Genomic DNA, 144179 nt, shown 5'->3' on the forward strand with positions numbered 1-144179 from the left:
ATCTCAGAAATAACGGAGACCCTGATGCCTGCACATTGTACTAATATCAGTTACCTATCAGTAGCCCTCCCCCTATGAGGGGCGATGGATTTACCCTGTTGCCTGGAGACAGGACTCAAATAAAGATGCAGAGAGAGCACCCAGACGCTGGCTCTGGAGGGGTTAAGAATGAGTCCTGGAGAGGATAACTCCTGGAGTGGATAATGGAGCTGAGTAACCCTAGCAAAGTGAAGCCTCAGGTCGAGCTGGAGGGAGACAACAGGAACAAGAAGGCAGTGTCTGTGGACCCCCTCCCCAAGCAGGACTTACCTCTATTATTTAACATTGTACTAGAAACACTAGTAGGAGCAATTATAGAAGAAAAGAAATTGAAGGTATTAAAATAGGCAATGAGGAGACCAAGCTATCACACTTTGAGGATGATATTATGATCTACTTAAAGAATCCTAAAGAATCAACTAAAGAGCTAGTGGAAATAATCAATAACTTTAGGAAAGTTGCAGGATACAAAATAAACCCACATAAGTCATCAACATTTCTACATATCTCCAACACATCTCAGCAGCAAGAATTAGAGAAATTCCATGTAAAATCACCCTAGACAATATAAAATACTTAGGAATCTACCTGCCAAGATGAATATAGGAACTATATGAATACAACTACAAAACACTTTCCACACAACTAAAACTAGATCTAAATAATTGGAAAAACACTAATTGCTCATGTGTAGGACAAGCTAACATAATAAAAATGACAATCCTACCCAAACTTATTTACCTATTTAATGTCATACCCATTGAACTACCAAAAAATGTTTTTTTACTGAATTTGAAAAAAAAATAACAAATTTTATTTGGAAGAACAAAAGATCAAGGATATTCAGGGAAATAATTTTTTAAAATGTGGAAAAAATGACCTAGCAGTACCAGAACTCAAACTATACTATAAAACAGTGGTCATAAAATCAATATGGTACTGGCTAAGAGACAGAAAGGAGTATCAATGGGGTAACTTGGGGTAAGTGACCTCAGCAAGACAGTCTATGATAAAAAGATCCCAGCTTTGGGGACAAAAATTCACTATTAGAAAAAAAAACTGCTGGGAAAATTGGAAGGCAATTTGGGAGAGATTGGGTTTCGATCAACATTTTACATCCTACACCAAGATAAATTCAGAATGGGTGAATGTCTTGAATATAAAGAAGGAAACTATAAGTAAATTAGATGAATACTGAATAGTATACTTGTCAGATCTTTGGGAAAGGAAAGATTTTAAGACCAAGCAAGAGTTAGAAAAAATTACAAAATGTAAAATAAATAATTTTGATTATATTAAATAAAAAAAAATTGTACAAACAAAACCAATTCAACCAAAATAAGAAGGGAAGCAACAAATTGGGGGGTAATCTTCATAACAAAAACCTCTGGCAAAGGTCTAATTACTCAAATTTGTGAAGAGCTAAATCAATTGTACAAAAATTCAAGCCACTCTCCAATTGATACAAGGACACGAGACATGAACAGGCAATTTTCAGTTAAAGAAATAAAAAATATTAATAAGCACATGAAAAAGTGTTCTAAATCTTTTATAATCAGAGAGATACAAATCAAAACAACTCTGAGGATACCTCACACCTAGCAGATTGGCTCACATTGCAGCAAATGAAAGTAATGAATGTTGTAGGGAATGTGGCAAAGTTGGGACATTAATGCATTTCTGGTGGAGTTGTGAATTGATTCAACCATTTGGGAGGGCAATTTGGAACTATGCCCAAAGGACTCTAACAGACTGTCTGCCCTTTGATCCAGCCATACCACTGTTGGGTTTATACCCCTAAGAGATAATAAGGGAAAAGACTTATACAAGAATATTTATAGCTGTGTTCTTTGTGGTGGCAAAATATTGGAAGATGAAGGGATGCTCTCCAGTTGGGGAATGGCTGAAGAAATTATGGTATATGTTGGTGATGGAATACTATTGTGCTGAAAGGAATTATGAACTGGAGGAATTCCATGTGAACTGGAATGACCTCCAGGAATTGATGCAGAGTGAAAGGAGGAGAACATGGTACACAGAGACTGATACACTGTGGTACAATTGAATGTAATAGACTTCTCTAATAGTAGCAATGCAGTGATCCAGAACAATTCAGAGGGATTTATGAGAAAAAACACTCTCCACATCCAAAGGAAGAAATGTGGGAGCAGAAACACAGAAGAAAAACAACTGTTTGATCACACAGGTTGATGAGGACATGATTGGGAATATAGACTCTAAATGATAACTCTAGTGCAAATATATAAATAGGTTTTGATCAAGGATACATGAAAAACCCAATGGAATTGTGTGTTGGCTATGGGAGGGGTTCGGGGGAGGGAAGAGAAAGAACATGACTCTTGTAACCAAGGAAAAATATTAAAAATTTACTCATTAAATAAAATTTTCAAAAAATTAAATTAAAAGTTAAATAAATGAATAGAATGATTAAAAAAAGAAATGCCTTTTATATTGGGGGAAACCAAGAAAAATGTTAGATGCATTGGGAGGACATAGGTGAGACAATTACTGATAGAAAAGCATGGATTTTAAAAAATCTATTTCCTTGTTGAGAGCCCCATTGTCAATTGAAATCAGTATCATTTGAGAATCTGAGTGATTTATAAAAAACAAGAGAGAAGAAAGGAAGGAGAGAAAAAAAAGGAAGGAAGAACTTATTAAATTCCTACTCTCTTCCAGGCTCTGTGCTAAGAACTTTATAAATTTCATTGCAGCAGATCATCAAAAACCCCAAAGTAGGTGGTATTTTGTAGCCTATTATATTATTTTAGAATTGAGGAAAGTAATTTACTCATGATCACTCAGCTTGTAAGAGTTTGGGATCAAATTTTATCTCGAGTCCTTCAACTGACCCTAGGCACTGAACTCTATCTATTATACTACTACTAATAACAACCACAAATAACAAACTAGAGTAAATATAAAGATGAAAGTGAAATAGCTATAAAATAATGGGTAGAACTCACAGATCAACACATAAAACCTGCAAAGAGCTTCATGTACATTATTTCACTTGATCTTGATGACGCATTAGATAATTACCCAATCCCCTCATTTTTCACCCAACAAAACTGAAGCCTCAAGAAGTCCCCCAAGGTCCAAATCTATTACTCTTTCTACTATAGAGAGATTTTTTAGGTTGTTTCAGAATATCAGAAGATGCTATAATTTCATCAGAAGAAAACAATCATGCTAAAATATTCATCTAATATTATTTTAGAATGCCTTTGCAACTTATTGTGAGTTTTACATTTATTTACTTTGGGTAGCAAGGTTATGACCTGCCTCTTTGATTTTAATTGCTGCAGTGACTTTCTTTTCTAGTGTTGCTATGGTGAAAAAGTTTGCCTTCTCATAGATCAAGCTAGACCTGTGCCTTTAACCAACCTCCCCTTCTTTATTTTTGCCTTGAATATTTTTTCTTCATCCCATCCTTGTCATGTTTGCTGCAGAGCTTCAGAAAGACTTGGGAATTTCTGAGAGAAAGAACTGTGGCAATAGAAACTTATTCCCTGCACCCAAGCAAACAAGATTAGCATGAGGCTCACCCAGATACCCCAGTAATGCCAGTCATGGAATGGACCTTTATCGGGCTATTAGGTTACAGCCAATTTTGTAATTTAGCAAGACCACATGGAGCAAAATTGTACACAGTCTAATAACTTGAGAAAACAGTTACAAAATTACTTGTTCATGACCTTTTATAGCACTTTTCGTCAGGTAATCACAATTCAGGGAAATAACAAAGAATAAATTCAATTCAATTCAACCAGTACTACTACCTAGGCCCATGGAATCCAAAGACAAAAAAAAAAAAAGAAATGGTCCCTGCCTTCAAGGAGTTTATGTTCCATATGGAGAATAGAAAAAGTATACAGATAAGATATATATATATACATACATATGTATATGTGTGTGTATATAAGTAACAAATATATAGAAGGATATAATGCAATTTCTTTTTTTTTTACTTTGGATTATTCATACTTTATTTTTACATATTTACCAGATTCCATCTAGATAAAATTCAAAGAAATATTATCACATATTTTATGATCCATTTTCTCTCCCTTCCTCCCAACCTTCCCCTCTTGTTGACATGCAGGTAATATGATATACACTATACATGTACTATCTTGTAATAGATAATTCCATTTTTGTCATGTTATAAAAGAAAACATATTGCTTACATTAGGGGAAAATTCACGGAGAACATAAAGTGAAGAATGGTATGTTTCAATCTGCTTTCGGTCTTCATAGTTCCTGCTATGGCAGATATAATATAATTGCAAGAGTGAAAAGTGTGTGTCTCTGTGTGTATGTGTGAAAAATGGAAAAGGCGTCACAAAGAAGCTGGCAAATGAGTTGGGCTTTAGAAACTAAGAGTTTTAAGCAATGGAGGGGAAGTAGGAGTACATTCTAGGGATAATTACAGTCTAGGCAAAGGCAGAGAGATGATACATATACACAAGGCACATATACAAGGAAAAGCTATCTGGCTAGTTCCAGAGGGATAGAGAGTGGTTGAAGGGAAATAATATAAAATAAAATAGAAATAGATAGTTGGGGTCAAATTTGAAGAGCTATAAAGATTTTATAACTATTTCACCTCATGACTTTATCAGTAAGCTGATAAACTGAATCATCAGTATCAGCTGAAACTCAAAGCCAAAATCAGGTAAGAACCAAAGGACTTTATAATTTCTTATGAAAGGTTCAGGGTAAGAAAAAAAGTCACAAAACTTTCAATTATAATTAAAAAGCCTCCTGTGGAATTTAAACCATAAATTTAAAAATTCCATTTTATTTGCATTCAGTAAATCTAGAAAATGAGTTGGATACAGTTTGTGGGTAGACAATTGGACCTTGTGTCAAAGTCAATCTTCAGTATTTATTAGCTAGGTGACTCTGGACAAGTCACTTACCCTAGAATATCCTCATCCATAAAATGCAAATACTTTATAAGATATTACAGAGAGTCATTAAAAACTTGAATATGCTGAATAAATTTGATTATTATTCCTTGGTATTATCTAGTGTCACTAAACACTTCAAACATATGTAATTTTATCAGTGGTGCATCAAAGTAATACAAAATGCCATTACTGTTTAATATCCTAGGCAAATTGTTTGAGTCTCTGAGAAGTAAAGTGACTTGCCTTTGGTCAAACATAAGTGTGATTTGAAAGTAGACTTTCTAATTTCAAGTTCAGTATTATTATACATCACATATGCACTACATGTCATTGGCAATATTGCCTACATTTAAAGTGAGGAAGTCTTCAGAAGGAAAAAAAAAGATCGCAACAAAGATTTTCAGTATTGAAATTTTTAAGGTAAAAGAAAATACAGAAATATCATCCACCCACTCCCTTCATTGTATAGAACAGGAAAGGTGAGTTTCCCAAGGTCACCTATCCAGTAGATGTTTTAACTTGGTTAAACCCCATATGTTATGATTATTAGTTGTGTTCTACAATGCATCACCTCCAAGAGAAATGATACCAAAGCACAGTAAATTGTTTTGATATGGCCTGAGGGGGTGACAACGCATTGTCTCTCTGTCTTCTAGCAGACATCTTTCCTGTTCTCTCTTAATGCTAGTGCTTTCCTCTTTTGACTACCTCAAATTTGTCATCTAGGCAGTTTGTTTGTACGTAATTACTTTCATGTTGTCTCTTCTATCAGACTGTGAGCTCCCTGATTTAGAGTTTTTGTCTATCTTTGTATCTCAAGTGCTTAGCACAAAGCCTGAAACACAGTATTCATAACTTCATAAAATGTTTGTTGAGTGAACATTTAGTGACTGCTTGATTGATTGGATTCTGAGTTAGAGAAAATGGGCTCATATCCTGCCACTTGCTGCCTCTGTGACCTTGGGAAACTCACCCAATTTCTCTATATCTCAATTTCTTCATTTACAAAATGACTTAATGATCTCCAAGGTCTTGCCTTTTTCAAAGTCAAAAATTTTATGAACTATCCAAATTAAAATAATTTATTGATGATATTACAAGATAGGTAATGTTGGCAGAGCTAAGATGGTGGTGGAGTAATAAGAGCTTTATGAATCTCCTTCCAACTAATCATTGCAGACTGTCCCAAAAAGACGGAAATCAAAATCAAACGAGTAAATGGGGCTGTCTTACTGGAAGCAGCCCTGGAGGCAGCCAATATTTGGGGATTTTGACACTATAAGGGGATGACACTACACTTACAAAGTTCAAGCTGGTCACCCCCCACACCACCTACTATGCTAGAGTCAGATCAAGGGCAATCTCTAAATACTTGGGGGGGTTTACTGAGGGCACCAGAGATTTACCCCCTGAGAGCAGTGCAAGGCCTTGGCAGTCAGACTTAGGACCAGAGGCTGAAGATCAAGGAGCCTGGGCAGCAGAACACAGAGATTGGGCAGAGACAAGACTGGGTACAGCAGGGGTGGTGGGTACTGGAAAAATAGCCCCAGGGCAAAACACTTTAAAGCATACTCAAAGAACTACCTGCCCTACTCACTCAGACTTCTGACTGGGAAGGGAAGATACTACCAAGGCAAAGTCCTGCAAGACATAAGATAAAATATCAATGTCCACAAACATGCAGAAACTCCAATACACAAGCAGCAAAAGGAATAGGGAGCAGCAAAAAGAGCTTTTCACCCTGTATAACTTCTATGGAGAAAAAAAAAAGCAAAATACAGTAGAAACAGAAGAGAGTGACAAACAAGCAAATACATCCACGCTTCATAAAAAAAAAAATTGGAAATTGGTCACACATCTTGAGAAACTCAAAAAGTAGTTCAAGAACACAAAAAGAAAGATAGAAAAAAATGGGAAGAAAAGTGGGAAAAGAAATTAACATAATACAAAAAGAAAATAATAGCTTAAAAAACAAAAGTTCCTGCATGGAACAAGAGGCACAATAATCAAATGAAGTAATAAGCAAATGAGAGACCAGAATTGACCTGCAAGAGGCCATGAAAAGTAGGATAGATCAAACCAAAAAGGGAAATCAAAAGATGATAGCTGAAAACCAGTCTTTAAAGACTAGAATTGGGCAAGTAAAAGCTAATTATCTCACAAGACAGCAAGAATTATAAAGCAAAGTCAAAAGAATAACAAAATAGAAACATGAACTATCTCATTGAAAAGATAACTAGCATAGAAAACAGATACAGGAGAGACAATTTGAGAATTATTGGTCTTCCAGAAAACCTGGAAAAAAAATAAAAAGCTTGACATCATATTAAAAGAAATTATCCAAAAATACTGCCCTGCTAGACTTGAACAAGAGGGCAAAATAGATATCAAAAGAATCCATAGTTCACTTGCTATAGTAAATCCTCAAAAGACAACCCCCAGGAATATATTTTTCCAAAGGGAAAATATTGCTAGCAGCCAGAAAGAGACAATTCAGATATCAATGAGCCCCAGTCAGGATTACACAGGATCTGGTAGCCTCCACACTAAAGGACTGCAAGGCTTGGAATATGATATTCAGGAAGGCAAATGAATTCGGTCTATAACCAAGAATAAACTACCCATCAAAATTTACTATATATGCATTGTTGGTGGAGTTTTTAAATAATCCAGCCATTATGGAAGGCAATTTGGAATTATATGCAAATGGCTTTAAAAGTATGCTTACCATTTAATCTAGCAATACTACTACTGGGTTTTTACTTCAAAGAGATAATAAGGAAAAATACTTTTAGAAAAATATTCATAGCCATGTCAGAATCTCAGTGAACTGATACAAAATGAAATAAGCAGAATCAGAAGAATGTTGTACACAAAAAGTAAAACATTATGGAAAAACCCATTGTAATATACCTTGCCAGTGATAGCAATGCAACAAGCCAGGACACTTCTGAAGGAATTATGTAAAAGAATGTTATCCAAATTGAAAGAAAGAACTATGGAAATAGAAATATAAAAGCAGAACATATGACATCACTTACCAAGTGTATATAAGGGTCTGTGATATGGGGACTAGGCTTTAAAAAATCACTCTATGGTAAAAATGAATGATATGGGGAAAGATATCAAGTGACAACATTTGCACAACATCTTTGGATTGCTTGTCAGCTCTGGGAGCAGGGAGGGAAGAGGGGAGAAAAAGAAAATGAATTATGGAAAATCATAGAAATTTTTTTCCTTTGTTTTCTTGTTACACCTGGTTTATTCTATGATCTAAGTCTGGTCTTTTCTTCAGGAATGCTTGGAAATCTCCTCTTTTATTAAATGACCATATTTTCCCCTATAAGAATATAGTCAAATTTCCTAGGTAATTGATTCTTAGTTGTAGACCCATTTTCCTTCTTTTCAAGAATAACATATTTCATGCCTTCCAGTCCTTCAGTGTGGATGAAGCCAGGTCTTGTATTATTCTAACAGTGGTTCCATGATATCTGAATTGTTTCTTCTCAGAAGTTTATAGTATCTTTTCCCTGGTCTGGTAGTTCTTGAATTTGGCTATCACATTCCTGGGTATTTTCAATTGGCAATTAAATGCAAGAGGTCGTTTGTGAATTCTTTCACTATGCACTTTTGCCTCCTGTTCAGTTTTCTTGGATAATTTCCTGTAGAATAATGTCCAGACTTTTTCCTTTTGTCATGATTTTCCATTAGTCCAATAATTCTTAAATTGTCTCTTCTGGTTCTATTTTCCAGGTAAGTAGTTTTATCAATGAGATGTTGTATATTTTTCTCCATTTTTTCATTCTTTTGATTTTGTTTTATTGACTCTTGCTGCCTTGTGAAATCATTTGTTTATAGTTGTGGATTCTAATTTCTTTAAAGACTGAATTTCATCCCTGACTTTTTGGGCATCTTTCTCCTTCTGGCTCTGTTTTTCTTTGTAGGTTATCTTTCACTTTCTTTTACTCATTTTCAAGCTGGTCAATTCTGACTTTCAAGACACCATTTTCTTGTTTTAGTTCATGTGCCTTTGTTCTCTGATGTCTTGTTTTGATTTTTAAGTTCTTTTCCCAACTATCTTCAGTCTCTTAATTGTTTTTTTGAATTGTGTTTTTGAGTTCTTCCCAAGACTGTGTTAAATTTGCTGGCATTTCTGTGTTTTTTCTTGGTGTTCCTTGGTCTTCCTCTCTTCCATTTACTCTTTGTTCATTACCTGGATAGAAGATGTCAATTGTAATTTCTTTTTTTCTTTTTCTATTGTTTACTCATATTTCCCCCTTCTTTTCCCCCTGTCATTGACTGTAATCTTGCTCCTCTGGTTTTTTGCTGGATCTGTGGGTTTGGGCTATTCTGTCCTGAAGGAGTTTCTTCTCTGCTTTGCTGATTGCCTGGATTAGGCTGATGGAGTATTAAGAAGCTCTAAGGTCAGATCTTCCTATTAAGGGGATTTAGGGAAGGAATTAATGGACCAGAATGAAGACAGAAAAGGTGAACGGAATGAAGGAAACCCAGAAGAACAGGGGAAAGAGCTTGTAATCCTGGGATATGATTCTTAACTGAGTAATGGTCATCGAGAGGAGAGGAGTTTGAACTCTGGAGACATAAACAGATCCTAAACCCAGCTCTCTCCTATTATTTCTCTATCCCTACTGATCCTATGGAAAGTCCATCCAAACCATATTGTGTGTTTCCTGTGACCCTTTTGTGCTCCCAGACACTGAAACACAATTTCAAGAATATTCAAGAAGACCTAGATTTGATAGTGACCTGAACTCTTAAGTTACCTCAGTGGGCTCTGCCAATGCTGGGATGATTAGGTCACTGTTGACACCATCCATTGATTAATTCTTTATCTCTGGCTTTTCATCAAGTACTCAGTTTTGGTGTGGGCTTAGCTTAGGTAATAAGATAGGAAGTGAGAATTCTAGGTAGTGAGGCAGTGAGTGTAGCCCCAAAATTTGTTGGGGGCCAAAGAGACCTTTTGAAAGGTCAGTGGTCTGCAAAAAGGTACATTTATTAGTGTTAGGGAATCTCTAAACTCTCAACCCAATACCCAGTCCACACTATCCTCATAAATAAATCTGTTAATGTGAAACAGCTAGTGTTATAGTGCGTGTATGAGGATTCTAGACAGAGAGTAGCCATTTTGCTCTCTGAGCCTGAGAAGATCATTTCTCTCTGACTGGGTTAAGTAAAATCCAGGTCTGGTATTTTGTATTTAAATCACCCTTAACATTCCCCAGCTGGAAGCAGAACCTCAGGTGTAGGTGAAGGTGTGGAGGCTGAAGGGAGCTGTGCTAACCTCCCTGTTATCAAGGTATTCTGTTGAGTTTGCAGCCTTCACCCTGGGATCTGAGTCATCAGGATTCTTACAGTAGCTCTCAACCCTTTTTGGGGGGGGAAGGGCATTGGAGATTGAGCTTCCCTACCCTCTGAAGGCTTCTCACCTAACCTATTGATAGACTAGATTAAGCTGAACTGTGGAGCTGGTTGTGCCCTGAGGCCAAAATCTCAAGAAGCAGAGGCCCAAGATGGAGAGTGGTGGCTGTAACTAGGCTGCCCTTCCCTCTGACTCTCCTCCAGCTGCCTCCCTGCTGACGGTGGTTAGAGCCCTGAGCCTGGCACAGCTGTGGTAGCAAAGCACTCCCTCAGGGCTGGAGCCTTCACCCCTGTGAGATTCCAGAGACTGCTGGAAATTTAGCACAGTAGGTGGGGGAGGGAGTCTGGCACCTTCCTTCTTCCTTTCTTCTTAAACTGGAGAATTCAGCCTTCTCTGTGTACCTTTTAAGTTGAATCCAGCAGGAGGGTCCCCAGCTCTGTCCTGTTGTCAGATTTGGTTTTCTGTCCCCTCAAAGCACTTTGTGTTTGATTGGTGTGGAAGAGTTTTCACAGATGTCTGAACTTTTGCTGCTGCTTCTAAGTGGCCATTGGAAAAATATTCTTAAAAAATAAATAATTAAAAAAAAAGGAAAGGCAATGTGTCATAGTCTCAGTCAGGAAAAACCTTATTCAGGTCTCTGACTTTCTTCAATACTCAACTTACATTCCACCTTCTGTAAAAGGTCATTTTATTGCTCCCTTCCTTCTCCCCCCCCCCCCCCAACACACACACATCTAATGTCTTCCCTCTGAGATAACCTCCCATCATTTATATGAAAATATGTAAATATGAAGATATATAGATATAGATATATATGTAAGTATACAGTCCGTACATAGTTGTTTACGTGTCCTCTGTTAGAATGGGAACTGCTTTAGGGCAAAGACAGTATTTTTGCCTTTATAGTAGGGCCTTGTTTTTGGCAAAATCAATATATACAACTTTAGGTATATATAGCTGGTAAGCAAAAAAAAAGGGGACAAAAACATGTAAAATAAAAATATTGAGTTTGTTCTTAATCTACACCATTGTCCCAAGTGATGTAAAGTCTTGCAATTTTTGCTCTGAGAAGTATAAGTGTTAGGTGTTACATTGTTTTTCACCAATCATTCGGTCCTACATCAATCTTTGTCCAGAATTCTCACTTGGCACAAGTCACATCCACATCAGAGTAGTGCTTTTTGTTTTATTAATGCTATTTAGTTGTTTTTTTTTTTAAATAATGACCCCAAAATACCAGAGTAAGGATACTGGTAACTCTGATGAACCTAGTAAAAGTCATAAAGTGCTTAGGTATGTTCATATAAAAACTTCTCTTTTTTAAATATTATTACATTTGGTCATTTTCACACATTATTTATTGGAAACAAAGATAATGTTCTTTTCCTCCCCATCTCCCACCATCCCTCCCGTAGCTGACGCATGATTCCACTGGGTATCACATGTGTCCTTGATTTGAACCCATTTCCATGTTGTGGTATTTGCATTAGGGTGTTCATTTAATATAAAAAATTCTTATCAAATCATGAGGTTTACTATTATGCACAATTCTCAACTTAAACAAAGCATCATGAAACATACTGGTCACATAAAATGAGTTCCTCCTATATTTGCATACCTAGCACTTAGCACCATGCCTGAAATATAGTAGGTACTTAATGTTTATTGACTAATTGATCAAGTGTCCAACATATCTTAGTGTGACCACGGACAAGCCACATAACCATTTAGCTCCTTAAGCAAATCTAAAATAATTTAACCTAAAAGAAATATCCAGGTGTATATCTTCCAAAACAAATTCAGAAACTATATGTAGATAATTATAAAACAACCATTTTACAAATATAAAGACAAACAATTGGAGAAAAAGCAATTACTTGTTCAAAGGTGGACAGAGCCAATATACTTAAAACAACAATCCTACCTAAACTAATCAATCTGCTTGTTCAATGCCATCCCAATTAAATTCCAAAAAAATTTTTTGAACTAGAAAAAATAATAACAAAAGTCATTTGGGATAGAAAGATCAACAATATCAAAGGAAATAATGAAAAAATGTAAAGTGAGGAGATCAGTACCAGATTTCAAACTATATTATAAAGCAGCAATTATCAAAACTATCTGGTACTGGTTAAAAAATAAAAAGTAGATCTGTGGAGCAGAATTTACTTTGTCAGAATTGTCAGAATTGACTAACAGTCATAAAAGATTATAGTAACCTTATGTTTGACTTTGGAATAAGAATTCACCATTTGGTTAAAATTGTTGGGACAATTGAAAAGAAGTTTGGCTGAAATTAGATATAGACCAATATCTTTCCCCATTTAACAAGACCAGATCAAAATATATACATGACCTACATATAAAGGGAGATATTATAAATAAAATATATGAATAGGGACATGTCATGTACAAGATTTATGCATTGGAGAAGAATTTATGAATAAACAAACAATAAAAACATTGTGAAATATAAAATAAATAATTTGGAATACATTAATGGAAAAGTTGTTGTTGTTTTTTTTTTTTCCTGGGGTGGGGACATTCATGGGAGAGCAACTAGGTGGCTCAATGGATTGAGATAGGGATGGGAAGTCCTAAGTTCAATTCTGGTCCAAGATATTTCTTAGCTTTGTGACCCTGAGTAAGTCACTTAACACCCATTGCTAAGCCCTGAACACTCCTATGACTTGGAAACAAAACATTGTATGAATTCTAGGATGGAAGGTTAAGGTTGTTTGTTTGTTTGTTTTAAAGAAGAGATGAATGAAAGTAATATAGTCAATGATTAAAAGAAAAGCAAAAAGTTGAAGGGGGAGAAATTTTATGGATATTTTCCCAGATAGAGGTATCATAACTAAAATATATAAAAAACTTTGTCAAATATGTAAGAATATAAGCTATTCCCTAATTGATAAATGGTCAAAGAATATGAAAAGACATTCTTTGGATGAAGAAATCAAAGTTATATAATTTTTTCTAAATCATTATGGATGAGAAATGTGGAATTATATTCGAAGAGTTATAAAATTATGTGTACCTTTTACCCCAATAATACAATTATTATCCTTGTTTCCTAAAGTGATCAGGGAAAAAGAAAAAAGAAGCTAAATATGTTCTAAAATATTGATAACCGCTCTTTTTGTGGTGGCAAAGAACTGGAAATTAAAGAGATAATCCATTAGTCAGAGAATGATTGAACATATAGTAAATGATTATAATAGAAGGTTATTTTGCCACGAGAAATGAAAAACAAGAAGTTCACAAAATAACCTGGAAAGATTTATATGAAGTGATGGAAAATGAAGTTAGCAGAACCAGGAAAACTTTATACATAGTAACAACAATGTATGATGATCAACTAGATAACTACTATTAACTAGGCAAGAATATGGGACATCTCCAACAGAAAGATGATGAAAAAAGATGTCTGAATGCAGATTGAAATGTACCATTTTCACTTCATTTCCTCCATTAGTTTTCTAGTGTAAGCAATATGTGTCTTGTTTCACAACATGATAAACAGGCAAATATGTGTTATGTGATAATACATCTACAATCTATATCATATTACTTTCCTTCTTGTGGAGAAGGAAAGCATGAAAAGAAGGGGGGGAGAATAAGGCATAGATTTTTGAATATTATTAATATAAGATTTTTTTCTCTTGGATATGCAGTTAAAATGTATTATATATTAATAACAAATCATATGTTATAGTTGTTACATATTCTATTTTGTCATATGTATAAAAAATAAAAATAAATAGCATTTTCAAAAAAAGAAATTCTAAAAGTCCTTAATTATCAACAATTTACTCATTTTAATTCATAGAGGGGAGAATCAACATTGTAGATTCCTTATGATAATGAAATTGAAGGTCCAGATAAAAATTAATAATAATATAAACACATACACACCTACTTTAAGATTTAGCTAAGATTTTTATGTTTGCTATTTTGGTTCCTCTTTGATCCATTCTTTCAAGCTCAATGATATTAAAATAATTTTCTTCATTCATTTATTACTATATTTCATTCATTCTCTTAAGACAGAGAAGATACTGGTCTATGGTACATCTTGAGTTATGATAAAGCTCGGTTGTCGAGAGCAGCAAGGCTTACATTGATTCTAAATGCATTTCACAGTGATGAAAGGAGGTGCATTCACAGGCCCAGAGACTGAAGTTCTCTGGTTATCCACTGAACAAAGAGGCCCTAGGGCACCATGGTGCCCCATAAATGTGCCTCAACTGTGAGGTGAAATTCACCATAAAGAAGGCATGTTGGGTAGGTCCAACTGAAAGAACTACATGACTCGAAGCCTATACATCACAAGAGTCAGAAAAAGCAGTCTAGTCCATCCTGATGTCGTGTTAGTCATGTCAGGACATGTGAATTTTATTTCATCCCAAAAGATTTGCAGGTTTTTTTTTTTGTGATTGTTTCTCAGAAATACTGGCTTTCTCTGACATTTATTTGAAAATACACACGTGTTTATATTAACGCATGATTTTGTTTTTCAAAGAGAAAAACAAAAAGCTTTCCTAGAAGTAAATATTAAAAGACCATAGAAAGGATTTTCAGTCGTCTTTGTTATATTTTGCCTTTCTAGAGCATATCAGATATACAGTTTAAGTTCATGATAATAATAGTTCTCATTTATATGGTGTCTTAAGGTTTGCAAATTATTTTTTCCCCATTAGTTCATTTCACTACTCTGTGGCATATGTGCTTTTATTAACTCAATTTTTTAAGATGGGGAATAGACCAGTGACCAATTTGTTTCTCAGTTCAATCATGAATAAGATCCCCTTGCCTTAATTACTTGGAATCACAGGATCATAGAATATGAGATTTGGAGGTCTTGACTTTAAAGGCCAAACAATCAAAAGATGATAGATCAAGAACTAGAAGAGATCTTAGAGATTATCTAATCCAACCCCATTCTTTTATAGATGAGGAAACTAACACCTAGAGAGAGTCAGTGATTTATTCCAGGTCACAAAGGTAGTAAAATGACAGATTTAGGATTTAAAAATGGGTTCCATGAAACCACAGTGGTCATCTAAGTTTAATACTCTTGCTAATACATGAACCCTTATAACTATAACCCTAGCTTGTCATGCAAATTCAACATCAGCAACAACAGTAATGCAGAACTCATTACCTCCAATGGTAGTATGTCTTCAAACACTGCTAATTGTTAAGAAGTTCATTCTTATATAATATTGAAATCATCTTCCATTAATTTTATTTAATTAGCTCTAGTTTTTCCACATTTCAGGCAAAATAAGATGAATATCTTTCTCCTAATGGCAATTAAGATATTTGATAACAGTTCTGATAAAATGCACACACATGAACATACGTACCTTTTTCTTCTCTCTAGGATCAATATGATCATTTCCTTAGTTGTTTATTGGTCTCTGTCTAACCTTTCATCATCTCATCATTATAGTAATCTTGGTGTGGCCATGTTCTAGTTCATCAATATCTCTTCTAACATATAGATTTACACAGAATTGAAAGAGTTCTAAAATATTGTTTTAGAATGATAGACTACCATAAGTATATTCTTCCCTCCCCAGATCTCAAGTCGATACTTCTATTAATTCATGAGGACTTTGGAAAGTCATATACACTGCTAAATATTACTGAGTTTGCCAATCCACTCAAATCCCAAGGTGTTTCTCACCTGAATGGATGGCTGACTAGTGATGTCTTCTTTTCATAGAATTATATATAGAGAGCTTGGAGGGACCTTAGAGATTATATAGTCCAATCATCCCATTTTGCAAACAAACATATGAAGTCCCAGAGAAGTTGTCCAAAGATACAGAGGCAGAGAAAAATTTAGGACTTGAACCCAAGTCTCCTGACTCACAAGTTATTGTTTTGCCTCCTCTATCATGATATTTTCCACTTGAATAGTTGACATTTTCAATTTGTCAAAGTTTACATTTATCCCTATTAAATTTCATCTTGTTAGAATCGGCCCATCATTCCAACTTGTCAAGATCTTTTAGGATCTTAATTCTGTCATCCAATGTAACAGCCATCATTTTCATTTTCTCATTTGTCAGAGTTCCCCACTCTTTGAGACATACCCTCAGGGAGAGAGGAGGGTTTTAGAAATATCAGTTCCTGCACATAGCAACCAGAGCCCTTACCTCATCTCCTTCTACTTTGGTGTTATTTTTGCCCTTCTAGAATGGTCAAGAGACTGCAAATGCAGCTGTAGAAACAACATGCTACTTAGGTGCACAGATGGGACACACCCTAGGGGCTTCCCATCCTGGAGCACAGGATTCCTAGCAAGCACAAGAATATATAGAAGTACAAACACCCCCAAGAGACTCCTTGTTAGTCACAGCATTTGTCTGCTACACATATCCATTTGGCTTTTTCTTTCCCTCTCCTTGCTTCCTATTGTTATGTATCTGCAGTAGCAGAAGGACTTGTAAAACAAGGAACATTAGCCATGTTGGTTCATCCCCTAGAAGGTACCATAGCCTTGACATGGATAGAAATGCTATCAGTTCATTTTAAAACCTAGATAGACGAGTTGGTACAGTGGAACAATGGAATTCCAAGTCAGGAAGATCTGAGTTCAGTTTCTGCCTCAGATACTTCCAAGCTGTCTATCCCTTGGCCAGTCACTTATCTCCTCTCAGCCTCAATTTCATCTTCTGTCAAAATGAAGATAATAATAGCACCTAACCTATAGGTCCATTATGGTAACAAAATGAGATTATATATGTGAGGTGTTTTGCAAATCTCAAAGTATTATTTAAATTATAGTTTTCACCATCATAATAATAATAAATAAATAATCAATGCCTGTTATGTTTTCTATCCTGGTACAATCTATGTACTCTGTCTGCTGCCACAAATTTGCTGTGTTAACTTCTCTGCAGCATTAGTATCATGTACAAATTTGATGAGAATGTCGTCTACACTCAAATACTCAAAACAACTCTATGGTTTCATGGATGGAGATGATCCTTACAATTCCCCCCAGCAACTCATGCATGCCTGCTCATTCATATTTTCTTTCAAGATGACATCCTTCTAAATAAGAGGTTGCCAAAGGGGCATCTGGGTAGCTCAGTGGATGGAAAGCCAGACCTAAAGATGGGATCAAATCTGGCCTCAGACACTTCCTAGCTTTGTGACCCTGGGCAAGTCACTTAACCCCCACTGCCTAGCCCTTACCGCTCTTCTGCCTTGGAACAAATACACAGCATTGATTCCAAGACAGAAGGTAAGGTCTTAAAAATAAATAAATAAATGAGTGAATAAATAAATGAATGAATAAATAAATAAGAGGTTGCCAGCTATAAAGACATTAAGTTTACTTCTTACTAGACTACTTCAGTGTGTGTGTATACATACATATATTCATGTAGACATACATACATATATACATATGGTTAACAAGGGAGGATTCCCTTCCTTTTAATGTAGAGGGTTGGATGCTTTGTCTCACTGGAAGGATGTAATCACCAATGAAACAGCTGAGTGAACCAAGTGGTGAGGGGAAATATGGAGGTCTCTCCAAACTCTACAATACATACATGTATATATACTACTCATTCATACTTTCTTCTAAGATAAATCCCTGCTCCATAAGAGGTTGCCAGCTATAAAAACCTTAAGTTTATTATTCACTAGTCTTTTAGTGTGTGTGTGTGTGTGTGTGTGTGTGTGTGTGTGTGTGTGTGTGTGTGTGTAACCTATTTATAGTAAATCTGTTGAAATATGCTAAACGGGATTAAATGTAAATGTTCAATTCTGGATTTTGTCCTTCCTGACCCCATTTTTAGCTATATCTTCGTTTCCTTTTCATCCTTTCTTTGGTGATTTGATGCTGCTTCAGTCATTTGCTAAAATATGAACTTATCAGAGAGGACCCTGTGTAGCCACATTGAGCTCTTTAGAAAACTCTCCTCTTTGTCCACCAGAACTTTGTCATAAAAATTTCATCCCTAAGAATCTCCTATCTTTTTTTCAGCCTTCTTTTCTTTTCAGAGGAAAGATTAATTTCTACAATCTTGGATAGACATTTTAAAGAAATGCACTTCTTTATCACAAAAATGTGAGATAGGATTATCTTTTCTATAGTGTATATAAAAGTACAAAATGGATCCCAGCTTCAATGAGCCACTTCAACCTAGCAAAATGTATACTTCCAGACCTGGAGCACAGAGAAAAGCCTTAGAAAGCAGGGCCGACTACATTTTTCACTACCACTTTGGGTTTCTATCAACATCCAGAAACAGCTTCGGGCTCTGTGTCATGCTATTTTTCTCATAACATATTTTCCCAGCTGCACATTGAAACAGAATGGGGTGAACAAAGACATTTACATGAGCATAGTTGTCTCTCTGCCCGACTGATTCAAACCAGGCCCCTAAGTAGGAATGCACAAACCCAGAGCTCAATGTCAAGAGCCGTGGAAACCTGTTTTTTCAACAAACAGAAAAAAATAGATTTAGGAATGGAAAGGGAATAGTGAACAGAGGGAGAGAGGTCAGTGCAAAGATTCATGTAAAGCATAAAATTGACACTGAAAGTGGCGTAAAAATTCGTGACAATCTTGATTCATATTGAAAGATATTTTCCTCACTCTTCTTCAATCAGTCAATCACCAAGCATTTGTTAGGCACTTCTGTTGTGGGTATTCCCTCATTTGTCCTAAGTAGAATTAGAATGTTAAGCTCATTGTAAGAAGAGGTTGTTTTTTTTTTAATTTTTATTCTTTATTTTCATCCCCTGTGTCTAGTACAATGTCTACTATGTGCTACGGGCTCGATAAATACCTACTAATTAATTAACTAAATAGTATTAGTCCAGTGCTTCTGCTGGAGTGCTATGTCTCTACCTTTTGACCTCCTATTCCCAAGGATTAAAATCAGGTATAAGAACCACCCTCTGGCTTCAAGATACTTCATTAATACTCCACCTTCTGTCACCCTTCCTTGCTGGTCTTCTTAATTCTAAAGACTGAATGCTAGATAATTAGAAAGAGACTGAAAAAATAGCCAATTAATTACACTTGTCTGTAAACTTCTGAATATAAGGCCAGTTATGATGTTAACATGATGCCTTAAAGGCTACAAAGTATTTTAATCATAACTGTGGATCCCGTAGTACCCATATCATCATCCCCACATTGAAGAGGAATACATTGAAGCAAAGAGAAGTCAAGTAACTTGCCACTGGTCTTGGATATATCAGTGCAAAGATTTAAAATTAAGATCCTACACTCTGCTGCCCAGCTCCCAACTGTGACTATTGCATCTGGTCATATCCTTATCTGAGGTCCCAACCAGTTTCCCAGATCTCAGTCCCATCTTTCCAATTGTCTGCTAGATATCTACATTGGGATGTCTTAGAGTCTTCAGAACTGAAAATACCATGATTTTGTAGATCCTTTCTTTCTCATGATTCATCCAAGACTAAGCTTTTATTAATCACCAACTGTTTGCCAAGGATTAGCAATACCAAAACAATATAAAAAAGAACAGCAATACGTATTGCTATATAGATTACATTTCATTTAAGGGTAAACAATATACATGTAAATAATATATGTGTGTGTATAGTCCTAGAGTACAGGATTCCTAATAAAACACAAGAATATATACAAGTACAATGCCAGAAGACTCTTTGCTAACCACTGCACCATTTGCCTGCTATAAAAATCCTTTTGGCTATGTAGAGAGATGCATACAGAGACAGAAAGAGACAGAGACAGAGAGAAAATACAAAGGATTTTCCCAAAGACAGGATACTAGGCACTTGCAAAACCAGGGAGAAATAGACAGGCCTTATAAAGGAAGTGGTTTTGGAGTTGAGACTTAAAAGAGAGGTAAGAATCCCATGTTTAATGAGGATGGCATAATTCCAGTTAATGGGGCAGAGGGTGCAAAGGTATGACATTGAATGCTGAATGGCAAGGAGGCAAGTTTAGCAAGAATGTCAAGTGCCTCGAAAATAAAAGTAATATTCAATAAACCTAAAAAGTGAGGGAGAATTACGAATATGAATGGTTTTAAATGACAGATGGAAGAATATTTATTTTATACTGTAGGTATTTGGAAACCCCCTTTTTAAATAGTTATATTTTATAATAGTTATAATATAAAATATATGTTATTATATATATAATGTATAATAGTTAAATAGTTATAGTTAGTCTTATACTTTAGATTATCCTTTTGGCAACTGAGTAGAATGGTCTACTATGTGGTGTTGGGAGAGACCTGAGGCAGAGAGACCAAATCAAAGTCTGTTGCACTAAACTAGGGGAGAGGTAATGAGAATCTGATCTAGGGAAGTATTCATGTGAGGAAAGAGAGCCTAGAATGGAAAGACATTTTGGAAAAGAAATTTGATGACTGAATGGATAGAGGTACAAGGTGAGGAGTGAAGAGTGGAGGATGATAAAGGGGTTGAAAAAGGATAATGATGTCCTCAACAGCAATAGGGAAGTTAAGAAGAGGAGAAGAATTGGGAGGGAAAGATAATGTTATGTTTTGGCAATATTGAGTTTAAAATCAAGAGTAAGAAAGGAGAGGTAAGAGTGATTTTGAAGTTGATTGTCTCATTCTCTCACCCATTCAGGCTCAAAATCATATACTGTTCACATTATGTGTTCAACAAATATTGAATTTGAATTCATTATTCTCTCAAGAACCCATATCTAACCATTCACCGAGCTGTTGATTTTAGTTCTACAATGAAATTGATACTTATATCCTGCTTTTCATTAAAAGGAAGAAATAGAATTTGGAGCTGGAAGACATGTTATAGTTTATCCAATCCAATTCCTTCATTTTGTAGATGCACAAACTGAGGCCTCAGAATGGTTGTGACTCACCCAAAATCATCCAGGAATTCAGTGGCAGAGTCAAGGATTTCTACTTCATTCTCTGACTCCTTATCTTATAGCCTTTCCTTGCTCACTAAGGATGTGACATTAATTCAGACCCTCATTACATGTCACCATTGCCAAATGAGTCTTAGTTGGTCTCTTGATATTTAGTCTTGTCTTTTTTCAGTTGATCTTACACATTGCTGCCAGGGGCATTTTCTTTAAGCAGAGTTCCAGACTTTTTGTTTTGCAGGTTGTCCTTTCCTCATTCAAAAATCTTCCTCTGACATTTCAATCTGCATGACTTTGGACAATGTGTGTGTAAATGTCTATATTTGCATATGCAAAATGGATTTACATATAATGTATGTGTACATATATATGTGCATGGCCTTAAACATGTATGCATATATACATACACACATATATGATATGTGTATAAATCTATACACATACACACATACATATACATGTATAACTCTCACCAGGCCTGTTTTCTCATTGGTCAAATTAGGTTTGGGGAATAGGTGGCCTCTGATGTCCCTTCCAGCCCACAAGCAATATTCCATAGTAATATAATGACTACTGAATTTAGTCCAAAGTACCTCAACATCCTCTTTGATACCCAACACCATATATCAGCAATCTATCCATCTAGCTTTAGTTTCTTTTGCTTCCATAAATGCTCTAGGTAGAAAACTAGTCTACCTTCTAGTTCCACCCAAATTCCTGTGCTTTTAAGCTTCTATACATGTGTTCATATGGTTTTCTCCCCACTCAAATGCCTTTCCCTTTTCAGGTCCTTTGTCAGAATTCTACCCACCTTTCAGGATCCATGCAGTTGAAATTCTTCTTCTTCTATGATCTTTCCAAGACTGCTGCTTCCTCCCACACCTAAAATACTCATTTCTGTGCTCTGGGACTTCATAACTCTTATTCTTTACCTTTCACATTATAATCTTGCATTATAATGATTGATGTCCCCACCTCATCCTTTCAACTAGATTGTATGCTTCTTGAGGGTGGGAACCATTTTCTACTCACCTCTCTTTAAAAAAAAAAAAACCAAAAAATTCTTTTAGTATTTAGCATGGCACAATGAGTAGAAACTTGATAAGTGGTTTTGCCTGGATGGCATAATATATCAGCTTCAGAATTATTTTTAAGTTAAATTTAAAAATCACCGAGGTCAGAAGCAGCTAGATGGCTCAGTGGATAGAGATCCAGGCCAAGAAATGGGAGGTCCTACGTTCAAAATTGGCCTTAGATACTTCCTAGCTGAGTGACTCTGGGCAAGTCACTTGACCCACATTGCTTCTCCCTTCTTGCTATTCTTCCTTACAACCAATACACAGGATTGATTATAAGCTGGAAGGTAAGGGTTAAAAAAATCACTGAGGCCTCATTTTATAAATTAGGAAACTGGGATCTAGGTAAGTGGCTTTTCCATCCTACATTTACTAAATTTCACAGCCAGGACTGGGACCTGGGTATTCTGGTTTTGAAAGGCAGTGAGATGCTTCAGTGGATAAAATATGTGCTTCAATTCAGAAAGACCTGAGTTCAAAAGCAGTTACAGAAACTTGCTAGATGAGTGACCCAAGACAAGTCACCTAATCTCTATTTGCCTTAATGCACTGGAAAATGAAATGGCAAACTACTTTATAATGTTTGCAAGGAAATCCCATGGACAGTATAGTCCCTGGGATCACAAAGAGTCTGACACAACCAGAAAACAGCTCTGGATTTGAAAATGATATGAGCAATAGAAATAGAATAGTCACAACAAAAATAGAATAAAAGAGACCAAATAGGAATCACATTGGAAAGCCTTTTTCTAGTTCATAATAAATCAAAAGTGATGCAACTAAATTCTCCAGTCATTTTGATTTCCAAAGAATATTGGTATTCTATGATTTTTGTACCTTTGCCAAGAAAAATACATTTCCCAAATCAAATTTTAAATTAAGAGGAAAGAAAGGTCTCAAGTAAAATATTTCCTGTTCCAGGCCATAGGGGTCTCCTTTACGGAGGGGGTAGGAGCAAATAGATTACTTCTAAATATTCTGGTTAGAGTATATATCTTAGCAATGAGTGGTATTAGATAAATACAGGGATAGATTCTTTTTTTTTATAATATTTCTTTTTTCCAATCTGGTGTTACATATGGATGCTCAAGATAAGTAATGTAAATTGTTCTCTAATTTCCATTTAAACAAGGGCTTTAAAAGGATCAGGGAGCACTCCTCTGCCTGGAAAAACTGTAAGCCTAAAAAGAGACTTTGGTGATAGAATCATCACCAAGTCCCCATTAAAGAATTCCTTTTTTTGAAATAGATTCATCCTTAGTAAGGGACATCCACAAGCATGTCTTCCAGATTAGAATATAAAGTGGGACTAGGTGCAAGACACTCAAAATTACATTGTCAAAAGAAGATTCTACATTAAAACAGAGATAAGCTGATTTAAAATTGGGCAATTATTAAGAATTTATGTACCTTTTAGCATAATTAATGGTACATAATACCATCCTTGGAAAATTACAATCCATCTATTTTAAATTATGCTTATAAATTTACATATATCATTAGAATGAAAATAAATGTAGAACAGTTAGATTAATAGGTATAAACCAAACCTGGATTATCTATTTATCCATGGTGAATATTAAATGGAAATGTGAGAAATCCTTTTCATATTAAGTAGATCCTAGTTAACTGTAGGGCATTTAGTAAAACTAATATTAATATTATCTTAGTTAACTTTTCATATATAACAAGTGCTGGGTAAATAAGCCCTGTATGAAATCTGGAGTGTAATTTATAATGAATTTGTGCTAATGATATCTAATGTGTCTAGTTAAGATGGAATCTTCATTGAGAATAAATGTTGCTCATTTATTTCAAAGAGAGTATACCAAACATATATAATTTGATGGTAATTTAAGAAATAAAACAATGTTGGCTAATAAAAGCATGATTGGCAAATTTCCTTGAGAAACTATATAACACACACTTATGGTTTTTTTGTTTGTTTGTTTATTTGTTTCTTTTTGTTTACTTGCCAATATCAAAACCTTCTAAGAATCTCTAGATTAGAAAATATTCTGCAGATAAGCTATTATAGAAAATATGTTTTGTTTTCTATACAACTAAATGTTTTATATCTTGATTATTTTTCTACTAGCATTTATTATTTCTTTAGAATATGTTTGATGAATTGTGTGCATAAAGTGGCATGTGATTTGCAATCAAATAGATGTAAGGCACTGATTCTGGAGGTCATGTAGCCAGCCAATAGCCTTATTGATGCTCACATATAATCAAGAGAGCAAAATGAAAGCCATATGCAGGAGTCATTATCATGGAGAATTTATAAAAGTTTGTGGACCTTCTCAATGTTGCTGAAGCAAAGAAGTACTAGGTTGAACATGAATTTGTATCATTATTCTGAGTGCCTCCTAAATAATTAAGCTCACAGATCCTTCAGAAGTCTTAAGGTATACACATCTATACACAGGTACATAGCTTTGAATTTTATTGTGTATTTTTAGTATTAGTAAGTAGTGATTATTATCTTATCTTATTTCATGCCTTAATTTTGCAGGATCATTTCCAGCACACATACATGCTTATCTATTTCAAAATGACTTCTATATGTGAGAGAGAGCTCTGTTGGGATATTGGAAACAACACAAGACCTAGTATCAGGAGACACTCACATTTGAAATCTGCCTTCAGTACTTCTATACTTCAACACAAAATTTGAGTGACTTTGAATAAATAACCATGTATCATGTTGTAAGAATCCTCATCTGTAAATTGGGGATAATAATGCCAATGGAATTTTTCTCTCATAACCACTGTGAGAATGTTTGCAAAGTACTTTAGAATACAAGCTGGTAAATAATGGTCTGAGTTATGCAAACTCATTATTCTCAAAGAAATTTTAAAATGATAAAAATCAAGAATTTTTTATAACCCCAAGACCTCCAATGGGAGAGGGGAGAAAATCACCACAGCTCAAGGCTCTTCATTTATGAGCAACTTTAATTGTTAGGAAGAGTCTATTTTTTTCTGATATCTAGCCTAAATGTGGGCTTTATAATTTCCAGTCATGGTTGAAGGTTCTATCTTTTGTGACCAAACAAAGTCTAGTCCATCCTCCACTTGACAGCGTTTCATATACTTGCAGGCAGGTATCAATTTTTTCATTTCTACAGTGGACACATATCCAGTTCCAGTTTCTTCAATTATTCCTCGTATAACATGGACCAAAAACCTTTTACCCTCTTGGTTGGCTTTTCCTGGTTACACTCTAGTTTATTAATGACCTTCTTAAACAACAGTGCCTAGAAACATACACAGTACTCCAAATGAGTTCTGATAAAGGTGGACTATATTGATACTATTATCTAGATAGTCCAAGAAGCTCTGCCTCTCTTAATGCAGATGAAAACTTTACTTTGGGGGCTATTCATTGCCAGTTCATATGGAGCTTTCAGTCCATTAAATCATGCTGATCTATTTCAAAATGGTGACTACTCGATGCAACCTTCAAAATTTACTCTCATGAAACTGATTCTTCGAACACAATTATAAGTTTACACTTATCCTCTTTTGAATTTTATATGATTTCATTCATTCCATTGATCTAGTTTGTCAAGATTTTTGTGTTCCCTGATTCTATTGACCAGTAGATTAGCTATCATTCTCCCCAACTTTTTGTCATCTGCAAATTTGTTATATCTTCATCCAAATTATTGGTAAAAAATTTAAATTTCACTGGAGTACTCCACAGAAGATCTCCTGTCATGTAGACATTGAGTCAAGTTCAGTGGAGAGCAGCTAGGTGGTGAGTGAATAGTGCTGGGCCTAAATTCAAGAAGACCCTTATTTTCTATTTTCTATTAGCTATTTTTTTAGCTATGTGACTATGAACAAGCCTACTTAATCTTGTGTCCTCACCTGTAAAATGAGCTAGAGAAGAAAATAGCAAACTATGCAAGTATCTTTGCCAAACAAACAAACAAACAAATAAATAACATCCCAGAGTTGGCTATGACTCTCCATCTCCACCAGAATACCATGAGAAATTTTGTCAAAAGTTTTGCTAAAATCTAGGGAAACGAGATCCCCAGTAATTGACTTGATCTACCAGTTTAATACTGTCAAAAAAGGAAATGAGGTTAGCCTGGCATTTTGTGATCTTGATAAAATCATACTAGCATTTTATAATCACCACTGACCTTACTTGTTCTTCCTCAATCAATTCATTAATCATCCATTCTAGAATTTTCTCAGGAAATACAGTCAAGCTCACTGGCCTACATTTTACAGAGTCTATTCCCTTCCCTTTTTTGAAAGTCAGGATGATGCTTTCTCTCTTTCTCTTCTCTAATCATAAACTCCCTCTCTTATTATCTTTTACTGCCACTGAGAAAGAAAAAAAAAACAAAAACAAAGTCCCAATGACAGCACATGAATTGGTAAGCAAAACAAATCCCCCACATTGGCCAAGTCAAAAAAAAAAAACAGGTCTATGACATTTTGCATGATTTTTCAAATATGCTTACAAGCAGCTCAGCAATAATATTGACTAGTCCTTTCAGCTTAAAATGACATAGTAATCCCATTCAGATTGTTTGAGTTTATCAAGGGCATTTAAGTGCTCAGTAACTATATCTCCTTATTTTCCTTAAATGTAAACTCCATATCCCCCATTTCTGTTTTGCAATCTCCAACACCAAGGTCATTCTCTTCATTGTCATTGTCACTGATATCAGTTATTATCCCATTTACCCCAAACAAAATCCTAACCATTCACTGGTCTACTTTTTTCCTCCCAATTTAGCTAAAAGAGGAATTTCTAATCTTCTTTGTTTCCATCGTAAAGTCTCAACTCAATCTGAACTTTAGTCTTTCAGACTACTTTTTTTGCAGGACAATGTTATGCTATCAAATTCATTCTTGATTACCTGGACTAATAGCTATCTTTCTTACATCTCGTTGTTTATTCTGTGTTGGTTGGTGAGTTTCCTGTGCATTCCCATCAGTCTTTTCAGACATACACTATTTTCCTCCCTGAACTCATTTCTCTTTTTAATTAGAAGAAGTGGAAAAGAGATATGGGGAGAAAGGGAAGGGATTGGAAATTTAAAGGAAGGGAAGGGAAGGGAAGGGAAGGGAAGGGAAGGGAAGGGAAGGGAAGGGAAGGGAAGGGAAGGGAAGGGAAGGGAAGGGAAGGGAAGGGAAGGGAAGGGAAGGGAAGGGAAGGGAAGGGAAGGGAAGGGAAGGGAAGAGGAATGGAGAGAATTAAAAATCTCTGAGGCACTGATATTTCAAAAAGAGATCAGACAGAGACTTTGCCCTCATGGAGTTCATAACACAACAGGAAGAGGGGAACATACATACACAAATAACTAGTATACAAGAGAGAGTGAGATAAATATAAAGGGAATTTAAATAACAATTATCAAGTAGAGGAAACCATGGGAGGTTGTAATTAGCCAAGTGACATAAACAATTATTTTTAGCTGCAAATATTCAGGATTTTCTTTAGGCCGCATATTTTGAAGTCTACTAGGAAGGATTATAAGCTATTCTGAATTGAATAATAACAACAAACTTAACAGTTATATAGAAACAGTAATGCATAGTGTATACAGAGCTGACCTTAAAAAGAGGAAGACTGATCAGATTCTGCTTTTGACATGTAACAGCTATATAACTCAGGGCAAATGACCATCTATCAATACTCTAACCTTCTCTCTAAAAACTAGTTGTTGAGTCATTTTTTCAGGCATTTTCAACTCTTTTTTATCTCATTTTGGGGTTGTCTTGGCAAGATACTAGAGTTGTTCTCTATTTCCTTCTCCTGCTCATTTTATAGATGAGGAAACTGAGGCAAATTACATTAAGTGACTTGCCCAAAGTCACACAGTCACTAAGTGTGTCCAGATTTGAACTCAGGAATAGTCTTCCTGACTGCAGGCCTGATGATCCTTCAACTATTCCATCTTTTTGCACCCTCCAAAACTATAGTGTCGGCTTCAGCTAGTAGAAGAAGCTGCCTCATCTGGGAATTCCCTAGATTGATGAAATAATATATTAAATCCTTATTACTATCCCCTAACATTTATCTTACAGTTTTGCAAAGCATTCACAACCATCCTGTTCTGTAGGTGCTATTTTTGTTCCCATTTTACAGCTGATGAACAAGAGATTGAAGAATATGAGTGATTTTTTTTTCCTAGTGACATAGCTAGTATACATCAGAGGCAGGATTCAAACTCAAGGCTTCCTAATTCCAAATACAACACCCCATCTCAGTGATTCTTAATAGCAGATTCTGTGAATTTGTTTTATTGTTGTTTTTAATATTTGGATAATTATATTTCTTTAAAATTGGTTTTCTTTGTAATCCTATTTATTTAAAAATATTATTCTTAAAGAGCTCAGAGATTTCCCCAGATTGCCAAAAGCTGATCCCAAAAAATGAGAAGAAAGTCCTGCTTTCTCACTATGCCAAGCTGCCTTTCCCATGATATAAACCAGTGTTTGGATAAAGCATTAGGCAGCAATGATGAACAAGAACCATTTGATTTGTAAACTCTCAGAGATAAAGAAGCAGCTGTCAAAAGACCATAAAGACGCTTCTCCACTTCTCTATAGCCTCTAGCATAAAATATAAAATCTTTTGTTTGGCATTTAAAACCCTCACAGTCTGGCTCCAATCTCTCTTTTCAGGTTGATTATACATTACTCTCTGTCACATACTCTCCATTCCAGCCAAACTGGCCTCTCTCCTGTTCCCCAGACACAGTTTTCCATCGCTCATCTGCATGTCTTTGCAGACTCTCTCCCAGGCTAGAATGACCTAGTTCCTCACCTCTTGAAATCCCTTGTTTTCAAGATTCAGCTGGGGGCAGCTGGGTAGCTCAGTGGATTGAGAGTCAGGCCCAGAGACGGGAGATCCTGCATTCAAATCTGGCCTCAGACACTTCCCACCTGTGTGACCCTGGGCAAGTCACTTGATCCCCATTGCCTAGCCTTTACCACTCTTTGGCCTTGGAGCCAATACACTGTATTTAAAAAAATACATTTTTTAATTAAAATTTTTAAAAATTTTAAAATTTTAAAAATTAAAAAAATTTAAAAAAAAAGATTCAACTAAAATGCTGGGGCAGCTAAGTGGCACAGTGGATGCAGTGCCATCCCTGACTTAGGAAGGCTGATCCTGCTGGATTCAAAAATAACCTTGGACATGCATTAGCTGAGTGACCATGGGCAATTTGCACCCTCTTTGCTTCTGTTTCCTAATCTGTAATATAAGCTGGGGGAGGAAATGGCAAATCACTCTAATATCTTTGTCAAGAAAATCTGAAAATGGGTCATGAAGAGTTGGATAAAACTAAACAACCAGACAACAGAAGTGCACCTTTTGATTCCCTTGGTTGATAGTGATCCATCTTGTCTTTTCATTGAATTACCCTGTAATTATTTTGCATAGGTATAAATATATATATATATATATATTCATTCATTCATTTATTTATTTGCTTATTTACTTATTATTTGCTTGTTTTTTCATTTGTTTGTTTATTTATTTATGCAATGGTATATATAGTGCTGTCTTCCAGCAGAATGTAATCTCCCTGCGGGCAGTTATGATATTGTTTTCGTCTTTGAGCCTCCTATGCACAACTCAGTGCCTAGCACAGATTGTAATTTAATAAACATTTATTCAATTGAAATGAATTCCAGGATGATGATAAAAAGAAAATCATAAAATTTTAACTTTTGATGAGACCTTAGAAGCCTTCTTGCCTCTCTTCTTAACCCATTTAAGAATATCTTATAGAATATTGGCAAGAGCCAAAAAGCCAAATGCCTAATGATCATGTTGAATGTGCCTGAATGATAAATGCAGTTGGAGAAAGGAAATTGTATTCAGAGGCCCAGGAGAGGTAGAGTGCATAGCATGTGGAAATTTTTGAAGAAGTCGTTTGAACAAGGCTCAGAAAGTCATTTAACAATTAACCCTGTAAAATCCTTAGAGAGTACAGAATCACCCATAAATAACTTGAGTGTCAATATACCTTACAGTGTGCAGGTGTTCAGAGAAGACGATACTTAATTATTAGGCACACAGGGCAGAAGACAATTAAAAATGGGGCAGAGTGGGAGATGATAAGGAGAGAAAAGTCTGAAAAAGTATTAGAATGGGTTTATGGGCCCAATGACAAGAAGAAAGAAGATTCTAATGAATAGCCAAGTAATCACATCTACAGGTAAAGAGAAAAAACCAAACAGCATAATATATATATATATATAGTTGTAAAGAGTTGACCAGAGCCTGGGTTCCAGTCTTGCCTCTGGCACATTTTGTCTATATGATCTTGGACAAAAGTCACTCCTTGTTTTGTTGTCCCTATGAGCTCTGAGACCATGTCATAGAATAGTTATAGTGGTAGAAGGAAATTCTCTTGGCTCTCCCTACTCTGAAGAAATCACATAAAGGAAACACATACACATACTCACTACATAAACACACACATACATACATATATATACATATAATTTCTTCAGTTTTAAGAGTCCCCAGGGAAGGGTTTTCCCTCCCAGTGTTGATCAGCTATTCTCCTCAATATTCTGAGTGGTTAAATGATTTAATGCAGGTCACACAGAGTCTGGACTTGAACCCATGTTTTCTTGTCTTCAAGATGCTCTCTCTTCACTATACAGAACTGCTTATTTCTGTTGCTATCCCAAATATATATATATATATATATATATATATATATATATATATTCAGATAGTTATATATATATAACTGTATCTGAATATCTTTTAGCTATCTTTCTATCTGTATAAACATACATATATATGTATAAAATATAAGAATAGATGCATATGGATGTGAAGCTATAAGCAGAGACATGAACAGATATATTATATACATACAGGAGATATATATGGGAGAGAGAAAAAGAGAGAACAAACAATCAAGTGAAAGAGAAAGAGAGAGAGGAGAGAGAAAGAGAAAAAAGAGAGAAGAGACAGAGAGAAGAGAGAGAGAAGAAAGAAAGAGAGAAGAGAAAGAGAGAGAGAGAGGAGAGAGAAAGAGAAAAGAGAGAGGAGAAAGAGAGAAGAGAGAGGAGAAAGAGAGAAGAGAGAGAGAGAGAGAGAGAGAGAGAGAGAGAGAGAGAGAGAGAGAGAGAGAGAGAGAGAGAGAGAGAGAGAGAGAGAGAGAGAGAGCTCTTGATTGAAATCCTGAAGAAGCAATCAACATCTGGCCTCGTAACTAACACCAATATGTAGTTCATTCCTGATGACTGGCCTGGAGGGAGGATGAAAGAGCTCTCCCAAATGGGAACAGATGGAAATAGAAATGCCAACATGGATTGGCAGCACATGATTCTGCTTACTGATTTAAATTTTTAGTACTATCTTGGTACTTTATTAATAGTAATAATAATAGATAATATTTATATGGCATCTACTACTTGCCAGGAACTGTGCTAAGTTACAAATATTGTGTCATTTGATTCTTCTAAAAAACCCTGAAAGGTAAATACTTACCTCCATTTTACAAATGAGGAAAACTGAGAAAAACTGAGAGTAAGTAACATGCTAAGCTAGCAGGTTTCTAAGAATGAATCTGAACTTAGATCTTTCTGACTCTAGATTTGCCACTTCTTTTTTAATCCTTACCTTCCATCTTAGAATCAACAATGTGTATTGGTGCAAAGGCAGAAGAGAAGTAAGACCTATGAATTGGGGGTTAAGTGACTTGCCCAGGGTCATCCAGTAAGGAAGTGTCTGAGGCTAGATTTGAACCTAGAACCTTTTGTCTCTAGTCCTGGCTCTCAATCCATTGAACCACCTTGTTGCCCCTATATCTACCATTCTATCCACCCCAAGAATAGTGTGTTGGATTTGCCATGTGAACTTGAATGTATCACTCTCTGTTCTTTAGTTTCCTCACCTTTAAAATGAGGATGTTGAACTGGATGCCCCCACTGGATCATGTTCAGTTCTATACATATAGTTATTAGCATAAAATTTTGATTAAACCCCTAATAGTATTATATCCTAAGCCCAATGAAGACAAATCTTTACATGAGAAAATAAAAATTGAGTGCCATAGTAGGCTATTTTATCTTTGTGATTCAGGGATAAAAGAGAAAGGAATTTAATTTTGTTTTAATCCAGATTCATTTTCCAAATACTACATTAATTTTTGTATTAAATTATTTAACTATTTAACAGATTATAAAATTAAAAATGACAGTTCCATTCCAAATGCTTACAAAGTTATGATTTTGAATGTAATTTAATAAAAGTATGTAAAATGCATTATCGTATGAACTCAATTTGATCAGTTTCATAATGCCACATATGTACAGTGTTGAATACTATTAAAATGGATTAATGTAGTTCCCTTTTGAAATATTTTCCGCCTCTCTGCCATTGACTGTGTAACCAAATAGTCTAACATTCTCCAAATATTATCTTGACATCACTGATTTCTTTAATTTTTAATGATATTTAATTATGGAATATTATGAGAAACTATCTCAATGAAATGTGTGATGTACATCTAAGTAATACTGTAAGACTGTCACATCTCTTAGAATAATACTAAAATTTAAAATAAATATTTAAGAATTGACTTCTTTAATTGCCACTTGGTATAATTCTATTTTGATGACAAACTAGTGATATTCATATTTGATAAATTGATCAATATTGATATTGATCATTGAAAATAAACTTGTTTATCATGTCAGAATCAGAAAAGGAATAATAGATTATATTTTAATATATCTAGAAATATGTAGGACATCTAAGTTATGTAGTGCATAGAACACAAGGCCTATAGTCATCTTCCTGAATTCAAATCTGTCCTCAGACACTTACTATCTATGTGAACCTTTGCAAGTCATTTGATCTTGTTTGCTTTAGTCTTCTTATATAGAAAATGAGATGAAGAAGGAAATGTCCAACCACTCTTGTATCTTTGCCAAGAAAATTCCAAATGGGTCACGAGAGAGTCATATATGACTGAAAAATTATTGAACAACAAAAGAAACATTGAGGTCAAGAAGCATAAGGTCAAATAATTATCTTTTAAATATGAAAATCTAGATTTGATTTATTTTCATCACCTACCATAATGTGATCATTTAATCAATAAACATGTTTTTCAAAGAATGGTTCTAGGTGCTAAGGGAGATAGAAAGAATAAGACAGTCTGTGGATACAAGCTGCAGATTTGGGGAAACATCATCAATATATGAAAAATCAAACAACTAGGTAGAATTTAAATGATGGTTCAAAATATAATAAAAGCAAAAACAGAATGTAGCATATGAATAATTATTATTCAGGCAAAAAGTGACCATAAGTTCTGAGACATGTCAGACACCAGCTCATAAAGATTAAGAGAGGAGGTGATATCTGAGCTAAATTATGAAGTCTGAGTAGAATACTAGTAGGGTAGGAGGAGAGGGAAAAAAAAAAAAGAATTTTCCAGCTCTGTAGAATTATCTGATTGGCAAATACAAATCATCTTCAAAGGATCCAAGAAATAAGCCTTTTTTCCCCTACAATTATCAGTTTCCCCAAACCTTTGCTTCAAGAAAATTCTGAAAGGTGCTTAGTTATAGATAGAACTAGAAAGGTGTAGTCTGTGGGGTCAGAATTTAAAATACCAGAAAGCAAATAAAATGGAAAAAAATCAGAATATTGACAGTAAATAATAAGCATCAAATTAGCAATACATATAATAAGGGGATTTTTAGAAGAGGATTTCCTCCTGTATATACCACTGGTTTTATCCTGAAAAGACCAAAGGATACTTGTGTAGTCTTCATGGAATGCATGTCCCAAACTGACGCAATCCAACAATCTACCTGTTGCTACTGATTCACATGGGGATGAATGATAGTGCAAGAAAGGCAGTCCCTTAGGTGATTTTGAAATCCAAGCCAGAAAATTAAGGATTTGGTTGCACAGGGATTGTGTGTGTGTGTGTGTGTGGGGGGGTGTATGTGTGTCTTTCTCTGTTGTCTGTCTTTCTTTGTCTGTCTGTCTTTCTGTCTCTCATCATTTGACTTTTGATATCTTTGCAACAGACCAATTCTGAACAAGTTCAGGAAAGGCCTCATGAACTGAGTCTTGAGGGAAACTGTAGATTCTGAGGTCTGGAGAAAGAGAATTTCAGGCATGAGAAACTCATCCAGAACACCTCATCTCTCATTGCTGTACCTCTGTAGTAGCTGTTACCCATAATTCAAATTCATTAGCTCCTCATCTTCATCTCACAGAACCTCCTGCTTCCTCACATGCTCATTTCAAATTCAACTTTTGAACATGAAGTCTTTGCTGAATCCTCTAGTTGCCAGTTATCCCCCAAATCAACCTTTACCCATTTTGTTTATACCTATAATTGTTCAGTCATTTCAGTTGTATCTGCCTTGTCGTGATCCCATTTTACTTGGCAGAGATACTAGAGTAGTTTGCCATTTCCTACTTCAGCTCATTTTGTAGATAGAGGAACTGGGGCAAACAAGATTAAGTGATTTTCCCAGTGTTATAAAATAGTAAATTCCTCAGCCCAGATTTGAATTCAAATCTTCCAGACATCAGATTTGAAGCTCTATCCATGGAGTCACCCAATTATCCTATATCAGTAATAGTGAACCTTTTAGAGACCTTAGAGGTAAAGTGCCCAAATTGCAATCCACACGCCACATGTGAGCCCCCTCCATGCCTTACTCCAGACAGGGGAGTGAAGAAGCATTCCCATTGGGCTGTTAGGCAGAGGGAAAGGACATGTGAGAAATATCCTCACATACATGTGGAGAGAGGAAGGGGAGCAGCCTATAAATATATATATATATATATATATATGTGTGTGTGTGTGTGTGTATATATATACATATATATATATATAATACTAAACTTTAATTTGGCACTTTGTTTTCAAAGTATTTTATATATGTACTTTTATCTGGCTCACATCATGATCCTATATGGCAAATGCTAGGATTTGCCACATTTTGTAGATGAGGGAATTGAATCGGAGGAAGTGACTTGGCTAAGTTCATAAAACTAATAAATATTTAAGGTAGGATTTGAATCCAGGTTTTTGTGATCCCTGTGTGTATTCTCTCCCCCATGCAAGCCAACTGCCTCAATAAATGTTTATGCTGTCTCTCCTGCATATACTATAATCTCCTTGAAGGCAGGCACTGCTTTTGCTTTTGCTTGTGTACCCTCAACTCCCTAAAACATTATTTGGCAACTAATTATAACATAATAATTAATTGCTAATACAGGTCAACTCCTCTGCAAAATGGGGAAAAGGGAAGAGCTAGATGAAATCCAAGTTAGTGCATCAATCTATGTTTGTATAATATAATGATATATTTGATTCTACCTTTCCATCATCGCTCTTCATAGGTAATGTATTACCGCTGATCCACACTTTCCAGGAGCCTCTCTGCTTCCTTTATGGTTCTCATAATATTAGATGGGTATACATGTATGTATACATATGCATGCACATTGTATGTGTATTTGTACAAGCATGTACATTTTACATAGATGAATATTTCATTGTATGCCTACTCAGGTACATGCATGTTTATATGCACATGGTGCTTGTGTATATATTTTATGTCTTTTATATATTTACAATATATATACATATGTAAGCTATACTGCATGCATGTATTGCATGTTGCACAGACCTATGAGAATGTGTTTATTATGTATGTATACAATATGCATACGTGTGTATCTAAAAATGGGTCAGATAGCACTTATATACTCAGCTGGAATACAGGGATAGGGATAGATAGGAAGGATGGGAAATAGAGGTAGACAGGGAAGGGGGTACAAAGGAAGGGTGGGAGATGGGGCCAAGATTAAACATGGGAGAGAATGAGCAAAATAAGCTCTGGGAAATTTTTTGGTGCTTTTAGTGACTTCAAACTCCTCTCTGAAAAAGGCAAATCTTTTTAACAATGAAATTCTTACAGTGATGTCTATTGGCTGCAAGTCATTAAACATCAGTCTTCAAAGATCTGAAATTTCAGGTCATCCAAAGGGCAATGGCGAGGTACACAGTGAGTTATTATTATTGTTATTACCATCTTCCCAGGTTGCATATGTGTGAGTGTGTTTAAGAAAAGCACTTTGCAGACTGTAAAATGAGTCGTTATGTTTATATTCAAAGAGAAACAAACAGTAGTCTCCAGACCCATTACAAAAGAACTATCAGAAAAGCTGAGTCCCAGAAGGAGCTGAATGAGGCTTCCAAAAGACATTCATAACAATGGAGAAGGCGATTTTTGAAGTAAGAGCTTTTAAAGCAATAACAAAGAAGGAAAACTGTAGAGTAGGGGATTGGAAACTAGCCTCAGAGTCATGAGGCTCTGGATTCAAATTTCTATGACGCTTCCTGGTCATGGAATCCTAGAGAAGTCACTTGCTCTCTCCCTGCCCCCAAACAAATATCCTAGACAATGAGTTGAAAAATACATAGTAAGGTATATTAATAGAAGGAAGTTTCCTCATTGGAAGTTCTCTATTCCAATCAAGTGCTCTCGACATCCCACTTGTACTCAGGTCCTGCATCCCCAGAGAAGTACTGACTCCTGCTCTAAGTGTTCTAGAGATAACTTTGATGGGCTATGCTTCCAACCCTGCCATTCACAAACTCCCAATTATGTACTAACAATAAATAAATAGCTGGGACTTCATTTAGTTTTTAGTGAAGGCATTTACTAAGTTGGCATGGTAAGAATAGCTGGTATAAATGTCCCCCAAATCCTGTCACACCCTCTCCAATACATGTAAACAAAGGCAAGGGTAAGACTGGGTTCAAACTTCTAGCACCATGTTAGTGAGAAATAAAGAGACAAAACATGTGTGCCAAAAGGGTAAATCATAACTCCCAATCTAGATGTCCTTTCTTCAGTTCAGACTACATTCTTCTCTGGTCCAAGATTTCATGATCCTTGAAGCGGTCTTCCTCCTTAGGTGATTGTCTTGATAGCCAGTGGTCCAGTCTCTCTGATGACACATTCAATTTCCTCTCCCAAAGAGTAATTTCCTCTCAGGAGCTTGGGTCCAACTCTGCATCCTTAATGCCCATTTTGCTCACTGATTGATTAATTGATTGTTTCTATGACTACCTCCTTTGAGGAACCTGGGGTTTCTGTGGTTATACTGAATTGATATTAGAACTTTCAACCCATGATGATGATGATGATGATGATGATGATGATGATGATGATGGTGGTGGTGGTGGTGGTGGTGATGGTGTTAGTGACATTGGATAAACCTGCTCTTTGAGACAAGTGCTACACTCTTTCAATGATAGGCTTTCAGAATTTCCTGGTACCTCAGTTTTCAAATTCAACTCATACTTTAATAGGGTTCCCAAGCTGCTTGAGGCTTTGTGTTGCATTTAAAAGAGTGTTGAATCTGGCATCAATGGTCCTAGATTCAAGTATTTCATATATTATTAACTACTCATATGAAACTAGATAAGCCACTCCAATTCTCTGGACTCTAATTTTCTCAACTACAATCAAAAGGACTGGATTCAGTTGTTTCTAAGTGATCTTCCAACTCTAAAATCTATGGTACTTTGATTCCACTATAATATTCTCATCGTTCCCTATTATCTGCCTAACAACTACCAGTATTAGATAGCTTATGCATTGAGAGTGTAAGAGTTAAGATTATGAGACTGACTGTAAATTAATAAAGTTTTTCAGAATTACTTGGATAGATAAAAGGTAAGAAATAAATAGAGATTTAACGGGTATTTTCCTTATTGTTCCATTTAGCTTGCTAATCTAAGGCCACTATTAAGGGTCCCATAGACAATCTCACAGGCAAGTCTGGTCAGCACCAAAACACAGAAGCCAAGTGAGTGAAATTTGCTCTTGCTCCAATTTATCAGATGTCTTCTCCTCCCACTAACTCCCACACATCATGTCTCAGGAGTTAACCATACCTCTCCATTTTACCTGTGCCACCCAGGGGTGAGGGACAGTCCAGGGGGTATTTGAACAGAAGATCACCCTGCCCTCCTGGACTCAGAATATTCTGGGCTGCATTTTTCTGGCTGCTGTTCTATCCTTGTGACTAAATTAACCCAATGTTTTTCCTCACACTGTCCTTGCTTCTGGGCCCCATGCCAGATACACATAGTGGAAAGAGGGAAGGGTAAATTTCCTTTTCACAATAGGATTAAAGGAGGGAGAGCAGAGCTACTCAAATACTATCTTGCTTCCATTTACTGTGTCACGGGTAATAATCTTTAATCTGTAAATGCCAAAACAAGCAAAAACAATGAGTATTTGATGTACCTATTAGATAAGGAGATGTGAAGGGAGGAACTATCAGGGCTAAATGCAGTTATGATTCCAAGTCCAAATGAATCCCATTCCAAATTATTAAGAGAGTTTGCAAGTGAGATCACTAGCATTGTTCATCTTTGAGAAGTTGATCAGCATATGAGAGAGACTAGTAGGCTAGGGGGGAAATTACAATTTTTCATTTTATGGGAAACACTATATTTCTCACCTTTGAGAATAACATGGTGAGGTCCTCTTTCTGGGTGGTAGCAGTGACAAAGGAAAACAGGGAAAGAATGCAAAAGATAGAGGTGATATGAACTAACCATTGCCAAAAAGAAATCTTGGTTGTAATTCTAGATCTATTCCCTTGCAGAATATAAAATCCCATGCCCCCTTGTCCTTTAATGCAGAATTTGCTAGGTCCTGTGTAATACTGACTATGGCTTCATGATATGAATTGTTTTTTTATGGTTGCTTTTGACATTTCTCCTTGATGTGGAAGTTCTGGAATTGGGCTATAATGGTCCTGGCAGTTTTTAATTTAGGATCTCTTTCAGGAGGTGATCAGTGTATTATTTCAATTTCTATTTCCTACTCTTATTTAAAAATCAGAGCAGTTTCCCCTCATCATTTCTTGCAATATGGTGTCTATGTTATTTTATTTGGTTTCCAGGTAGTCCAATGATTTCTAGGTTTTATATCCTGGATCTATTCTCTAGATCAGTTTGTTTGTTTGTTTGTTTGTTTTCCAGGTAGTCCAATGATTTCTAGGTTTTATATCCTGGATCTGTTCTCTAGATCAGTTTGTTTGTTTTTTTCCAGTAAGATATTTCAGATTTCCATCTCTTTTTTCATTTATTTGAATTTGTCTTTTTATTCCAGCTTCCATTTGCCCAACTTTAATTTTTAAAGATCCATTTTGTTCTCTGAGCTTTGTACTTCCATTTTTAGAGTTATTTTCTTTCTTGATGTTTTGTACTTCCTTTTTTAAGTGCAGGGGCCATCAAAGACCATGCTGTTGGACATGGATGGTCCTATGTGGAAACCAGGGACTACAAAGCAGCCCCCAGGAAGAATGGAAATATCCACTCAGCCCCCCTCTGTGTGATTTTCTGTATTGACATCCCCTTATTATTAGAATTGTTATGATTATTATTCTGGAAAGATAGATGAGAGAAACATGCTTGCAGGGTTAATACAGATGTCCCACTCTGTCCCCCCAGAATATCACTAGGAGATTTCACTTACAAAATTAAACCTAAGGATTCTTATGAACCCACTTAGATAGGACCCTCTTTTCTAGGCATAAAATCTTCTGGCAAATCTGTGCTCAGAATTCCCCAACCTAAATCTGGGTCATCGTGATTCTACCCTCTGACCCTGCACTTAGCAATAGTGTTTTGTTGACTATCTCCTTAGACTTCACATCTGTTGTTAGGATCTATGGAAACATGTATGTTGAAAATGAAAACATGTGCCAATTAGATATGTGACCATGAGGGTATAAAATAAAGCCAAGCCTCAGCCAAGGAGGAGCAGTTTTTCCTGTGAAACTGTGTTGTGTGTTGAATATGAAAACTGTGTCCCATTCATCACTCTGCTGACACTTTCCCACCTCTAAGACCCCATCCCCTGTGGGAGGCTGAAACCCCCTCAGCATTTAAGAAGTTATTTTTGTCATAATCATGCGGGGGGTGGGGGGAGTCAAGATGGCAGCTTATCAAGCAGCAAAAGGTCAGACCTCGTGGAAGATCCTTCCTTACCAATACAGACTGAATGCTCCTAGGGCACTAAAATTCAATCTGAACAACAGGACAGAAGCAGGGAACCCTCCTTCTGGACTCAAATCAAAAGGTATGCCCCCCCAAAAGCCAGAATCCGAGAATACTCTGAGCTAAGGGGAAGGCAGAGCGAAGGTCACAGGACCCCTCCCCCACAACCCAGAGGGCTGAGCCCCCAGCAGCAGAGGGAACCTCTGAGCGGGCAAAGGTGCTGGTTTGCAGGGTCTACCTTGTGAGCAGTGGGGCTCTGGGCTGGGAGCATCCAGCTTGGACAGCGGGGAGGAAGCCAGGGAGAAACAGGAGGTGGCTGGGTCCCTCCATCTGCTCCAGTCTCACCCTTGCCTCAGGCACATCCAGACCAATCCAGTTGAACTAATCCCATTAGAACTCCTCAGAGATTAGGGAGGTGGGCAAAGGCACTTGTGGACAGCAGAGGATCAACTGGAGAGAACTGGAGGGAGCCTGGGCGGCCCAGCCTTCCAGGAGTCTTCAGATCCTCAGTGCTTCATACCACATACAGCCCAACCCAATTGAACTCAATCCAATCAAAAGCCTCCAGAGGACAGGGAAGCTAACATTCCTCCCCTAGAGACTGTAACAAGAGATCTGACAAAGCTCCAAGAGAGGAGACTGACAGCCCCAAAACCAAAACAAAATGAGAGGTGCAAGAGCACAGCCAAATACGGAGAGCAAAGAAGGGATAAACTTGAGCAGACAACAGAAAAAGAAGAAAGAAATTACAATAGCTTCTGCACAGGTAATGAGCAAAGAGCAAATGAAACAGAGGGGGAAGACCCAGCAAAGGAAAAATCAGAAATCCCAGTGAATTGGATACAGGCTTTGGAAGAACTCAAAATGCAATTCAAAACACAATTAAGAGAGGCTGAAGACAATTGGGAAAAGAACTAAGATAAGTCATCTGGAAACAGAAAATAGTGTCTTGAAAGCCAAAATCAACCAGCTGGAAAATGAGGCAAAGGAGATGAAAGATGAGGCAAAGCAGATGAAAGATGAGGTGAAGAAGATGAAAGATGACCTCCAAAGAAAATCCGACCAAAAAGAAAAGGATGACCAAAAAACTAAGGATGAAATCCAGTCTTTAAGAACCAGAATACAACAACTTGAATTGAGCAACCTCACAAAGCAGCAAGACACTATAAAACAAAACCAAAAGAATGAAAAAATTGAGGAAAATATGAAGCATCTCATTCACAAAACAGAGGATTTAGAAAATTGTTCAAGGATAGACTTTTTAAGAATTATTGGCCTAACAGAAGACCATGACAAAAGAAAAAGCCTGGACCTTATATTACAGGAAATTATTAAAGAAAACTGCCCTGAAATCCTTGAACAAGAGGGAAAAGTGGAGATTGATAGAATCCACAGATCATCTCCGGTACTTAATCCCCAACTGACAACACCCAGGAATGTTATAGCCAAATTCAAGAACTATCAGACCAAAGAAAAGATATTACAAGCTGCCAAGAAGAAGTCATTTAGATACCAAGGAACCACAGTGAGGATAACTCAGGATCTGGCTGCATCCACACTGAAAAAAAGAAAGGCATGGAATATGATATTCTGGAAAGCAAGGGAACTAGGTCTACAACCAAGAACCAACTACCCAGCAAAACTGACTATATTCTTACAGGGGAAAGTATAGTCATTCAACAAAATAGAAGAATTCCAAGAATTCATAAAGAAAAAACCAGACCTGAACAGAAAATTTGATGTCCACGCACAGAACTCAAGAGAATCATCAAAAGGTAATTAAAAAAGAGGGGAAAAAAGAAAAAAAATTTTTAAGAGACTCAATAAGTTAAAATGATATGTATCCCTATAAGAAAAGAGGTCATTGGTAACTCTTAAAAACTGTTGTTATTAGCTGGGAAGCAAAAAGAAGTATACTTAGAGGGAACAGCAACAAACTGTATAGGATGAAAGGACAAGACATAAATAGGTATATAGCTATATGCATGCAAAAATACATACGCATGAGTATGCATATATATATATATATATATATATATAACTAGAGCTTAAAAATAGGTTAATATTAAAAGAAATGGGAAAAGAAACAAATGGGGGTAAATTTATATGTCATAAAGAAGCTCATGGTGGGAGGGTGGGGAACATCAATACACTGGAAAGGTAAAGAGGTCAGAGACAGGAAATACTCAACTTTTATGTGCTTTGAAAGTGACTCAAAGAGGGAAAAACAATCCAATCCATTGGGGGCAGAGAATAGACTTGCACCCTATAGGGGAGTAGAAGGGTAACAAAAGGTCTGGTGGGGAGGGAAGCAGTACAAGAGAGGGAGGGAGCAGGGTGTTAATTTTAGAAAGACTACAGGGAAAATAAGGGGGGCGACAAATAGAGAGGGGGGTAGAAAGGGAAGTAAAATAAGGGTGGGAAAAAGGGGGACTGTTCAAAAGCAAACATTAGTGTAGAAAGAAATAGTGAAAGAAGAAAAGGCAGGTAAAGGAGCAGAAATCAAAATGCTGGGAAATACACAGCTAGTAATCATAACTCTGAATGTGAATGGAATGAACTCACCCATAAAACACAAGTGAATAGCAGAGTGGATTAGAGTCCAAAACCCTACCATATGCCGTCTACAAGAAACACATATGAGAAAGGTAGATACACATAGGGTGAAATTAAGAGGGTGGAGCCAAATCTATTGGGCATCAACTGACAAAAAGAAGGGAGGAGTCGCAATCATGATATCCAACAAAGCCAAAGTAAAAATAAATATAGTTAAAAGATATAGGGAAGGTAATTACATCCTGATAAAAGGCAGTATAGACAGTGAGGAAATATGTGTACTCAACATGTATGCACCAAATGGCATAGCATCCAGATTTCTAAAGGAGAAACTAGAGGAACTCAAGGACAAAATAGAAAAACTATACTAGTGAGAGATCTGAATCTTCCTCTATCCAAACTAGATAAATCAAACCAAAAAATAAATAAGAAAGAGGTAAGAGAAGTGAATGAAATCTTGGAAAATTTAGAGTTAGTAGACATGTGGAGAAAAATAAATAGGGACAAAAAGGAATATACCTTCTTTTCTGCAGCATATGGTAAATTTACAAAAATTGACCATGTATTAGGGCATAAAAACATTGCAAACAAGTGCAAAAGAGCAGAAATAATAAATGCAACTTTCTCAGATCACAATACAATGAAAATAATAATTATTAAGGGAACATGGAGAGGTAAATTGAAAATTAATTGGAAATTAAACAATATGATTCTCCAAAAGTTAGTTAAAGAACAAATCATAGAAACAATTAATAACTTCATTGAAGAAAATGACAATGATGAGACATCCTTTCAAAACCTATGGGATGCAGCCAAAGCAGTACTCAGGGGGAAATTTATATCCTTGAGTTCATATATTAACGAATTAAGAAGGGCAGAGGTCAATGAATTGGGCATGCAAATTAAAAAATTAGAAAGTGAACAAATTAAAAATCCTCAGATGAAGACTAAATTAGAGATCCTAAAACTCAAAGGAGAAATTAATAAAATTGAAAGTCAAAGAACTATTGATTTTATAAATAAGACTAGAAGCTGGTATTTTGAAAAAACAAATAAAATAGACAAAGTACTAGTCAGTCTAATTAAAAAAGGAAAGAAATAAACCAAATTGACAGTATCCAAGATGAAAAAGGAGACCTCACCTCTAATGAAGAGGAAATTAAGGCAATCATTAAAAACTACTATGCCCAATTATATGGCAAAAAATATGGCAATCTAGGTGATATGGATGAATACTTACAAAAATATAAATTGCCTAGACTAAAAGAGGAAATAATAAATTACCTTAACAACCCCATTTCAGAAAAAGAAATTGAACAAGCCATCAAAGAACTCCCTAAGAAAAAATCTCCAGGTCCAGATGGATTCACAAATGAATTCTATCAAACATTCAAAGAACAACTAATCCCAATATTAAACAAACTATTTGACAGAATAGGCCAAGAAGGAATCCTACCAAATTCATTCTACAACACAAACATGGTACTGATCCCAAAGCCAGGCAGGTCAAAAACAGAGAAAGAAAACTATGGACCAATATCCCTAATGAATATAGACGCAAAAATCCTAAATAGGATACTAGCAAAAAGACTCCAGCAAGTCATCACAAGGATCATCCACTATGACCAGGCAGGATTCATACCAGGAATGCAAGGATGGTTCAATATTAGGAAAACCATCCACATAATTGACCATATTAACAAGCAAACTGACAAAAATCACATGATTATCTCAATAGATGCAGAAAAAGCCTTTGATAAAATACAACACCCATTCCTATTGAAAACACTAGAAAGTATAGGAATAGAAGGGCCTTTCCTAAAAATAATAAACAGTATATATCTAAAACCAACAGCTAATATCATCTGCAATGGGGATAAACTAGAAGCCTTCCCTATAAGATCAGGAGTAAAACAAGGATGCCCATTATCACCTCTATTATTTAACACTATACTAGAAACACTAGCAGTAGCAATTAGAGAAGAAAAAGAAATTGAAGGTATTAAAATTGGCAATGAAGAGACCAAGCTATCACTCTTTGCAGATGATATGATGGTTTACTTAAGAAATCCTAGAGAATCAACCAAAAAGTTACTCCAAATAATCAACTTTAGCAAAGTTGCAGGATACAAAATAAACTTGCATAAGTCATCAGCATTTCTATATATCTCTAATCCATTTCAGCAACAAGAATTAGAGAGCAAAACTACCATTCAAAATCACCCTAGACAATATAAAATACATAGGAATCTATCTGCTGAGACAAACACAGGAACCATATGAACACAACTACAAAACACTTTCCACACAGCTAAAGCTAGATCTAAACAATTGGAAAAACATTGATTGCTCATGGGTGGGACGAGCTAACATAATAAAAATGACAATCCTACCCAAATTAATTTACTTATTTAGTGCCATACCCATTGAACTACCAAAAAACTTCTTTACTGAATTAGAAAAAAAATATAACTAAGTTCATTTGGAAGAACAAAAGATCAAAGATATCCAGAGAAATCATGAAAAAAAATGCAAAGGAAGGAGGACTTGCAGTCCAAGATCTCAAACTATACTATAAAGCAGTGGTTATCAAAACAATTTGGTACTGGCTAAGAGACAGAAAGGAGGATCAGTGGAATAGACTTGGCGTAAATGATCTCAACAAGACAGTATATGACATACCCAAAGACCCCAGCTTTTGGGACAAAAACCCACTATTTGATGAAAACTGCTGGGAAAATTGGAAGACAGTATGTGAGAGATTAGGTTTGGATCAATACCTCACACCCTACACCAAGATAAATTTAGAATGGTGAATGACTTGAACATAAAGAAGGAAACTATAAGTAAATTAGGTGAACACAGAATAGTATACCTGTTAGACCTTTGGGAAGGGAAAGGTTTTAAAACCAAGCAAGACTTAGAAAGAGTCACAAAATGTAAAATAAATAATTTTGACTACATCAAATTAAAAAGTTTTTGTACAAACAAAACCAATGTAACTAAAATCAGAAGGGTAGCAACAAATTGGGAAACAATCTTCATAAAAACCTCTGACAAAGGTTTAATTACTCAAATTTACAAAGAGCTAAATCAATTGTACAAACAACCAAGCCATTCTCCAATTGATAAATGGGCAAGGGACATGAACAGGCAGTTCTCAGCCAAAGAAATGAAAACTATTAATAAACACATGAAAAAGTGTTCTACATCTCTTATAATCAGAGAGATGTAAATCAAAACAACTCTGAGGTATCACCTCACACCTAGCAGATTGGCTAACATAACAGCTATGGAAAGTAGTGAATGCTGGAGGGGATGTGGCAAAGTAGGGACACTAATTCATTGCTGCTGGAGTTGTGAATTAATCCAACCATTCTGGAGGGCAATTTGGAACTATGCCCAAAGAGCGATAAAAGACTGTCTGCCCTTTGATCCAGCCATAGCACTACTGGGCTTGTACCTCAAAGAGATAATAAGGAAAAAGACTTGTACAAGACTATTCATTGCCGCACTCTTTGTGGTGGCCAAAAATTGGAAAATGAGGGGATGCCCTTCAGTGGGGAATGGCTGAACAAATTGTGGTATATGTTGGTGATGGAATACTATTGTGCTAAAAGAAATAATAAAGTGGAGGAATTCCATGGAGACTGGAACAACCTCCAGGAAGTGATGCAGAGCGAAAGGAACAGAACCAGGAAATCATTATACACAGAGACTGATACATTGTTGTACAATCGAAGGTAATGGACTTCTCCATTAGTGGCAATGCAATGTCCCTGAACAATCTGCAGGGATCTAAAAAACACTATCCACAAGCAGAAGATAAACTGTTGGAGTAAAAATACCGATGAAAAGCAACTGCTTGCCTACAGGGGTTGAGGGGATATGACTGAGGAGAGACTCTAAATGAACACTCTAATGCAAATACCAACAACAGGGAAATGGGTTTGAATCAAGAACACATGTGATACCCAGTGGAATTGCGCGTTGGCTGTGGGAGAGGTGGTGGGAGGGGGGAGGGAAGAAAAGAAAATGATCTTTGTTTCCAATGAATAATGTTTGGAAATGACCAAATAAAAATTAAAAATAAAAGAATCTAAAAAAAAAAAAAGAAGTTGTTTTTGTCAGTGAATTTTTGTTCTTTGCTATTGACTCTCCCATTTCCTTTCCCAATTTTTTTCTACTTCTATTGCTATTGTTTTCTGATCCTCTTTTGGAGCTCTTTGAGGAGTTCATTTCAGGTCTGACATCCTTTCACATTTTCCTTTGAGGCTTCACACAATTGTTTTTGGCATTGTTGTCTTTTTCTGAGCCTACATCCAGGGTCAGTCTTTTTTTTTTCATCTTTTATTCATTTTGGTTTCTTTTTTTGAGACCTTCCCTGCTTAGTTCCACCCCTGTGATTCTCCAGGCACCACATGCAGTGAATTAAACTAGATTTCACTACTCAGGTGTCAGCTATTATGGAGGTTATAAGGACTAGGCTATTCCTCTTGCTTGGGTATGTTTGCACAGGGCCTCTAATTCTACTCCTGCTTCCTTGTGTGCTAGATTGCTCCTCAGGATTGCTCCTCAGTACTTGCTAGGCTGCTTCTCAGCTTATGCTAGGCTGATCTTCTCATTGCTTTCCACCCTACTCCCAATTCTCCTACTTCTTTGCTTTGGGATGCTCCTCCTCACACTACTGGTTCTAATGATCTACTATTATACCCAAGTGAAATTGGTTCTTCCCATTGTCCCTGCACATTTTACAGGGCTAAAACATTGCTTCATTTTGTCTTTTTTTTTGTTTTGTTTTTCAACTCCAGAATTTATTTTGAGTCGTGTGTGTGTGTGTGTGTGTGTGTGTGTGTGTGTGTGTGGTTGTTTGGAGTTGGGTTTGGGCAAGCTCAGAGTGAATCTTACTCTGCCATGTTGTATTCAAAGTCAAGAAGTCTTAGCTTTTGAATCTTACCTCAGTTTGTCACTGGTTTTGTGATCCTGGACAAAACTGACTTTAAATGTTTCCACTTTGGTTTTCTCTTTTCAGAAGGTTGATAATGTTAGTATCTAAGAGAATTGTTGTGAGCCTCAAATGAAATATACAAATATACAAAGTGATTTTCCATCTTTAAAGTATTATGTCAATGCAAAATATTATTTGATATGGGTAAGAAGAGGCAGGAGTCAAAGAAGATTCTGGGACTGAAAGAATGATAATAATATTACCTGAAAAGATGAAAACTGCAAGGGATGAGGGTAATTGGCAAGAGTAGTAGAAATAGAGAATCAATGGTGATTTCAGTTTGGGGTAAAGTAATGAGACCTTAAACTTACATAAAATACTGTAATTTATCGTGACCTTTCACAATGTGATCCTCACAAAAATCCTGTAAGTTAAATAGCCTAGATGTTATTATTCTTACAATATGTTGCCAGTTTTCCAGTTATGCAGACTAGAGATGATGGCCTGGGGTACATAAGCCTTTCAGCTACAGAATTCTCACCATGGGTCCCAACACCATCTTGATTGCCAAGTGGATTACATAATTCCTTATATTGCCTGCCACTCTACTACCCACAAGTATTCTATTATATCAGCCTTCTTTCCATTTTATAGTCATGGAAACCTAATCAAATCATTATTGCCATTACTAATAGAAGAGTTTTGTCAATATATTTACCTATGGCTCCACTCACTCTCCTTGTGACTTTCTGATCCAAGATATCTCTTCCTGGCCATGCCCTAATATGGATGGTCTCCTCTATTAAAGGCTCGTTAAGAATAGTAATTCTCTCTATTGAATTTGTATTGTCAGTGGTTGACACATAAAGGAACTTTATATATGCTTATTAATTCATACTAATTGTAAAGATGAAGAAATGAGAAATTCATACCCAATTTGAAACTAAATTTGAGATATCAGGTGACTTCCTTAAGGTCATGAAGCTAATATGTGCCAAAGTTAGAATTAGAACACAAGACTTCTGAGTTCCAGTCAAGCAACCTTCAGTCAGTAAGACAAAAAACATTTATTAATGCCTATTATGTAAAAGGAACTATGCTAAGTGTTGGGGAATCAAAAGTAAAAGCAAGTCCCCGCTCGCATTATTCAAGATAGCATAATGTGGAACCCTCCTTCAGCTCATCTGAGGTGTCATAAATCCGGGATTCTAATTCCATTTAATCTCAGTATCCTAAATATGCCTCCTCGATTTTCAGAGACCTTACCTACAGTTGAATTGCCTTTATATTCATCTTTTCCTCACTTTGGAGCTATAACATAACTTACCTGTTATCATTTTAAGAATGTTTTTACTATTATATTGAGACTGTAATTAGATCAGCTCATCCCCTCCCCTTGATAATGTGTTAGTTTTTTCTCTAATGTGTTATACATTTGAGATAATGTGATGCCTTGACCCTTAAGGGATGTTGCAAATGCTGAGAATTTTTTCTGACCTTACCTGGGGAAACCTTCAGAGAAACTGCGCAAGGTCTGGACCAAACAGCAGGAGACAGCCAGAACCAAATCAACTTCCTGGAGTGGAGGCTCTAGGCAAATGGTCACTTACCTCTATGAGTTTTATCCTGTTAGAATACATTTTTAACCCAATCCCTACTTCTTAAGGAAGCCAATTTCATCACAGGACACAACTGACTGTAACTAAGTTTTCTATGAAGCCTAAATTGGCAAAGTAGAAAGTAATCTAATCAGGGATACTATACCAGGAAATTTTTGGATGGTAACTGAAGTTGAACTATGTTATCTATATATTTCTCTTAAAATTTTATTACTTTAAATATAGGCAAGGTCTTCTAGCAAACCACATAGTTCTTTTATGCCTCAGGTTCCCCATTTGTCAAATAAATACTTGCACTACCTATCACCTAAGACATTTGCAAAAAAAGCACTTTGCAAAACTTTATGCACTATAGAAATGTGAATTACTGCATTATTGTCCTTATCATTATTATTAGTTCTGGAATTACCAAATAAAGAATGAAATTAATTGATTTGAATTTTGTTTCCCATTATACAATCTACTAAATGAATTTATGAGTAATAAAATAGTCAATAGCCAAAAAGAATGATGGAGGAGCACACAGTAATAACTGTTATACCAATGAAGAATAACAAAAGAAGTAAATTCATGGGTCAGAATTCTATTTTCCCTTTTAAGGTTATTGTGATCTTAGACAGCATTAATAGCAGCACAGAATTAAGGAATTCGAAGGGGATGGTTAAGCCACATCAGACGGATTGGAAACAGTCATGGACATCCTAACACAGCCTGAAAATGACAACCATCAGGTTAAAGGTCCTTGAGGGCACAACCTTTGAGAATTATTAAAGGATCTGGAAACATATAGCCTGGAGAAGAGAAGGCTAATTAGTTGCTTTAAGAATGGAAAGAGGGACCACAATAGATGTCTTTAAATATTTGAAGGGCTGGTATGTGAAAGAAGAGTTAGATGGGTTCTGTAGAATCAGAGAGATCAAGGGTAGGACCAATGAGGAGGTTATGAAGTTTTAAATTTTTTTCTAGATTACATGTTGATACAATTTTTAATATAGGTTTGCTGTAAGAAAGTAAAGGTTTGTTGTTAAGAAAATACTTTGCAATATTTGTGTTGCTGTCATTCAGTCATTTTAGTTGTATCCATCTCTTTATAATCCCATTTGGGGTTTTCTGGGCAATGATACGGACCAGTTTACTATTTGCTTCTCTAGCTTATTTTACAAATAAATAAACTGAGGTAAAGAGAGTTAAGTGACTTGCTCTGGGTCACTGATCTAGTAAGAAGCCAAGATTAGATTTGAACATAGGTATTCTTTACTCCAGGTCCAGTGCTCTATCCATTGCATTACTTAATTACCCTGGTAACAATTAGAGCAATCCAAATTTGGAATGAGTTGTCTTGGCAGGGAGTAGTCACCTTCATTGAAGATCTTTATGCAAAGACTGAATGAAAACTGATTGGTTATAATAATAACTAACATTTATAAGGTGCTTTAAGGTTTGGAAGCTTCTTTCCCTGTAATTTCATGGCATCTTCCCCATAACCCAATGGGACAATTGTAATTGTTATCTACATTTTGCAGAGGGGAAAACTAAAGGTAAAATACTCATCCAGTATCATAGAACAAGTAGATATCTGCAATTTGATCTCAGTTCATTTTTACTCAAAGTCCAACACTCAATTAATTCTCCTGCCCAGGTGATAAAGAAGCATTTGTTATTCAAATTTGAGTTGAACTAGTTGGCTACTGATTCCCTTCTCACTTGAAAATTTTGTGATTTTATAGGGTAAGAAAGACTTTGGCCCTAAAACACATATGTTATTGAAGACAGACATGGAAATATTGTATGACCACACACACACAACCTATATCCTATTCCCTGATGTCTTGTGGAGGAAGGAGAGAAAAAGAGGGAGAAAGAGAACATGGATTATGAAATATTAGAAAATGATTATTAAAAATTGGATGAACATGCAATCTAGAAAAAAAATAAAAATAATTTAAAAACTACACATGCACAGGAAAATATTAACCAAACTTATATTGCTGGTGTCACAATTCTAGAATCTCTTCTTATGCTATCAGAAATTAATAAGAAAGGAAGGGTAACTCTATAAATATTCTCCCTTAACCCTCCCACAGATTTTTAACCTTACTAACAAATTTATTGACTCCATCTTTCTTTAATTCATTTATTAAGTTTTCTTAGCTGCTCTTTTCTCATAAGAGAAAATCAGCAGAAACCCTGAAGTTTTCAGAAGCCCAAGTTCAAAATCACCCATTTTTTAGTTGCAAGCGACTTCAACAGTCAGTAAGTATGAATGAGAAACTCTTCTCCAACCCAAGAAGACAAAGAATGGTAGAAATTGGAGGTGTTCAATTCAAATAGAAACTAGGGCCACTAGATGGATCCCTCTAGGCAACAGGGATTAGAAAACCAAATTTTAACATTAGCTACGTTCTAGTGTATTTTTATTAAGTATTTCTCAAATAAACTAATTTGGGCAGAATGTGTGGGCCTCATATTTGACCTTTTGGGCTAGAGGATACAGAACTAAGAAAGCCAAGGAAAACTTAGATTTTAATACCACTTCTAACTCACATCGGCTATGGGACCATAGGCAAACTACTTAACTTCTCAGTGTCTTAGGTAACTCTCAAAAAACTAGTAAGTTGAAGAGAAGGAAGGAAGTTGAAGAAGTTAGAGGGATTTTACTCCTCTGGGAGTTCTTTATACCAATAGCACTGGAGGCCCAGTTTCTATCCCTAGCGGTGTCTCTAATAAAGCATCTGAGCAGTCATCCAAACTTGAATTGAAAAGTGGGAAGGTAAGACCGTGAATTGCTCTTGCCTATAACATCTGTCTTTTAGTCAAAATTTGAACTTTGTAAGCTCAGATTTCCTCTGACAAAGTGCAAAGCAAAACAGTTATTTCCAATTGAGGTAAGAAATAATATTCTTTGAAATTAATAATGTCAGATGAGATAAAAATGCCTTCCAGGCCAAAATCCTTAAGGTGATCGAGTCCTCAGAAAATTAAGGATGAGACTATATTTTCACTAATAACATGTCAGCATAAAGCATTCCTTTTCCATGTTGAGCAGACTGATCCCAGGTAATCAAGTGACTTCTGGATAAATGAATTGGCATCACCTTCCTTACAGAAAACCCTGCACAACTGGTTGTGTAGTGATGCACAAATCAGTAAATTCCAGGATTGGAATGAGATACATTGCCTAGAATACTACCATGACCCTTGAATATAAGGAAAGGATCATTGTTCTGTAGTTTACAACAAGAATAAATAAAATTATAGATGATATGACCATAAATTCATAGGTCCATTTTGGCAATAAACCCCAGTATGACTGTTTAGAAAACAGAAATGGGAAAAAAAAACCCATATACACCAAAGATTCATGTAAGTTGAAAACTAAAATTAGCAAATAGTCCCATATTTATATCTCAGTAGTCAGAATACAAATAAACATCCTTGGTGAAAACACATCAGTGCTTCCAATTAAGGCAATATAATTGCATGCTTTGAAGTGGAACAATGGAAAAATCTGACAATCCATTGTATTAATATGAGACACAGACTTTAGAGACATATAAAAAATAGCATTTAATCTGTATAAGGCATCTGCTACTATATACTTTTTGCATAACATTTATGTATTGTGTGTAAACATGCACATTAGATAGATAAATAGATAGCTAGATAGATAGAGATGTTGAAGAATAGGATGGAATTTAGTTACGGTGATCTATTTTATGTTAGCAAACAATTCTACTGAAAACCTTCCCAATTTTGTTCTCTTTCTTTTTGTCTCCATAGTGTTCTGAAGATTCTAGAAAATACTCTTGATTTTTATTTTAAATATGCATTCACTTAAATCCAAGGCAAACATTATGGGTGTTAGTGTACAAGACTTTGTCAAATGAGAACTAAAGAAATCTGAAGTTTGAAGAATTTCAATCCAAAGAGTCTCAAAAATGCATCAAAGATGCATGATTTATTCCATTCATAAATTAGGGTGTGTTGACATGTATAGATACCATACAAGTACATACACATATGCATGATGTGTGTATATGTGCATTTCAAATGAACAAAATGTTCTACATGGAATCAGGAAAATCAGAATTTATGTCCAACCTCAGACACTTGATAGTTATGTGACCCTGGGTAAGTCATTTAATGTCAGTGTGCCTCAGTTTCCTCATCTACAAAAGGATATATAGATAATAACAATCTCTATCTCCCTGGGTTGTTGTGAGGATGAAATGAGAAAATATTTGTAAAGCTATTTTACCAACTTTAAAATGCTATATAAATGCTAGCTATTTTTATATATGAGGAAGTAATAAGCCAACTAATATCTTTGGTAAGTGCTCCTTTGGGAGCATACATTTATTTTCTAAGCTATGTGTTCAACACAGATATTATACAACTCTCCCCTCCTGATCTGTTTTCAAGTATGAAATGCAACTCTGCTCTCAAAGACAAAATGTTAAAAGGAAGCTTTATCTTTGCATTTCTCCTTTAACAATTTAGTTCTAGGGGACAGTGGCATAGCCTAAGAGATTATCTGATTGCAAGAGAATTGAAACAACAATGTCACTTTGGGTTTTCTATTGCAAGATGGTCTAGACTTAAGGTTAGAGGGAAATGGGAAAGTGAGGTTGTTTTAGGTAACCTGTGAAGAGAATGAACTGTAGCCTAGAATAATGGTGCTTTTATGTGGCTGCTCTGATTCATGGGCCTTGGGGAGCTAGATAGGAACAAAAGGTTCATATTGGCATGAAGGATAAAAAGAATGAGAAGAATCTTTTGGTCCAGATTTAAGTATGGGGAAGAGAGAGTTATTTGACAGAGAATTGGAGAGGAGCATTAGTTATTCTCATACCTGGCTCCTCTTACAAATTTTGTTTTTGTTATTATTAGGATATTTCTATTATAATTCCACTATAGATAGCAACTTATCCTCTGATTACAGGAAATTCCATTCTTACCTCTTTTTTTTCCCTCCTCGTTTGCACTTATGAAACACCAGCCACTTTCTGGTGCATAAAATTAATTATCTCCGATACCTGAACCATCTTGCATTAGAATTACAAACTCACAAAGGCCCATAATGCAAACAAGCTACACTGCTTAGGGTGGTAGGGACTGGCCGTGATGTAAAGATGTTGTGACATGAAATTGATTTATTCATGATCTAAGCCGTCTTTGTTCATGAAATCCTCAATATTGCTGGATTCCCTTTCTTTAGTCAAATGCAGAGTATTGAATCCAGAGCTATACTTCAACTAAGAGTTCCTGCTGATTTCAGAAATGTGCCCTTTTAAACTATTTTTAGTGCTCATGATCAAAGTTCCAGATTGACAGGCCTGGGAAAGAAACTAAAATCTTTTGTTAATTCACACAATATGTATTCCTTTCATTCCATACCATGTGCTGAGCTCCCAATCCATAAAGAATGTTAAGGTAAATGAGTAGCTTGGTCTTCATTGTCCATTTACTTATAACATCTGGGTCAAATTTATCAATGAGATTTTTGATATAGATTTTAAGAATGAAATCAGTTGGGGCTTTATACTAAACATCCATTAAATGGTAGGAACCTTTCATGCTAGAAAATTTCTTTCTCGATATGAAGTGATGAAGACTTTAGTTAGTTTTCTGAAGGAACGGGACTAAGAAAAAATGGAAAGATGAAGGCATTAGGTTTGGACTCTCCAGTTATTGACATGACAGAATCCAAATAATGACATACTAACAGATGATTATTTCTAAAAGTATTAAAGCTTTTAGCTTTCATTTGCAGTAGATATGGCATGCTATTGATAATTATTACCTCTAACATTTAATCAATCAATAAACACTCACTATATCCCAATCTCGGTACTAGGTTTTGGATATATAGTAAAAGAGTAAAACAGTCCTTGTCCTCAAGCTGCTAATGTTGGAGTAAAATGAAAGAACACAGATTTGGAAGGGGGAGCTAAAAAGGAAGCTTTAATCCAGATCATCAGAGAGATTGTTAGAAGAGGCATTGGTCAATAGATTTTCAACCTTTTCCAGTTGCAAAAGTGTTATTTATTTGATTATTTCAAAAGGAAGAAAGCTAAAAAATAAGAAGATGAAATACAGAGGACCAGTGATGGGCAGTGATATAATTTGGCAGCAAATCTGATGGCAAAATGCCTCTCTTGGCTAGGTCTTGGTGGTCTGGTGTAAAACAAATGGAATAGTTTTCCTTCCATTAATACTAGTCAAAACCTCCACATTCCTTTTCATAATGGATTAGTCTCATCCTTATCCTCCCGCAAGTTCCCCACATGAGAGAGTATGTTAATCACATAGGAGGGAAGAAAAGAGACTTCCTTACATTCTTTTATTTTCATAAAAGCCAGAGTAGGGAGTGGATCAAGAAAGTTCTCTGAGTAATTTAATGAGATATAGGGCAGTGAGCTATGAGCATTTCCTCATAGAAGGTTTGACCCTGTGCATTGATATCATGTTGAGGAGAATAAGGGCAACTTCTGTTTGGAGGCAGAGGGATGGACTTGATCAGGACAATCCTTTGAGTAACTTAATGACTTTGTACATTGTTAGCAATTAATAAATGCTTGTTAACTTGACTTGGTAAACCCTTATTCCTTATGTTAGATGATATTTCCCTGGGGAAATTATAGATATGGAACTTGTTGAAGGTTGAGTCTCAAGAATTATGTATATTTTGATTGGCTGGCTTATAAGAGGAGGCACTTCTTTGTGCCTCTCTAAAAGAGTTTTCAAAGTAGAATGAAGATAAGTTCCTTTCAAGGGAATTTTCCCATCTTTTCCCTTTTTCAGTGAACATTATCAAGACACAGAAGAGCAAAAAAATTTTTTTGGTAGGGATGGGGTAGAGAAGGGAATAATCTTCAATGACTGACTTAGAGAACAGAAGTATGAATGATGTATACAATCATAAGCAAGGCAAAAACTTCTGGTTAGCTGACAATTTCTGATATTGATCTTTCTAAATAGTTCCCTATAAAACATTGCCTTTGGCCCTTTACAAATTATTTCTTCCCCCCACCCCAAGATTTCTCAGCCTTTAGTCTCAACTTTCTATACTTTATAAGGACTTAAATCAAAGTTTCCTGACTCTCAGTGAGTTAACTTTCACTAAAAAAAGAGAACAACTATCCAAATTCCCCCTATTAAATGAGTAGTGTTTTTTTCAATCATACTTCATTTTCCAAATATATTTTTATTATTTCTCTTTTTCTAATTTTACCTAGTAGTTAATTTACTCTCCAAAGCAGGTCAAATACAATTATTAAAATGTTTCTTCCTATACATATATTCTTAGTTTTTATGAAAACAAAGTTCATCTCATTTCAGGTATCAAAATGTTCATCTGTAATATTAGTAATATCTTGAATCATTTTTGTAATGGTATGTTATTGTCTTATAAGAAATGATAAATAGGATACCCTCAGAAAAACCTACAAAGTCTTATATGAATTGATGAAAAGTGAAATGAACAGAACCAGAACACTACATAGTAATAGCATTATTGTACAGTGATCAGTTGTGAATGGCAGCTATTCTCAGAAATATAATGATTCAAGATAATTACTAAAGACATGATGAAAAATACTTTCCACCTCCAGAGAAAAAACTAATGATTCTGAATAGTGATAAAGTGCAAACTTTATTTTTCTTTATTGATTTTGATGTGTTTTCTTTCACGTGACTAAGGATATATGCTTTGCATGACTATACATGTATAACATGTCAAATTGCTTACCATGTCAAGGATGGGGAGAGAGGAGGAAAGGATTTGAGGAGAAAATCTGGAACTCAAAATGTTTAAAATGTTTAAAAATTATTACATATATTTGGGAAAAATAAAATAATTTTTAAACCATTTAATAGATGATTTAAATCTTCTTTTGCCTCTTTAGCATAAACAGTTTCATATAAAAAGGTCTTTAAATAGAAAGTTCATGCCTAGTTTCAGAAACTAAAGGAATATGAAAGAGGTTTGGGGTAGGGAAGGAGAGTTAGACTGGTTAAACCGTAATTTGGGAAAGCTAGACACTTTCTCAGAGGCAGCTACTGCTTCAGTGGAGACAGTAGTGTGCTTGGCATTATAAAGACATCTTCATGAGTTCAAATCTGTCCTCAGACACAGCTCTGTGACCCTGGACAAGTCACTTAACCACTTTTGCCTCAGTTTCCTCATCTGTAAAATGACCTGGAGAAGGAAATGGCAAACCATTCCAGTATCTGTGCTATGAAAACCCCAAATGGGATCAAAAACAGCCAGACACAATCAAAATGACTCAACACTACCAAAAACAACAACAACTTTCTCTGCTATATGATCTTTTTAGACAGTTCCATTTCTAATTGGAAAAGAGATTTCCTCTCCATCTACTCCAAAATTATTTTCTTAAAGGAGTCCAAACATCAGAGCAGTACTATAATATTGGATACCTACATGAATTACTAGGAGTGAAAGTGATTTACCAGAATGTCAATGAGTCACCTGTACAGCAATCCCCAAAGTATTTTCCACCAGATAAGTCCAAACTGCATTGGAGAGTCATACTTTTTGATACATTTCTGGGTTTCCCATGAGAAAAAGGGACTCTCTAACATGTTGGTAAGTTTTCCTTCTGAGAGAAAAATGGAATTTCGGGCAGTAGAATGATGATTTCAAGGTCCTAACTAAAGTTAAATAATCACTATAACAATAATGATAACGACAGCTAATTTTTATATACAATCTTTACTTTGTTCCAGGCACTTCACTAAGTGCTTCACAGTTTTCTCATTTGATCCTCAACAAGTCTGGGAAGAAGGTGCTAATATTAATCTATTTTACAGATCAGGAAACTGAAATTGACAGATGTTGTGACTTGCTGAAGGTCACACAATCAGTAAGTATCTCAGGTGTATTTGAACTTGGGTCATCCTTACTCCTAACCCACCAAAACTCATTGGAGACAGAAGAGAAATGTATCTGTTGTTTGTGGACTATTAGAAGAATGTTATATATATATATATATATATATATATATATATATATATATATATATATATATATTGCACTTTCTGTGCTCTGTAATAAAGGATGTCCTGCATAGGATATTACCTCAAATTATTTCGTAGTACCTGGGGCCATTTCTACCTATGTCTATGGGGGTAATATGGATCAATGAAAGGGAACTTAGAGGTTCACTCTAAAGCTGAACACTGGTCTGTGTTTATAACAAAATAATGCATGATACCTTGTAACTTCAATGTGAATGTGGGTATGAAGAAACATATACAGGAGAAAAAAAGTTGGAAAATATGGTTCACAAGGAAGGAATGAGGAAGGCTAGAGGTACTAGACATAATGATCACTAATTAACATAAAAAGTGAAATTGATTGTATTTTAACAGAAAGGAAATGTCTGATGGATGAGTCATTTCAGAGTCATCTCACTATCTGTGTAGTCATAACAGTGACTTGTTAGAACAAAGAAAAAAAATTAAAGCAAAAGTAGGTGAAAGAATAAAAATAATAGGCAATCCTCCTCCAGTCAGAGGTGAACTATCCAAATAACTCATAGAAATAGTCCAGCCACCATTAATGACTTATACTTCTCTCCAATATGTTTTGTAATAAAAAGAATTCTAAGTTGACTCATTTATATGTTATTGATTAAAAAAAATAGGAAAATGGATAGAGGACAGGACATAGACACCAATTATAAGTTTCACATATAAATTTAATGTAAGAAATTTCAAAATTGTTTGCTTTTCAATTTTTAGATTTGCATCTTTTTTATATTATGGGAGCCTAGAACAATGGTAGTTATTGATGAAAAGGGAGGATATATGAAGCCTGTTAAAATTTTTGTAATTGTTAGAGGAATTTGATAGAAGTGTAGTAGTGATTCTTAGAGCAACATAACTGTATAGTGGAAGTTAGTCATTATCTTATCCTTATTACAATTTCTACATTAAACTTTTCAACAATTAAAAGATTTGTATTCCAGAGGCTAAATTCTCAGAGAAATAGTTTTGCTGGTCCATTTGTGGGCTTTTGAAAAGGCAGCCAAGCATTTGAAGACGAGGAGCACATTTGAAGTGGTGGGAGATGTGAATGGTTTGCCATGTTTATGTGAAGCAAACCAGATTTGGAAGGAATAGCCTCATCCAAATAATAACATAGTCACTTTTCATTCATTGTCCTCGGAGCCTGAAGGTCCCTGAGAGGCTTCGCAAAAGAACACTAGGAACAACCTGGCCTAAATAAACTCCAAAGAAGGGGGAAGGTAAACAGAGAATCTCAAAGAGTTCAAGGCAATACCAGCTAAATGTGTGGAACCAATAAAAAAAAAATCTAAAAGGAAGCTGAAAAGCTTTTGAGACTGGCCTTTTAGGTGGCGTATATAAGAAGGGCCTGAAATTCATAGTTACAGGCTTTAAAGATCCAACAGTTTCTACTTTTTGATGGTCAACAGCTCTGTCCTGCTGACCTTGACTGCCGCTATAGGAGAAAGATGGAAGGGCATTTAAATGGAGCCATATTCGAGCTCCAAACAAACCTGAAAATGTGGATCATCAAGATTGAAGGAGAAAGGTCACTTTGCTGTTTTCTTTGTACCCTGTTGGAGCCAAAAAATCTGTGAATGGTTTTCAATTGTATCCTTATATAGCAATCTTTATAGAAACTCAGCCCAGTTGAGTAAAAGCATAGGATTATGGAGATGGAGAAAGAGGTTATAATAACTTCACTCTGATTTTGGGAAAAAGATGTGTTTTATGTGCATATGTTTATGCACATGTATGTATTTGTGTAGCTCATATAGACATATATGTCTATATGACTGTGTATACATGTTTATTCATGAGTTAGAAATGCATATGATACTATTTTCTCTATATTTATGTTATTTATATCTAATAGGTTCCTATTGTCTATGTTGGATAAGTAAACACACACATACAAAAACACACACCCATATACACACATATATACACTCACACAGATTTCTAGTCCATGACCACAATCCTAGACTCATGGGACCAACTTAAGTTAAGTCCTAAACTTCAACATTCTACCTTAGGCAAATATTATCTGGGACAGCTGGAGCTCCACCATACCCAATAGGGAAATAACTGACCCCTAGGTATTTATTAAGATTCCATAGCAAAGAAGCAATCACTAACTAGATTGCATCTAGCTCATCATCTAATTAGGCTCAAAAGTCCCCAAGAGATGAAATCATTTCAATCAGATGGTCAAAATCTTAACTCTATCCAAGTAGGACTTTAATACACATTGAAAAATAACTGTGATAGAATAACTTCCCCAGTGATTTATTGTGATGATTAATGAGTTCTGGCTAGTAAATTTTTAGATTTAAAATATCTACTAAAGGTCTTGATCAATGACACATGTAAAACCCAGTGAAATTGCGCTCCACCTATGGAAGGGGGTTAGGAGGGAGGGGAGGGAAGGAACATGAATCTTGTAACCATGGAAAAATATTCTAAATCAACTAATAAAATAAAATAAAATAAAATATCTACTAAAGAAGTCAGTACTCTTTACCTGAGATTATGAATGTCAGTCAATCTGCTAGACCTAGAAAAAAATAAAAGGCTATAGCTATGGAGGACTTTGGGAAGTTTCAGCTCAGTAATTGTCTGGTTGATATGGTAATTGCAGATGATTCAGAACTCAAAACTAGGGGGCAGATGGGTTGCTCAGTGGACTGAGAGCCGGGCCTAGAGACAAATGGCCCTAGGTTCAAATCTGGCCTCAGTCACTTCTCAGCTGTGTGACCCTGGGAAAGTCACTTGACCCCCATTGCCCCGCTCTTCTGCCTTGGAACCAATATATAGTATTGATTCCAAGATGGAAGGTAAGAGTTTAATTAAAAAAATAAAAAGAAAAAACATCAAAGGTATCTTCCTCCTCTGAAGTTACAAAAATAAATCTTTATTATCTGCAAATCAGGATACAATTTCCATTAAAAATATTTTATTAATCTATTCCAGTGTTGACATTATACTTCCTGTTAATCTCCCACAGAACTTTTCCTTATAATAGGAAAACAAGCAGTTAAACCAAATTAAACAATGCAATTATTTCTATTGTCACTGCTGTCAATTTGTAATAGTCTTCTCCCATAATATGCTACCTTACTAAGAAAAGGATGGCAATGTATTCCCCATTAGTTATCTGAAAGCAATATTGTCTTGCTAAAATGTACTTTTATGGTAAGTAACGAGGCAGAGACAGGCAGACACAGATACACATATATAGGGAGGAATTTTGAGACAAGGATAAAGCTAGATCTTTTCCTAGAATCTACAAATGAACTAATCCTGTCAAAAGAGGAAATAAACTTATGCTGGAATCGCCTGTTGTTAATGAAAGGATATTGCGTCTTTGTGATTTCTCCTTTCATTCCTTAATATTCCTTAACTACCCCTTCAGTTACACTTTGTGTGTTCCCTGAATAGGAGTGAAAATGCATGCCTTTGATTTTTATACTCCATGCCATTCCTTTGACATTAAATTGGGATATTTATTCTTCTCTAGTTCTACTGTACCCATACAGTTATTCCTGATTTTTTACGAAGATCAGATAGTAGCTCAACAATCCCATCTGCAACTTTTTTCCCCCTAAAGGCACAGTTTATCTGAACAAGGTGAAGTTAACTCTCCAAGGCCAGCTAGATTCTCACTTATACCTTCTTACTTATCTTGGAAATTCACTTTCTATTAGTCATTTTTGTTCTGTATTTTCCAGTCCAATGATCATTTTCATAGGCAGGAAAAGCAAGCAAAGTGAGAATGGGGAAGCTCTGGTGCATCTCTCGGTCTTCAGTTGAAATCATGTCATATACCTGAAAAGCCATCCTATCCCTTCTTCAGGCTTTGTGTTTTCACATTACAATAACAGCAGCAACAATAACAACATATCCCTGATTGTCCTCAGTTCTACCTCATCCCTATTCCTTATTCCCTGCTCTCTTCAGCTCAGTGAACTTTACAACCTCTGACACTATTGTTACAGGACCATTCTACATTTTCTTTGTATCTCTTTTTCTGTTTCCTAGCTTTGTTCCATCTTCTGTCATGTCTTTTTTCTTTTTAAACCCTTAGAATTAATACTGTGCATTGGTTCCAAGGCAGAAGAGTGATAAAGGCTAGGCAATGAAGGGTAAATGACTTGCCTAGGGTCACACAGCTAGGAGATGTCTGAGGCCAAATTTGAACCCGGGACCTCCCATCTCTATTCCTGGCTTTCAATCCACTAAGTCATCTAACCATCCCCAGTCATGCCTTCTTAAAACCTAAATTAGTCTATGAGTTCCTGTATACCCATTTATCTTAGTATCTTTAGACTCACCACCCTTCTTACCCAAAAGGTACCAAATTCCATTGTTTCCATTTCTACAGCATCTCCCAAATCATTCCTGAATTCTCTATTCCCCTTGGAATCATTTCATCACTTTTCTTTCAAATTATTATCATAGAATCCTAACTGATCTTCTTACCTGAAGGCTATCACCTAGAAAAGCTTTCCTACATATTCAGTTGTGTTCATAACATGCCACACTGATATCATTAGCCCTCTACTCGAGCACTTTCAGTGACTTCTTATTGCCTGGAGAATAAAGTCAAGACTCTCACTCTTAGTATTCATGGCCATTCACCATCTGGTTTTGCCCTCCCTTTCCAGCCTTATCTCCTAGAATTACTTTTCATAACAGTACTAAAAATTCCAAACAGTCTGGATTAATTTTCGTCCACAGTTCCAATCCCATGTTCTCTCATCTCCATGTGATATCTGTGATATCTACCATGATTTTAACATAGTGACTCTATTTCTCTCCACAGAAGCTCTTTACAATCTTCAAGGCTAAAAGCTATTGCCACCTCTTCCTATGTGACAGTGATTTGTCCCACCTCATCATACTCATAGTGGTTTGCCTAAACCTCGATCTTCCCTGTATCAGAGTTGCTTTTTGTATAATGTCCTACATTGGATTGTGGCATTCTTAAAAAGTAAGTCCCTGTTCCATATATATTTATATTGATACTTGAACAGTTTTTTTACACACAATAGGTACTTAATGAATGCTCATTAAAAGAAAAGGAAAAGGAAGGAAGGAAGGAAGGAAGGAAGGAAGGAAGGAAGGAAGGAAGGAAGGAAGGAAGGAAGGAAGGAAGGAAGGAAGGAAGGAAGGAAGGAAGGAAGGAAGGAAGGAAGGAAGGAAGGAAGGAAGGAAGGAAGGAAGGAAGGAAAGAAAGAAAGAAAGGAAGGAAGGAAGGAAGAAAGAAAGAAAGAAAGAAAGAAAGAAAGAAAGAAAGAAAGAAAGAAAGAAAGAAAGAAAGAAAGAAAGAAAGAAAGAAAGAAAGAAAGAAAGAAAGAAAGAAAGAAAGAAAGAAAGAAAGAAAGAAAGAAAGAAAGAAAGAAAGAAAGAAAGAAAGAAAGAAAGAAAGAAAGGAAGGAAGGAAGGAAGAAAGAAAGGAAGAAAGAAGACAAAAAAGAAATACAACCCCAAGAAGGGATTTTCTTATAAGTAATCTGATGGCATAGGTCCCTAGAATCACAGAATCATAGCTGGCTCTTTTTTTTTTTCCCGTTTTCCATATCTGATCTAGCTCATTGGCCAACCTCTGTTCTATAATCAGGTCAGCATTCCACTCCAAATAGTAAGTCTTAGACAATATTTAAAACAAGAAGAAATGTTTTTAACTGTCAGACTTGGAAAATCCAGGCACACATACCTTTCCCCCAAGATAATGTTCTCAACACCTCTGTTTCCCTTTAATTATGGCAGCCTAGCCCTAGATTTGAAATAGGGGAAAAGTATGAAAGAAAATTTTCCATTTTGGGGTTAATTATCAACTTAAAAAGAATACTCACATGTAATGGAGAGGGTGGGGAGAAAGCAGTGTGTATAGAAATCAGCAGAGCCTTTCCTTGCTTTTTGGCCTTGAACCCATGACAATGCTACAATCTATAGACATGTGTCCATCTCTGATAAGAATGTATTTGTTGGGGGCAGCTGGGAAGCTCAGTGAATTGAAAGCCAGTCCTAGAGACTGGAGGTCCTAGGTTCAAATCTGGCCTCAGACACTTCCCAGCTGTGTGACCCTGGGCAAGTCACTGGACCCATTGCCTAGCCCTTACCACTCTTCTGCCTTGGAGCCAATACACAGTATTGACTCCAAGACAGAAGGTAAGGGTTAAAAAAAAGAATGTATTTGCAAAGCATTTTGCCCATTGCCTGTATGTAATAAAATGGTGCTTAATAAATGTTCATTTCCTTCCTCTTATTCTCTTCCCTCTGGATACACACATGTATGAAAGGTAAGTTGTATTTGCCAATAGAGTAAGGAAGCCGCTTACATTAGTAGGTTATGACGGAAACCAAAAAGCTTGTCTGTCCAAAAACATTTTCTGTACCTATTTGTTTCCATTCTATCTCTTCTTTTTTCTTCTAAAAACCTCTTACCTTCCACCTTAGAATCAACACTATGGATTGGTTCCAAGGTGGAAGAATGCCAAGGGCTAGGGAATAGGGGTTAAGTGACTTGCCCAGGGTTCTGCAGCTTCATGTGTGAGGCCAGATTTGAACTTCAGACCTTCTGTCTTTAGGCCTGGCTCTCAATCCACTGAGCAACCCAGCTGCCCCCATCTCCTCTTTTAGATGAGGTGCTTGAGAGCAGGAATCATTTCCACTTTCCTTTATATCTCCAGTGCTTAGTACAGTGCCTGGCCCATAGTAGGGCTTTCATATGATTGATAATTGACAAGCAAACCTATGCATGACTGTTAATGGCATGCCCAAAATAAATACCATTATCAATAGGTACATGCTCTCAGTGCCAGGTATCACCAAAAATGTGATCAGATCTCTAGCCCAACAACACCCCTTCAGCCCCTCAAGGACATCCTGCCCTTCTTTCCATCCTCTTCTTTCCAATCTTGATTTTTAGTGGGAGGAAAGTCAAGCAGTGGGTGGTCACGAAGGAGGTTCATGCAATAATGGAAGAACAAAATTTAAGGCAGTACAAGGCAGTGATGATAACTACTCCAAGAGATTTGGTTTGGCTTTTTCAATAAAGATCGACACCCCTCCCAAGTGTTCCACCAGACTGGCCCCTTCCAAATCTCCCCAAACCGGAGATTTATAAACCACCTTTGGAAAGTTTCACAAGAGAAACTATGTGGGAGCTTTGCAATCCATCACTGTGGTTATCCAGGCCCTGCCAAAAGACCCTGTGATTAAAAAGCCTGCAGATTTCCAGTTCTCCAGTAAGAGCTTTCCATTGTCCAAAACTGTCATCTTCAGAAGGAATGCGACACTGAGGATGAGATTGCAACCTTATGCTCTCCTAAAGTCGCCATTGTTTGGAGGGACCCACAGTGAAAACATTAGGGACTGGAGGAACAAGTAAAGGTGATGTGGAAAAAGTAACTGTACCCAAGGAGGTCATCCTGGGTGCTAACAGAGTGAGTGATTTTTAAAGAAACATGTCATTAAAGGTGGAAAAAAAATAGTTACTTCTTCTTCCAAACAATACGAAAAATGCTTGCTAAACCAAAGTCTGTCCTTGGCCCCGCTATATTCTGGCATGCTGATATGGAAACAGACTAAGCTGGGGACAATAAGGAGAAGGAAGAAGAGTTAGTACTCGGGTTAATAACTGTCATGGAAGGAGGTTGGGGGAAGAATTATATGGCTTTTAAAATGGTGTTTAAAATAACCTGGCGGCTCCCTCTGTTTGGCCTTTCCTGAGATGATTTTGTCATACTTCCCTTTCTTCAGGAAGAACTGGGCTGCTTCCCCCCTGAAAGTGGGTCCATTGTTTTTCAGCCTTTCTGTATACTTTGGCAGGGGACCACAACCTGGGGTATTGTTGTCTTTAGAGATTAAGAGAAATGTGGTCCTCTGCTATCTCTCTTCTGATCCTCTCCAATTATAACCAGTTGCAGGCAGTAACGTGTGGCCTCTGCAGCTCTGTGTCTACTAAATAATTGGAGTTGAGATGTCAAATATTTCACTAATGAGCTCAAGGTCCAAAGGAAACTCTGAACCAAAATCACCATCTTGGAGCCTTGTAATGTGTCTCCTTTGCAGAAAGGGTTGCCCCCTCAGTGATGCATGTTCACCAGGGTTGGGGGGACAGAGGGGTGAGGACAAGGAGAAAGAAACGAGGAAAACATTCTCATGTGAAATCATGATGCCAATTCTTATCACTTGTGTCTAGCGAAATAACCTTGGAGTTATGAATCCCTTCATTTCTGATTCTTTTCAACTGTAACAAGATAGGAAAACTTTAAAAATGAAGGACTAGCCTCCTGACAGAGGGGGGATAGACTCAAGATGCAAAATGAGAAATTTATCATTTGTTATGCTTGAATATGTATGTTTGTTCCAAGGGCTTTCCTTCCCCCCCACTCAGGCCAGAGGAGTAGGAGGGAGAGAGAGAACCAAGTGCTGGCTAATTTTTTAAAAGTAAAAATAAATTCAGTGAATTTAATTAAGTTAAAAATTAAATGAATAAAATAAAAATAAATTAAGAGATATATACATATATATGCATTTACGAACTCAGCTATTCATGCCTCTTGACTCAGACAAAGAGCTTAACATAGATACGTAGCCCCAAAATGGTTAAAGACAAAGACAGAAAGGGTATATATGCATACGTGTTTATATGTGTGTGTTGGTGTATACATATGAAGGTGCCTAACTTTTTCATTTGCATGTGTCTAGGTATATAAATAAACATATGAAATCTGAGTTTATCTTTTAGTGTTATATTCTTTATATTATTTCAATAATCATGCATAGAATTCTCTTGATTCTGCTTTCTTCACTATGCTTTATTTCAACCAAGTTTTAAAAATAACAGTATATTTCAATTCCTCATATATGTCTTTTCTTATGGTACCATCATTCTTTACTTCTCTGGAGAGAGGTGAAAGACTAAATAGCAGAATGTTACATTCTGTTCTTTTCAGATGCCTTAAAAACATACATATAGAGAGAGTGACAGATAGAGAAATGACAGCAAGATTGTGCAGTGGATAGAGCACCAGACCTGTTAATCAGGAAGATCCGAGTTGAAATCTGGCCTCTGTTATTTATTAGCTATATGACCCTAGGCAAGTCACTTACCCTAAATCTGTTTGCCTCAGTTTCCTCATCTGTCAAATGAGTTGGAGAAGAAAATGGCAACCCACTCCAGTATCTTTGCCAGGAAAACCCCAAATGTATTCATGACAAGCTAGACACTACTGAAATGACTGAACAATAAAAAAGATGGATAGATGGATGGATTGATGGATGGATGGATGGAGGTTGTATAGGTAAATAGATATATAGATAGATGAAGGATGGATATATAGATGATAATAGATGGATAGATGGATGGGTAGATAAATGATAGATAAATGATAGATTAATAGCTGATAGGTGGAGAGAGAGAGAGAGAGAGACAGACAGAGACAGAGACAGAGACAGAGACAGAGAGAGAGACAGAGAGAGAGAGAGAGAGAGAGGGAGATCCAATTCAGCAATGATCTGTTAAGAGCTTGATATATGCATTTTATTAGATTACACACAAAGAATACAAGGCAATACTCATCAAAATCTTATCTCAAATAGCTGCTGCTCTCATAGAGATGAACATTTCACTAAGGGGATACAACATATAAACCAGGAAATATATATATGATCATTTAAGGTTGGAGATGCATATGACATAACATAGAGGGAACAGCCTATAAAGCAGGAAGAGATGAGTACAAATCTCATCTCCAACAAAAACTGAGTCTGTGACCCCATGCAATCATTAAACTCTCAGTTCCCTAGGCAACTCTCTAAGACTATAAATTTCAGTCAAAGCACTGAAATGCATTCATGGAGGGAATTACTTCAGCTGGGAATTCTGCAGAGGCAGTTAGGTGGAGCAATGGATAGAACACTGGACTTGGACTCAACAAGATCAGAGTTCAAATGCAATCTTGGAAACTAACTTGCTGAGTGACCCTGGAAAAGTCATTTAATCTCTATCTACTTTTCTCAGTTTCTTCAACTAGAAAACTAGAGGATGGTATAGTACTTATCTCCCAGTGTTGCTCTGAGGATCAAATGAGATAATATGTAAAAAGAACATAGCACAGCATGTAGCACATTGTTATTGTTGTGATGGTGATTGTTCATCTTTTTTTTTTTAAAGAAGACCAATGACATCATCTCTATGATGTTGTCACTTGCAAATGAATTGGGTTTAAGTGAAACAGAGTGGCACAGTCATTAGCCTCACTCTCTCTACCAAAGTCACTCAAGTTCAGCAGCAAGACAAAAATCATTGGCAATGGCCCAGGTTGCAGAGGATGATGTTGGTATCTTTGATGTCTAAGCAAGCCAGAGTACCACCGTGTCAGCTTTAGCCACTTTCGGCCATTGGAACAAATTGTTTTCATCTACCCATTCTGCCATGACAAATCTTCACATGCTTGTGAAAGGGTTTGAGGTCGGTAAGCTACTCTCAAACTAGTTTAGCTGTTTTCCGAGATGAGGAATAGCTGCTGTGAATGCTACAGCTTCTTGGAGCCACAGGTAGATACCAAAGGGGGATGAGCAGTCCTGAAAGGGCTTAGTGAGCCCTCATACCAGAGGTTTGAGCCCTCCCTGAACATTCCATACACATAGTAGGTACTTAATCAATGCTGATTCCCTTCCCTCATATCAAAACCCCACAGTTCTATTCCATTTTTTACTTCTAACTTAGGAGGGAGAATCATAAATTTAATTGAACAAATCCTTTCTTCATGCAACATATCATGCTCCATGCTGGCTACAAAAACAAAACAAAAGGAGCCCTGCTTCAATGAGTTACATTCCACTAGATCACATCAACATAGGCAGAAATAAACACAATGAATCTCCACTAAATAGTAAATAATTTCAAGAAATTGAGAAAGTTCTCATAATGGGGAAGAGAAGAAAGGGAGAAACTTAAATAAAGGCATTAGACTTTGAAGGAAGCTAAGAATTCCAAGGAGCAAATATGATCAAAATTCAGGGAAAAAGAGACCAAATCTAATGTGCAAAGAAGAGCCGACAGATCAATTGATAAGAAATTTAGGGGAAAATACCAAAACATAGCTAGGAATATTTTTTTTCTACAGAAAAATGGGAATATAGTATGTACCCATCAATCAAGAACAAGTTGGACATATTGGGGGATGTGAATATAATAGAACAAGATTGTGCCAGGAGAAGACAATTATGACTGATTCAAAGATACGTGGAAGAAATAGGAAATGATAGAGAGATGAAAGCAGGAACAAAAGAATGATATGCATGATTACTATAATAATATAAGGAAAACAACCTCAAATGTCAGCTCCATTCAGATTGTGACTGACCAGACTTGGCCCTGGAGAAAAGATGACTAAATATTCCTTTTTCTCTAGAGAAAAGTGAAGAGGGAGCAGAATTCTGAATATACTTTCAGATGTAATGAAATTATTAGTTTTCATTCAATGTATCAACATTAATTAAGCACCAATTCTGCACAAAAAACTATGCTAGGTCCTACGGGGATGAATAAATAATAAAGGAGAACAGAACCTGATTTCAAGGAACTTAAATTATATTAGAATGAAGGTTCTTAGTCTTTTTTATGTGTTAGTGCTCCCTTTGCAAATTTATTTAAATCCTTACCTTCTATCTTAGAATCAATACTTTGTATGAATAAATACATACTGGGAACAATAGGAAGAAGAGTGGTAAGGGCTAGGAAATGTGGGTTAACTGACTTGCTTAGGTTCACACAGCTAAGTATCTGAGTCCAGATTTGAACCCAGGATGCCTCCTCCCCTTATCTTTAGGGCTGGTTCTCAATACACTGGACCCCTTCTGAATTTTTTAAAATAAATTAAGTATAATTCATTAGGTTAAAAATAAAAACCAATTACATTGAAATGCATTTTTCAAAATATTTTTTAAAATGAAATCACGGACTCCGAGATTAAGTGATCTCTATTAGAGGAATACTATCATGCTTAAATGTTGCTGTCATGGTTGTAGTTGTTGCTTTTGCTGTTGTCATTTGAGTGTGAGGAAAGTTGGGGCAGCATACATTGGAAATTGATTTTAAGAGGAAAGGAAAACTAGACATCAATACAATAAGTTTCAGTTTCATTAGATGTAGGGCTCCTCCAGAAAGCAAACACGACCATCAGATCCTCCTCAGAGTGGAACTAGCCTGCTCAGTGGAAGCCTTGCTATTTCTGATGGAGTGCCTGGCACCTTGAAGCTCAGATAAACACAGGTGCTTGGAGCTAACAAACCTCACTCCCCTGTCACCATTCCAGGTAAGCCACCTGCTCTGCCATGCTGGGGAGAAGGTGAGGCACCAAGGAAGGCAAGTCTTCAGGATGACTGAGTGGATTTAGGGCATTCTTTTCCAGGAAAGATTATGGTGGCCCATGCCCACCCCATCCCCAAGTGAAAAAAGAACAATAAACCTTTGTGTATTTTCTATCCAAACATTAGAGCCAAGGGCTTGATGTCTCACTTCCTCAACTTGAAATTCTACATCTGGATGGTGGATGAGGAGGGAGAATATATCAAAGTCTGTGGCCCTTCCTGAGAATTCACTTTACATCTAGGGGAGGGCAGGTAGGGGGGGGGAAATCAACACATAACTTTTCCCTGGCTGTGATGCCCTTTATCTCCTGCTCCTGATAGAATTTGAGTATGGAGATTTTGAAATTAGCAGGTTATATTGGAAAATTATTCTAGAAAGTCCCTTCAGGCTAAAACAATAGTCCAGAGTGATCCCAGAGAGCGTCAGCACAGCCATTTGGATGATGCTTTATTAAACATAAGCTTTTCTATCCTTTGAAATAGCCTGCTGGCATGGGAGGGAGTTTTGCCACATTATTGAGAGTGTGGACACGTTTGTGCTGGTTCCCTTTATTACTTTGGGTCTCTTCCCAAAGCAAATCCTTTTGGAACTCAACTCTCCAGCTTTTTACAGATGTACTGTAACTGACTCCTTGTTTATGAGCCTGGATCCAGATTCCACCCCCCCCTCCTCTTTTCAAAGAGGGGTAGACAGATTAGACACACTTCTGAAGGACCTATTGTGCATTGTGAGTACCTTGTGTTTAATTGAAAGAGGGGAAAAAATGCCAACGACTCAGCTACTTAATTTATGGATATCAGCAACAGGGCCAGCAATTTCGACACGGAAAGTGGAACTCCCATCATTCATAAAGCTGGCAAGGTTTTCTCATGGAATTCAGACAGAACAAGAATCTCTTTCTTTTTCACTGGTTTCTTTTCTTCTCCCAGAAAGAAAATTTAGTGCTAATGGAAAGTGGTAGGTAGCTCAAGTTCTCTGTTTAGTCAGTGAACAGGTGCAACAGAATGAGCAATAATAAAAATTTCCCAAATTTAGCCAATATCAATGAATAAATGAATGAAAAGCATTAAAAAACCCTTTTACCTTCTTTCTTAGAATTGCTACTAAGTGTTGGTTTCGAGGCGGAAGAGCAGTAAGGAGGGTTAAGTGACTCACCCAGGGTCACATAGCTAGGAAATGCCTAAAGTCAAATTTGAGCCTAGACCTGATGTATCATTCATTAAGCATTATGTGTCAAGCATTGTATCTCATCTTCAATCCTCTTCTGAGAGACTCAGTTTCTGAGTGTGTTTTTTTATTGCTTTCCTTCTTGGTCACCCACCTGACATCATCTTCAATTCTATCAGTAACTAGGTAAAAGTAGTATCAGCAAGAGGTAATTCTCTCAATTTACTAATTCTCAAGTTTATTATCTCACAAGATTTTGATTTCTTTTCTCCTTTTCTCTGTCCAGTGACATCTATGGTGAATAAATTCCCCTTCTAATTCACTCCAATGAAAACAGAAATGATAAAACAGTGGTTAAGTCTAAGTAGATAAGTCTAGAGGCTAAAACTAGTAATTCTTCTTAGATTTGTATTCTTATGATTACCATTTAACTTTGAAGGACCCGGACTTTTTATTTTTTTAATAAGGGAGTGGTAAATCCCTTGTGGTTTCTCAGATGGCAGGATTTTGCAAGAAATTAGTCATCTCTGTTGAATTTTACTTTGCCAAGGAGTGAGTTTACCTCTAAACCTACAAGAAGAAGCTGCCCTTAGGGTCTTGCTATGGGACCACCATGATTAAGACTGCCTTCTAACAAAAGATTGTTATCTTTGAAATTAACCCCACCTTGAGCAGGATTCAGCAAGTCTGAAGTCTACTTGAAATTTTGTTGTATCATGGTCAGCTTCTTTTGTGTTCAGAAAAGGTCTTATTTGGGAGCAGGAAGGCAAGGGAAGAGTCAATTGGTAAACATTTATTAAGCACCCTCTGTATACCAGGCATTGTGCTAAGTGCTGAGGATACAAAAAGAGGTAAAGGGCAGCCCTTGTTCTAAAGGAGGTTCACATTTCATGGGAGAGACAATAGGGAAACAACTAGGTACAAAACAGTGATGTACAGGATAAATGTGAAATAATCAATAGCCAGAAAGCACTGGAATCAAAGGGGATCAGGAAAAGCTTCTTGTGGAAGTGAGATTTTAGCTGTCTTGAGGAGCAGCATTGTTCAAAGGAACAGTGTCTTCTCTCAAAGATACCCTGAGATGGCTGAACCTATAGGTTTTAAATTAAAATTTAATTCACTCTGATCCATGTAACATAGAACATCCACATGATATTGTTTTCAAAGAACTACTTAAAACTTGCAGTGCAAAAAGCGTGGATTTACTAATAATCAAGCCTGGATTTGTGTCCACAATTTGAAAGCAAAATCTTCTAATCTTTTAACAATCCTTCTATTGACTGTATCTTTCTCCCTCTACATTTCCTCTCCTCTCCTCTCCTCTCCTCTCCTCTCCTCTCCTCTCCTCTCCTCTCCTCTCCTCTCCTCTCCTCTCCTCTCCTCTCCTCTCCTCTCCTCTCCTCTCCTCTCCTCTCCTCTCCTCTCCTCTCCTTATCCTCTCCTTATCCTCTCCTCTCCTCTCCTCTCCTCTCCACTCCTCTCCTCTCCTCTCCTCTCCTCTCCTCTCTTCTCCTCTGCTCTCCTCTCCTCTCCTCTCCTCTCCTCTCCTCTCCTCTCCTCTCCTCTCCTCTCTTCTCATCTTCTCTACTCTTCTCTTCTCTCCTCTCTTCTTCCATTTGGTTATTTGGAATTCAGTCCTGTAGATAAGCTGCTGATCATCTAGAGTTCCTAAAGGGCAGCTATTATTACAAAAAATCCCATGTTGCTAATTTCAAATGTTCTATGATGACTTCTCTGGAAGTCTGTTTCTCCATAGTCAATTTCGGCATTAGGCATATGGGAAAAGAAAAGGCAAAGGGATGGCCAGTAGGAATTAGGATTTCTTAAATTTTTATTCTGTGTAAATTCTTGTGCTTAAGCATTTTAAAATTATTATCTCACTTGATCTTCACAACAACTTTTAGAATTAGATACTATCATTATCCTCATTTTACACTGAGGAAACTGAGGGAGACAGAACCTAAGTGATTTGTCCGAGATCCCATAGCTGGAAAGTGTGTGAAGCAAGAAAATGAACTCAGGTCTCCCTGACACCAGGTCTGGGGCTCTGTAAACTGTTCAAATTAATTGCCAGACACTGGAAAGTTTTTTTTCCTTGGGGTTCTAATAATAATAATAACAACTATTATTATTATAAGTATATAGTGACAACACATGTTTTTGTTTGTGTATGTGTGTGTGTGTGTGTGTGTTTGTGTGTTTAAATAAGGAAGCTTCTTGAAAAAGGAGCATTTGTTTCCTCCGTGTTGAATTGGCCTAAGAAAATAATACTTTTGGAAGATGCCAGTTCCTGTTCCAGACTTTGATCCAATACAAAAAGCATATCCCCTACCTTGTAGGGTTGTTGAAAGAATCAAATGAGATTATCTGTATAAAGCAACTGGAAAACCTGAAAGCACCACGTGAATGTTAAATACTTTAAAAAGCATATAATATACAAAACCCTGGCGAGACAAAAGGATAGGGACTGAACTTGTGACTTCATTAATGTAGGGACCACTCAATTGATGAACCTCCCTCTATCAATTTCTGCAACTTAAACTGTTTTTATTCATCCTTCATCTTCTTTTTTTAAGCCTTCAGTAGTGTGTACTTGTTCTAAGGCAGAAGAGTAGTAAGGGCTAGGCAATGGGGGTCAAGTGACTTGCCCAAGGTCTCACAGCAAGGAAGTGTCTGAGGCCAGATTTGAACTCTAGACCTCCTATCCCTAGGCCTGATTCTCAATCCACTGAGCTATCTAGCTGTCCCCTCATCCTTCCCTCTAAAAGAAAACTACTCACTAAGTGGTGTCAAGACACCTGCAATTTATTGTCTTAAAAAGTCATCTAAAGAGTCAAACAAAATATAAATGGAAGCCATCAATTTCCATATCAATATTTTAAATGTAATATTAACAATGCTATGTTGTATTTTTTTAAATTGGCTAAATAATTCTCTATTATGTTTTTATTTGGTTCGGGCCACTCTCGAAGAATGTTATGGGCTGTGTGATATACCCTGGACCACAATATTGAGAATTTAAGCACCTTTCCTAGGATTATTTGACCAGTGCATGTCAGAGGCAAGATGAGAACCTCTATTTTCCTGCCTTTGAAGTTACCTCTTTATTCACTATACCACCTGCTCATTTGGAATTCATAAACAAAATACACAGCCCTTACCTTCAATGATCTTATACTAGAGAGATATTACACTCAAAGAAATTCATTGTTTGGTCAGGATCATACTGAATGCAGGTAGAATTTCTATTGAAAAAAGTTTTCCCCAAGTTAGTTATTAGTCATTAACTTCTCTTATCTAAAGTACGATTCTGTAAAATGGTAATTTGAGGAAAGATATTATATTTTTGGAACTAAAATGTTAATTTTGGCTTCTCATAATGCTTCTAGTGATAGGTCCTAATTTTAGGGTACTCTTTCCTCTATAGAAAAATACTAGACTTGGTTTCAGTTTATCTGAGTTGTAATTCCAGTCTGTCATTAATTTCATGACCTTAAAGCAAGTCATTTAATCTTTCTGTGGCTCTTTTTCTTCATCTATAAAATGACGATAAAGATAATTGCCCTGGCAATTTCACTGAGTCTTTGGGAAAATCAAATGAGATAAGTCAAGTGAACACATATTGAATGTACAAACACCATAAAAATATTTAGAAGCATTACTAATAATGGTAATAATTACTAATAAAAACCAAGCTTTGGAACTACCTATCCACAATATTTAACCTTGGGGAGATTTACTGCCATTGATCTCCAACATGTAGCTCAGTATCTGGCACATAGTAGGGGCTTAATGAATGCTCAGGAATGAATAAATGGATGAATGCTACATTTTTGATAGATGATAATGTGAATGTGCTGTGAATAAAGCTTCATCTAGTAGAAACAAACAAACAAACAAAAGCCATGATTTGTCTTTTGAAAACTATATACATGCATACATACATAAAAAGGATATATACTTAAATATATATTCTATATTTATATAACTTAACACACATACATGCCATGTATACATATGCAACAATACAGACATATATACAGTATTATGTATAAACATGTGTGTATTAAGTGCACATTTATAAATATAATGGATATAATAAATATATATATAAGAATGCATATGTAAATATATAAATATGCAAATACTGTATGCATTTGTATGTGTATGTGTATGTATTATTCCAATCATTTGTGTGAAGGTTAAAATTAATATTCAATAACTAAGCATTATATTTTGAAAGTTTTATTAATAATAAGTAAAAGAGCTACCTAAATCCAGCTTAGTTACAGAGAAGAAGCCTGGGGAGAGGAGCTTCAGAACATAAGCAATTATGTGAAGATGCAAACATGCACAAAGGGAAAAGCATTCTGGGTAATATAGGTTTAGGGGTTCAAGATTTTCCAACCATACTTCTGTAACTCTTTATGACAAGTACTGTGTATGTAGTGCTTTTAATTTCTTTGTAAACCTGAAATGCCTTAATGAACAAATATTAAGTTAATTTTTTATTTAAATATTTTACTTTAAGAGAAATTTCTATTCAGAAATTCTCTCCATTGATGTGGATCAAATTTCTCTGTAACTTACAGTCTTTAGATTTGCCAGGATTAACTCAAAGGTTAATCATGTCAAATCAACAAACATTTATTAAGTACCTACCTACTATTTCCGGGGCATTGTGCTCCTACAAATAGGATGACTGAGGCAGAACTTGATTTCCCTCATCTTTGTGACTCCGAAGTGTCCCTCCTATGTATTACTCTATGTTGCCTTTCATTAGATTGCACATGAAACTCAGACACAATGTCGAAACCACATGTATTAGGTTCTCTTGGATCAAATTAAAGTTCAGTCCTCTGAGATACTTGGTTTCACATTTCCTTCTTTCTCCCCTCCAAATCATTTCAGGTCAGAATAGATTTTAGTTGTTTCTTAGTCTATCATCAAAAAAAATGCCTACTGCAGCACATTAGAGAAATGGTTAAATTAATTTCTCTAAACATTGACTGATTTGATCTCCTTGTTGTCAAGGTAATCTTCAAAAATCTTTTTTTTAAGCTCTATAGAGCCAGGCACTCTAGCATCTCCCAAGGCAGAATAATCTTAATGGTTAAGAAGTTGTTTTCCTCTCATTAAGTCTAAATGTATTTTATTACATCTATCCTCATGCTCTTAAATCTAACCTAAAACAATATGCAAAAAGTCTCATCCTTCTTCCATACAACAGTTTCCTTCAGAAACTTAAAGACGGTTTTCACATCCATGACACGCACACTGAATTATCTTTTTAACAGGCTAAGTAGTCCCAACCCTTCAACCCTTCATCTGGAAAAATGTCAAGGCTTTTCAATTTCTTGGTTGCTCTCCCTTGGAGAATCTCCCTAAAATGTGTTGCCTTGAATTGAATGCAACACCCCCAAATGTGTCCTGCTCGGAGCAAATCATAGCAGAACTAATGCTTCATGTGCTTATCTTCTGAGGAGGGAGAGAGAGATCACTGATTAAGTTAGTTTTAGTTTTATTGAATAATTCTGAAAAATCAGATCCTATCATGAGACACATCTTGGTATTCAGCTTTGGACTTGGAAGTCAAGAAAATGCAAATTCATGATCCTGTCTTAGATAATTTCTACCTTTGTTACCCTGGGCAAGACTTTTAACTTCTCTTAGAATATTTCCATTGGAAATGAGAATAATAGTAACACCTAACTTATAGGACAGTTAGCTAGGTGGTACAGTGGATAGAGTACTGGTCTTGAAGTCAGAAAGACTCATTTTCCTGAATTCAAATCCAGCCTTACATGCTTACAAACTGTGTGATCCTGGGTAAGTCACTTAACCCTCTTTGCCTCCATTTTTTTTTATCTGAAAATTGAGCTAGAGAACCACTCCAATATATCTGCCAAGAAGATGCCAAATGGGGTCACAAAGGGTCAGACATGACTGAAAGTGACAAAATCTTAAAGGATCATAGATTTAGAACAAAGACTTTAAAAACAAAGTCCCTAAAAGTTATGAAGATGAGGAAACTGAAACATAAATTTGTGAAAATTGGATGTAAAGTGCTATGCATACCTTAATGTTAAAAAATGAAAACTTTTGAGAATATTGAGAGTAAAAAAAACCTGGATTTAAGCCATCTGTATCTTCATCATCCCTAAAATGGGATTAGCACTTACTTGAAAGAGCTCTTTTTGGGTAAGAAGTTCTTAATTTAGGGATACATGAATTTTTAAAATAAATTTCAATTACATTTCAATGAAATTTGTTTTATTTGTCATCCTTAAAATTTAACTTAATAAATCTAAAAACATTTATTAAATTAAAATTTATCTTTAAAAGCTTTAAGGAGTCTATAGAAGTCATCAAAGGGGCCAAAGGTTTTCTGACACAGAAACAGTTAAGAATTCCTGATCTATTGATAAAATCTATGTCAAGTGTTTCGTAACCATAAAACATTGTGAAAATATTAGTCATTATTAATATCCTGAATCTTAAAGCATGGCATCAGTCACTGCCTGTGGAACCAGGTGATGAATCACATTAAATATTGGATTTAATCCTTGTAAATTCAGCTTAAGAAATAAATAAGAGGTTTCCTCTCAACCTTGCTTTTCTGATAAATTTCTTGGAATTTCCTTGGGCTAACCTTTTGGAAGTCTAAAGAAAAATCTGTTGTTTTTTTTTTGTTTGTTTGTTTTTGCATGATACCCTATTTATTTTTGTCTTGTGAGAACCAAAAACCTAAGATTAAAAAAAAACATAGAACCTAAAAGAGTAACACAATCTAAAGTTGAGCCTTCCTTCTGAATACGGAGAGTGGACAGTGGGGATCCAAGTGATTATTCAAGGTTTGAGTGGCAGTTAGTGATGTAAGTTTCCCTTGATTGATTGACTTCTCTCTTTCAGTCAATTGGTTGAGTGAAAGGTAGGAGCAATCTACAACAGATGGGAAGTTCTATGGAGTGGCAAAAGGTAATAATGGAAGGAAAATACAAAGCACCCATTCCCAAAGGATCCTAACATACTTTTAGTCCTTCAATTCATTTATCAATGAATCATCAGAAACACTGAGAATCTGCCTTTGTCCTTAGGAATCCTATATTGGGGCAACATTGGACCTTTCCTTTGACAAAGCACATGTCCACTATACTACATTGAAAAGTCTTGCCATGGATTTCTATTTACTTTTCTCCTAAGGAAACCCTTTTCAAGAGAAAACAAGTATAGATTACTTTTCTTGATATATGAAAGATATTCAATATTAAAAATATAATTCATTTGGGGGGAGAACATTTCCTAGTGGAAATTCTCTACCTTTTCACCATTATCTATACTAAGCTGAAGGTTTCCAGAGAAATTCTAGTGTTTTCCCCTGAGAGTATCCCCCAGTGTTGTGGAAAATGGTCCAAGGACCAAAGAAAAATATAGATTCAATTTTTATTTCCATGAATAATTTTATTGAATATTTCAATCATCTTTGAACACAAAAGACAACACTGATATACAGTGACGAAATCAATGTGGTTTTCCCTTGACTTATAACAAACACACTGTCTCTTCTCCTTTTTTGATCTTGATTTTCCTTTTCCTATTTGTATACAACTTTAAAATAAGACTAAATTTGTAATTTATAGAGCATATTCTTCTGCTTGTAATATTCCAATTTTGTTGTCAATTAGAAATAGTGATTACTTTTCCCTATTGTACTGTGAGTTTGCAGTGACTTTGAGTCCAGAATTATAAGTAATAGGTTTTAGAGTTTGTTTGTATGTTGAATTCATTTAATGAATATAATTAAATACACTACATGAGTTCCTGAAAATTTGGACTACTTCTTTCCTCCCAAAAATTTCTCTGAAATGATGATATTTTCTGCTAGCAGTTAAGGAGGTGATAGGGCTAGAGTATGTATGATAAACTATGCTAATGTGGTTAAGGAGAAAATATCCTATCTGAATATTAATAAGTAGTATATCTTTGAGACAAGAAAGTAAAAAAAAGGATATTAGAATAACTAGAACATAAAAAGTCTTATTTTAAATAGTGTTGTTTTGCTGCCATTCAGTCATGTCCAACTCTTTGTGACTCCATGGATTACAGTATGCCAGACCCTTCTGTCCTCCACTATCATTGAAGCCTGTCCAAGCTCATGTTCATCCCTTCCATGAAACTATCTATTTCATCCTCTGCTGCCCCCTTTTCCTTTTGCCTTCAATCTTTTCCTAACATCAGGGTCTTTTCCAATGAGTCATTATGTGGCCAAGGTATTTAAGCACCAGTTTCAGTATTTGTCCTTCCAACAAATAGTCTGAATTAATTTCTCAATGCATTGACTGATTTGATCTCTTTGCTGCCTACTGTCCCAGGGGATCTCAAAAATCTTCTCCAATACCACAATTTGAATGCATAGATTCTTCAATGCTTGGTTTTGTTTACAGTCCAACTCTCAAAGCCATATATTACTACGGGAAAAAATATAACTTTGACTTATATGGATTTTTGTCAGCAAGAAGATGATGTCTTTCATTCTTAGTATGCTATCCAGATTTTCCAAAGTTTTCCCTCCAACGAGCAAGCATCTTTTAATTTCAGGACTTCAGTTGCTGTCCACAGAGATCTTTGAGCCGAAGAATATAAAATCTGATAGCACTTCCATTTCTTCTCCTTTTTCCAGGAATGATAGGAAGAGTTGTCACAATGTAGACCTTAAAGCTAGCTTTTACACTGTCCTCTTTCACTCTTATCAAGATGCTTCTTGGAGTAGTTAGTTGGTTCCATGCATAGAGAGCCAGGCCTAGAGATGGAAGGCCCTGGGTTCAAATTTGACCTCAGATACTTCCTATCTGTGTGATCCTCAGCAAGTCACTAAATCTCCATTGTCTATCCTTTACCACTTTTATACCTTGTAACTGTTATTTAATATCAATTTTAAAACAGAAGACACAGGTTGGTTTCATTTTTAAAAAAGACTTCTTAATCTTCTTCCATCAGAATAGTATCATCTACATATCTGAGGTTCTTGATATTTCTTCTGGCTACCTTAATTCCAGTCTGGCTTTGTGGAGCCTGGCATTTCACATAGTATACTCTGCATGTAAGTTAAATTAATAAGGTGGCAACATACAGCCTTGTCATACCCCTTTCTCAATCTTAAACGAATCAGTTGTTCCATATTTAATTCTAATTTTTACTTCTTTTTTTTACATTTTTAATTTTTTATTTGTTACATTAAAGTTTTCAGGTATCTCCCTCCCTCCTTTTTCTCTATACATTAGAGAAAACCTCATTTGATCCCCCAAAATATAAGTATACATACACGCATATTATGTCTTGCTTGTCCTATTTATCAATTCCAATTGTTGTTTCTTGACCTGTATACAAGTTCCATAAAGGGTAAGTAAGATGCTCTGGCTCTCCAGTGTTTTTGAGGACTTGCCACATTTTGTTGTGATCTATACCAAGACTTTAGTGTAATCAATGAAGCACAAGTAGATAAGTTTTATGGAATGCCTTTGTTTTTTCCATAACCCAGTAGATGTTGGCAATTTTGTTTTTAGTTCCTCTGCCTCTGAAAACCAACTTGTACCTCTGGAAATTCTTGATAATTCTACAAGCAGAATCTTAAGCATAACCTTGCTAGCAGATGAAATTAGTACAATCATTCAGCGCTTTGAACAATTTTTGGCACTGCTCTTCTTTAGGATTGAGATACAGATTTTTTTTCCGTTCCAGTGGCCACTGTTGCATTTTCTAAATTTGCTGGCATATTTAACACAGCACTTTAATAGCATTGTCTTTTAGGATTTTAAATAACCCAGTTATGTTTTTTTTATCTCCACTAGCATTATTGTGAGTAATACTTCCTAAGGACCATTTGACTTCATTGTCTAGGATGTCTGGCTATAGATTAGTAATGACACTATTGTGATTATTGGTGATGGTAAGATCTTTCCTATATCATTCTTCTTTATATTTTTGCCTTCTTTTCTTGATCTCTTGTACTTCAGTTGTCTCTACCATTTTTCTCTTTTATCATGCTTATTTTTGCAGGAAATATCCCCTGATATCACAAATATCTTGAAGAGATCTCTTGTCTTTCCCAGTCTTTGGTTTTCTTCTGTTTCTTTGCAGTATTTATTTAAGAAAAAAAAATTCCTTTCTATCCTTGCTATTAACTGGAATTCTGTATAACATTTGATGTATCTTTGCCTTTCTCCCTTACCTTTACTACTCCTTTCCTCAGCTATTTTAAAGCCTCATCAGACAGCCGTTTTGTTTGCTTGCTCCTGGGCAATATTGTTAACCTCTGACTATATTTCTTCAGGCATTCCATATCAAATCTTTAAAATATACTCATCATCTCCACTTCATAGTCATAAGGTAGGGCATGTGGGTCAGACTTACAAGGTCTAATGGTTTTCCTTATTTTCTTCACTTTAAGTCTAAATTTTGCAATAAGAAGTTCATGATCTGAGCCGCAATCAACTCTAGGTCTTGTTTTAACTAACTGTATGGAGCCTTTATACCTTTTGTTGCAAATTATATAATCAGTCTGAGTTCAGTATTGACTATCTGGTGATGTCCATGTTTGGAATCGCCATTTGGGTTGTTAAGAAAAGAGTTTTCTATGACCAGAAAATTATCTTGAAAAACATTATTAACTGCCTTGCTTCATTTTGTTCTCCAAAGCCAAACCAGCCTATTATTCCAATTATCTTTTGATTTTCTACTTTAGCATTCTAATCCCTTATGATGAAAATGACATATTTTTGACATACTATTTCCAGAAGACATTGAAGAATTTCATAGGATTGGGCAGCTTTGGTGTCTTTAGCAGTATTAATTAGAGCATAGGCTTTTATAACTGTAATGCTGAATGGTTTGCCTTAGCTTTGAACAGATACCATTCTGTCATTTTCAAAATTATACTCCAGAACTGAAGTTCTCATCCTTTTAGTGATTATGAGGGATACTCCATTTCTGCTACAGAATTCTTGTCTATAGTTATATATGAAATGATCAAATGAATTAAGTTAACCCATTCCCATCGATTTAAGTTTAATGTCATTAAAAATGTCAGTATTTAAGTTTTCCATCTCCTCTTTGTCCATCTCTAGGTTACCTCACCTCATAGATCTTACATTCGAGGTTCGTATGCAATACTGATCATTGAAGAACCAGTGCACAAATTCAAAGCTCATTTTCCTTTCAGGTTTACCCAAGTCATTTCATTCTTTATGGAGTAACATAATATATTGAATAACTTTTGACCTGAGAGGTTTACCTTCTAATTTCATGTCTTTTATCATTCTCATATTTTTCATGGGGCTTTTTTGTCAAAGATACTAGAGTGGTTTTGCCATTTCCTTCTCCAGTGGATCACCTTTTTGTCAGGACTCTCCACTGTGACTTGATGGTATTGGATAACCTTTGTACACATAGCTCAAAGTTTCAATGAGTTCTGCACACCCTTCCTTTAGGTTGTGAACTGATGTGTGTGTATGGGGGGGGGGGGTTAATATTGAGGCTAGTATCTGATTTCCAACAGAAATTGCTAAAAGGTACTGGTATGTCTCTACTCTGAAGCCTGTATAGATGGCTACATCATTATCTCAAAAAGTTTAATTTTATAATTTAAATTTAATTGAAATCTAATACCTGCTTTGTTCAGACTTTCATCTAAGATTTTACTTACTAAGGTCATGATTAGGAAAAATTTTTGGTGATTAGCATCTTCCTATCCAGTAGCAAGACACTAACACTGACAAATTCAAGGATATATACATTAGTGTTGTGAAATTAGGGAATCAAATCTTGGAGCATTTAAGACAAGTCATTACAAAAACTCTATATTCTTTGTCCTTCCTTTTTCTGACTGGGCTTAAGTCAAAGAAAAATAATTCATCAACTAGTTTGTGCATGGGTCCTGCTTGGCTCACAATTCATACAGAGAATTTATTTCTTGGTTTAGGAATTTTCATCACAAGGCTTGAGTTATAGGTCTGGAAAGCTTCTTTAGCTTTTCCTAGATCCAAAGTATATAACTTTGTAGGGGAGTGAGGACCACTGGAGGCAGGTGAGTTGGCCTTGAATAGAAGATTTAATAATGCAGGCCCATTTGTATTCTTGCTATACATTCATCTATACATTGTTTAATCATTTCTTAATATAAGTTTATTTTTCTTTTTCTGGAACATTATGACATCATTTATAATGTACTGTTTTCCCTGATGATGTCCACCATCTGTCTTAATTTTGCATGCTATCTCCTTACAAGCCTGAAAATCCAATGATGTTGGTCAAGAACTTCTTATCAGGTTGCTTTGTCATCTCTTAACTCACATTATGTCCATCACAGTTAGTCCCCTTACCCACAGTGATGGGGGTAAAAAGAGGAAGTCAAATAAATTCAATATTGATTACCAAAGTTCCTCAATAGTAGATGGGTGATGAGCTAGCAAGTTCCAAAACTGAATAGTTAACTCCCAAATGAACTATATCCTCAGATACAGAAAGAAAAAGCTAGTCAATCTTACCCCTAAAGCTTGCTACCTGTTGAACTTTCAGCAAGACATTAACTTCCCAAGTTCCAATTTCTACATTTGCCAAATGAGAGGATTGGGTTAAATGGTTACTAATAGTCCTTCAAATACAAGGTCCTATGAATGTATATGATGAGTTAGTCCCTGTGAATTATAGGTGAAAGTATTTAAAGCTTGGATGTGTCTTATTAACACTTTTATCAGTAGCTCAAACAAAGATACAAATCCTTTGCTCATCAAATTTGCAGGTGACACAAAACTAGGAGAAAAACCTAACATATTAGAGTATAGATTCTTGATCTGAAAAAGGTCTTGCCAAGTTAAAGCACTGAGTTGAAATTAAGGAGAAGAAAATACTTAATGGGGATACACTTAAATAATTATCTTGCTATAATGAAATCAACTTTGCCAATGAAAATGGGAAAGACATTGTTTTATGCAACTAGGTAGCATAGTAGTTAGGGCACTGAACTTGGACCCAGAAAATGTGAATTCAAATTGACACCCAGATTTGAATTTCCCTAGCTATGGGATCTCAGGCAAGTCATTTTCAGCTTCTATTGGCATCATTTTTTCAAATTATAAAATTAGTATAACTATAGCACCAATTTCATAAGACTTATTTGAAGATAAAATTAAATAATGTTTGTAAAGGGCCTTATAAACCTTAAAATATATGGATACTCATCAATATTGTCATTACTATACTATTGCTTAGCAATTTTTAAAAAAAGATTGGGGAGCTCAGTGGACTACAAACAATATGAATCAGAATGATGTGATAAGAAAAAAAAACTAATGCAATTTTCATCTACATTAATAAAGGCAGAGCTTTAGAGAAGTGTTTTTTTTCCACTGTAATTTACCTTCATTCAACCTCATCTAAGGTATGATTTTCAAATCTGGATGTTATCGATATTAATCTGAAGAAGGTAACTAAAGTGGTGAAAGGTCAAAATGATAAGATAAAAGAGGTAGGCATATTTTGCATGGAAAAGAAAAGATACAAGGAAAGCATGATAGCTATTCAAGTTTATGAAAGGCAAGAATATAGAAGAGGGATAGATTCCAGGAGTAATATCTAGACGTTACCAAGAGAAAAATGTAAGCTTGATGTCTGGAAAACCTTTCTAATACTTAGAGCTGTCCAAAACCAGAATGGACCACTTCAAAAATTGGTCAAGTTCCTCCTTCTTGGAGGCCTACAAGAACATAGTCAACAATCAGTTATGGAGAGTCTTATTCTAGGTTTCCTTTTGTGTAGAGGTTGAACCAGATTTCAGGTCCTTTCCAAGACTCAAATTATTCAATTCTTAATAGCATATTTAAGGAAATATGAGATCATTTCCATAAGAGGATGGGAAGAAGAATGAGAGGAATAGGAATATTCCATATAAAGATCAGTTGAAGGAAAAGAGGAAACTTCTTAGGAAGCAAAGACTCAGGGAGAGATTGGGCACAATAGGTAACCTCAGGAAAATAAAGGAATGTCATGGAGAAGAAATTAGTAGATATATTCTTCTTGGTCCCAGAGGACAGAGTCACAGATCCAAAAAACTTTTTGAAAGGGATCTCATGGGCCTTTACCAATACATGAAAGACATTCCTATTAAACTGTACCAGGCTATTTGCTTGAAGGACTCAAAGGAGGGAGAAGAGCCTGGCATAAATTTCTTAAGACTACCCATTCCATTTTTAGACAGCTATAATTTTTAGGAATGTTTTGTTTGTTTTTAAATCAAGTCTATATTTTCCCTTTACAACTTCCACCCAATGCTACTGATTCTGTTCTCTGTGCCTAAACCAAAGAAGTTTATTCCTTCCTTCAAAGCTAAGTTGTCTCTTTGGGTCCTTGAAATCAGCTATCATGTCCAACCCCTAATTGCCTCTCACAATGACTTGGTGAGCTTCATTCCAAATTTAAAAAAATAATTAAACATTAAATATTTATTTACCTCTTATGTTCAAAACACTGGGCGGGAAATTAGCTTCGGTTACTGAAAAGCATTATTCATGATCTCAGTCATAAAATAATCCTCAATCTTAGCAGGGAAACCAGATCCTGAGACTAGTTCATGTTTTTAATGATAAACAAGAGTGATAGAATACAAGTTTCCTGAAATCTGCCCTCACAAATTTGCTGGCTGTATGACTGGGTGAGGGGAAGTCATTGAGCCCTATTTGCCTCAGTTCCTCATCTGTAAAATGAACTGAAAAAGGAAATGGTAAACTAGTGAGCAAATGAATATGTAGCATAAATAAGGTGCTGCTGTGTCTAGAAAAGTGCTTATTAGTATGTGTTCAATCCATGCCTGCTGAATGTTGAATTTTTGAATGCTCTAAAGCAGAGTGTGATCAACTGTCAAATTGTTACTGACAGTATTTGCACTAAGCAATGGTGTTTATAGGCTAATGTGGGTTTAGGAAGGAGATAAAGGGATATCTGACAATAGGGCACCAGAAATAGGTAAGCCTGAGGTAAATACAAGCAAGAAAAACATCCCAGGCAGATAGAATGGGAAAAGCAAATAATCAGTCAGAAAAGAGCAGGACATGATGGAGAGACCAAGACTAGATCAGATTGCTTGGATTCAAGTGTTTAGAAGGGGGGGGTAACTAGAGAGAAATATGAACATTTTGAAAAAATTGTGAAGTCCTAGGAAGGAAATTGGCCCCACTCTCTCTTTCTATTCTGCATCCAATCTACCCTAACTTATTGCTGTAGTTTCAGAAAGCCCATGGTACCACTCATTATACTGCTTATCTCCTTCAGCTGTTCCTTGTCCATTTTTGAAAAGGATCAGACCTCAGGGGGTGATGTCTTCTTCACTAGCACATGAATTGGACTTAACTGAGGCAGAAATACACAAAGTTGTTATTATCACTCTTTTATCCAGAGTCATAGAGGTCCAATGGCAAAACAAGAGTCAGAGTGACTAGAGATGGCCTGGGATGCAGTGGATGACTTTGCCACATTCGATGTTTGAACAACCTCTAAATGCTCCACAATACCTGCTTCAGCTGTCTTTATAGCCATTGTTCTCATCTACCCATTCCCCTGGGAGAAGTCTTCTTCTCAAAGGCAGAGACCAAGTTTACATAATTGCCTTTATATCCTATCCTACATAATTTCTCTCTAGTGAGCTGTTTTACAAAGGCTTTCAGATGACTTTTCAATACAAGGGGTATTACTCATACTTGTCAATTGTCACAAAGCTTAATGGACCACAAGCTTATTGTGAGTCAACAGGGTGATATGGCTTCTAAAAATATTATTGAAATCCAAGTCTGTGCTAATAGAAGAACTGTGTTCAGATCATGGAAATAATAGTTCCATTGTACTCTGCTTTTAATGGACCCCATCTGGAGAATTGCAGGTGCCCTGTTCTGAAAAGAGCACCAACTGGAGAGTCCCAACTCATTTGGATGAAAATGACCTAGATTCTTAATGTGTATGTTGCCTGTATGTCAATTTTATAAACACTGGTGTTGTTACTAACTCACAACTTTATTAGAACACCAGAGAGGAATCAGTGATCACAAACATTCTACTTGTTTTTCATTTGAGAATTCATCATGCCAGACAAACTTTCTGCCTTTTTTAATCTATATTTTTAACTGACAAAGTAACTGTGCAAATTAGAAGAATGCTGTAGATGCAATTTAGCAAAGTATCTCATGCTCTTCTTACAGAAAAGATGAAGAGATATTGATTAAGCGATAGCAAAATTAGGTGAATTTGGAGCTTAAATGGTTGGACTCCAAAAGTAGTCATTAATGGTTTTACATCAACTCAGAAGGGAGTCTCTAGCAGAATACCCCAAGGATCTGTGCTGGCTTTGTGCTATTGAATATTTTATTAATAACTTGGTTAAAACTATAGATGACAAGTTTATCATTTTTACAGAATGCACAAAGCTGGGAGACATGGCCAATTAATAAGATGAGTGACACCAATTATCTAGAAATAATAAAATATAAGCTGAATTTCATAATGTAGAGTATATAGGGGAAAGATACATAATCAAATTCCAAAAACAAACTTCATACATACATGATCAAGGATTTCTAATTGTACAATAGTGTTTAAGAAAAGATTTTTAGTGGACTCACAGGTCAATAGGAATCATCATCATGAAATGGTAATGAAGAAAGCATCTACAATCTTAAACTGCATTAAGAAGTAGAAATCATCCAGGGCTTAGAAGATGATAGCTGTTCCCTACACTGGTCAGAGCTCATCTGCAGTCCTTTTTTTTCAGTTCTGGACCTCAAATTTTAGAAGGGCTGTGAATTAGATGAACAATGGTCAAAGGAGAAAAGCTTGGATGGCAAAGTTCATGACAGAGGTGAATTGACAAACATTAAGTACACAAAGGGCTCTATAGACATATAAGGTGGAGGGAAGGACCAAAGAACACTGTTTTTTTTTTTTATGGACTATCCCCATTCCCTATCCACTTTCTCTCATCTTCACTGCCCCCTTAAATCCACATAACTTTCCTCAAAAGAAAATTGATATACCACTTGTTACTCAAGACTTTACCTGACCTTCTTATCATTCCCCATTAATTCTCTCCCAGTTCCTAAAATTATTTAGCATTTTTTTCTGGACCTGTCATTTCTTTGACCTAAGGAGCTCCAAGCAATGGAATTCCCCTTTACAAAGCAGATTTGCAATTTATAAATCTTAGAGCTTCCTCATACTCTGAGGATTAAGGAACATGGTCAGGCTCACACTCATAAAACTAGTATATCTCCAAATCAGAACTTGAACTCAGGACTTTCTGACATCAAGGGTGGGTATTGATTCATTCTCTCTCTTGTTCTCTCTCCTTTTCTCTCTCCCTCCCTCCATTTTAATTATATATGCATATATATTTATATAAAGATCACATATATAATGTATACAGATTGCACACATAAATGTATTTCTCTGTTGAAATATATATATATATATTTATAATCTATTTCTGCATTTAAATTATATGCATATATGTATACACATATGCCTATATAGTTATTCAAATATTGTACACATACTTGTATTTATTTATCTATATTGATGTGTTTATGTATATTATGTGTAATATTATGCTATTTATATGTGTTGTGCTTATGAATAAATCTGTTTACCTAGAGATATATTTATATATGTCATTCCCATCAGTAGAATCTAAGATCTAATTCAAGGATGGTATATGTCCTCAGCCCTTAGCACATGGTGAGTGATTAGTAAAAGCTGGGCAAATGATTCCGAGCTAAGTTGAATTGAATGAATTCATAAAGATTATATATACAATTAGAGTTTTTGTTGTTTCTGTCTTTGGTCCTTGGACAACTTCCAAAGACTTTCAATTTTGTGAGTTTTCCTATGCTCTGAATTTATGCAACAGTATATATTTATGGAGTGTCTTTCCATCACAGATTATTTCATCCAAACAACAACCTTCTGAGGTTAGTGGTGCAAAGAAAGAATGCCGGAAGCTGAGAGGATAATTCAAGCTGTGTAGCAATTTGAAAAAGTAACTCTGTCTCAGCCTAATAAAATGGAAATTGTGCTTCTAGAGTCGTGTTGTTCATGTTACTGCCAAATCTCTTTTGCATTTGTATGATCAAAAAGTCATAATCATATTGAATGCACACAAAATTGGATAATGAAGTCCTCCAAATAATATTGTTAGTGTCTGGTATCCCAACTCCCACACGAAGGGAGAGAGGCATGCATCAAACTCACTGCAGCATGAGGAAATCCAGCATCTCTTTAGGCATTTTCCTCAAAATGCTCCAAACAGACCGATCCAAAATAAGAATTGATAAGTGGTGTAATTATCAGAGAGGGGGAAAGGAGACTGTGATTTAATTAGTTATAGAATAAATGAGAAAAAGGCACAATTCTTTCAAAAGAGCCAATTTTCCAACAAGGACTGGAGAGAAAATATTGGCTACTAAACCAACAAGTGGAATGAAATTATACTTGTCCATTATGCTTCCTGATAATTCATTTATCATTTATGCATTGTGGTAAATTGTAGTCATGTACCAGCCTCTGGTAAGAAGTAGATTTTGCAAATGAAGACTTGCTGAGGGGAGGAAGCCAGAATCCTGAGTGATTAACAGAAAATTGATGATGCAAAATTGATTCCATTTCCTTTGTCATCTGTCAATTGCTATCAGACAGACCACCTCGAAAACGCCGTAAGACTCTATAAAATATAAAGGAGTAAAAGATTTCCTTGAATCCAGATGTAATATATTAGTCGAAGTTCAAGGACAAATGTTTTCATTCTAGCAATATTTGCCCTATAAAATCATTTTCAAGGACAACGACTAATAATAATTATGGGGAGCAGGAAGGAGGGGCAGGAGGGATGTTCCTTCCTTTCTTCCTTCCAAATATTGAGTTTTCTGAAGCTCAAATTTATTATGGAACAGATAGGGAAATTCAAAAATGTTCCCTGATCAGGAGAAGGCAGCACATTCAAAAGAAAATGACATGATTCTGGGAAAGATGATAATAACAGTTGTTTCCTCAAATTGAGCAGAGATGTTTCGCTGTTGCTCATAAAGTCCTATCTATAGGGGGAGGGAATGAGGCCAGAGTGGGGAACAAGACAGTATAACACATTGTGTGTTCAACATTCCTGAATTAATGATGTGCTAGTGGTTTCCCACATGTTTACCATTCAGAGTATTCTTTTAACTTTTTTTTCTTAACAATGAAGGGATTTTTTTTCTTTTCATGTGACAAAGAGAATGAAAGCTGTCTAGTGATAAAGGTGTATTTTCTGTGACCCGAGTTATCTTGGGCAGTGTTAACACAATGAAGGCATCAAGTCTATTGCCAGTATCTATATTGCTTGGGAGCTATTTATCAAATGGTCTCTTTCATATGATTAACTTTGTCCGTAGTACTCAGCTTAATCAGCACATTGGGTTAAATTATAGCATTTAAGAAAAAAAGGACTCAACGAATATTAAAATCCAATTCCATCATTTTACAAATCAGGAAAATAAGGAGCAGGAAAAAGCAATTCACCAAATACCACATGGCTCATTAGTTAACAACTCTCTGTCCAGCTTGTATTTGCTTCTCTAAGTATTGTTTTTCTCTATCCCACCTCCCCCACCCCAATCTCTTTGCTCAAGAAAGTGTAAGCATCTCTGAATTATAGAGTCATTTCATTTGTTGTATTTAAACCTTCAGTGCTTAATATGGTGCCTGGAAGATAAAAAATATTTAATTTTTCTAAACATTTACTTTTCATCTTAGAATCAACCCTGTATTTGTTATAAGGCAGAAGAGTCATAAGGGGCAGTCAATGAGAGTTAAGTGACTTGCCCAGTATCACACAGTCAGGAAATGTTGGAGGTCTGATTTGAACCCAGGACCTCTTGTCTTTAGGTCTGGTTTTCAATTCACTGAGTCACTTAGCTGCCTCGTTTTTAATTTTTTAAATTAAATTGAAAGTGGTAAATCGGTGTTCTGAGACTCAAAACTATGTGGTACAGTGGGCAAAAAGACTGATTTGTGGCTCAGAAACCTGGAGTTCAAATACAACCTCTCTGAGGCTTACTAGCCATGTGAATTTGGGGAAGATGTTTAATGTCCTAGAGACCTCAGTTGCCTCATTTGTAAAATTAAGGGTTTGAACTAGAAGATCTCTCACAGTTTTTACAGCTCTAATCTATGATCCCATGACTCCAAATTCAGTGTTATTTCTACTTAAACTCATCTTCTGCCATGGAAAACTAGATATTGTAGGTCAGTTTCTATTTAAAAGGGTTTTGCCTTTAATGGGACAGTCAACAAAAATGGACTGGATAAGAATGGAGATGAAAAATATAAATGCTGAAACCTTTTATTTTTAGTAAAGTAGTAACGAGACAATTTCTGGCTAGGTGGAAAGAGGAAGAAGAGAGGAACAGAGATAGATCCAGAATGATATAATATCCTAAACTATTAAATTTTTTATTCTTAACCCAGGTAGGCAATTCTTCTCTGTCCAATTGAGCCATTCAAATGCAATCTTCCTAATATCCTGATGGCATTGTCTGAGCCGCTGGAGATTTTCTAAGCCTCATGTGTGGAAGTTGTCTGAAAAATTGAGCCCGTAAGAAATACAACCCATAACTTTTTCTCCTCATGAAACAGAGGACAGATGACTAATTTCTTAGATTCTATTATCTTCCCTATAAGTAAAGTTCTAAATCTCCAGAATCCCAGAAATGTAGTAGGGATCTCTAATCTCTAATCTCTAATCTTATTAATAATCTCTACTATAATATGTTGGTGATGGAATACTATTGTGCTAAAAGGAATAATAAAGTGGAGGAGTTCCATGGAGACTGGAACAACCTCCAGGAAGTGATGCAGAGGGAGAGGAGCAGAACCAGGAGAACATTGTACACAGAGACTAATACACTGTGGTATAATCGAACATAATGGTCGTCTCCATTAATGGCGGTGTAATGTCCCTGAACAATTTGCAGGGATCCAGGAGAAAAAAACACTATTCATAAGCAAAGGATAAACTATGGGAGTGGAAACACCAAGGAAAAGCAACTGCCTGAATACAGCGGTTGAGGGGACATGACAGAGGAGAGACTCTAAATGAACACTCTAATGCAAATATTATCAACAAAGCAATGGGTTCAAATCAAGAAAACATCTAATGCCCAGTGGATTTACGCGTCAGCTATGGGAGGTGGGGGAGAGGAAAAGAAAATGATCTGTCTTTAACGAATAATGCTTGGAAATGATCAAATAAAATATATTTTAAAAAAAACTGGATGACTTCCAAATTGGCTTTCTAATGCATATATTTGATCAAGTCCAGCTCCTATTTCCAACATCATTTTTAAAATGGCATTTCCAGTTCTTTATGCATCATATGGGGCATTAAGAATCCAAATGTAGTCTTTCTATTGTCATAAATAAAAGTGATTGTCTGCATAAACACTAAAAAAAATAATAATCTCTACTATAGAAATCTATTAGACACAGCTTGGTGGTCCAATGGATTGAGTGCTGGGCTTAAAGTCAGAAAGACTCATCTTCCAGAGTTCAGGTCCAGCCTCACAAACTTACAAGCTGTGTGGCCTTGGGCAAGTCACTAAACCCTGTTTGCCTCAGTTTCCCCCATCTATAATTTCAGCTAGAGAAGGAAATAGCAAAACACTACTATCTTTGCCAAGGAAATTCCAAATGAGGTCACCACAATCTGAAACAAGTGAATGACAACAAATATGTTAAGTCAGAAAGAAAAGCCAAAATGCAAAAAAAAATTTGATCTTAATTCCAAGTGTGCAAGAAAATCCATTTTTCCCTCATCTAGCAAACTTTTTTTGCGATGAGAGATGTGGGATACTAGAGGGCAGCAGGAGGGAGCTTGATTTAAGATGATTTAAATGGCTCTGTAGTTATCAAAATTCCCCATCAGCTCTCAGAGTCCCTGCAGGCTTTAAGTGAGGTTCCAAATGCAATTGGGATTGTGGAACTGATGAACCCCATGAGTCCAAGAGAAAGTGATTAAATATTGCTACTTGTGCTCTAACACAGAGACATACACATTTTGCAACTATGAAATAGAGCACCGAGTAACATGTGCACAGCCTTTAGAAACATGTTATCCCATAGACCCACCATAAGGTCCCATTATCCAGAAGGATCCACTAGAGAACTCCCATTATCTAGCAATGCTAAAATATTTGCTTCTTTTAAATTGCCTTTTAAACAAGCAATCTTCCTTTTTAAAAAAATGCATTCTAGGCTGACTTGGGATAACCCCCTCTGTGAACCAAATGTGTTCTTCAGCAAACATTCTTCATAAAAATCCTTTAAAGAATCCAGCCAATACCCAAGGATCACATGGTCCAAAGCATACAAAAAAAGAGCTAAGCGGGTCTTCTGAACCCAAGAAAATTTGGGTCTGATTCCCTTTGTTCTGCCCTGCCTCAACAACCTTCATTCTTTGCTGATTATATGTTTGTAAATCTCTCCTTTTATCTTTCCAACAGATGCATGCTGTGATGAGAAATAAAGAAATGCACATTAGAAATGATGATGGTTATCTGCCTAGAAGAGTCTGATAGGCTTACTCAGATCCCAGGATGGAACCCCTGGAACACCCGAAAATGATAGGCAGGGGAGCTCTTCGGAGTTATTTGGAGCTTTGGGATCAGAGTGCAAGAGAAGGATGAAAAAAAGGGTAAAAATGGAGAAGAGCAAAAGCTTCATTGAAACAATCTGTTCTATCATTCCTTGAAATGCAAAAAGTCTAGAAGGTATTGAGAGGCAGGGTAATAAGATTGATAGGAAGAAAAGAAATTGAAGGCAATAGCAGAAGGAATAAAGATTTTTTTTAACAAATATGTGAGCAATTGAAAGATTTAGGTATTTGTCTGAAACTGGTCCAACTGAAATGTTGCTGGAAATTCATTATTTTAGTCCCAATCACGCTGCAGTGTGTATAGACCTTGGAAATAGACAGTAAAATGCAGAGGAAATGGAAAAGTCAAGAAAAAGAAAACTGAGAGGTACATGAGCCCAGAATCCCATTTCTTATAGTCTTGTCAGATGAACTGAATCATCTAATTTTCCCCTGATAGGTCAGCTGATCCTCACCCACTTTGAAAGTGGCTATTGAAACCTTTTAGGGAAGGCCCTCATCCCTGCTTTGGTTATTAGGTATTGTATGACACACACTAATAGCACTTCAGGCAACGATAGCTCTTCAATGACCATCAGGGACTTCTGCTTCTAAATAGGCCAATTTTATGTGTCAGGAGGCCAGAAGACAGACAATCCTATGAGAAAAGGCCTTTAATCCAGTCATTAGAAGGTGGGAAAGTAGAGTAGACCAGTTGTGGTGTTTATGGGGATAACTGTAATTTTTGCTAGGCTATTCCAAGAAAGAAGATTGTTTCCAGTCTGCTAGAAAGCACTTCCAACAAACTAGGATTACGATTGTAATATCTTCTATTCAAGTTATCATTTGAAACCAAGAACTTTTCTTTAATGGAATAGAGGTTTTTGTTTTGTTTTGTTTTGTTTTGTTTTGCTTTGTTTTTTTTCACTGCCTGACCCCCAAAAAGATCCTTTTTAGTGTCAAAATACTTTACTTTTTTATTCTTCAACAGATTAATGTAATAAATATTTACTTATGCCTTTTCCCTCTATGAGTCTGCATTTGATCACTACACTTTAAAAATAAGAGAGCAAGAAGTAGTGGTTGTTTCCATACATAATGCTCATTCAGTAGGTTTCTTTTCCCTCTACCCCATGGTCTCCTCCTCCCTTATTACATCAGCTCCCATCTCATCCCACCAGCAAGCATAATTCCTGTTGGACTTCTTTGCAACTTCCAGTTTGTTATGATATATTATGCATGCAAATGTAATTATAGAGGAGTTATTAAGCAGAATGACAACTTCAAGAGACACGTATCTTTGGTTGTTTGACTCCCAAAGAACATGTCGATGTCCTGATGAAAGCATTAGAATGTCACGGTATCAAGTTAAACAATGGGACTGTCCTGCTCGAACGGTATCATCTATCACAGGCAATGAGAGCCACACAGGCTAGAGGCTACAAAGGTAATAATCACCCCAGAGGACCTGCCTTTAATTTACACATTGTGAAAAATAAAATGGAAATTGTGCTTTCAGCACGGTCCTTTTGGGTGAGAAATGTACAGACCCTCGTTTGTCACACAATATAATGAGTTATTTTCAGACCATTTATTTTGTGAAAATGCATATAATAAAAGTAGTAACCTGGGAGTTAACTGAACAAACGTGGTAAGTTCTAACTACAATTTTAAAAATTTAAGAATTTCACTTGAAAAACATGCTTGCAAAAAAGAAGTCTAATAATAAAGGTAATGGATTAGCCCTTAGAAATCCAAAGATTATAGAAAATGATGGATCTATTTAAAGATGGTAAAGTGGATTTGTTTTGTTGTTATTTCAGTCATAGGAAATTGCTACAGTCACTGAAATGGAGACGGGGAAAGATGAGGTAGAAGGAATTCAGATTCTGAAGTTATCCCACCTCTGTTTCTTAACTATATGTGTGACCTTGAGCAAGTAAACCTTTTTTTTTACTTGCTTTCTTTATCAGTAAAAATGAAGGAGGCTATATTAGATGACCTCTGAGATCCTTTTTAGCTCTAAATCTATGATTCTGTAATCTTTTTATAAATACTATTTTGCCATATAATTCAATTTTACTAGCATTCATTAAGTGCCTACTATCTACCAGGCACTAGTAAACATTTCAACACTGAATTTGAAGTTTGCTTTATAATGAATAGCCTTACAAAATACATCTTCCCTCATGCATTCTTCTCTGGGCTTCTTCTGAACTCCTTTTCCACCATTGCCCAGAAACCTCTTCACCCTAGAAGATACATATAACTTATATCTCCTTCCTCTAATAGGTCATTTCCTCCTAAAACTTTTATTTTAAGGAAATGCCTGGGCCAGCCCACTCCTTTGTTCATCTCTGAATTCTCCTGACTTTCTGGGCTTCTTTCTCCATCATTCACCAATATCTTGTTCACACTGGCAGATCTCTCTGGCTTTGTAGCATTCACATCTTGGAAGATCACCCTTTTACTTAAGCTCCTTCTTCTGATTTGTAAATTCCTCCTCAAACCTCTGTTTTAAGTCAGTGTCCAAGCCAGCTGTGCTGACTTCTGCATTGCTCTCCACATTTTACTCCTGTTTGGTCTGGTACTTATTTTAGGAAGGAGAGAGATAAAGATGGAAGATGTATAGAGGACGGCAACCAGGAAGATGAAGGGTCTGCAGAATAATGCCATATAAAGATCAGTGAAAGAAAATGGACTTGTGATATTGGACTTCTTTTGGAAAAGAAGGTTCAGGGACATATGACAACAGTAAGCATTTGAAAGATTGCTATCTGAAAGGATTTAATTTGCTTTGTTTGTCTCCAAAAGGTGGAATTAGGGGCAATGGATGGAAGTCGCAAACAGCAAATTTAGGCCTATGGCATAAGGAAATACTTTTAAAGAATTTAACTGATCTCAAAGCTAAATGGGCTATATGAGAAGATGATGGATTTCTCCTAACTGGATGTCTTCAAAAATCTAGATAATCATTGACTGGTTATGTTATAGAAGTAACAAATTTTGAAGTATAAGTTAAACAAAGTTCCTTCCAACTATGAGATTGGGTTATTCAATATCATTATGCAATAGCTTTGATTAATTAACATTTATTGAAAATGAAATTGAGAAGTAAGGGGATAGGATTCTCCTGGCCTTTGGTTGAGATTTTTGCATAGGGTTGACATTAAATAAGCAGTTGGTGAATGGGTGACTGAACTAATGAATGAATGGTCTTCTGAGATATGGTTGTATGTATATGGCTACTAATTCAGAAGGACCACATCATTGAGTATTTATCAGTTTGAATGATTTCCCTGTCTCCCAGGCAGCATTTTTGCCCTCTATTATCCAAATCAGATAATTTATTTCCCAGAGTGAATTATATTGACCTCCTATTAACTAACTTCTCTCCTCCTGGGTTGGCAGAAAGCCTTAGAAAGATTTTTTTTCATTTCTTTTCTTTTCCTTTATTTTTTTTTCAATTTCACATAGAAATGATTTTTGAAAATTATATTCTAACATTTTGGAATTCACATCTTCCCTACTTCACTCCTCCTGCCAATGAGGCAAATAATATAAGTTTTACCAAAACTTTCATGTAATATATTTTTCCATGTTGCTCATGTCATGATAGTAGATGCATATCATATATACAATAGAGATCTCATAAAGGAAAGAATATGGTATGCTTTGATCTGTAATCAGGCTCCAATAGTTCCTTTTTTGATTGTGAATATCATTTTCATGATGAATCCCTTATGGTTATCTTGGAATCTTTCTTGGTTGATAATGGTTTAGTCCTTCACAGTTGATCATCATATATGTTTTAGTTATTATATACATTGTTCTCCTAGTTCTGCTCCATTTGGCATCATTTTATATAAAATTTTCCAGGTTGTTGTTTTTTTTAACTCATCCTGTTTGTTATTTCTTATGGTACAATAGTATTCCATTACAATCATGTATGTGTTCATCCATTCCTCAAGTGATTGCCCCTAGAGAGATTATGGGGAGCAAATAAAAAAACATCTCTTAAAGATACTAAAAACACCTCGAGAATGTAAAACTGTGTGATTATAAGATTCCCTGAAACAGTTTGGCATATCCATATATAGTTAAGTTAAACCCAGACTAGTGGTCTGTCCAAATGTGTCAGAAAATGAGAAATGTTTGACATTTCACTATCTTTTTCTATAGTTCTCTCATTTCTGTTGCTAGAATGTAAGATTTTCCCAGAGAGTGGAAGCTAGAATCCCAAGGGGGCTGGGGAGTCCATTTCTACCTTTCAGTCTGTTCTTGAAGTGTTAATTCCAAATTTCAAGCATTTATTTGTTTTCATCTTGTTGTACAATCTTGACTAGACTGAGTGGACAGAATGACAAAGTAGATCTACTTTGCCACTGACACTCAATCAGAAAAGACTTGAATCTGAGTCCTAGCCCTGACATAGACTCCCTGTGTGACTGGACAAATTACAACCTCACAGTGACGTAGGCAATTCTCTAAGATTGTCAGTTACCCAGAGGGTGCCAACTTGCTTCAATAGATGGAGTTTTTCCACAGGGGGCTCTTAATAATAATAAACTCATGGGTCTATTCCCTAAAGGACATGCTGGTTTGTTTTTACTTTCTGTATGTGCCATCCACAATCAATTAATTCTTTTATTATTGTTGATGATGATAATCAAACTAGATAAATTCAATCCTCAAAGTGAATTTTATTTATAGCCTAAATACTTAAACAGTCATGGCACAAATACTGATCAGGGGTTAAGGGAAAGTTCAAAGGGAACAAAGTTCCTTGTTCTTTTCTTTTTTTTTCTTTTGTCATCTAATAATTTATCTTGGTTTGAGAGAATAGAGATGGTAAGGCAAAATGCTGAATCTTTTTACCTGTAGCTAAGATTAAATTTCTAAACTTAGGACAATATGGAGAGATAACACGGCATGAGTGATAAAACTGTACGACACTCAGGATTGGAATGACCTAGGTTTGGATCCCACCTTTGAGTTGTTAGGCGCTTGAGAAAATCACTGAAATTCTCTGATCCTTTGGTTCCTTGTGTGCAAAATAATGATAAAACATAATAGTCATCCTTCCCTCAAAAATTTCTTGCAAGAAAATAATGTAATAATGAAGCGTTTTATCAAAATTTTCAAATTAACATATAAATGTTAATTATTAATATCACAGAAGAGAATCATGGGAAACATATCTAAAGCTAAAAGGGTCCTTAGACATTATCTAGTCCAACTTCCTCATTTTATATATGAGGAAATTACGGCCTGGAAAAGTTAAGGGAATTTTCCTGATCTTCAGAACTAGTGTTCATTTTTTTGTACAATACTGGATCCTACAAAGTTTAAATTAGCTGTTCAAGGTCACGTGCTAGTAAGAGGCAGATTCAGAACCAGAGATGCCCTATACTTGGGCAAGAACCCAGGAAATGCAAGCCTCATCACAGCAAAAGATTCCTTTCTGATTTCTGGCTCTTGACACATATTTGACTCCTTTTTTGAGTCTTACGGTTAAATCTATGCCTCATCAATGGACAGCAAGTGTCCCTTTTTTAATGAACAAGAGGTGGACATCCAGCTGAATCTTTTGAAATCTGCCAACATACTTTAAGACAGTTCATCATCTGTCTTGTATGACTTAGATGCCAGACGTATGCTAGGAGGCAGAAGGATGAACCATATGACTTATAGAAGTCCTTTTTAGCTCTTGGATTTTTGCCCTTTGATTTCCTATTTATGATCTAGAAGGAGGAGGAAGAGCTTTGCCTTATTCACAAAGTCCATTGATATATTTTGAATGAGATGTAGACAAGGAGTTTTGAACAGTTACTCATTCACCCTAAGGACAGTGACCTGTGAACTGCCTCAAGGCTCTCTATTCAACCTTTCTTTAGGGCATCCCCAACCTCTCTTCTCTTTTGATGGTGATCTTCCTTTTTAGCATTTAATCAAATGAGTTGATACAAGCTTCTCTTTACATACATACATATCAGTGAATTAAATGTATTATTAATAAATAAGGAAAATAGAATAGCAATAGAATTGAGCACAAACAAGATTAATTTAGGATACACTGGGATTTCTGTGATCTTGGTGTTTAAATACATAGCCCCTAGGTAAGGCTACCTCTGAACTCAGTGAGCTCTTTTTTTTTCTTAAAGAACTCATCTGTACTTGTCATGTAAGGGCTCAATTGAAGAGGAAAAGAAATGCTGTTGATGGAGGGATTTTTTAGTCTTTGGAGTGGCCATTACATGTCTCCTACTCAACTCATCCCTACTCTCCAGGGACTCCCAACCATCCATACATTCCGTCTCTTTTCCCCCTTAAAGAAATAGCAATTCTGTCAAGATTACAGAAATTTACTTACTGATGCTATTTCTTGCAATTTAAGAGGAACCTTTTTTCTTTCCTGTGATTGGGGTCCCTATTGAATTTGAGAGACTGCAGTGCCACACTCTCAGTTAAGCGGATTGCCTAATGAAAGCAGCATTATGGCTACAGAATTGGTCTGAATGTAGGCATGCCACCCAGAAACATCTTGGAAGATAATTTCCAGCTAACTTGCCTATGAACTTGAATATCCACATTCCTTCTGAATGCCCCTGTTTATTTTTAGCAAATTCTGTTGGGAAATAGTCCACCTTCATCATTTCTTGAAAAATCACACTTACAAATTGAAGTGAAATATAGCTATTCATGAAAACAATCCTTTTACAAGATAATTTTACACCGAGAAGAATATTTCATTTTGTAATTTGTTTTTGAAAACATAATTTGGAATTTTTAATGGTGTTTTGATCAAAAGTGTAAATAAGATATCTGCAAGTAACTACAAATTCTTATTGGCACATGATTAATTTCAATAGTAATTATTTCTTTCAGTCACAGCTTTCTGTGAGTCACTGTCTTCCGCCAGAAAATAGAGGAGGCTACAGGGAAACAATTGCACTGGCAAAGCTGATAAAACTCCAGCTTAATTGGGTAACACAGAAACAAATGAATCAATTCCATCTGTTTTATCAAGATCAGGGTCACTGCATTTTTTAAAATAGGTCTAGTGTGTGCCCATCACCCAAGTAATATATTTGAAGCTAATTCACTAAATGCATTTAACCAAAAAAAGCAGAAATTTTGGAGGGGTTAATAAACATACAGGTCAAGTCAAATAACATATCCATCAATCAACTGCTTAGTCAATAAGCATTGATTGAATGTTCCATATATACCAGAGACTATGCTGGCAGAAAATGACAATCCTGAATCCTCTGTTCCATTTCACAAATCACAGGTAAAGGCAACACATATCCTCTAATTTCTTTTTCCTTAAAAATTGTTCTTTTATAGAAAAATAATAAATGTTGGAGGGGATGTGGCAAAATTGGGACACTAATAATACACTGCTGGTGGAGTTGTGAATTAGTACAACCATTCTGGAGGGCAATTGGGAACTATGCCCAAAGGGCTATAAAAGACTGCCTACCCTTTGACACAGCCATACCACTGCTGGCTTTGTACCCCAAAGAGATAATAAGGAAATAAACTTGTACAAAAATATCAATAGCTACATTCTTCATGATGGCAAAAAAATTGGAAAATGAGGTAGTGTCCCTCGATTGGGGAATGGATAAACAAATTATGGTATCTGTTGGTGATGGAATACTGTTGTGTTCAAAAGAATAATGAACTGGAGGAATCCCATGTGAACTGGGCCAACCTCCAGGAATTGTTGCAGAGTGAAAGGAGAAGAACTAAGAGAACATTATACACAAAAACTAATAACATTATGGTACAATCGAATGTAATAGACTTTTCTACTAGCAGCAATGCAATGACACAGGACAATTCTTAGGAACTTATGAGAAAGAACGCTATCTGCACCCAGAGAAAGAACTGTGGGAGTAGAAACACAGAAGAAAAACACATGATCAATCACATGACCCAATTGGGATGTGATTGGGGTTTTAATATTAAAGATCACTCTATTACTAATATAAATACTATGGAAATAGGTTTTGATCAATGATATTTGTATAACCCAGTGGAATTGCTTATTAGCTCCAGGAAGGGGAAGAGAAAAGGAGTGGGGGAAAATTAAGAATCATGTAAACATGCAAAAATATTCTAAATAAAAAATATTGTTCTTTTCTTTAAAAAGGTTTCCTGGTTATTAATAATTGATTATCTAATTATGTTATCTACAAGAAGTAGATATGGAGAAAGAGCCCAGTGTAGGCATGGTAGAGGACATAAACATAGGCACAGAGGAAAAGAGAGATGAGAATGGAGAATACAACCTTGCACATTTGGCTAGAATATGGCACCTGTAAAATAAAACAGTTTGAAATAATGTTGCAAAGGGAAGTGGGAATAATCAGACTGATTGAGGGACTTGAATGTCATGACAAGGAGTTTATAATTTTGATGGTGGGGATTCACTAACATGACACTAAAAAATATCCAGATGGAAGATAAATTACAAAAGGGATAGATATGAATCAGGAAAATAAGTTGGGATGGTATTACAGTAATGTAAGTCAAGGAGAATTGAGGGACTGACTTAAAGTATTTGCAGTCAGAATCAAAAGATAAAATAGATTTGAGAGGTACAGAAAAAAGTAAATCAGAAGACAAAGAAAAGAATGCTGTATCTGTGACCAAAGAAGAAGGATTAAAATTCTAGTTGCAGTTTGTGTTGCCATTTAACTCTCCAGTTCTCAGTTTCGTTATCTAAAGTAAGACAATTTATCTAGAATATTTTTAATGTTCAGTTCAATTCTAAAAACACGATTCATAATGGAATTTGATGGCCAACTTGGATACAAGAGTGAGGGGATGTATGCATGTGTATATGAAAGGAAAGAGACCTTAGTATAATTTATTGGGGGGGTGAGATAGTGGAAGCCATCAACTGACAAAAAAGAATCAAGGGAAGAGGAGCACATTTAGAGACAAAGATGATGAGTTCCATTTGGGGCATATTAAGTTTTTAGATACTGGTGAGGATAGGAGTCACAGAGTCACAGACTTGGACCTGAAAGAACCCTTAAAGAGCTTCTGTTCCAAACTCCTCAATTTAAGGATGAAGCCTATAAAAGGGTAGGCATTGCCTAGGGTCACATAGGTTGTAAGTTACAAGTAAGATTCATATTCAGGTCTTATTCCACATCCTACACACTTTCCGCATAGTGACCTACTTCTTAAGGATTGAGACAAGGAATCCTGATGGAAATGGTGATATCATCTGCATAGAAGGAATCACGAAGTTTATTAGATATATAGTAAGGGAGACAGTACATAGAGACAAAGAGAATAGAGTGGATAATGTCACCTGGGAGGGTTTTCTGACTTAAAAGATCTGACAAAAATGAAAGCCCAGTTCTTGACAAACTAGCCTATTTGGTATGCCAAAATATATCCTTCATTTTCATGGCATCATCTATGTATTTGTTCATTGACTTTTCTATTTCTGGAATTCCATCCATCTCTAGGCAACCTTGGGCAACTAGGTGGCACCATGGATAGAGCACTGGACCTGGAGTCAAGAAAACTAATCTTTGAGTTCAAATGTGGCCTCACACTGTTAGTTTCTGTGTGACCCTGGAAAAGTTACATCACTTTATCTGTAAAATGAGCTGGAGAAGGAAATAGCAAACCATTCCAGTATCTCTGTCAAGAAAATCTCAAATGGGGTCACAGAGAATCAGACATGACCAAACAACAACAACTAGATTACTTTATTTATTTCCTATTAGTCCTACTTTAACGTCAATATCCAATTTATTCATCTCTTTGACAATGTTTGATCTTTCTAGCCAGAACTATTCTCTCCCTCCTTTGAAATCTCATAACTTACAATCTATACCTCCCTTTATGTATTTACATTACTGTATTTTATGACATCAATTAATTTTTACTGGAGTTTAAGTTCTTTGAAAACAGGGGGTTGTCTCTTTTATGTTTGTCTTCCCTAACATGGTGCTTTCTATTTGAAAAGATGCTTCCTATTTTTACAAACTTAACAGCTAATAAGTAATACTTATAGAATGCTTATTATACTCCAGACACTATGCTAAGTACTTTAAAATTATTGATTCATTTAATCTTAACAATCCTGAGAGGTAGGTGCTGTTATCCCCATTTTACTAATGTGGAAACTGAGGCAAACAGAGGTTAAGTAACTTGCCTGGATCATGCAAGTGAGATATTTCTTTTTTTCTTAAACCCTTACCTTCCGTCTTGGAGTCAATACTATATATTGGCTCCAAGGCAGAAGAGTGGTAAGGGCTAGGCAATGAGGGTTAAGTGACTTGCCCAGGGTCACACAGCTAGGAAGTGTCTGAGGCCAGATTTGAACCTAGGACCTCCCGTCTCTAGGGCTAACTCTCAATCCACTGAGCTACCCAGCTTCCCCCAAGTGAGATATTTCTAATGCTATATTTGCACTCAATTTTTTGGCCATAGAAAGATACAAAAATGGGCAAATGAAGCCTTTATTTTCCAAGAGCTTATAATGTGTGGATTTCATTAATGTATTTTTCAATCTAATCTTTTTCCAGGCTTCCTAAAAGGCTCGCTTTTTAAACCAGTCACTGGCATAGTTCTCTTACCCAGAGGCTGGAAACCTATAACTTCCATGAATAGGCAGCAATTAAAGCTTACCTAAGGGTAGGAGACCTCCAGAATCATTCAGTTTAAAACCCTTATACTCCAAATCTAATTTGGAACTCTAGAGGCAAATTGATGCTTTCTACCCTTTGCTGTTCAAGTTAGGCTGGCAGAGCATGAAGCATGGAGAGAGTGTTGGACTTGGATTCAAGAAGGTTGCTGTCTCTGATATTTAATGGAGCCAGGAGACAATAGGAAAGTCATTTAATTTCTCTGAGCCTCTATTTACTCATCTGTTAAATGGGGATACAATGAAGTGCTCCACAGTGGAAAAAAAGAACTCGCCTTGGAATCAGAAATGGTTTGAGTCCTTCTTCTGATATATACTAGCTGAATAAACTTCTGGCAAGCCTATGTGTTTCTCATTGCCTCTAGGCAACTCACTAAGAACATAAATTCCTGTCCTTTACTGCCTTGTAAGAGAAGAAAGAGTAGAAAATGGCAGTATTTACCACACTAATGAAACTACAAATCCAGAGTCTTGCCCAAAGTAAAATAAAGGTAATAATATGAAACTCCCAAGCTTCTTGGGAGACTCCAAAGGAAGAATAATACATGCAAAAATCTCTATGAAATTTAACATGCTCTATAAATATCAGAAGCAGAGAATTGGAGAATTGGAAGGGACCTCAGTGTCCATTCAATTGAAGTCATATCTGAAAAGAATCCCTATCATAATGTTTCCAACAGGTGGTCATCCAGCCTCAGATTCAAGATTTCCCAGGAGGTAATTGTCACTACCTCTCAAAACAGTCCATTCCACTTCTAGTTGGTGCTCATTATTATAGAAGTTTTGTTTGTTTGTTTTCCTGACATTGAGCCTAAATTTTCTTTCTGTAATTCCTTCCTGCAGCTCCTGATTTTACCCTCTGGGACAAGTCAAAACAACTATATTCTCACCTTCATATAAGAATCCTTCCCCAAACTGAAAATAATTATTGTCTTCCCTGAACCCTCTCTTCTTCAAGATTGGTTATTGTCCCTAATTTCTTCAGCTGATGATCACATGCCAGAAGTTCAAGGTTCCACCAACATTCTGAGTGAATTTTTCTGGACATTATCCAGTTTGATAATGATCCTTCTTAAACCAAGACATCCAAAATGAATAGTATGGATGAGGTATGATGCATAGAGGATAGTGGGACTATCACCTCCCTTATGTGTCCAGTGGTACAGACTCCATACCTCTACCTTAAAGGTTTGAAATAAAAGTGGTATCCGTACTTCCTCCTCTCAAAAAGGCATCAGTGCAGTGTATAGCAAGTGGGCTTCAAAGTCATAATTATATGTGTTCAAGTTCACCTTTGTCAAATAGTGGCCATGTGACCCTGGGTAAATCATTTGTTCTCTCTGTGTTCTAGGAAATTATCTGAATCAAGGTTGCAGAAAAACTGCCAACCTGCATTGGCAGAGAAATTTTCTTTAGTTGGGATTTTCTTATATCAGGCAAGTCTCAGATCCAGTCTCCATTTCCAGTTCTCTCCAAGTCGTATTCCCATTCCCATCAGCTATGCTTATCACTTAGCCCATTTCTCTGGAACATACTTTATAATTTTCACTAATTGCTTTATATTCTTGAATTTTTCAACTAATATTCCTTCCAACTTCCCACTTAAACAGAAGCTTTGCTCTCTCCTGATTCTATACCACATTCCTTATATCCCTATCCAATGGAAATCAGTATTTTTCCAACTCTATCTAGTTCTAAGGGTCAATAGACTAGATAAGCATGGAGCCTCGTGTAACAGTAATGCTTTCAAATAATGTCTCTACCCTTCTTGTTCATTGACTCTTCCTCTTTTGAAGTCCATGAAATCAATATGTAACACTTTCTGTCCATTATTTCTGCTATTACTTACTGACCTCAGTCATTCCCACAAATTTTTATTTTATTGATGTGTTTTTTTATTAAAACCGTTTGTTACTTTTATTTTGTAGCAAAGTAAAATAATTGAGAAAAACTAAGAATACAGAGATGTCACCTGAAAGTGAATGCAGCATGTCACATCTGAGGCAGCCTTTCTATTTTTGTTTAATTAATAGAAATATATTTTCTCTCTCCCACTCCTTATTCCACTGGGAAAAAATAAAGAAAAGAAAAACAAATTTCTTGTAACAAATTTGCATAGTCAAGCAAAACAAATTTCCCTTGTGGCTATATTACAAAAATGTCTATGATTCTTTTGGTACCTTAAATCTGTCATTTCTCTGAAATGGATAGTATGTTTCATCACAGGTCCTCGGCCATCCTAGATGGTCATTATATTGACCATTGAAATTGTCATAAACATTAAAGCTCTCAAAGTCATTATTTTGACATTGTTGTTATTTCACAAATTATTTCTCCTGGCTCCGATCAATTCATCCATTTGTTAATAGAAGTCTTTGAAATTGCTCGTTTTATAATACTGATAACCTAGTATAAATTGTTCTTCCTGGTCCTCCTCACTTCACTCTGCATCAGTTCATGTGTTTTTCCATGTCTTTTTAAATCATCCATTTCCTCATTCCTTACAGCAAAATAGTACTCCATCACATCCAGATGCTGCAACTTACTCTGTCATTACTCAAATGGTGAACAAACCCTTATTTTCTATGTTGTGTTATCAAACACAGCAAGAACTTTAATAGCAACAACATGGGTGCTATAAATATATTTTGTGCATTCTTAGATATCTTTGGAGTATATAGCTGTTAATGACAGCTGGGACAAAAGGCATATACTGTTTACCACCAATTTTCTTAATTAGAAACTTAGTCTTCCTTGCTACTCTGTCTGCACATGTCTCTTAGTGTACTACAATATTCATTGGGGGTGGGGGTGGGGAACTGAATTAAGTGAATTAAGAGCCAAACTCAGAGACAGGGGGTCCTGGGTTTAAGTCTCTCAGATACTTCCTAGCTGTGTGACCCTGGGCAAGTCCCTTAACCTCTGTTTCCTAGCCCTTACCACACGTCTGCCTTGGAACTAATGAGTAGTATTGATACTAAGGCAAAATGTAATATTTATAAAAAATACTCATTTTGCTGCTTCTCACTATAACCAGATCATATAAGTCATCAACTCCTCCATCAGACCACAATAAAACAAACAAAATATTCATCTTTTGGGTCTCACCATCCCAACTCCAAGATCTGGTACTTGAAATTCCATTCTCCTGGGATTTCACATGGTCCTTTCCTTCCATCTCTATACTCTCTCATACATGTCCCATCCTGCCCCAAGAACTTCTTTATCCTGTAGGACCACTTCAACACTAGAACTTTCATCTCGTCTGTACCTCTGTCACAGAAGCCATCCATGCCCTTCTTCTGACTAGAGGTTGGAGAGGAAAAAGTTCATCCTAGAACATCCATTTAAGAAGAGTACCCAGGTCAGCAATCTCTTCATTTCCCACCCAGCTGCAATCCTTGGATTTCTCCATCATGCTAACGATTGAGATATCTTCTCTCCCCAATTCTATTTTTCAGCTTATTTTTCTTTGTTGTCTTCCCTCATCATATTGTAAGTTCCTTTAGGGCAGGGATTATCTTTTACCTTTTTTGTATCTCCAGCATTTAACATTGATTAGCACATAATAGGTGCTTAAGAAATTTTTATTGGCTGATACTGCGCTTACTCTGTATAATGTTTGTCCACTGACTCATCTGAATTCTCTCAATCCAAGTTTCCTACTTGGACACCACTTGTCTTCATAGCTAGCTTGTATCTCATGATTTAACACTTTGATATTTGACTGCCACTTAAGTAACCCAGAATCCACTTACTCTTGATCTCCTACCATTCTCTTCCTATAACTCCTCATCCCTGGCTAATGTCCACCATTCGATTCTTTTCTTCATGTTCAAGAGCTGTCCAGGGATACCAGAAAAAAGTCATGAAATGAAGCTTATTTTGATTACTAAAAATTCACAGTAACAACCCCAGCTGGGATCTTAAGTAGGTACTTAATAAATGTTTGTTGCTCTCCTTTTTAAGGGCACCAGCTGAATAGAATGTAAAGTTCATTGGAAGTTTCCAAATAAGAAGAAACAAAAACATTTAATTATACAAATATCATTAAGACATATGATTAATTATGAAATGAGAAACAATACTTGTTCTTTTCTCAGGACTTCAAAAAGTCTCCATTCTGAAATAGCACAGAGACCCATTTGAACATCCAAATTATTTAATGTTATTATTTTAATTAGGGCAAATGCTGTGGTTCATATAATATACTGCATATAATCAGTGTTCTATTTTTTCTATAGAATAATACAATACCATGATGATTACCCATATAAGCTAGATTATCTCATGACTCACAAAAAATCTTTTGGTGACTTCACCATTCACCTGAAATTGCCTCTGACCCTTCACTTAGATAACTCATTGCACAGCATTTATGTCATGGCCTCAGGATTTAGAGAAAAAATGAAAGACGGTCCTACCAAAAGCTTACATCCTATGGAAGAGAGGAAGGGGTATACAGTGTATCTTTGGCTAGCATTTATATTTTGTTGTTCATCTTTTGCTCTCTAAGAGGACCAATAACATCATGAGGTTGATGCCTTGACATGGATCTGATTTGGATTTAAGGGAGGCAGAGTTGCCCAAAGTTGTCATGTCATTCCAGTGACAGGACAATTGGCAATGACCCTGAATTCAATGGATGACCTTTGGGCATCTCCAATGTCTGACCAAGTTCTGTGCTCCACAAAGCCTGCCTCAGTCACCTTCACATCCCTTGGAAAAATTGTTCTAATCCATCCATTCAACTGGGTGAATGTTTGGAGCAGACAGTCTTCCTCACTCACTGATGGGTTTGAAGACCATCAATGACCCTCAATCAGATTTACTCTCCCTGCCAAGACAGTTTACTGGAGTGTGGCTGCTGCCTCTGCTACAGTTTCTTGGAGCCACAGGTGACAATCGGGTAGCAAGTAGACATCAAAGATGGATGAGCAGACCTGAAAAGGACTCAGCATGCCCTCAGGCCAGAGGTACTGGTCCTCTCTAAAAACCCCATGCAAGCTAACACTCTAAGATTTGCAATTTGATTGACCTATGTTGTTTCTCTTGATCCTCAAGACAACCCTGAAAGGGAGGCACTTTTAACTCCATTTTACAGATTAGAAATTGACGGTATAAGAGATTAAGTGACGTGACTGATTTGCAGTCAGGTTCTCCTGGTTCCAGATTATCCATTGTGCAATCCAGTCACTTCACTGTGTAGCCAAGTAAACTGAAGTTATTTTGAAGATGAAAAAAAGCCCTAACAATAAGTGGGGAAGAGAGAGGGCATCTGGGAGAGAAAGATTTGAAAAAGCTTTATGTAGGAAGATGTACCTGAGCTGAGTCAAGGATTCTAAGAGGTGGACATTAGGAGAAAGTATTTCAGTGTGTGATATTTGGGACAGTCCATGGAGCAGTTCGGAGATAGGAGATGGAATGAGTTATTGAATCTGCTGGTCCTCTGGTTTCCCTGCAGCCCAGAATGCACTCAAGCAAATACTAGAATGGAGATGGAGATTGCGAGTTGGGGTTACAGTGAGACTTAACTGGCTTCATGTATGTAAGGTTTCTCAAGGATTTAATACTGTATAAATGTCAGTGTGATCTGGTGTGTGTGTGTGTGTGTGTGTGTGTGTGTGTGTGTGTGTGTGTAGGGGATATTAGTGTGAATATTTTTACTGGGAGTGGGGGGGTTGAATGGTGGGGTAGGCAGATGTGCAGTGAACCTGGACGTGCCAAGGTATAGAAACTCCCTCCTGTAATTTACAGATTTATAGAGTTGCCCGGGGCTCAAAATGATGAAGTGACTTACCTGGGTGTCAGAAGCCCAGTATATGGCAGAGGTGGGACTTCAACCAAGGTTTCCCTGACGATAAGCCCAGCCCTGTAGCTGCCACTCTATTCTTCATCTCTGCCTGTCTGTTGCTATTAAAATAAAGAGGAATTCTAAGGTCCCTTCCATTTGTAGGCACCTATAGACATATAGCACAGAGATCCAGCCTCGCATTTGATGAAGTGGCTATGCTCCATTCCCCACAGATTTGAAAATGTTCTTTTGACCAGCCAAACTGTTTTGCTTAGAGTGCATTTTTCCTCTTCAATTTTGAAGTTGAAAAGGAAAAAAGAATCAGCTTTACTTTCATATTTTTTTCAAGCTGGTCAAATGTTGACCTTCGACCCTTCTCCATTGTCAATACCACTTGGAGTCCTTTTATAGTTTGAATGAAAGGAATTTCCATTGTCTGTTGTTTGCTCCAAACTTCTTCCTTTCTTTCTCTTCCCCCACGCCACAACTCTATCTGTTTTTAAATTAGTAATTTTCACTACCTCATGCAATCTTCTAAATTACTTTTTAGAGTGCTGGCTATTAATATTTTAGGTAGCTTTGATGTTTTACTTTATAGTCTTCAATTTTATTTTACATTTCACAGGTTTCTAGTTGCAAATAATCCTACAGGCAATTTTCTCACACTGCAACTATTTCTTGAAAGATATGCTAATGCAGCAAGACACTTGCAATACTGGGGGTTAAGTTAATCACCCAAAATGAGTTGTATTACTGTCAGTGGTGTATAAAGACATCCCATAGTGAATTACTAGGCAGATGATCTTTAAAGGGGCGTTGCAAAAATACCCAAAGCTAGAAGGAACAAAAATAAGCATTTATTTCAAAGTCCATTGAGCTCAAGAATCAAACATTTGTTATTTTGGGGTCTCAAAGTTACCAAATATAAATAAAGGGATTTAGATCCTTTACAACAAAATAATTGAGAGCAAAAGCCCTTGTGGGATGATCAGACTCCATTTCTGTGGGAGACAAGCAGTGAATAGCAGGGATTATATCCATATCTATCTGCACAGAGAAAAAGAAATCACGGTTTTGTTCCTTGTTTAGGTAACAAATTGGGAGCTCAGAAAGTGACTACTGGAAATTCCACCAAGTCCTTATCAATTGCACATGCTCAGAAGGGAGCAAATCCTTGGGGGGATGCATTGATTCACCCCTTTCTTGTCACTTTTTCATGTCATACTTTAAAGAAATAAATGCCAGGTTCAGGAACCTGCTAGTACATTAAACCTTCCTATGCTCCCCAGTCCCTAGAGGTCTATCCTTAGTAATAGAGTCTGAAACAAACTGCCAGAGAAAAGAGTCCTGTGTTGGTGAAAATAATAATATGGTATTTATATAAAGCGATTTAAAGTTTGCAAAGCACTTTACAAATAATATCTTCTTTGATCCCCCTAACAACCTGTGAGGTGAGTACTAATTCCCATTTAACACATGAAGCAACAGAGGTTAAGTGACTTCCTCAGGATCCTACAGCTGAAACTGACTGATTTGAACTCAGATCTTCCTGATTCCATCTGGGTCCAGTGTGCCACTGAGCTACTTCTCAATACTTGCTTTTATTCTCAATAAAAGTAGTCTCTGAAATCTGAGGTCCTGGATTCAAAACTTGCTTCTATTGCCTATTATCTGTATGACCTTGGACGAGTCTCTTCAGCAATTTGTACTTGAGTTTGCTCCTCCATAAAATGAAGGTATGAACTAATTAGATTCTAAGGTCCCTTGCAGGTCCAAACCAATGAGCCTTAGATTTGTCACCTCAATCATATCTCCAGTTGTCTTCGTAGAGACAGACTCCTGGCAAACTCAATTTTTTATCTAGTCAGATTTGTAGAGGAAGATAGATGGACCAACAGATAGACTGAAGATTGAAGTCAGGAAGATGTGGTTACATTTTATCTTTCCTTTGGCAAGTCATTTAACCTCTGCTGCCTCGATTTCCCCATCTTTAAAGTAGGGAAAATAATTGCACCTTCCTTCTAAGGTTCAAATGAGATAACACGTAAAAGCTTGCTAGCTCTATTCATACTAGTTATTGTTTTTTTCTTAGCTAGTCTGAGTATACTTAGGTATGTTTAAACTTCTTGTCTTCTCCTTTAGAGTCAAGCCTCTTGGGAAAAAGAACTGTTCCAGCCATTGTATATGTATCTCTTGGCACTGGAACATAGTAGGCACTTACTAATTTAATAAATGCTTATTGATTAATTGATCACAATCTCTTTCTGGTGCCATGCAAGAATTTAAACAACTGCATATGCGTTCTAGGTGGTGCAAAGGAAGGAAGAGGCATGTTCATGAGTTCAAATCTGGTCTCAGACACTTACTAGCTGTGTAACCTTGAGCAAGTCACTCAACCCTGTTTGCCTCAGTTTCCTCATCTGTAAAATGAACTAGAGAGGGAAATGACCAACAGTTCCAGTCTCTTTGTCAAGAAAACCCAAAGTGGGGTCATGGACAACAATAACATGACAACTGGAGAAATAGTGTCCATGCCAGACCTGCCTCATACTTCAGTCCAGTTCTCATTGCCGGCGGAGCCACCTCCCTCCTCACCAGGTCTCTTTTCTATTGGCTGTTTTGGGGTAGGGTCACAGGAACCATTCAGGTGGATTACAGGACGTTGGGTGAACAGACTGGCCCATCCTCAGGGCATTTACGTCTCTGCAGACTAACAACTCCAGGCAAGCTGAGGAAGAGTCCCCAGCTGCATTTTCAGATGGCAGCAAACTGCACTTATAATGATGTAGATTTCTCTTCCCTGTCTGGGGGGAAAAAAAAAGAAAAAGAAAAAGAAAGAAAAAACGAAATAAGATTTAGTGACAATGTTGTGATATGCATTTTTATGAGGAAAGAAATATATTGTGAGGAGCCAGCTAGTTTACTTGAAAAGATGGGGAGAAGGGGAAGGCAGGAAGGTTTATCTGGAACATAGTATTTATTTGCCATGCATATTTGATATGAGTTCATTAAATACACAATAGAAGTGTCAACATAAAGTGCTGTTTAGATCCAGCTATGAAAACAAACTGCCCTAGTATTAAAATTGGAATATACTAATCTGTGGTTAAATACAAGCCTTATTTACTATAGAGGAAAGAGATATTTTATTGACTATTGTTAAATAACCATCTACTTAGTCTAATTTAATTTGCCCTTCATTTATCGTCTGAGTGATTGAATGCCATGCCAGTGATGTGGGCACTTTTCTCGTACCATCTATCCACCACTGCATGGATTTCCCCTTTCTCACCCACTGATGTTCAATAATTAGCAATTATCACTAGCCCGGGCTTAATTTGAGAGTATTTTCTCAGTTTCTTGGGAGCCTTGCCAATCCTTCACCCTGAGAGGAAGAAAAGAAGAGGGAACAGGGATCTCTTGAAGGAATGCTTGTGGTGTTAATGGAATGCATCGGCCTACGCTCCCACGGCAGGAAAATCCATTCACTGGCACAATAGATGGTTTCATAAGACAAAGTAGACCCACTGGGTTCTATTCTGGGATTCAAAATCTCCACGTAGATAGTTTAGATTATGAAGCAGATACATCAGGCAGAAGTGGATCAATGTGGAGTTTGTCTGGACCCTTACCTTTCTGACTTATTAAAGAGAAAAGTAACCAGGTAATAATAAACCAAAGTAAAAGACAATCACGTGTATCCGTTATACGCAATAATGATAAACATATTGCGATTGAAATCGACCTTTTCTTCCCAGTGGACTCCCAAGGCAACACTTAGGAAAGATGATCAGGAGAACAGATGTATATTCAAATAATCCCAAACACGGAATTTTGTCAAAGAAACCGTTTCTACTTTCCCTCCGAACTTGTTTTCTCACAGACTTATACGCCAAAGTTAAGAATACAGATGCTGCCACCAGGAAGCATAAACATTTTACAAGCACAGAGAAAGCATTATAGCTCTTTCAAAGTCATTTCTGGAGTGTGAAGCTTTTTAACTAAGGCATTTTATTTTAAATATGCCTTTTCCCTGGTAAAAGAAAACCACACATATATACGAAGTTAGCTTTCTTTATCAAGGATTCACGATTTGAGTAATTTTGCTCTAATTTCCTTTACTTAATGATATCTAAAAGAGACAATTGGTCAGGAGTGTTAGAGGTAAAAGAAGAGAATCTCAAATTCTTCCTTTGCTTCTCTTTATTCAGCTACATAATTGAAAGGTTGATGAAAGAAAGTAAAATATTTTTTGTAATTCAATACACAGAGGCAATAAATACAAATCCTGGATTGAATATTTAATGTAGTAACAATGGATCCCCTACAATTTGTAAAATATTTTTACACACAGTATCTCACAAATAGTTTGTGAGGTAGATTCTACAACTACTATTTCCCCTGTTTTATAAGTGAGGAAACTGAGGCTGGGCAAGTTTAAATGACTCGTCATGATAACACAGTTAATTCAAATTGAAATCCAAAGTGAAATTCATTTATTTATTAGAGAAGTTTTTAGCAAGTAGCTACCACTTGCCAGGAAAAGGGGAGACAAAGAAGAAAACAAAACTAATTCCTGACCCCCAGGGAATTTATGTTCTACTCCGGGAAAACATTGTAGATGCCCAGGCAAGGTAATGTAGTTAAATTGGATTTTTAATCAGAGGAGCAGAATTTGAATTCTAGCTCTACCCATGAGACCCAGCAGACAAGTCTCTCTGGATCCTTTTCCTCTTTAGTAAAGGAGATTGAACTAGATAACTTCTAAGGTGTCCTTTTCTGTTCTAAATCTTAAAAGTCAATAGAAATAAAAGCAAAATAATGTTATCTCATGGGAAAGGAGAAGACCCTAACAATGGGGGTGTAGGTGGTGAGAGGAAGGAGGGTCAGGTCTAAGAGGACAATTTGGAGAGAGGACACTTTCCAGGCATGGTGAAGAAACTCCACATTCAGCTCCCATTCTACTTCATCACACCTCCTCTCTTCTAATAGGAAATAGAGTGTGGAATGATGTTTGTTCCTCCTCAGTTAAAATTATGTTGCATTCTCTCTCTGCTGAAATCCTGACTCTAGCTAAGACTTTCAAGAGCAGAAGAGCTCATCTATACAAATATCCATCACACAGTCAATGATATTTGAATATTTTAGAAACATAATGCATAGGATGCACTTTGTATAAAGTTGTCCTATAGGCAAACTAAAGTTTCATCCATCTCTTGTGAGTTGGCTAATTTGTAAAGTCATTTAGGAGACTTAATAACTTGTCACTAAGTTAGGTAGAATTTATTAAGTTCCTATTGTGTTCTAGCTACTAATCTAAGACCTCTAGATACAACATAAGTTTAAAACAAAATGAAAAGAATCAGGATTCCCAAGGAGTTCCCAGTCAAAGAGAAATTGGAGATAATCTCCGAGAGAAGACCCCAAGATTATGTAGGATCTGAAAAGGCTTCCTGCAACAGGTGGGAAACTAAATGAGCCTTGAAAGAAGCCAAGGAAGCCAAGAGATGAAGATGAGGAGGAAAAAGAGTTCCAGGCAAAACCAGTAAATCGACTCAATCAGGAGATGATCTTGTGAAAGGAATAGTAAGAAGACCAGTCAAGAGTAATGTGGAAGTTGACTAAGGTACTTGGTGGAAGTTGAGTTGGGGCAAAGTCACTAAGGGCTTTAGAAACCAATCAAAGGGAGGATTTCCTATTTGATCCCAGAGGTAATGGGAGTTACTACAGTTTTGGGAATAAAGATGATATGGTCAGACTTGAATTTTAGGAAGATAGCTGAGAGGAGGATACTTTGGAGTAGGGAAAGACTTGTGGTCGGTAGATTGACCAACTAACAGACTAGTTTATGAGGTGGTGAGGGCCTATACCATATTTGTAGCTATGTCAAAAGAGAGAAAGAGATGAATACAATGGGAAAATAATGAGAGGAAAATATGATAGAGGAAAAGTTTGGGAAAACCATGGTGCTTAGTGGGATTACAAAAACAAGGTTCCATACCTTTTTTTAAAATTATTATTATTTTAATTTGTTACATCAATTTTTTTCATGTGTCATGAGCTCCTTTGGAAGTTTGGTGAATAATGTTTTTAAATGGACAAACTAGAAATATGTAAGATTAAAAATAAACAAATTATAATAAAACTTAATTATCAAAAAATTATATAGTTTAGGGAGTCCAGATTAAAAATCCCTGGCAATCATAAAAGTTTAGAAAAAAAAAACAAAATAAAAACAAGATCCTCCTCTGGTAGTACTTCCCCATTTTGCAGATGAAAAGAATGAGGTAGGAAGGTCAAAAATTTAAATAGTATAACTAGTCAAAAACTTAACTTATACAGCTAGTCAGTGTCCATCAGAGAAAGCTAAGAACTAGAAGGTCTTTAGAGATTATAGAAAGAAACCTAGATTTTTCCCTACCCCAAGAGCAAACTCATCATATTATACATATTTTCCCCAGCTATCTCAACTATAAATTTTTTAAACTCTAATGTGTTACCTTCTGGTCACTTACAATCTTACTTATTTACTAATAATAGTTCTGTGTCTAATGCCTAGCAAAGTGGTTGGTACTTAATAGATGCTAGTTAAATCATTGTTTGATCTTAACTAACAAGATATACAAATAACTGAGACCCAAATTATCTGGATGATGATAAAATTTCTCTTTTGATATGTGCAAGTTTGAGCATACAGAGCTTTTACAATATCAGAAAATTGGCCAAATAATAAAGAACTCTTAAATGCATTCTTCTGGGGTGAGAACATCATGACTGTCAAAAATCCTAAGAGCCACTAGGATAGATTACCAAATTTTAGAGTGTGTGTTTCTGCACACGCACACATATGTGCTCATGCATTATATATTAAAAGAGAAATTTAGCTAATGTCCACAGCAGGGAAGAACAATTAGGAAATTCATGAGTTATGCTTTGGTTTAAACTGTCCTTATCAGAGTCATTACCATTTGAAAACACTAAATTTAGTTCCGTTCAATAAGTAATGCATCTAACGTCTATTAGAACTGGTGGATATGACTACAGAGTCATTATTAAAGGTCCTTGACAAATGATGGCAAATGAGAGGTGCTACAGGTCTGGAGAAGGACACATTTCAGTTTTCTAAAAAGAGGAGTCCACAAAGTGCAGCATGATTGAACTTGGCTTTGATGCCTGGCAAACTTGGAGAAATTATTTCTAAAAGGATAGCAAAGGACCAGCATGAGTTCACCCCAAACAGGTCATAATTCTAATAGCTAGCATTTACATAGGAGCATCTAGGTGGTGCAGTGTGAATACAAAGCCTAGAGTTCAGAAGACTCATCCTCCTTAGTTCAAATCTGACCTCAGACAAGTAACTTAATTCTGTTTTCCTTGGTTTCCTCATTTGTAAGACAAGTTGGAGAAGGAAATGACAAACAACTCCAATATTTCTGCCAAGAAAACCTAAAATGGTATCAGGAAGAGTCAAATAGCACTGAAAAACAATTTATATTGCACTTCAGGCTGTGCAAAGCACTTAGCATATGTTGACTCTGGATCTTGACAGAGTAATCTCACTTTCTTTTTTTGAGTAAACCATTAGATGGATAGATCAGAAGAATGCATTAGATATTATGTAATGTCAGTAAAGTACTTAACAAAGTCCCTCATATTATGGAGAATGGAGATAGACTGATAAAACTGGTGAGTCCAGAACTAGTTGAATGACTCTATTCTAGAGACCATCTAGTCCAACACCCTCATTTTATAGATGCATAAACTGGTATCCACAGAGAGCATTATCCCAGCATCTCAAGGAGTAAGAAGTAGCATGGACTTAAATGTTCTGACTTAAAATCAAATGTTTGCTTCTCACACTACAGTCTTTAGGGGGAGGATAAATGCCCCTAAATCTGGGATGCTCTAATGGGGATTATTCCTTTTCCCAAAAAGACCCACCAACTGGGGGATTCTGGGAAGAGTTACCAATGCACATAATAAATACAAATTTTATCATCTGGTATAAAAGGCAAGCTTTTAAGAGAATTAAGTGTTTTAAACTTGCTGGTGAAATTCAAGCCACTTTCCCTTACTAAGGGTCCTCTTGTTTTAGTTCAGTTTTGACTGCCTCTTCAGGATTCCCATGGATGATTGCTACACATGGCGTTTTCTTGGCAAGGATACCAAAATAGTTTGCCATTTCCTTCTCCAGGGGATCCTTTTGCCAGGTAATCAAAGGTTAAGTGGCTTACCCAGAGGCTGGATTCAAACTCATATCTTCCTGATTCTGAGTACAGTGGTCTTAACCACTGAGCCATGGCTGTCCTCAGTGAGGGTCCTAGTATATATAAATCAGAAAGGAAATGATTTTGACTTGGAGACACAAATTTACATCTTAGATCAGGCAGAGAAGTTTTCCAAATAAGCTATTAACTTCTTGAAGGCAGAGATTTCCCTATATTTCTCTTCTCTGATTCAGAGCAGTGGGCATTCTGCTGAGCATATTACAATATGGTCTTCAGTTAATTATTGCAGATTGAATTAAGATGTGATGAATATTTGAATGATGTATGTTGTATAAAAAGTATTCTCATATGTCTAGGAATATGCACATAGCCCAGAACCATTTTATACTTCTGGTATCAAAAATGGAATTTAACTCATCTCATAGGTGACCAGTGTTCCGTCAAATATTTTTCTGAAAATAACAGTGGGGAAGGGGGGAGGGAGGAGTCTTAAAGAAACTGATTTTCCAAGAGCTGCATCTAAATCTATGTAAGAACAAATAAGGTTAAAAAATTCCATTGTGAGTAGGTATACATGAATTGACATATGATATTTGATATTCCATTTTCCACACATCAAACAGGAACCTTTCCACATATTTGTTCTTCAGACAAAGGTCTCCTGCTTGACTGTCAACATGTCAGGTTCATATCCTAGCCTTAATTTTTTGCAGCTCTGAGATGACAGATGGGAGACGAAAGACATTTGAGGCTAAAATACTCACCACTCACATTTTCACAGAGTTTTCCAGAGCAATGGGGCTGGCTTATTGCTACCTATTGTGAGAGAGACCCTCTGACCTGGGAACAATGAACAAAAGGAGATTTAAGGTCTGAAATCCTGACGAGCTTAAAATTTCTGACCCTTGTTAAAACAGGCAATTAAAAATGAATACATTCATAAATTGGTAAGAGTAGCTAAAGGAAAGAATATATGTAGAATTCATTATATCCTTCATTTAAAATGATGATGAATAATAGATTTTAGTAATAAAATATCATTCAAAATAATTATGCAATTAAATAGCTCATTACATCATGAAAAATTTTTGTACATAAAACAGTGTCTATTTTTATCAAATATGTAACTTATCAATTATAATAAACCATGTACTGTTCTCTAACACATTAAAATGACTAAGCCAAGTATATTTATTAGAAGGGGTTATTATATAGTGTTTTATATAAAATTATCTTAATGTAGCATTAAAATCACATCCTTGAAAATGATGTGATTTTTTTCATCTCTGCTAGCAATCAGATGCAGAAATATTTGTCAAAGCTTGTTTCTTAGATTTACTCATCCTTACTAGCCTTTATCAGCCCATTAAACTGCTGATGAGGAGTGAGCTTGAATCACAAGGCATATTCAATCCAAAAATCTGTATACATGTAATATTTAGGGTCGATATTTATACTAAAGATTGCATTTCTAATCATACCATGTGGTCCATAAGAAAAAACAAGGAGACAGTGGGTTTGAGAAGCCTGCTTTATTCTTAGTAAAATTACTAATATTATATATAGCTTACTATAACTTCCTAAGTGTTTTACAATTATTTTCTCACTTGATCTTCACAATTAAATAGGGTGGCAAATACTATTTTAACCCAGATTTTACAGACGAGGAAGCTGAGGCAAACAGAGATTAATTAATCCTCAGAATCACACAGCTCTAGAACTCAGCTCTTCCTAACTCCAGTCCCAGGGCTCTATCCACTGTGTCATCCCATTAGAAATGAGCATCAGGGAATCCTGTTAGCAGAGTAACCAAATGTAAGTTTATTTGTCACAAAGAAATAGAATTACAAAATATGTAAATCAGCTCCATTTTCTAGGAAATTATACCAGAATTAAAAATACTGATACTTGACCAGTCCATTCCTGGAAGCTATCATTCTTTTTGGCTCATCCCAGTTGCTCCTGGCTAAATTTCTTGAGAAAAACCTCTATGAATAGGTGTTTCTGCTACTTCTTAACTTTCTGCAGTCTGAGACAACTGAAATTATCAACAACTTCCTGATTGTCAGATCTAATGGACTTTTCTCAATCATCATCTTTCTTGACCTCTCTACATCCTTTGACACAGTCAATCCCATTCTTCTCCTTGATGTTATCTTCTCTCCAGATGTCCACAAAACTCCTATCTCCTGTATCTCTTCCAAAAAGTCTTGTTGCTCTTTCACAATCTCCCTTCACAATACTCTATTTTGCAATCTCTAATCTTTATTCAAGTCTTTCAAGCTAACTGTAGGCATGAGAATCCCAAGGCTTTGTAATCAAAATATATTTTGTTTTATACATTTAAAATTTTTATTCTGGGAAAGGGTCCTTACGGTGTATCAAACTGTTAGGGTGGTCCATGACACATAAAAGACTGAGGTGCTCCTAATTGAGAGTTTTAAGTCATTGAATGCAAAGTCTGGGGTATCTAATGTGTTCTGCTTGGTCCCAAAGGGCCAATGCTTCTAAGAAACACTGATTTCAGCTCAATATATGGTGAAAAAACGCTTTCTAACAATTAGAGTAATCATTTCCCTCAATTTAATAGGCTTCTCGTGGATTTAGTGAAGTGTATTTCACTAGAGATCTTTAAGCAAAAACTAGCAGAGTAGTTATTCAAATATAACAGAAGGCATTCATGCTTTTCTTTGTGATTGGACTAGATGACTTCTCTGTTCTTTTCCAAATCTACTATTCTATAGTTCTATGACTTTAAACTCCCTTTGCCTTCTTTTCATTCTACCATTTATACATCTTGCTTCAAGGAACTCTTACATCACCTTAAGACTACTTAGTCAGAAACAGACATTGTGACAATCTTGCATATTACACCATAACTCAACTGGGGAATAGAACCTTCTACAATATTGGGAAATACTGACAGAAATATGGACTTATTGTTGTAATATGTCTTTTAATCTTAACGTCTTAAATCATTATGCAATTCAAATATGCAAATTGATGAGTTCTTATTGATATATATATATATATATTCTCATAACCATTCAGATCACAACCCATCCACATCTTCCCTTAAGTTTTCCACAGTAGGTTCTCTCAACATATAGAAAGCCTTTCTCACTTTTTCTGATGTTCTGTTCATAATTAAGTGTTTATGGCACTTAACTACACACATTAATTTTTGTTCCTGCATATATCAAGATAAGTTTTCTAATGAGATATCAATATAGTATATAAGCTATCCATATGCTGTCGCTTGTTTTGGTCATGTGATCCTCTATTTTATTTTTAATGATAAATTTCTTTAATAACACCATCTATTTTGTTGTTAATTCCTTGATATTCTCTAACTGGTCATGTAATTGTAAAACTCAGTGGAATTGTTCATTGGCAATGAGAGGGGGTGAGAGAAGGGGAGGGAAAGAACATGAATCATGGAATCATGGAAATATATTCCTAATTAATTAATTAAAATATTTCAAATCACGCACAGAAAATAAATAAATGGTCATGTAATAAAATGGTAAGGTCAATAAAAATTATACCCTTGGGCTAAATCTTATCAAACTATTTTTTCCTTCCAAAAAACTGAATAATACATTTTTTGGTAAAGGGTCAGTCTTGATCACTCTAGGGTGTGGTAAGGAAAAGAAAAATGAAAAATAATACACTTTGACTCCTGAATTATTGAGAATGGAAGAAATGATTTAGTCTATCACTCCAAACTTTTTACTGGTTTGCTCAGTATATTAAAAAAATTTAGGGCAAAACATGTGATTGGGGAATAGAGGTCACAATACTTACAAATAAATACCAAATTGAGACAAAAGCAATGTGAGAAGGAAGGGCTGTCCAAGTGTTTAGAAAAGTAAGGAAACTCAGACAAACTTATCTTCCAATTTCTGGAATTTTATAGCAGAGGTTTAACTGGGAGCTGTAGCATTCCAGTTTCCAAAGCTTTTGTAGAGTAGAATGACTTTATAAATTCCTTAGAAGGACATGAAAAGTGATGTTGGCATGGTATTTTTTAATGATCCTAAGCAGAACTCACTACAAGTCAAGAGCTCTGCAAAAGATATTTCAGAACCCCTAATACTTGGAAAAATCTCAAACTCTCATTCCTTTGATGTGAAAGATGAACTTCGGCATTAAAACATTTTGCAACCAGGTGGACAACGAAAGAGAAATGTTCAGAACCATACTTCAATATTTCTTTCACAGTCATTTCTTGGTACTTTATCCACCCTCCCATCCAACCTCACCCCCTCCTTTCCATTTTCCCGCAATAGAATTGGGGCAATACATGATCTCATTGTAAAATTCATATTGCTTTCTTAGTCTAGCAGGAATTCTTATCCTAGAGTCCATGAACTTTTAAAAACTATTTTGATAACTATATTTCAATAAAATCACCTTCTGTTGGAATTGTAGTACTTTGTTTTGTACATTTCACATTATTCTGAAAAAGGGTCTCTAAGCTATACCAGACTGTCATAGGGGTCCATGATACTTATGGAAAAGGTTAAGAACCCTGACCTATACAAACGGCAGCTGAAACATCTATTCATATGATGCCCAATATGTAGAATTTGAAATTGGGACACATGTCCCAGAAAAATTGTACCTCTACATTTTATGGACACTGTTTCAGTGTCTGGAACATCAGTGGGATGAAAGGTTATTGATATAAAGCTGTAAAGGGCCTAAGAGGCCATCTACTGCAGCCATTTTATTTTATAGATGAGGGAAATAAGATTCCCTGGTAATAAATGTTAGCCAAGAATTGAATCTAGGTTCTATGACTCCAAGTTCAATGCTCCAAATTCAACACATTTTCCATTACTCTTCCCATTTTGGCCCATTTCATGCCAATTGACTCTGGTGACAAGTGTAATCAATATTTCACATTTTGATTATCAGGGTACTTAGGTTCTTTCTCCCTCTTTCAGAATACCAGAAAGCATCAAACAAAACATACACAGGAAAAAAATATTCATCCCCTCCTCAAAAGCTTGTTAAAAATGTTCATTACTGAATTTCAGATGAATTTTTGTTTCAACATTAATTTTTATTTTTATCTATAATATGTAACATAACAACTTAATTCCCATGATTTTTATATGTATATAATAAATTATAATAAATATTTTTTATCAAAAGAAACAAATTCTCACATTAATTATGTCCAAAATCTGTCTCATTCTTTTTCCCCCTTCCTCCCCTTCATTCTTCCCCAAGAAGGCAGGTAAATATGATATAGGTCATACATATATTATGATATATAACCTATTTCCCTGTTTATCATGTTGTGAAATAAGATACATATTGCATATGATAGAGAAAAATTCATAGGAAATAAAATGAAGAATGGTATGTTTCAATTTGCATTCAGGCTGTCTGTTCCATCTATGTAGCAGATATCTTTTTTCATCATAAGTCCTTTTTGTTGATAATAAACTTATTCAGTTGATCATCATACATTATTGTTATTACTATATACAATGTTTTTTTTCTGGTTCTGCTCACTTCAATTTTCATCACTTTATATAAGCCTTTCCAGGTTTTGTTTGTGTACCTGTGTGTCTGTGTCATCATCTTCTTTGTCATTTTTTTTATGCCAGAGTAGTATTGTGTCATATACCACAATTATGTTGTTATTGTTCTTCTGCCGTTGGAGGACTATCCAATTCTTTGTGACTCCCTTTGGAGTTTTCTTGGTAAAGATGCGGGAGTGATTTTCCATTTTCTTCTCCAGCTCATTTTGTGAATGAGAAACTGAGGCAAACAGGTATGAGTATTTATTTTTCATCTACTATATTAATTCCTATATATTAGGGAGAATTATTATATGTATTCCTGTGTCTGAGATTTGGGACAGAGTTACTATCTATTCTGTTACTTTTTGCATTTTCTCTATTCTTGGAAATCTCAAAGAATAGCCTCCTTTTAAACAGAACTTGGCTAATCAGTGAAGGAAATATGGATCTTGTTCCAGCCTACATGACCTGTTCACCTGTGGGTATGGAGAGGAGTGGATAGGTTGATTGACCACATCTTGGGATGATCAAGGGTGGGGCTGAATATTGTGATCCTAAACATCTATTTATTAGACTTCCTGAGACAGCTCAGGTTATCCCCTGACCTTGGGAGAGCCATGGAGACCTTTTTTTATCAGTTATGGTCCTGGCCTAACCAATAAACCTGGTTTAATCAACAAAATTAAATTCTTACTCAAAAATCAGTCTCTCAAAATAATTTTAATTGTTAACACGGGGTTAAGTGATTTGCCCATGGTTATACAGATGCAAAGTGTCTGAGGACAGAATTAAATTCTATTCTTATCTCATTTTATTCAATTGATCCATTTGCTCAGCAAATATTAAGCACTTACTAGGTGCAACGTAATGCACATAGTAATATTCACAGATTAACTATAATTTTTTTAACTCAAATATTTTGATGGAGTCTGGGAGATGGCCATGGGTGTTACTACTGATGGTGCCATAGGGATAAGAAAATATATTAAGATCCTACCTGCCACTGAGCCAAGTCCCTGGATATGGAAGCAAAAATAAAATAGGTTCTGCTCTCAAGGAACTTTCATTCTACTGGGGACATACAAGTAAACATACCTTCCTTGTTTAACTTAATCATGCTTCCTTTAATTCAGCATCCTCTTTGAATCATTCCTAACTCTCTCATCTCACACATCCATACAATTCACCATCAAGTCTTGATTTTCCATATCCACAATGTCTCTTCCTTCTGTCCTTTTCTGCCCACTCAGGCACCATCCTTGTTATCACCTTCATCACATCTATGGTATTACCCTTCTAACTGGTATCTCTGACATATCTTTGCTCATTCTAATACATTCTCCCCACAGATGCTGAAGTGATTTTTCAGAAGTTCCCCTACTCAATATACTTTAGTGGTTCTCTATTTCCTCCAGAATCAAATACAAACTCCAATGATGGGAGTGATGGTTCCACTGAATTCTGCTATATTTAAAACATATCTACATCATTATATTCATAACCGGTGCTATATTTTAATAAGGATATGGACAAACTGAAATAATTCAGAGAGGGACAAACAGGAGAATGAGAGAACAGGAGATCATTTCAAATGAGTTCTGTTGAGTTAAAACAAAAAGAAAACTTAGATATTATCATTTGTAAAATTGTAATTTCAAGTTCTCTCCATATATATGGTAGTGATTACTAAATCTTCTGTGATTCTGACTGCAAAAAGACCATTCAGTCTTTTGGGATTCTTAAAACATTTTTCTTTTACTTAGAAGGTCTGAGATTTGGGTTTGATGTTCCTGAGATTTTTCATTTTGAGTTTTCTTTTAGAAAGTGACCAGTTTTTTCTTCCTTTTTTTCACTTCATCCCTGATTCTTTCTAATGTTCAACTCTGTATCTCTTACATTTCTTTCCCCTACTCATCACTTAATAAATCCCTATGTTTCCTTCTCTCTTTTTTACTTCTAGGATCAAATTCAAAATCCTCTGTTTGGCATTTAAAATCCTTCCCAATCTAATCCTTTGCTACCTGTCCAGTTTTCTCATACTTATTCCTCTCCTCTTGCTCTATGGTCTACATAGACTGGCATAATTGCTCTTCCTCCTACAGGACACTGTGTCTTCAGACCATTGCGTGCTTCTTGACTGGTTGTTTACCATTTCTACATTGCTCTCTCTCCAACATCCCTGGTTTCCTAAAAGACACAGCTCCAATGCTACTTTTGCAGATGTCCTCTCCCTTCCAACCCCTACCCTGTTGTCAGTCGGCTCTCTTCTGAAACTACTTCCCATTCACATTGTATAGATCTCATATGTGTCTCCCCATGAACATGAGCTGCAGACTTTGTGCTGTATTTGGACTTGAGGGTGGTGGGCTTGTTTTGTATCCCTAATATTTAGTGCAGTGCCAAATATATAGTGAGTATTCAGTGATTGCATGCTGACTAACGTGGATAAAGAGAAAACTGTTGAAAGAATTAACTGTGATTTCAGCAATACTTTTGATAAAGTGGCTTGTATTCATGTGGAAAAGATGGAGAGTAGATTATAAGATAATTAGACAGATTCAGAAATTGTCCAATGGCTACATTCAAAGAATAGTTATTAATGGTTTGAAGTCAGTTTGTCTGATAGGCCCCAAGAGTGTATCCAAAGGATCTATACTTGTCCATGAGTTTTAACAGTTTTTTTTTTACAATGTCTTGGAATACCTGGAATGCTCATCAGATTGGCAGGTGATACAAAGCTGGGAAAGATTGCCAGCACACTGTATACCTCAGCATTCAAAAGGGTCTTGATGGACTGACTACATTGAGCAGTGGGCTGAATTTAATAAAATGACAATTTAATAAGGATAAATATAAAGGCTTACAACTGGTTAATAAAAATGTACAAATGTGAGGATGGAGGGAATATGGTTAGACAGTAGTTCTAAAACAAATTTTAAAAAATCTGGAATTTTAATGAATGGCTAGTTCAGTGTTAGGCAGCAGGGTGTGATATGGCTACCAGGAAAGTCAACGTACTCTTGGGCATTATTAAGAGACTCAGAGCTTCCAAAAACACAGAATTCCCAGTCAGTCTGAAACTTTACTATGTTCTGATCTCATCAGAGCTTGGTTGGACTATTTGCCTTCAGTTCTATGGGCTACCATTAAGAAGGAAATTGATAATCTTCAGTGGAGGGCAAACAAGTTGAGGGAAGAACCTTGAGTCTGTCATTCATGGACCAGATGAAGAACTACAGATGTTTACCTGGGAGAAAAAAAAGATACCGAAAGAATATGATGGTTGCTTTCAATTATGTGTCCTACTGTCCCGTTCATCTAAGATTAGATATTCCCAAGTCATTTTTTTCTTTTTGACAAAAGACAACAGAATAAGTGGCAATCCAAAAAGAGAAGACAAATTTTTAAAAAATTAAAAAAAATTTTAACAATTATGGCAGTCTGAATGTGTAATAAGTTACCTTGAGAGTTGATAGCACCATGAATCTATAGATGGATTGTTGTCATCTAGTCAAATGCTTTCATTTTATATATGTGGAAACTGAGTATGAATTCCTTTTCCCAGGGTTACTACACAGGTAGTAAGTGAGACAGGTGGGCTTTCAACCTTAGGTTTTTGAGAGAAGACTAAATGACTTCTTGTTAAGTATGTTATAGTAGGAGTGCTTTCCAGGTACAGGTTGGATTAAATGACTGTTGATATTCCTTGGAATCCTCAAACCTTGTGATTCCAATTCATATGAATCCATTTCAATTTATCAATACTCATATATATACATAAATATATATATATATATGCATGCTTCCATGAGGAGCAATATGGTGTAGTGAATAAAAAATAAAGAACTGACATCCTAGCTGTTGAGTTATAGATTTAAGTACTACTTTTATAACTAATTTGCTGATTGAATCTGGTCAAGTCCTTTAATTTTTAAGTGTCTTGGTCAACTCTCTAAGTTACATAAGACCCATTGATTTGTAGTGGTAGAGAATTATCTAAACCAATGAAATCACAAGTCCATAATCTAACATTATGCAAGGAAAATTGAGCATAGTGGATGTCACTGGATTTGGATCTAGGTAGGTGGCTTCAATTGTACTTCTGACACTAGCTAGCTGTGTGTGACTGAGTAAGTGACCTAACCTACATCTCAGTTTCCTCCTATATAAAATAGGAAGTTGGGACCCAATAGTTTCAAAGATACAGATACGCTTTAAGTTCTACCAGTAAAATATAAGCCCCTTGATTTTCTCTTTGTATCCCCAATGACAAACACGATGCTTTTCAATTCATATACCTTTATTTCTTTTTTCTTTCTTGTTGTTGTTGTTTTTTTTTTTTATTTAAAACCCTTACCTTCTGTCTTAGAGTTAATACTGTGTATCGGGAAATATCTGAGGCCAGATTTGAACCTAGAATCTCCTGTCTCTAGGTCTGACTCTCAAACCATTGAGCAACCCAGGTGCCCCCAATTCATATACCTTTCCTAAATGTTTTCTGGATTGGACTATATTCAATAATTCCAGTTTTAAGCATGGGGATATCCTAGTGCTGCAAAATGCAACCCATTCAAGGCTTATTGTCCTGTGCATTTCTTGTCTCTAATCTTCCTTTGATTATCTTGTAAGGCATTATTCAATATGCTACAAACTGTCCTCTATGTTTTCCTTCCTTCCTTCCTTCCTTCCTTCCTTCCTTCCTTCCTTTCTTTCTTTCTTTCTTTCCTTCTTTCCTCCCTTCCTCTCAGTCTTTCTCAATTTTATATCCTTTATTTCTTCCTTCTTTCCTTTCTTTTCTTCCTTTTTCCTTCTTCCCTTCTTCCCTCCCTTTCCTTCCTTTTCCCCTTTCCCTTTCCTTCCTTTCTTTCCTCCCTTCTTCCATTCTTTTTCTTCCTTCCTTGATCTCTCTTTCTTTCTTTCTTTCTTTCTTTCTTTCTTTCTTTCTTTCTTTCTTTCTTTCTTTCTTTCTTTCTTTCTTTCTTCCTTTCTTTCTTTCTTTCTTTCTTTCTTTCTTTCTTTCTGTCTTTTTCTTTCTTTCCTTATTTCTTTCTTCCTTTTTCTTTCTTTCTTCCTTCCTTTTTTCTCTCTCTTCCTTTCTTTTTCTTCCTTCCTTCCTTTCTTTCTTCCTTCCTTCCTTCTTTCCTTTCTTTCCTTTCTTTTTCTCTCTCTGCCTCTTTCCTTCCTTCTCTCTCTCTCTCTTATTTTTTCCTTCCTTCCTTCCTTCCTTCCTTCCTTCCTTCCTTCCTTCCTTCCTTTCTTTCTTTCTTTCTTTCTTTCTTTCTTTCTTTCTTTCTTTCTTTCTTTCTTTCTTTCTTTCTTTCTTTCTTTCTTTCTTTCTTTCTTTCTTTCTTATCAATTGTATACTCTACCTATAGTCTATTATTATCCCTCACCCATGGCCATATACACTCCACTGAATTTTTCAAATTACTGAGTAGCAAAAGGAAAGTTGAAAGCAGAGTCCAGGTTTCAGACTGAGCATATTCCTATTCTAAATCTGAATGTGCTACTTGAAACATAGAATGTACCCGAGAGCATTCTTCCAGTTTAGTGATCTTCCTCATGCCTTGCTGTGCAAGGTCCACTCTCCTACACCACAGCATTCTAGCTGGAAAAGGAGGGGAGAATGAAAGCCAGGGACAGGCTCTGAGCTGCCCGAATTGATCTAAACTCATTTTGTCCTGACATGTAGGACAGGGAGGGGAGCGGTGGGCCTGGAAGGAGACAGATGAATACCTCCAACAAGTTGAAGAAAGCCTGCAGCTGAACAGAGAAAACCATGGCAGCCCCCTCACACACTATGCCTGCCTCGAGCATTTTGACTGCAATGTGTTTTTCATTTTTGCTCTTCCCACAAAGCAGAGTTTGGGGGGGGGTGGGTTTGGAGGGTGGGAGAAATACTTGCATATTTCATCTGCATTCCCCCTTTTTTGCCCTCCAGTCAAGGGAATTAGAAATGGTGCTAAGAGGAAATTCAAACCATTCTCAACCCCACTGCTAAATATCTTATCTTCGCTAGCTCTGCATACCCTGTACCATCAATGTCACGATCTGATAAAGGCATCATTTTACCCAGCAGTCATAGTGCTGCAGGTGACTGATAATAATTAATAGATCTCTTCAATTACAGCCTCTGACAACATTACTGATAGGCATGTCATGGGTAACATTACCTAACAAAAGATATGTTGAAAGTATTTTGTTATATGACTACTCCATCATTTATATTTCCTGAATCAGCTTCCTCACACTCACATCTAAGCAACTGTCTCATTTGGCATTTGTAAAGGTCCAGCTATACCTCTAGGACCACATTTTCAAAGAACAAAGATGGATTTGCCCAAGCAGAGCCCACTTTTAGATTTTCAAGGGAAGATGGATTTGACTAAAGCACAAATAATGTCTAACCAGGCATGCAAATGTTAAAGTCTTTTTTGGCAGAGCCTGGAAAAGGAGAAACTTGCATCTGAATCCATATTTTTTGTTATCATTACAGAAGGAAGCCAACCCTTTCCTTTTTTTCTTTAAATTTAGCTCTTTGTGTTCATTTGGCTGTCTCAAGGGGAAACTCGGGCATCGCTGTTTATTTTCTAAACTAATCCAATTATAATTATTTCTATACTTAAGGATGATCTGCAAATGTTTTAAATCAGATCTTGTTCCCAATGGTCCAACTTACATAATACCATTGTACTCATACTAACAGATGGGATAAAAACATACTTGCATGTTCATGGATACATTGATACTTACCAGAAATGCTTAGATACTCATATATACTCAAAGCATTGAGTTCAAAACACTCATTTTCATAGCAAAGACAAGAATGGTATTATAGAAATAATATTGCATCAGGGTGAAAGGACTTTGATTCAAATCCTAACTCTCACACTTACTGCTTTGTGACCTTAAACAAAGTCACTTATGATCTCTTCACTTATAAAATAAAGACATTAGGTGAGATAATTTCAAAAGGAGCTTTTCATCTCAAAATCTATGACCCTACATGTTTTTAATCAGACATGGATGCATGAAAATGCATAGAGTGCTGAACTTGGAGTAAGGAAGGTCTGTATTCAAATTCTACCTGATATTTACTGTGCTGTTAATTGCCCTTTCTGAGCCTCACATTTCCTTGTCTGTTAAATACCTTTAGTTTCTGCCTCACAGAATTGTGGTAAGGCTCAAATGAGATAACTTATACAGAACACTGAAAATTTTAAAATTATAGAAATATCCATAACTATCATTTATGTTAACATCATGATTATTATTAATAGTTATTTAATCTCCACAAGGGCAGAGGCCATGATCCTCAAAACTTTGTATCTACTCTTATTATTTGATCATAATAACTACTTAGTAATTTTCTTGGATTAAATGGATGAACATGATTGAATGATCATTTTCTTTGACCAAGTCTACAAAACCAAACTCAACAACACTATTCTGGTTTAAAGTATCCTCCTTAGTGTTTGCATTACATCAAGACATCTGTGTTCTGGTCATTGTGGATCAGAGTGGATAATTTACTTTCTCATGCCTTGTGGAAAAATGGAGATTTCAACCCCAGACTTCAATTCCCAGAAGTCCTTGGTAGTTCCCAGAATTCCCTAAAATCTCACCTGAGGTCCTCACCTGGGCCAAGAACAAAATGGGTATTTAAACTGACTCTGCCTACTTTGGCCTTCTCTCTGCTTCCACTTCTAGCACATGAGTCTCTCCACCTAGCAGGCAGGATATTATGAGTAGGTTGCATGTGCTTTTCTTATTCTGTCCTTTTCTAATTCTAATAATCTTTAATAAACTTCATAAAATATAATACTTTTAGCAGAGAAACTAATTTAACTGTTACACTTGTCACTCTTGTCTATGATTTTCTGTAAAATTTTCCCCAAAATGCACCTGACATGATGGGGACTTTTCCTCTGGACGCTGAAACTACAAGCATACAAAGGGAATGTGTAGACTTTCCATCAGTTATCTCTTGTTCTTATCAGAAGACTGGCATAAGTCTTCTGATCTCAAGAGCTCTTTAATAATCTTTCTTATATTTCGTCTTTTCAGTATTTTTATTTCTTGGTAGCAGTGGGCTCCAACTTCTATGCTGTTTTAAGATATGTCAAACAAACAAAACAATTGTCTTCTCTCTGATTTGCTTTTGCTTTTATATTATACAACTAACAATGAAATACCTTGGATTTAATAATGAATAAAAAAGACTACAAAGCTGGAAACTTTATTTGACAGCTAACACTTGTTCCCAAGCCTTTTTATGTCCTGCCCCTCATAGAGAGTCAATTTGGACAATCCATGAGAGATATCGGAGGCATTATGACCTACCATCTTGGTCATTATTAGCAGCATCAGGAGAGGATCATAACTCAAGAACTGGAAGAGATCCAAGAAACGATCAAGTTGGACCTTTCACTCTCTAGAGGCAAAAATTAATTCTAAAGTGGACAAGACTTACCCAAAGTCACACAGGTAATAAGTATCATAGGTGGGATCTAAATTCAGTTCTTCTGCCTTGAAGGCACCAAGTCTAGTCAACTAGAATTAATTAAGTGCCTAGTACATGACAGGTACTCTTAATCCCTAGGGATACAATGAAAGACAAAAAAAAAATAAATCCCTCTTCACAAAAGTCTTTGCTTCTTTCATTGTTCTCTATGTGATTTATCAACCATCAAGAGGCTCCCACTTGGGACTGAAAGGTCTCAGTCTTAATGGGGATTCGGAAATAGAAGCAAACATGCTGAATTACTCCAGGGTGTTTACAACATGTTTAGAAAGGCACACGGGGGAGAGTTTGGAGTGAGTCATGCACTAGTCTCTACTAGCAAAACACCCTTCAAGAGACAATAGTTTTAAAATATTATATAGAGGAATATGTGCACAAAGGCTTATGTTGCTTCTGGGTCCCTGTGTGAGATGGTACAAACAGTATTATTTCTAGTAAAGTATTGTATTTGAGCTTGTGCTGTTTTCATATTACCTCCTTATTCAAGCAACTTTTTTGGCTTCCCATAGAAACTGCTCTTTTAAGCATTTAAAACTGGTCACAATCTGGCTCCTATCTATCTGCCCACATTATTCCCAACAATATGCTCTATTCTCCTGCCAAATCGGTCTACTTGTTCTTCCATATACATGACTCTCACCCCCATGTTCTCCACATCTGGAATGTTCCCATTCTCACATCTGCCTCCATGGAATCTCTTCTTTTTTTTTTTTACTCCATTCAAAACCATCAAATATAAATGGGGGCTTTCTTTATCTCCCCCTGCGTCCAGCATTTAATATTTTCTTTCAGAGTACTTATAATTCATATTTACTTATCCATATTTATATTGTATATTTATTCAATATTAGGCAGCTAGTTGATGCAATGGATAGAGTGCCAGCACTGGAATCAGGACTCTTGGTCTCCGTGAGTTCAAATCCAGGCTCAGACATTGGACAAGTCACTTGTTTGCTTCAGGTCCTCTTCTGCAAAAAGAGCTGGAGAAAAAAAATGTCACTCTACTCCAGTATCTATGGCAATAAAAGTCCAAATAACGTCATGAAGAGTTGGACAAAACTGAAAAGGGACTAAAGGGATTGCACAAAGGCAATCGTCATTCTGGGCTTCCGAGAGACTACTATCATATACTCATCAATATAGCTATACCTCTTATGATGTAGATGGCAATAATCTACTCATGCCTGTGCATTAAGGAAACTTATCTATTTCCTGATGAGGTCAGTGCAGTGGATCCTCCTTTGAATTATCTCATCATTGAAGGATGCCAATTACAAGCTGCCCATCTGCCATCCTTCCAATTCCCCATGTAGTGAACTCATCTTCATTGTTAGTCATCAACTTCTTTCATGGTCTCCTTTAATCCTTTTCTCCTTTGTATTCAAGTTACCATGTTATAAAAATATTAATGATATTGCTTAAGTGATTTACAAATTAAAATGCCTTTGCAGACATCTTCTTATCTGATCATCAAAATGTGCCTTATGAACAAAACAAAAAAGACCTTAACTTTCACTCTACAACAGCAGCTCAGAAAGGTCATAAGATTTAACAGATACACACAGTAAGTGATAGAGTCTAGATTAGAAATCAGTTCTTCAAGTATTGATTCCAAATCTCATCTGTTTCATTGACTTGGACAAGTCAATTCCACACTATGAACTTCAGTTTCCTCACTGATAAATTGAAGCAATTGGACTACATCACCTCTTATGGTCTTTACAAGGCTGAATAATCTCTGTACTTATTACTATATCTGTATTAAGTGTACAACACACACAATTATATTCATAGTACAGTTGGACACTTTAGCATTTGTTTTACCAAAACCTACAACTCCTTTATAATTAATATCCAATTCAATTCATTTATTAAGACATTATGTAAAGAAAAGAAGGTTCTTAAGAATGAAGCATTGGGCACTTAAGTCACCATCTATATACCCCTCATCTTCCTGAACTCTGAATTCTGTTCCCTGGAACTATGAATTTTGACAGGTAAACTTTTCCCTGACCATACACAGAAACAGGCCTCAGTCACATAGTGACCCTGAACAATTTACATAACCTCTGTTGGCCTCAGTTTCCTTAACTGTAAAATGAAGATAATAATTGAAACTCCTTTCCAGAGTTGTTGTAAATATCAAACAAAACCATCTTTGTAGAGTGTTTGACATAAAGTCCAATACATGGTAGATACTTTAGGCTACCATACCTGTACTCTGTCTCCCTTTCTGATTTCCTTTATGCACCTTTATGTCATCCCCAATTAGACTTTGAGGTCCTTGAAGGCAAGTACTTTCCTGCTTGCTTGTAGTTGTATACCCAGTGCTCAGTATAGTGCCTAGAGACTATTAACCCTTCACTCATTTGTATTCTCTATCCCTTGTACATAGTAGACATTTGACAAGTTCTTGTTGAATTGAATGAATTAGTATAGGAGAAAAATGACTAATTATTTATCCAATCAATCAATTATCAAATTAATATTTACAAAGCCCTGCAGTAAGCACTGGATTTATGCACAAAATCTATCCCCTAACAGATCATGCAGGTGAGTGATACACTGCTATCAAATATTGTAACAAACAAGCATTTTTAGGTGATATCAGCCTAGCAAATCTCCCATTTGCTGATAATATGGAAAACAAAAGAAGCCAAGGATGCTCCTTCCTGAATTAGTTGAGTCTCTAGGGCTGACTATATACACACATAAAGCAAACAAGCAAACTATAAAAGGCTTCCCTCTAAGGAGGACCCGGGGGAGGACAATGACAATGATAGCACAGGGTGAGGAGACATGGCTCAGTTTTATTTTACACAGATGAAGGGAGTATCTACACTAAATCACTGAAGTATCATGAATTATATAATATACTTCCTCAGCATAGAGATGTCTGTATGATACCACACATATGTACATGATTTATGGGTATAGATATTGATTTCAAGAGGCCAGCCAGTACAGTGATGGTGAACCTTTTAGACACCAAGTGCTGTGCCCCACTAGATAGGGTACCATGCTACAACCCCTCCCACTTTACCCCAGACAGGGATTGGGAGAAAGGGAGGGAGTGGACTGGTACTCTGTTCAGAGGAGGGAATAAGCACTTCCACTGAGCTGCTGGGCAGAGGAGTGGAGAACTATGGCAGAGAGGAAAAAAGGAGCAGTTCCATCAAAATCCCTTTGCTTTTCTAGTGACTAACTCTGGTGGGCAACAGTGCACATGACCACAGAGAGGACTCTGTATGTCATCTTTGGCATGAGTGCCATAGGTTCTCCATCATGGGTCTAGAACTATGATTTCATTAATATGGGGAATCCTAAGGTGTTTACCCCCTCCATTCATATAGATGGATAACCAACTTATAAGCTCCTAAAAGGATACAACTGCAATTTATGCCCAAGTTCAAATTCCCTCCAGTGTTAGGTTCCTAAACTGAGTTCTCAGGGTGGGCCTAACAGTTCTGCACTCTAACAGATCTCACATTAGAGCAGTCATTCCTGTGGTGCAACAGAATCCTAGTCATCGTGAGGTTGAACTTTTGCAGAGGAATCCAAAAGTTCCTCTAGGTTCTGAGATATAGCAGAACCATGACTGTGGAGAAGGGTTTGCCTTGCCATCTGTTGATGACTCTGGTCAGGAAAGGTGTGATTATGTGCTCTGACTCTTATTTGAAGTAAAAGAACAAGGATCCAAACCTAGGAATTTGATGCTATCAGAAAAAAGAATTGATAGCAAGAGACTGGTGAGTCGAGGATCAAGTCAATGAAGCCAAAGAGTGTTGAGAATAAATACTTCCTTGGTGGAATGCCAGCATGAAACTGGGCAGGCAGGCAAGTCCAGATAAGCAATCACAGTTAAGACAAATTGCTGTTGACTTCAAGCATGTCTGCACAGAGTCTTTTTTTGACCTGTTGCAATAATGTAGCTATCATGTCCCATTCAGCATCTTAAAGAGCTCATGAAAGTGCCCTTACCTCCTAGAAAAACGCTAGACAAAAGCAGATTCTCTCACACCCATGCCAGTCTAATTCCACTCTCTCTGAATTTTCAGTGGCATTATTACATTCATAATAATAAATACAATTATGACTTAAATTCTTTACTCATATTACATATATTTAGCAATAATTATTGAATGACAGTAATAAATAAATATGTATATACAACATTTTAAGTTTTATAAGTTACTTTGCCCACAACAACCCACTGAAGTACACATATTCCAATTTTGCAGATCAAGTATTTAAAGATTAGGGAGGTTTAAGTGTTATCCAAGATCACAAAGATGGAAAAAGCCTGAATGAGGTTACAAAATCAGTTCTCTTGACTCCAACTCACCTTTGACCCTAAGAATTTGTCTTCTCTTTGTGAATATGGATTGTCCCCATCTTGCAGTCCAGTGAGACAGTCCGTCAATAAGCATTTATTTATCATTTACTATAATACAGGCACTGGGTTAAGTGATAGGGAAGACCAAAAAAAAAAAAGGTAAACAATACCTACATTCAAGGAGCTCACATTCAAATGGGGGAGATAAGATGCAAACAATTGTAAAGTTACTATACAGAATTTATTCAGTTGTTCAATCATGTCCAACTCTTCACATCCCCATGAATCATGATGTCCATAGGGTTTTCTTGGCAAAGACACTGGAGTAGTTTGCCAGTTCCTTCTCCAGTTCCTTTTAGGACAAGGAAACCAAAGCTCCTAAAGTTAAGTGACTTTCCCAGGATCACACAGTCAGAAAGTATCTGATGATACTTCAACTCATATATTCTTGACACTAGGGCTGATGTTTTATTCATTGTGTCACAGAACAGACAGAAGGAAGGTTATATCAGAGGGAAGACACTAGCAGATGGGAAGACCAGGAAGGCTTCTACTGAGCATTGGAAATGCTCACAAAGGAAATGGAAGAGGAAGGGCTTTCCAGGTTGACTATATCCCTAGCTTGGGCAAAAGAATGGAGATTAGAAATGAAGTGCACATTGAGAGAAATCAGGAAAGCAGATATTGGAACTTAAGGTACATTAAGGTAAAGCATAAGATCAGAAAAGAAGGAAGCAGAAGGTTGATAAAGGCTTTCAGTGCCAAAACAGAACATTTTGTATTTGATCCTGATGGAAATAGGGAGCTTGTAGTGAAAGGATGACATGATCATACTTGGGCAGCATCATTCCAGCTTGTTTATTCTTTTGTACAAGTCAAGGTACCTGTCTACATGAATTTCCAAACTTTCCTCAGGGGTCTGAAATGATATACAGAATATCTCCCCATCCTGAGGATCCTGAAGCAGTTGCAGACTGTTTTCCACTAAATCTTTTGAGGAATATTTGCTAAAGACTGTTCCCTTCCATTTTACTTTGAACTAGAAGGAAGCCAGTAGCAGGAGGAATGAGAAATATGGGATAGACAGAGTAGAGGAGAGTTGAAGAGTTTGAATCCAAACCTGCATTATAATATATTAGAGAATTTTGATGTGTGGACAGTTCCAAGATTTCACTGGTTCCCTCCATTAACACAGACCACAATTTCTCTATTTTAGAAATTTATCCAGTCAAAAAAAGCATTACTTTCTTGGCCAACTTTCTGCTGAGTCCCTCTGTATTGCATTGAGCTGATCTTTGGACAAGAGCAACATGACCTATCTGCAGGTTTTTCAAAGCCTTGTAGACTCAGTGAGAGCCAATAAAGAAGGACTTCATTGATTAAGCTTTCAAAATGAAGCTAGGACAGCCTAGTTGAATGTCTCTGCCATTAAAGTCAGAGGAGCTGAATTCAAATCCCAACTCTGCTCCCTGATTGCTGATGAGATCTAGAAAAAATTATTTCCCCTCTCCTGAACTTAATGCCATCCCTATAAAATGAGGCAGTTGGACTCATAAGGTTCAGAGGTCTCTTTCAGTTCTTATTTTATTATTCTAGAGGTTAGGGTCTTCAGCATGGCACTGGTGGGACTTTAAGTAAAAGTATTACAATAATTTTGCTGCATTTTTCCAATCCAATCTTCTAAAAAAATTCATTGTCCACACACATGAAATTTTCAGATAGCTTTGTCTTTTTCCTGGGATGTTATGAACATAACATATATATATATATAGTGTATCTATTAAGTTATATATGTATATAAGTATATATATATGTATGTATATACAATTTTCTTAAATATTCTATACCTTCCTATATAAAGAATTCAAGTTAATACGTCAACGGTCTATGATTTCATTGTCAGTCTGGATCCTTTCTCTTCTCAGAAAAACCCCTCTAGTTGAGACATCACAAATGGAGCTCTGATCTTAAAGTTAGGAAGACCTGAATTCAAATCTGCTTTAACTCCCTATTAGCTGTGTAACTCAAAGAAAGCTATGTAACCCTTCTCATTTTAGTTTCCTCATCTATAAAATAGAGAAAATAATAAATCTTACCAATCTGTTTTGAAGAACAAATATGTGTATACACATATATGACTAACATATCTACTCACATAGGTATGAAAGTTTGTAAAACCATTCATACAGAATACTATTTATTATATGATGATATGTATGTTAATGTAATATAGAGTAAATGTATTATACTTATTTTATATTGTATTATAATATCACTTTATGCTAATATTGTTATATATTAATAATGTAATATGATTTTTTATCTATGAATATATGTATGAATTGTTTTGCAAACCTTTAAACACTATCCAAATATCACAAACACTTATTAAGTTCCAGGACTATGCTGGGTGCTAGAGAAACAAAGCTAGATGCTAAACACTCCCTGCCTTCAAGAAACTTATTTAATCACCTTTGAAAGGTTTCCGTGACCAAAAAAATTCATCCCCCAACATCTATCTGAATGTGAGCCTCTCCTAAGTTAGATGGGTTGGTCCTTAGAAATATATGAAAGTAACATTTAGTCTGATGCATATATAGATGGTATCTCTAGGTGGAGGGAATTAGGGAGTTTGCTTTCAGAAGCTATGATGAGAAAGAGAACAAGAGCTTCAAAGAGACTATGGAGCACTCCTGGATATTCTGCAATTGATTCTAGTTTTGAAAAAAGGTTTCACTGGATGACTATGGAGTTATTCAAAAAGTTCTGACAGCTTCACTTTCTATTCTTTCTTTCTGGGGGATCCAAATGACTCCTTTTCTCAAGATATATAGTAGGATACCATGATGCCATGGAGAACACCTTAGGACCCTTATCCCCTTTGAAGTCATTTGAGTCAAAAAAGTAGACCTCAGACTTGGCTTTCTTTGTTCTTTTCTATTCTAAATGAGAGCCTGAACTTTGTGAGTTTCTTAGGGCCCTGAGAGTGTATTTTTAATCTAACAGAGGTTAGAACCCTTGATGTTCAGTAGAGCAAGGAGAAACTTTCTTGAGTAACCTTCTAGACCCAGACCAACAAGAGGAGAGACAAGGATTTATCTGGCAATCATGCCTCATCTGAACATGAACTCAATGGAGTCGGTGACATATAGGAACCGAGGTAAATTATAAGCCTACTTCCCTTCCCTCTATACCATAAGAAAGAGTATACAACCAAGATGTTAAGTATTGCATATGAATTGTATTATGGGTATTGTTTCTTAATATTATAATGTCTTTTAAATAAAGACCATTTTATAAAACCTAATCAATTTGAAGTGGCTACTTGGTGCAAGGGTGCTAGTAACTGATACCTAACAATGGTGAGGGAGGTGAGAATGCAGCTGCTGGGTGCTTGATCCAAAGGTGGTAGATAAGTAGAACACTGTAGGGGTCAAAGGGGCAGATAAAGCGGACTAGCTTTGGGAGAAAGTTGGAAAATACTCATTATGAGGGCATGGTACCTATTCTTCAGCTCATTTTCAAAGCTTTTCCAGGTAGGTAAGACTTAACCAGAGGTTACTATTCGCTGAAATATCCTTTGAAGTCACCTTGACAATACCTTAAGACATCAAGAAGGACTTAAGTGGGAGGGCCATGATTTAGAGAACAAATGATAGCAGATACGTTATTCCATTATTTCAGTCATGTTTGACTCTTTGTAGACCTGTGTGGGGTTTTCTTTGAAAAGATGCTGGATAGGTTTGTCATTTCCTCCTCTAACTCACTTTATATATGGGGAAACTGAAACAAACAGGGTTAAGTGATTTGCACTGTAAATGTCTAAGGCTGGATTTGAACTCACAAAGATGACTTCCTGACTTCAAGTCATACAGTCTATCTATTGGATTACATAGCTACCCAAAGATAATCTTTTCTTACCAGTCTGATAACAAATAGTACATCCTTTTTCCTTATCACTCAGTGTTCCAACCAAATTCACTTGCTTGATCTTTCTCTCTTTTAAAAAAAAATTCTGTCTCCTTCCTCCTTTTAATAGGCTGTCTTTTGTTGTTCTTTCATCATTTCTCATTCTTTATAACCCCATGGACCATAGTTATCCATGGGGCTTTCTTGGAAAGGAAACTATAGTGATTTGCCATTTCTTTCTCCAATGGATCCAGTGAATCCTAGGCTGTTCAATTTAATGAAACATTCACTATCCTCAACTCAATTTCTTCGGATTCCTTTCTCTCAACAAGTCTCAACTCTAGTGCCATATCCTATAATAGTCCTTCCTTGATTATAACAGTTGTTACTGTTCCTCCAAGAAATTGATTCATATTTATTTTATATATTTTACAATCACTTATCTAAGTATATAGCATTCACTCTCAGTAGAACACAAGCTCTTTGTGGGCAGGACATTTCCTTTTTAAGTATTTTTATCTCCAGAGCCCAGTACAGTGCCAGGCACAATGTAGGAGCTTAATAAACACTTATTGAATTGAAAATTCAGTCCCTCTCTTCCGGGTTCTCTTTTGCTGCTTTTACATTAGAGGAATCTGAGAAACTAGATCACAAAACTGGATAAAAATTGAAGTCTCAGGACAAGTCAGCGTCTGATTTTTGTAAAGTTATCATGATGGATTGGTGCATGGACTTTGTGACTATTGCCCCAAACCTTTTTTTTTGTTTGTTTGCTTGAAGTTTGGGGGCTATTTTCTAGAAGTTCTAGCTTGCTGAAAGACCAACTTTAAAACTAGTTCAATGTGACTCTAAAATGAAAACCACTGTGAAGCCCTGAGGCCAAGGGATGCCCAATAACCCATGGTCGCTCGCTTTAAATTTGTGTTTGCTTGTGACTTCTCAAGCCCTGGCACTGGCTCAGGGTTGTAGCAATAAAGGAAAGCACTTAAGTCTGCCCCCAAAGGTTATCTCTGAGCTATTCCTTCTGGAAAACCCTTGACCTCCTGCTGAAGCTCTCACAGACTCTTAAATCTCTTCTCAGCCAGCCTTCTCAGCCTCTGTCTCTTGCAGTCAGACCAGCATCCTGTCTGCTCCTCATCAAAAGTGTCTGCTGGCAGATTGATCTTGCCTTCTCTTCCCACTTTCATAACTGTTGGCATTATCATGTCACATGGTCCTTTCTCTTGGCCCAGAATGATAGGTTACAGTGGAAGCTTTTAATTTTTTTTACAGTTTTTTAAAATTAATTTGTTTATTATATTAAAGTTCCAAGGATCACTTTTCTGCCCCTCTCCACACTAGAAAAGGCATTATTTGACCAAAAAAAGAAAATCTATTCATCTGTCTATCCATTCATCCATCCATCTATCTATCTATCTATCTATCTATCTATCTATCTATCTATCTATCTATCTATCTATCTGTCTGTCTGTCTGTCTATCTACATCTATAAGAAACTAAGTCTTTCTTGTTTTTATTTATCAATTCTTTCTCTGGAGCAGGAAATGCATAAGTCATTCTTCAAACAATATTCCTGTTGCTGTATATATAATTCTCTTGGTTCTTCTCTTTTTCCTGTTCATAATTTTGGCTAAGTCTTTCCATGTTTTTTAATTAATCTGCTCATCATTTCATATGGTGCAATACTATCCTATTAAATTTCTCAACTTGTTTATCTATTCCACAAGAAAAAAGGAAAAGAGCTTATATGTTTCAAAATATTTAAACCAGTTCTTTTTGTGATGGGAAAGAATTAGAAATTGAGGAAATGCCCATCAATTGGTGAATGACTAAACAAGAAGCTTTTTATTGCTGATATCTCAGAAAGCAGGAATACATTTCTCATTGTAAAACCTGTCAAAATTACCAGCTTAATGAACAGTGTGAATCTGGTTCAAATCATGGTTTCTAATAAACATTATAGGATGTTGGTTTTTGTTTTTTTTTTTTTTTTGGTTTGTCTCATTTTGTTACTCATAATTATAACAGCTACAATCTACCAAAACTATATGGAAATTACAGAAAAATAATCAATTAGTTGCCCATGAATCAAACTGAATTTTCCAACTAATACATTAGATTATTATAGGAAAAACACATGAAGATGATTTTCCCCCGTTTGCCATTATTTTACCTCAAATTTACTTAGTTCAGTTTCAATTTGAAGAATGTGATTTTAAGAGAAAAAAATCGAATTAAATGGTGATAAACCTCAAACTCTCTTTTTGAAGCTCAAGATTAGATTATCAAATCCAACCCAATAAACCAGAATTTGGGTCTAGCTCTGCATATCTATCTGTGCCACCTGAGAAAAATCTTAAGTA

Source organism: Monodelphis domestica, chromosome 2 (assembly GCF_027887165.1).
Source record: "Monodelphis domestica isolate mMonDom1 chromosome 2, mMonDom1.pri, whole genome shotgun sequence".
NCBI classification, from domain to species: domain Eukaryota; kingdom Metazoa; phylum Chordata; class Mammalia; order Didelphimorphia; family Didelphidae; genus Monodelphis; species Monodelphis domestica.